The sequence below is a fragment of the Amblyomma americanum genome, chromosome 9 (assembly GCF_052857255.1).
Source record: "Amblyomma americanum isolate KBUSLIRL-KWMA chromosome 9, ASM5285725v1, whole genome shotgun sequence".
Lineage (NCBI taxonomy): Eukaryota > Metazoa > Arthropoda > Arachnida > Ixodida > Ixodidae > Amblyomma > Amblyomma americanum.
Window position 1 is genome coordinate 85482577 of NC_135505.1, and position 144179 is coordinate 85626755.

General features: G+C 45.8%; 5 protein-coding genes and 2 long non-coding RNA genes across 7 annotated transcripts; 2 read left to right on the top strand and 5 right to left on the bottom strand.

Moving 5' to 3' along the window:
* Positions 1-4378: 4378 nt before the first annotated feature.
* On the top strand, positions 4379-5646 carry LOC144103482 (uncharacterized). Its single transcript, XM_077636186.1, has one exon. The coding sequence runs from the start codon at positions 4402-4404 to the stop codon at positions 5644-5646; it is 1245 nt and encodes a 414-aa protein (XP_077492312.1). The 5' UTR covers positions 4379-4401.
* Positions 5647-21666: 16020 nt separating this feature from the next.
* Positions 21667-24563, bottom strand: LOC144104968 (uncharacterized). The gene is made up of 2 exons (XM_077638194.1): positions 24353-24563; positions 21667-22631 (listed from the first exon to the last, which is right to left on the bottom strand). Exons 1-2 carry the CDS (start codon positions 24437-24439, stop codon positions 22203-22205), a joined length of 516 nt encoding a protein of 171 aa, XP_077494320.1. The 5' UTR covers positions 24440-24563; the 3' UTR covers positions 21667-22202.
* On the bottom strand, positions 24513-33008 carry LOC144103483 (uncharacterized). The gene is made up of 4 exons (XM_077636187.1): positions 32729-33008; positions 29697-30010; positions 24581-25021; positions 24513-24527 (listed from the first exon to the last, which is right to left on the bottom strand). The coding sequence occupies exons 1-4, from the start codon at positions 33006-33008 to the stop codon at positions 24513-24515; spliced, it is 1050 nt and encodes a 349-aa protein (XP_077492313.1).
* A 2003-nt stretch (positions 33009-35011) lies between these two features.
* LOC144105636 (uncharacterized) lies at positions 35012-38581 on the bottom strand. Its single transcript, XR_013308841.1, has 3 exons — positions 38189-38581; positions 37273-37413; positions 35012-35134 (listed from the first exon to the last, which is right to left on the bottom strand). It is a non-coding gene; the product is annotated as an uncharacterized LOC144105636 (long non-coding RNA).
* Positions 38582-65961: 27380 nt separating this feature from the next.
* On the bottom strand, positions 65962-88215 carry LOC144103484 (uncharacterized). The gene is made up of 2 exons (XM_077636188.1): positions 87962-88215; positions 65962-66218 (listed from the first exon to the last, which is right to left on the bottom strand). The coding sequence occupies exons 1-2, from the start codon at positions 88158-88160 to the stop codon at positions 65962-65964; spliced, it is 456 nt and encodes a 151-aa protein (XP_077492314.1). The 5' UTR covers positions 88161-88215.
* A 23265-nt stretch (positions 88216-111480) lies between these two features.
* On the top strand, positions 111481-120733 carry LOC144105629 (uncharacterized). The gene is made up of 3 exons (XM_077638747.1): positions 111481-111753; positions 113971-114756; positions 119154-120733. The coding sequence occupies exons 1-3, from the start codon at positions 111714-111716 to the stop codon at positions 119672-119674; spliced, it is 1347 nt and encodes a 448-aa protein (XP_077494873.1). The 5' UTR covers positions 111481-111713; the 3' UTR covers positions 119675-120733.
* A 6648-nt stretch (positions 120734-127381) lies between these two features.
* On the bottom strand, positions 127382-142608 carry LOC144105395 (uncharacterized). Its single transcript, XR_013308783.1, has 6 exons — positions 142533-142608; positions 140132-140182; positions 137854-137941; positions 137479-137494; positions 132097-132129; positions 127382-127679 (listed from the first exon to the last, which is right to left on the bottom strand). It is a non-coding gene; the product is annotated as an uncharacterized LOC144105395 (long non-coding RNA).
* Positions 142609-144179: the final 1571 nt, after the last annotated feature.

Here is a 144179-nt window from a genome sequence, read left to right on the forward strand (position 1 = left end):
GGTTCGATCCCCAGCTACGCCGGATACCCACCGGGAATTAATTTTCCGGGCTTTCTCCTGGCTTGGTGCTCGGCTTCTTTAGGTTAAGCTGTTTGGCAAATCTGTCACCAACCCCACCTTCAGTACAGGAAACACCTTGTGTTATGGCGCTCTTTGTCCATAAATTCCCTTGAGCAATGTCACTATTGTCGTACATTACTGTTACATCCATATAGTAATAGGATATTGAATTTATTTTCGTGTTTTCATGCATGAAAATATCTACAGTGGCTATCACCAACAAAGAATTCAGATTTTTAAAATTCATTGAACTACAGGAGCTATTTAAATTCAGATATCAGCTCCATTTGAAAGAATATGTGTTGGGCCATTATGGATAGCCACTTTACTGACGCTGGGGAGGGCAGCACAGTGCTGTACGTGAGACCTTCAGCCTTACATGCCACTCATAAAAAATAGTAAAATCACTAATTTTCGCCCTTTAATCGACGGTTATATCAATCGTTGAGTATGTGGTGTAGTCGCGCTATGTTTAATTTTCAAACATCAAACATACGTCGCCCATTTCATTTGTGGGCACTGTAGTGATACCTTTTCATGCTGATGTCTTTAGATGAAAAATAAACCGATGTAGTGACCATTCCCTAGTGAAATTCAAAAATGACTGGCCCAGCAATTCTTCTGCAACTCATTTTAACTTTCACAGCCTCAGCAGCAAGCCCCAATTATAATATAAAAGTTGAAAAGGAACACAAAACTCCGTCTCAGACAAGCAGCCACACTCTTTCTTTCCCTGCAGCTCAGACTCTCATCAAGATAGGAAAACGCTAGAAAAAACGAAAAGGAAAAACACGCACTTAAAGGACATGCTCTGTTTTATCTCACCAATCCTCTCTAATAAGATGAGCCCCACGAAGATAACAGATTACAGAATTTTTTTTCATTTGCATACGAGTGCGGCACAAATATAATCGACTAGAACGCCGCCTTTCTGATCGACAGCAGGGACCATTCCCTTCTTCTAACTCTGGGTCCTCCGCGCCTCTTCAAAGCTTTCTCTACCTTATCGAAAAACACAACAGAAAATTTTCCCTTCTTACAACACACTTTCCTGCAGTATTTGGGACCTAACAACGGCAATTATTGTAGTAACAAGATTATCTGTAATGTTGAGAACTCTCCTGTTGTAACAAGAGAGCCAGTTCTGTTGCATGAACAGGCAAAATCTCAACACCACAGAAAAAGTTGTTGTAACTGCAGGACGACAAAAATTTCTGTTGTATTGTGGGACCGGCTCTGCCGTATTTTTCGACTGTGCTATAGGTGCTCCTCGCCCTCCGATTCTTTCACCGTCGGCGCTGCTCCTGCCAAGTTTTTGAAAAACCATGGCCGTTACACAGACTAGTGAGAAGACAAACCATTGAATCAGAAACTAAAACCAGACACACCACATTACACTAGTATATCCCTTGTTAAGCAGGAGCAATGCTTTAAGTGATACCAAACAGCACGTGAGGCATATAAAGAGCTCTTGGAAGTGCTTATACCTGATAGAAAACGGGCCACATTTGGAGAGAGGAACTGTAGGAGACGATGTGCAATCTTTCGAGTCCTGTTTGGTTTTTGTTATTTCAATATTCAGATGCCCTTCGTGAATGCTAGCATGAAACCCGCGCTTTGTTTTCTTTTACATCCATTCGGCGTTCTAAGATTATAACCACCAACTCGTCCGCTTCAATATTAATGATTTATATGTTTTTTAATGGACACCTTTCCACATGTTTCCCTTATGTTATGTCAGCAAATTGTTAACCTTTCATTTGTGCCTTCTTCCTTACAGATGGTGCCTGAAGTCAGCATCCCGTAGTGCTACAAGCGGCGTGCCATATTACATCAAAACAAATGAATTGAAGCATATTTAAACTTCTACACGAATACTTGCATGTCTCGGCGATACGATTCATGCAAAAGAATAAACAGTTAGTTATGGGTGAAAAATATTGTGCCATCCAATTGATTTTCCAGTTGCACCCACGCCTCTTGATGCCATAAAAAGCAATCGGTGTCTTCCTTGCTTTGCATACTGATTTACGTTCGAAAGATTTTGTTCCGCTCCATTAAAAAGTACACTCCTAATGCTCAGGCGTTGGGAGGGTGTAGAAAGGTATAGAATTGAGGCATATCAGCATTTATGGTTCCTTCATTGTACGTACGCATGTAAAAGAATAACGACATTATTTCAGGAAATGATGTATATAGTACGGCTAAACACAACTATGTTTCATAATTTACTAGTGTCTCAAGAGAATAAATTTGCTCACCAGCAGAAACGCATCCAGTAAATCGCGTCCCCTGGGCATCCTACATCTTTATTATCCGATATTTTTGACGTTAATTTCTTCAGTATGGTGGAAAATGCTCCTTTTTGAAGTGCGGTAAGTAAGCCTACTCGCGTAGAACAGGGAACTAAAATGAAAACTGCATACAATTGAATATCTCAATCACAGTAGTTTCGTTCGACACCACAGAGTGAATGAAGCTAAATCAGTCAGGCACACTCAGTGCAGTGCAGTGCTGTTGAGAAAAATTCAGCGCCATTGGGTGATGCCGATTTTCTTACGTAATGAAACTAGTAGAATTGCTAAATGAGGGACTTTATATTGCAAGTTTTTGCTACTTATGTTCGCCTATTAGTAAAAATCTGCACATCGCACAATGCTTAGCCATGACAGGATCCACGCACCTCTAACATTTTTATTGCGAAGCAATACTACTTTAGGTCGCACTTCAGCCCGTTCCGTGGCGAGGCGGTGGTAGGCACCATTGACCTTTAGCGTGACCTCGCTGCGTGACGTCACACCACGTGACCTAGAGTGACGTCACACCAGCTGTGTAAAAACGGGGCCCCATCTCACGCCGTCGCGAGGCGAGGCGGTAGCCACCAACGGCGGCCTAACTCCCGCTCCTCTCACCAGGGGCGCTACGGTCGGTGTGACGTCACACCAGCTGTGTAAAAACGACTTGAACTTCGGGAGAACAAACTCTGCTCAACTGCGCATGCGCGCCCGGAGCATAAGTGGAAAGGAGAACAGGTTTCTTTGCTCGGCGGTTATGACGTCAAACGTTATCTTTGTTTTTTTTTTCATAAATAAGTCTTGAAACCAGACGCCCGCTTGACCCAACCGATCTAAACATCCTAGAAGAGGCGATGATGGCGATGATCCAACCCACTGCCGGCCGGCTGCAGTAGCGTTTGTTCTATGCGTTTGTCTCCTGCCTCCGGGTCTCTGGTAAGTGGCGTGTTGCTGTTTGCTCTATGCGTGTCTGGTCTCGGGCGAGCGATGTGTTCCGTCCTACTGCGGCATGACCCTCAAAAGAGTGATATGCACCACCCTTCATTTGGCGTTTGCGTCTTCCGATGGCTGTTGCAACAAGGCTATTGCATTGTTTTCTACCTTTTTGCTGTACTAGGCGTACTAAGACAAGACATACGTTAGGATGGGCTAGAAAAAGAAATAATGCTGCCCTGCGCTCGCGTGCCCCCCCTTTTTTTTCTTGCGAAAAGTGCAAAGGAAACTCTATCGCTGTTATGAAAGGTGTGCTTGAGAGATAATATTTGATACCTGCTGGTACAGTTTCTTTGTTCATTTTGTGTTTCTTTATGTTGGACCCTTCTCCTTTCCAGGTGATATCTTGGACCGGTGGTGAGCACAAACTAAGATTTGAACAGCTTTTTTTGAGTGTAAGGTGGTGTGTTCTCTAGCGGTATGGCTTTAATCCAGATTTGGTGTGTGTTTGAGGTGCTTGTTTGTGATTACGCTTGTCTATGTTTAACATTGCATGTTCGACGCACATTTTAGTGCACGTCTCAGCTGCCCACACGTTGCTGTGGTACTGTACTGTCGTACGTAGTACGTACATGCATGGTGCTATGGTATGCAGTACATGTGTAAGGTCGGTGACGCCTTTCAGAGGGCCTGCACTGCCAGACTGCATTAACAACATCCTGTCATTAATGATGCACACTTTTAGTGACACGAGAGCAGTGACTGTGTGGTCCCTTTGCTTGTATTACAACCATTTCATGTGCGCCATAGCAGGCAAACATGCCTGTCTTGGCATCATTACCAGGATGCTTACATGAGGTCCATAAACGAAAAGCCGTTGCTTGAAACTTCTACTGACTACAGATCAGAAGTGAGGAAGAAGAAATGGATTGCTAACTTTATGTCATTAATGATTAATTTATGCCCTTGTTGTCCACAGTTCGTTACACAAGTCCTGTGCGTACATTTTATCCTAGCTGCATGGAACTTTGCATAAATAGCATGGAAGCATGCGAGCCGCCGCAGTGGCCGAGTCATTCTACTTCCGGCCACCGAGCGTGACGGACGCAGGATCATGAGCTCCCACGGAGCGGCGATAGCGGCCGTTGCCGGCCGCGGAAACAGGTTTGCCAGCGACGCTGATAAGGATTACGAGATCGTCCTGCCTACCCTGCCTACCGGACGTGTGGTTTTAAACACGGTTTTTCTGCACGGGGACTTGCGTGCGAGACCCTACAGGGTCGAAGACTTCAGGGACGCCCTCGCCAACGCTGGTGCGCTCCCCGACGTCGTGGCGTTGGGGGCGTACCAGATAAACCACGTGTGGGCGGTGACCTTCAGCACCGCTGACGCCGCAAAGAAACTGGCCGCCACGAAGGAGCTGGAAGTCAAGGGACGCCGCTGCATTGTTTTCGATCCAGAAGACCACCAGGTAAAGCTGCGTCTCCACTGGATGCTTCACGGTGTCGCCGACGAGGACATCCGTACGGCATTCGCGGCGTTCGGCAACGTGACCGAGGTCACCCGGGAGCGTTGGCACGTCGCCGGCATGAAGGAGAAGGGGTCCACCACGAGGACCGTGCTTCTGAAACTGAAGCCAGGTGTGAAGGTGGACGACCTGCCCCACCAGGTACGAGTCGCTGGCGAGTTGGCTCTCGTGGTGGTTCCCGGGCGGCCGATGCAGTGCCTTCGTTGCGGCGGCACGGGGCACGTTCGCCGCGATTGCAAGGTGCCCAGGTGTTCGAAATGCCGGCGCTATGGACACTCGGAGGCTGACTGCGTTCGTACCTACGCGTCGGCCACCGGGCATGTAGCAGCGAGCGTCTCCGCAGAACTGATGGACGTCGTCGAAGCAGAGGAGGCAGCGAGCGGTGCCGACGACACGGGCAAAGCGGAGGGGGTGGCGGTGCAGCCAGCTGTTGCGAGTAGCAACACCGACACGGCTGTGGCTCAGGAGAGCGGGTCGCCAGCTACTGACCCATCTTCGACGCCTGTAGAAACGCCCAAAGATGGAGCGAGCTCGTCCGTGCACGTGGAACGGAAGGCCGCCAGCGAGAGCCACGACGAAAAGGACGACTCCCTCATGAACGTCGGCGTGACTACACCTGCGAAGCGGCCACACGCCGAGACCAAGGCCGACGGGGAGAAGGCAGCGGAGCCCAGCGTCGGGGAACCGCCGGCAAAGACGCCCCAAGCACGACGGGCCGGTCTGAGACCGCGCCCAAAAGTTCCGGCTGAGAAGCGTGGCGGCGACAAGGCGCCTCCTGACCAGGAGCACGTGCTCACGCCGGATGACACCGGCGGCGACGGCATCGTCTAGCGACATGCTAGGCGCGGGAGGTAAGCACCGTGCTTTCGGTCTCTTCTTCCTAAGTTAAAATGGCTTCTGCAACTCCGTTTAAAGTCGCCACCCTAAACGTCAGAGGCCTGGCAGGTAAAAGAAAACAAAGCCAGCTGTACAGACTTATAACGGAGCAAGATATTGATATACTGGCAGTGCAGGAGACTAAAGTCGATGGTGAGGAAGAGACCGGGAGCATGGTGCGACGTTTCACGTCTAGGTATTTTGCCGTCGTTAGCCATGCTGTAGGCACATCGGCTGGCTGTATTCTTTTTGTTAAGTTGCCGGGAATAGATGTACACGGTCATCATTCGTGCTTGTCGGGTCGACACGTGTCCATCGATTTTTCGCTCAGTAACATAGACTGGCGCATTGTTTGCCTCTACGCTCCTAATGTGGTTAATGACCGAGCCGCGTTTTTTGAAAGCGTCGAAGAACGGCATCGCACTAACAGACAGCTGATTGTTATGGGCGATTACAACTGTGTCCTTAGTGCGCGCGACAAGACAAGCCTCCGAGGTTTCCGAGACAAAAGCACCGAAGTGTTGTTACGAATGATTGTGAACTGCAACCTCGAGGATGTAGCAGAGTGTCTTGAAGGAACGCGTGCTGTAAGGTACACACGATTCGAGGGCACAAGTCACGCACGGCTAGATCGCATTTATGCATCCGCGGAAACTGTACCTAAATGCAATAGTTATGTAGTTATGCCGGTATCATTTTCTGACCACTGTTTGGTTCAATGCTGCATAGGATTCATTAAGAAGGGGAATGGTTTTTCATGGGAAATGTGGAAGTTGAATGACAAGCTACTTCAGGACGAATTTTATAACCGAGCTGTAAGGGAAGAAGTAGCAAAAATAGAACCAAGTAGCAACATGAGGATATGGCAGCAGTGGGGGCTCACTAAGGAAACTTTAAAATTAAAAGCAATAGAAAGAGCCACTTGTATACGTCATCAAGCAAAACAACAGGAAATTGAGCTAAAGACACTGCTTCAGAAGATGTTAAAACAGGAATGCCGAGCGCCTGGTAAATGGATGGAGGACATCAGAAAAACCAAACAAAAGCTAGAGATAATCGAAGAAGAACGTTATCGGGGAGCGTTGGTGAGGGCAAGGGCAGAAAACATGGCTGCAGGGGAAGCGCCAACGAAACGAGCACTTGGTTTGGAAAAACCCGTGCCGAAAGGAATCACATTAACGAAATAGAATGGGGAGGTGTTTCAAAAACGTACATCGATCACATCAAAGGAGCCTTTTTCGAGCATTACCAGGCGCTCTTCGCATCGCACCCGGTAGATGTTATCACATTTAAGGAGGCGTTTCTAGCCGAGATGCCGCGTCTGGACGACGAAACTAAAGACAGATTAGAACAGCAGATAAATCAAGAGGAAGTCGAGCAAGCAATAGATAGTTTAAACCCAGGAAAGTCGCCTGGACCGGACTGGTTCAGCGCGGCATTCTACAAAGAATTTAAACATGTAATTTCCCCGGTCTTGAGGGTAATCTTTAACGAAGCCTTTAAAGTCAAAGCACTGCCTCCGTCCTATGGGTCGTCCCATACTGTGCTGATTCCCAAAACAGACGACACAGACAGATTACGACTGGTGACAGCATACCGACCGATAGCACTCACTAATGTTGAGTACAAAATTTTTATGAAGATTTTGGCGCGAAGGCTGCAGACCGTGATTCATCACTTAGTTGGTCCGCATCAGACCTGCGGGATTAAAGGGCGGTCTATTTTTACAAATATTCACGTTGCGCGCAGTGTCTTAGAAACCTGTGATGACACAAATGGTCAGGTGGCTATTCTTCAGATCGATTTAGAAAAGGCTTTTGACTGCGTTGCCCATGAACTTTTGTTTGCAGTATTAAGCCATGTTAACGTTGGTTCTGTTATTCGCGAGGGTGTGGCCCTGGCGTACCGGAACTGCACGACGAAATTGATCGTTAACAAGAGTCTGGGGGCCCCCATTAGCGTGCAGCGTTCGGTGCGCCAGGGCTGTCCCCTCAGCCCCCTTTTATTTTGTATTTATGTGGAGACCCTTTGTTTGAAGCTACTGAAAAACAGAAGTATTACCGGATTCAGTTTACAAGCAGCCGAAGTAAAGGTTCTGGCGTACGCTGATGACATTGCTGTGTTTGCCGTTGACGAGGGAGGCATAAGCGAGGCCGTTCAATGTGTACGAGATTTCAGCCAAGCTACTGGAAGCGGGGTTAACTGGTCGAAGTGCCTCGGACTTTGGCACGGAAGGTGGGCATCTACGCCGGAGCGGTTTGCCAGCGTGCCTTGGACGACGACGCCAGATAAATACTTGGGCGTTCCACTCGCTGCTTACCGTGACAGTGAACAGTATTGGACAGGACAGATTAAAGAGATACGGGAAAGAGCTGATAAGTGGAAAGGAACGACCTTGTCCATTTTCGCCAGAGCCACTGTTTGCAACTTGTTCTTTATCAGCAGGCTCTGGTACGTCATGCAGGTGTTGCACTGTTCACGGTTAAGTATTCAAAAGCTACACCGGATTTTCGCCATCTTTGTCTGGTCGTCTGAATGGGAGCGCTGCAGCCGCACCAACCTGTTCCGACGGGTTCAAGACGGCGGGCTGGGTCTGGGCCATTTGTTTTTGAGACAGCTGGTCAATCGTTTTTTGTTTCTTCGGGACACAAGAGACCCGTTTTTGCGTACCGTATGCCAAGTTAGGCTGCGGCATCTGCTTCCAGAATACATAGTCGGAACTGCTGACGTTTACAGTAGGGTCACCGGTTTTTACCGGGAAATCGTAGCCAGTGTAAGGTTTCTTTCCGCGCGGTTTTCAAATGACTTTCTGTCGAATGTGAAACGAAAGAAACTGTACCGTGCTTTGTGCGATGTAGTTTTCCCGGTGCCCTTGTACAGGGCCTTGTACAGTGGAGGCCAAGGCAAAGATGTTTTAAAGAGAGTTAAAAACATGCAGGTGCCATCAGGAACCAAAACCTTCTTTTTTAAGCTGCACACCGGAACCTTACCGTTTAAAAAATTTTTAGAGGGAAAGGAATTATTTTTACCCTGGGGTTCTCACTGTTTAATTTGCAGAAAGCCTGAAACAATAGACCATGTATTTTTACACTGTTGGGAAGGAGTTTATTTTTGGGATGTATTACAGCGAACCTTAAAGAAAGAATTTCCACTAGACCCGTATGGCATCCGTTACTTATGTGTTGAAAACGAGGATGGGGTGCCTTATGATTTAATAATGCTGACAGGCCTCCACTGTATATGGCGCTCGAGAATGGCAGGCTTTCACTGTGACAGAGACGCTAGACCTGCCCGAATCTACTTTCGAGAAAGTATGGACATGTTTCTGGCCATTCAGAAGGCCGCAGCGGAGCCTCCGGAGTGGCTCTCAAGACTAGAGCCACTCTGTACACTGCGTGAATTTTAAGTTGACGAAGCCAGACTCATGCTGGCTGACTTCGAGTCGGGTGTACATAGCGTTTGTCTTTTGTTGATTGTTTGTTATGTGCAATTTTCTGTGTCAAAGCCAGGCAATAAAGAAAAAAAAGCCGCAGTGGCCGAGTGGTTATGGCACTCAGCTGCTGGCCCAAAAGACGTGGGTTCGATCCCGGCCGCGCCGGTCGAGTTTCGATGAAGGCGAAATTCTAGAGGCTGATGTACTATGCTATGTCAGTGCACGTTGAAGAACGCCAGGTGGTCGAAATTTCCGGAGCCCTTCACTACCGCGTCCCTCATAGCCTGAGTTGCTTTTGGACGTTAAAAAAACCCTTAAACCCTAAATGCATGCGAGGCTGCCTACGTGCACCAGTTTTTTTTAGTGTGTGTAGCAGCGTAATCATGTGAAAAATGAGTATACATAGCCGGGCTCGCGTGTTGTTGCAGCTCTAGTGACGTGTAGCTGCACACTGTGCGAAAAAAAATTTTTACATGTCATGAGCAGAGTGAGGCTATTTTGAATCCTGTGGTCTTGCATGATCAAAGGGCAGGGACAGATGGACAAAGGACAGGAACAGATGTACAGCAACAAACTTTATGGTCAACTGATAACTGCATAGAGCAAAATACAAGATAGAAGAGCACTTATAGTCCATGCGTGCACAAACAGATTTTGAACTCGGTTCCCATTGACATGGCCTAAATGTCTTGGCAAGGTGTTCAGTGAACATCGAAATGTCTTCGTCGTTTGTACATTGCGTATTGGGTGAAACAGCTCAACTGGATCAAAGGTTGAAAGAAAAAGAAAACACACAAATGAGTTGTTTCACCCAATCGGTACACATACCAGCTCGCCCAAGTTTCCATCCTTGTACATTGTTCTTTTTGTCTTGGTGGAAGCTTTCGGACCACTGCTATCTGTATGAGTGGTTGTACTATCACGAGCAGAAGTTTACGGGATGTGAGTGTGCGGAAAAAAATTTCTTCTTGCTCAGTCACTCAAGCCATTTGCTTAAAATGCATGAAAATAGTTGGAGCCTACATGTTCCTTCCTCTTGTAACAATATAAGGCGACTGGGTAGCGAGGTGGAGCTACAATAAACGTTTTTCCAAGAAATCTCGTACCGTAAACTTTTGCTGCCGGTAGTACATCGTACCATTCTAACGCTGTTGCATAACTTTAAGTTGGAGAATTGGAAATGTTCAGGGGTGAAGTGCAGTCCCACCCTCACCAACAGTGGTGATCCACCACTTTGTTTTGTTCATGGTAATTTAAGAATGGCCTCAGTTTCTTAGTCTCCTGGTTGTTTGCTATGTTGTCTGTACCAACGGTTGCACCTTCCTTGGTCCCTGTTCCATCTCATTCTCACTGTTGTCCTGCCCATGCACACCATGCTTGTTTTCTTTTCACTTCAATTCACTTCCATTATACAGTTCCCTCAGTCTAGTCCTCGGGGACATCTTGCACCATCCTGGCACACAAACTTATCCAATTGAGCAATGAAAAATGTTGCATACCTCTGTCACACGGGCACTGCAAAGGCCTTAGAGAATCATATCCTTCCGTTCAAAGGTGCACAGTACACATTTAAGTGCCATAAGTGTTGCACCTTTGCCGCAGAGAGCCTTGGAGGCAAAGGTGGCCATCAGAGACATTTGAAGCCCAAAGGAGCGGCCTTCGAGAAGCTGCAATCATAACACCATCCATTGTAGAAGCAGCTAAAGGTACCTGAAACCATCATACTGATACATAAAAATGTCTCTCTGGATCTAGTTTTTTTGCTTGTCTTTAAACTGTGCTATAATCTCGTATGGAGCAGCAACACCAGCTACCCATTAATGGCCAGGGCAATAAAGACCTGCTATTGCTGACAAGCAAAGTTCTCAGTAATTCTTTCATGAATGGAGTATGCTTAAATAAGTTTGCAAGCTCAACAAATGAATAAATTACTCCACTTCAGTTTTGAAGCTCTCGCTTCTGCCCCTTCAAGCAATGCTAGGGGCTCTGAAGTCCGACTGTCCCATTATTGAGTTGCACGTGTAGCAGCATCGCTACTCCTTTCAGGTCTTCCTCCTTTGGAGAAACGATACTCCTTTGCTGAAAATGCCTTTGAGGACTGCCGTATAACAATGGTATTGGTAACTGCACATGAAGTCATAAATTTCACAAAGTAAACACAGTATAATTCTCCACACAAGATTCCTCGTGCAACAATTAAAAATGTTGATTCATTGGAAGCCTGGAAGTGTATATCAAGCTTACCATATGTTTGGCTGCTGTCCCTGTATGTGGCCACTTTCATTACCTCGAGATCCAGCACAAGTGCCTAGCAACTGTGGGGTGCATAACAAAGAAGCAGATCCCCATGCTTTTGTGGATGAAATGCATGGCAATGCACTCAGTTACAGCGTTATTCCAGAAGGATTGTATTTCATGGCCTGAATCAGCCGCAGACAAGGCCACCTTCAAAGAGCAGTCAACCCCGGATGAACTGTTCTGACACCTCCATTTCTCTTTACCACTGCAGTAATTATATGCTCCATGTGAGCCCATAGGCAAATGAGAATGTGCTTTATTGCTTCTGTTCAAAACAACAATTCTGCACTGCCATTCTAAATACCTGACGTTTAGATTACTGTGCTCTGTTCAGTAGTGTTAAATCAATTTACTAGATAATGAACATCTGACCTCTGCCATCAGCCGTAATGATGCTGATCCGACACTAATAGGTGGGTTTGCACTCCACTGTGGCAACAGCTCAAATCGAGCATAAAGCACAGCCATGTTGTCTTGATTAAGCAATGATGCATCTTTTAACAAGTAAGAGGTCACTTAAATCATGCAAGACTATTTCTGTAGCCAGTCTGTGCTTAATCATGGTATATCAATGATCTAATTCACACACCAAATTCTACACCCCTTCTATTTGATATGCCTACAGAATATCACGGTCTCTCGTCTTAGTCTCAGTCTCCTGGTGACAGTTTACCGTATTGTCTTTGCCATCTGGTGAACCTTCTCTGATTTCTGATCTAGCTTCTTTCTCTATACTTCGATTCGTGCACACCAAGCAGATCTTTGCTTACGCAGCCCAACACACAGCAGCGGAGTCAGAACTCTGCCTAATTTTCTAGGGCACTAGCTTTCTGTAGACTGACACTGAGTTCAGCACAGTACTGGGCCAGGCTGTAGCTGCCTTAGTAAAATGGTGTCTTCAAGCTGGAGGAAGGTTCAGAGCCAAGTAGGCATCCATCAATCCTACATTATGGCAACATGCACTGAAGAAGACTTCCAAGATGCTCTCTGTTTCACTTGATTAGGGCAGTAAGGGCAGCAGGCTCAAGTGAGTTTGCTGTGTTCAACATTGCTGTATGTGATTGTCACACTGTCAGCAACACAGCAGCATTGCAGGCAAACTGGCACCCTCATTGAACAAACACTGTGCTCAAACTCCAACAGTGCTCGTTGTGCCAACGCTTTGGGGATATGAACATTGACAGTGTAACCTTCTGCTATTTGATTAAACCATTGCACAGCTATACAGGACATCATTGTGGAGGTACTAGGAGTGTGGTGGTGGGGTAACGAGAGTAGTACTCCTGAGGTGCTGCGGGCTAGTCAGGAGAGATTTAGGGAGCGATGCTGCGCACATGATTGATAGCACCACCTGCAGTCATTACTGGAGAGCGTTAATGTGAGAAGTTGGGTTAGTTGGTACCTATTCATGGTTAACGAGCATAAAAAAAGATGAAGGCGGCAGATAAAAAGATGACACGACACAAGCACTCACTCGCAACTGAATGTTTATTCGGAAAAAGAAAACCGTTTTATATGCGCAAAGAAGGTGGAGATACAAAGAAAACGAACAAAAATTCAGTGAAGCCGCACCAGGAATCCTAATTACAAATGGTTTACCCATGCATTAACAAAAGATCCTAAAGCAAACAAAATACGCCAGGCAAAATCAAGTGTCATCAAGGAAAGCTATTTCATGGCTTGTTAGGGTGACTGAAGAGATGCTGATGCACATGTCAATTGATTTTGCGATGTAATTCGCTCCCTTAAAGGTGCACTTAAGAGGAATCTCAACTCGTCTTTTTTACGGTAGGAACTCGATCTACCGTTCCGAGCATTTTTAGAAACTTAGAATTATTCTCCTGTGCGGCCGATTTTCCTAATTTAAATCGGATTAAACGTCCCGGCTCCCACCTTTTTTTGAACTCAACGCTGAAGGCAGGAGAAGTCAACCAATGCATGTTGTGCCTTTCAGCCAGTCCCATGACAGCTTTGGTTTCACTTTTATTTTGTTTTTTGGGTTTCTGTGAATATAAAGTTTGAGTCGCAGACAACATAGTCGCAGATAGAGTCACTAAAAGTGACTCTAGCCGCAGACGAGGTCCACGGAGGAGGAGCAGAAGGAAATAACTTTATTTTCCAACAGAAATGGCATTCCCCACCTCCCTCGGTACTAGGCCGGGGAGGCAGGAGGCACCGCTTTACATGCTAGCCGGGAGGTCTTATATCTCGGCAGCCTCTTCAGCTGGTCGGATGAGGCGGAGCCGGAGCTCAGGGTCTGAACTACGCAGCAGGGTCTCCCAGAATTCTTTGGAATTGATATTCAGCGCCCTACCAGGAGAATTCAGGCATTCCCGGATTATATGGTCGAGGAACCTTCTCAACCTGCAGTATGTACACCCGTGTGATCTTACCTGCTGGAACATATGGTTCGCCAGGATCGGGTGTGGCTATGTGTATGTTTGGAGTCGTTTCCACGCCACTGCCTGCTTATTAAGACGGGTCTGGCGGGGGTACCAGCCTATGTTCCAATCTGTAATGTTAAGTAATTTCCCCATATTTTGCCAAGCTTTCACCACTCTGCCCGAGGGGGTCCTACTAGCCCCCGGTGGTATAAACTTCAAGCTAGTTCATGAGCCGCCTCATTGCCGGGGGCGGTGGCATGCACAGGTGTCCAGATCAACGTAATTTTCCTCGCACTTTGTCGCTGGTTTAGAATCTTTGCCGCCCCGGACGAGATTTTCATGCACGAAAATTTTGGATGGCAGTTCCACTGTCGCCTATGATGGAATTTCCTTCTGTGCCAACGCAGGTTAGCGCTACCACAACTTCCTCCACCACTGCAGCGGAGCACACCCTTAGGGAGGCAGCCGTAACGGCATTTCCGTGGCCATCTACTACCGCGGCTACCGCTCGTCCATCGGGGCCACTTGTGCGTCCACATACGCTACCTGCTCTGAGAGCATCTTACTATACCGGAGACCAGTGGTTTCCGCTCTTTTCTCCCTTCTGGTCTTACTATGCTCGGGTTGCATATTCTTAGGTAAAGGGGGGATGGTTAGCCACCTCCTGATTTTGCTCCTTAATTTCTGCCTTCGGTGTAGGGCCCCCTGTTTGGACTGATTCCTACTTTAGCCAGGATAGTCCTGCCCATTTTTGTGGCTATCTTATCAATCCGTGCTGCGCGCACCGCTTCCACCAGTTTCGCCCACGTGTTGTGCATCCAGAGCTATAGAAGTTGCTCCGTGGATGCACGTGCACATGGGCAGGCCCTGCGTGCTTGACGCATCTACGTATTAACCCATCAATTATCATCTTTTCCGCAGACTTGAAATCGAGATAAGACGTACAGTAGCTGACTCTGCTGAATATGAAAGCTTGTACCAGCTCATTAAATTCTTTTCTTTTAATTCCCGCCTTTTGCTCGTTCCTCTATGCGTTCCAACTGCCCGGGTAGCGCGCACACAACCGGGTTGCGTTAAAGAGTAGGGGGCAACACCGATCCCTGGGGGGTGCCCTTGTTGCCCAGCCCAATAGTGGAAGATTCAGTAGACTGGAATTTTACGCAGGCCATCTTACTGGAAAGGAAATTTCACACATAGTTGAAAGTTTTAGTGCCAACATTTAGATTACCGAGACGTTTGAGCACAGACTCGTGCCTTATGTTGTCAAAGGCTTTCATCAAGTCTAGCCCTGGGATCACCTTCGCATCCTTCGACCGCGAGTCGACGATGTCATGCTTAATTTGCAGCATGATTTTCTGCGTGCACAGATGAGGGCGGAACCCGATCATTATGTGCGGCAGGAGGTCTTGCTTTTCCAGGTATCCGATTAATCTCGTCTGGATGACTTGTTCTATTAGCTTTCCTACGCACGAGCTAAGTGATAAGAGCCTGAGATTCCCTAGCTGAGGAGGCTTGCCCAGCTTAGGTATTTAGATGACATTTGCCGATTTCCATTGCTGTGGCAGCTCGCCCTTTTCCCAGCATTCTTGCATGAATTCCATTAGGTAACCTATCGAGGTAACCTGTCGAGGTATCATCAGAGTATTTGTAATCCCATCGGGACCCAGGGCAAACTTTGTGCGGAGTCTAACTAATTACGCTCTAACTCCCGCTTCCGTGAAGGGGGCATCAAGCGCCTCATTGGGCGCATTATCATAGTCTGAAGGGGAGTTTGTTGGGTCTCACCCACATAGGGTTCTATTAGTTTCTGCATGAAATCGTCATCGCTGCCATCAAATGAGCGTTGAGCTTTGGAGAGTGTGACTTCCGATTGGGTTTTCGACTTTTCTGGGCCAAGCAAATGGCAGAGGATACCCCACGTTTTAGAGAGGGTCATCGCTCCCTCCATCTAGTCACATTTGCTGCCCCAATTTTGTTCACATAATTTAAGAGTAATCCTCAATTTCCTTATTGTGTCGCGCCAACCTTCTACGGAGGGTGCGGTTTCATTTCTACTGCTTGAGATGTGTTTCCATGCTTTGCTTAGCCTCCCACATATGCAGGAGGTGGCTTTCGGCAATCTCGGGGGCGTCCTCCCCTTCTAAGGTTTTGGTAGCTTCCATGACGCTCGATTTTATCTGTTTTCCCATTTCCCATCTCCAGATGTCGCAAAAGTGCTTCCCTTCCTGGTTGGATCTGATTGCTCTAAACTGGTCCCATTCGACGGCGGCCGGCGTGCATGCCCTGCATGTTTTAAGGCCTTCGTTGAGGATGGATACCAGTATGTAGTGGTCGCTCCCAAAATTTAACTACGAATTGTGCCATTTGAGGCCATGGACGCTTTTTCAGAGGGTGAGATCCGGGGACGCATCCACACTAACATTGTTGCCCACTCACGTGGGGCTCCAGGGGTCAGTGTGTAACGAAAACTTCTGGTCGCGCATGTTCTCTCATAATTTTCTACTTTTTGGGCACTGATTAGAGTACCCCCAGGCCTGATGATGCGCATTGAAATTCCCCACTACAACGAGTTGCCAGTTTTCGCTAGTTGCGAGAGCCTTGCTTAGCAGGGCTCTGATCCTCACCTTCTTTATTTAGGCGAGCTGTATATGTTCAATAGAACTCTGATTTACGTATCACTCCGCCGATGGCAGAGCGGCAAGCTGCCATGGGACAGGCTGAAAGGCCCTCCATGCTTTGGTTGACTCCTACCTTCAGCATCGAGTTAAAAAAAAAAGGCACGAGGCGGGACGTTTAATCTGATTTAAATTAGGGAAATCGGCTGCACAGGACAATAATTCGAAGTTTCTAAGAATGCTCGGAATGTGTGTAGATCGAGCGGTAAAAAGACGAGTTGTTTTCTTGATTCCTCTTCAGTGCCATGTTGTCTTCTCCGCTGTCGTAGTCTTATTTGCGCTGATTAACCATGGATTACTAAAGAGGCTGTGCTCCTATTCTGTTCACTCAAGACATTTAGCCTTTCATTCTTCATCACTGTGCTCATCAGACTTGTGTTTAATAGGGGATATGCATTTGTACTGGGAGCTGCCGCAGTGACTCATTGGTTATGGCGCTTGGCTGCTGACCTGAAAGACACGGGTTCGATCCTGGCTGTGGTGGTTAAATTTCAATGGCGGCGAAATTGTAGAGGCCCGTGTACTGTGCTATGTCAGTGCACTTTAAGGAACCCGTTAAAGAAACTTCTGGAGCCTTTCACAATGGCGTCCCTCATAGCATCAGTCACTTTGGGATGGATGCTAAACCCCCAGAAACCAGCATTTGTACTGGTGATCATTCAAAGTCTGCTCTCATTGAATGCAACATTGCAAGCCATACCACTGCTGTGTACCTCCCACAGACATGTTGACTGAGCTTTTCAAGCATTCTCTAGGTGATATGCTGTTTGTACTTCTAGCACTTGATTGTTCAGACTGCAGCCTCCTTTTGCTGCATGCACCTGCAACACCTTTGTGCGGAGAACATACAGGTATCACGTCCTCCTTTCTTCCCACTGTGTTTGACCTATTAGCAGGGTTGGTGGTGGTAGCTACTTTACTCCAAATTGGCTACTTTTTATGACCCTGTATGGCAATGAAAATTTCAGGCTGGCTCCCTGGCTACTTTGAACCTCATTTCGGCACATTTACTGGCCCCCCCTTTTTTTTAACCGTACACTCCTTGCCAGTGGGAATGGTGTGCATCAAGGCATCCCTACGCGTGTCTAGTGTAGCTCGGGATCCTACACGTGCCTGAAACGAGACTCCAAAGGAGGTTACATCTTCAGAGACAACATTTCACTACACCAAAGTGCCTTGAGAGAGTGCTGCTTCCAGTTCCTAAAGCAAATGGTGATAAAACTCGTACAGCAGCTTCCAAATGCCTCGTCTGCACCTCAGTGGCTGCTTGCCCTATATCCCGGTCACATAGAAAGCACGAAGAGCCATGAAGGCATACTGAAACTGCTTTTGCTTTTCTTGTGGGGGATCCTTCATCGGGCTGGAGTCGTAAATGAAGCAACTGTAAAGAATTAGCGTGCACTTGATCACATATTGTGTTTGAGTTTATGGCATGCAGTGGCATCGCACAGAGACGCTTGTGGCAAAAGCCCCTCTTCACACCTTGTGCAAGGCACACTGAAAATTTTGTTATATTTTCTAATGCTGATAGTGCATGCCCTTCTATATGAACTTGACAAAAATCAGACGTGCAACAAAAATGAAGCTGCACTCGCTAATAGATTCCATGAATCAAGTTCTGTCTACGGCTTCCACACGAAACAGCGTCACGCTTTAAGCGTGGCTATGTTTGGCCGCTTTTAGCTTCAGTTCTGGGTCCTTTTTTAATTGCACCCAGTGGCAACACTCCCCACCAGTTGTTCTGTCATGGATACCACACCTTGCTCTATGATGGATCAGAAAGCACAACCATTTGGCACCATGCAATCTTACTGAGCAGTAACTTCGGATCACCTGCTTGTTAACATCTCAAGACGCGACATGGTGAAAAACTGTCATTATTGCTTCTTCTCGATCTAGTTTTCCCTCAGACCTGTAGTTATCTCTTTGAAATTTCTTACTGCATAGCGTACTGTACCCTTGAGCTGTCCTTCTCAGTCTACCACTTCATCAGCATAGGGCTGCCATTCTCAAAATGAATGACAGAGTTGACTCTTGGTGTGAAATGCTCAAACTACTGCTCCAATCCACTTGTGTCAACCCTCGTAAGTCACAAGGATTGCTGTTTTTCTGCTGGTACTAAGGGCCGACTGTAAGCTGAGGCTCGCAGCTAATCTCGTGGCAGGCTTCCGAACTTCCTTTGAGCAGTGAACTTTGTTCTAACATCCTTGCTTGCTGCCCCTCGAACATTGTTGATCACCACCAGAATCGGTCTCTTCATTTCATACAGTCGTCGTGCTCGCATGTAATTGCATAGTGTAGAAGAAATAACCCTAGTCCCATTGCAGTCAGTTTACAGACTTTAATTTAATGCGTAATTTGCAATGTGCCTACATGATGAATGAGCACAACACACTTCTAAAGTAGCACATAAGTTGACATGGGAACAGTAAACATGGAATGAACTCTAACCACCAATATGCACAGAAAAACAGGGATCAAAGGAATGAAATGAAAGTTCGCACGGTCTATGTTTAGAGACACGGCACAAGGTGTAGCATCACCTTTCAGTGGACTCGTTCCATTTTGTGGCGCTGCACTGCTGGAGGTTTCACCCACTTTCTAAGCGAGTCCAATATTGCTGCTGGTGCTTGAGGTCTGATGTGGGGTGCAATATCTGGAGCGCTAGTAGTGTGGTATGGTGCCGTCTAACCCCACAGCCAAGCGCCTTCTAATTTGAACGGAGAGCGTGTCCTCTCCCGGCGCAGGTCAAAGGGCAAGCGTGCACTTTCCTGTCCCTCTAAAGAATGTTTTTCTGTTCCCTGCCAGTCATCTGGAGAGTCATCTTTCTCCGCACTTGCTCCCAACTCACGACATGTGAGTAGCGGGAAGCTGTTGTCTCTGAAGAGATTCTTGTCATCCTCAGTGGTCTGAAGCCACCGTGATGGCTAAGGCAGCAACTGCCAGTTCATCGAGCTTTGCACTGAAGCCGCCCACAGCGATCACATTCGACCGGTCATCGAAATGATCAGCCTGGATACTGGACTTTGACGATTACCGCCACGCATCCGGTCTCAACAGGGAAGACCAAGGTCGCAGGCGCAAACATTACTCTGCGTGATGGGCCGCCAAGCCAGATAGATGTTCAACATGTTCACTCTCCACTGAAGACGCGAAGAACTATCACCTTGTCAAGGGAAAGCTTGACTGACACTTCGTTGAAAGAATGAAGTTGACGAATCAGCATGCTTCAACTTGTGTGAACAGGAGCCCACAGAGACAGTCGACGAATACATCATTCTGCTCTACAACATGCCAGTCTGTTGCGATTATGGTGAACTGCGGGATCGATTAATCCTGGCCATTTCATTTTCGGTCTCTGTGACAAAAGACTTTTGGGAGCATTCCAGCTAGATACTGGCCTTACCCTCGTCAAAGCCCTCTTCAAGACTCGACAGAAGGACTAAGTGCATCATCAACAATAGTTGCTTCAAGTTGCGGGGCAGAGAGCCCATTCATCAAGACAGACGGCGCTGCTCTGGATGCTGTCACTCGCACAAAACACCAGAAACAGAAAAGTTGCACATGACCAGCCATCTTTGTGAAGACGAGCAGCTAATCTTGCAGCTACTGCGGGGGAACGCCTCATCCTTGGCCTTCATGTGTGGCTAAATTCGAGAAATGGTCAACGTGCAAGAATAAGAGACACTACGCTTGCATCTGCAGAAAGTTTGTCTAAGGACATCTCAGCACTTGAGTAAGAAACCTTGGTGCTCTCTTGGTGCACTCACTCGCATCTTGGTGCTCTCAATCAACTAGCCGCTGCTCGGAACATCGGGCTTGTGGAAGTTGGCATCAGCGGATTTCCATTGGTTGCGAAGGTCTACAAGGGGCTCAAGTGTCCATTCTGCCAAATTCCTCCTCCGGCATACCAAGAGCTGACCGCTTTTAGCATGCTGATAAGGCAGTTCTGTTTCACAAGACTTCTCTTTGGCACCACGTCAGCGCTAAAATACTTTCAAAATCTTGTCCGAAACTCTCAGCGGATTAATTGGAGTGGTCAGTCACAAGGATGATATTATAGTTTTCGGCCATGACCAAGATAAGCAGAACTGACATCTTGACGCGACGCTGAAGCATCTTGCTTCCTTGGGATTCACCCTGAACCACACAGTGTTTTCAACGTTAATGAGGTGACTTTCCTGGGATGCGTCATCTACCGCCAGTGCATCCATCCTCAACCTAGAAATGTTGCAAGCCGCTTTCTCCGCCAAAAGGCGTAGCTGGAGCCTACAGACTTTTGAAAATGGTGAATCATCTGGCAAGGTTTCTGCGATAATTTCTCGGAAAAAATAGCAGTGCTTCGAGATCTCAACAAGACATGAGAGTGGACCTGGGGAGCCTGCCAAGAAGTAGCGTTCATGAACGTTAAAGACCTCCTTTGTTCCGAGAAGTGCTTAGGCAGGTATCACCCAGACTACCCTACAACACTGTCAGCAGATGCACCAGCCCGTGGCTTGGGTTCAGTCCTGCAACAGAAATAGTAAAATGGATATGAGTACCCAGGTGCACATGCCTCGAGATCCCTAACAAAGCCACAAAACGCTCTATGCACAGGTCGAAAAGGAACCGCTGCCACTACCATTGGCAGCCGAACTGTTTGGAAGGATATATCTGTGGCTCCATGGCAGTATGTCGAACTGACCTTTGCTCGACCTTCTCGGAAAGGCCTCTTTGGATTTGCTGCACCATGAATTCATTGCTTCTGCATGCGTCTAATGTGCTTCACCTACACGATGCAGTGTATGCCAGGGAGAAGCCTTGGAACAACCGACCTTTTGTCCGGGGCGCCCATATCTAGTGACCTGGCAGCAGGAATGCTTACCTAGGACGAAGTCGGTGCCTACGTACAGGGAGCTGCCATCGGGCTTCAAAATTCTGCCTTCGATTTGATCAAGCATGTAATGAAGAAATTTTCCAGGGTCCTCTGTGGCTCTGTGTGCATGAATGGCCGGAAAAGCACAAAGTTCCTGCTCTTTTGTCATCATTCTGGAAGCACTGAGCAAGTCTGTACGAAAAGAACGGCTACCTGCTATTCAGAATGCACTTGAAAGGGGAAATTCTCGCTCGCCTTCATGAAGGGCACCAAAAAATCAGCACTGCAGGACCAGAGCTGGGCAGTTGCATGCTGGCTGGTATTATCCACTGAACTCCGTCGAGTCGCCTCTAAGTGTGAAATCTGTGCCAAAACACTGCACCAAAATGCTGAGCCGCTCCTGCCAACATCCGCTCCCAAGCTGGCTTGGAACATGGTGGGGATAGATCTCTTGCAACTTCGTGGCAAGCAGTACTTCACCTGTGTGTACTGCCACTCTCGGTACCGAAGATAGTGCTTTTAGTTTCCACAACAACAGATGTCCTAAACCACTTCAAGAGCTTTTCACTCATCATGGCATTCATGTGACTGGTTTTGGACAAAGGCCCTTAGTTTTTGCACTCACAGTGTGCAAAATTTGCAAAGAAATCTGGCTTTATCCACATCACAAGCAGCCCGTTACGTCCATAAGCCAATGGGGAAGCAGAGCAAGCAGTGGGAACAAAACACCTGCTGAAGAAGACTGAAGACCCTTATCTTGAGTTGTTGGCCTACAGAGAGACACTGGGACCGACAGTCAAAGAGAAACAGAGGCGAAATTTCAACCTTTGACACACTGCCAGAGAGCTCTGTAGCTTTGTACATCATTACGGGCGTGGCTTTGTGCAGTACGTGTGGTCGGGGCCTTTATGCGACACGCTGTTTGGTGCCATAAGTGTTTGTTCTATGTCTTCTTGTTCTGCTCGTGATGGCTTGGCCATTTTTGCTTGCCCACTTGCACGTTTGCGTTTCGTCGATATAAACCGTCGCTGTGGGTCAATTTTTTTGTTCGCTTGTATGCTTGACTGCGGCAGGTGCGCTGAGGCGATGTTCAGCTTCTCTGCAGTTTTCTCCAATAGTGGCTCAAGCCATGTGATGACTTCTTCATCTGGTTTCGTATCTTGCAGGTGTCCACGTATGGTGTCCAGCAGCTGCAGGCAGCGTGTTGGGCTCTTCATTGTAGCTTTCTCCTTCAGTGAGCCTAATGATGTTAGTGACGCCGTCAGGCTGTCCTCTGCTTTTTGGGCAGTTGGGTCCTGATAAGGTAAGGCAAAAAGATGACATTGCAATGTGATCATTGTGTCAACACAAGCTGGAGCATGGAAGATAGTTATAGGTACAGTAACAAATTTACTTTTCCCACACTGTTAAACACTTCTTTTCCTTATTGGCCGTTTTTAAGGTAGGTATGCCTTTAATGGTTGCTTCGATTGTCCTGTCTGCCAGGTGCTGTCCATGTGTCCATACTTTTTGTTGGTCTGGTAAAACTCGAGAACGAAGTGGCAGATGCCCCTTAAAGGAGGCTCCCCAGCCAATGGCATTGACCTATTTTCATGAAGCTGAGGTTAGTCCAATTCAGGCATGATTAATCCCCTTTTGTCTGTCACCTCGTCAGGTTAACAGCATCAGGGGATAATGGTTCGATGGTATTGGTTGCAGTGCCTCCTTTGAGGGCATTTGGCACTTTCATGAGTTGTATCACACTATAGTAAAACTGTAGCAGTTCACTCAAATTAGGTAACTCATATGGCCCCAAATATCCCACCAGCTGACCGACCAGTATCCTTGGAATGTCTGATCCCGCCTTTTGTCTGCTCAGTCTTTCTTGTCACTTGCCCCTTGGCATGGGCAATTTTGTCATCTGTAGTCCAGCATGTTGGGAAAGGTATGTAATGCATCTCACTGCTATTGCCGCCTGTCATGTGCCAGATAGTACATATACGGACTTCGTGCAATTCGCAGAATGCTCCTCGCAGCTAAACCAGAGAATTGTTTGAGCTCAAATTTTGCACAGAAATGGCATTTGGTCCGCACAATTGTTTTATGCCACACTTATTGGGGTACTCGCCTGAAGCAATATGAAGTCTGATATTTTCATTGCCTGTGGTGACAACGAAACGAAACTGTCTGCTCTGTCAGCAATTGCACCCGTGGCGCCATCTCGTTGGTTGGTCAGCCGTGAAGATTACGTGAAGGACGATGTCCTTTGCAGGAAGTTTGAAGACTCTTCAGCAACTGCTTTATCGATGACCACAAAAAACTTAGTTTGCCCAAAACTGCACTGAGCTCGAAGACTTTCACGGTACAGCATCCTCAGACCTCCCGTAAAACACTCCCCTGCCTCCTTTGCTGAATCTCCATGTCTGACAAAGGAAACGGTGCCACCGGCGCAGTCTGCAAAAATGGCCCGATTTGTTTCATCGTCGCCGCAGATGATGCGAATACCTGACGTTTTCTTATTGATTCAGCCAAGTACCCCAAAAAAATGCAGTATAAAACAATTCTGCCGACCAAATACCATTTCTGTGCAAAATTTGAACTCTAACAATTCACCAGTTTAGCTCTGAGGTGCATTTTGTGGCGCGCGTTTAATTGCGGAACACGTTGTAGAGCAAGAAAAGTTTGTTGCTACGGCAGAATATCATGTTTTTCGAACTGAAGAAAATATAACTGCTTTCCACTAGCATTTGTATTATGGTAATTATTTTCTTGTACACTTTGTCTTCTCTGAACATGGATTTGTCTCGTACCAACATGAAATTAGGCAACAACTTATCCTGGGCAGTCACTTCCTTTAGGGGCCAGCCTAAATGACAAACATTCATATTGCGTATGCTACAGCAACAACGTTGTTCATCTTACAAGGAATAAAGGTAGGCATGCATTCTGCATGTAGCATTACATTAGGGATGATTTTTTGGAAGGTTTGCCTTTCTTTTTGTCTACTGCAGAGTTTTTGTGCACTGTCTGGACATACCTCATTTGGCGATGGTGTGTTCCTGGCGCCGTCTTCTGCACCTCCTTTGAACACTGCGTGCATGTGTTTGCACAAATTTCTTCGCATCGTGTTGTCTGGGCAAGAGCACGTGACATTGTGTACACAGATGTGGCATGTCGGGCATGTGAATGCACACTGCTCATTGCAGGTGCCGCTGTGCAATGAAGTAACCACATAGCTGGTGGTTGGGGTGGCCTGTGACTGTACCAGCCACTGTTGGATGCCGGCACTTGCCACATGTGCTGAAGAGATTAATTGTTCAATTTTGTGCCGGTCTCTTGTTTCTTTTTGAAATTTGCCGTCCTTGTTGCGTACAAGCTTTATGAGACGGTCAAAAATTTTGTCCCGAGTCAACTTGATGAGTATGGAAACCAAATTATCGATCCCCCTATTCTGTTTCCCGTCGAGGTACACATATTTTAGGACTCTATGGAGTGCCTCATGCCTCATGTTCGTGTTGATCCCGGCCGCTTTCCGAAAGCATGAAGCCCAGACTTCTGGACGCTGTCCATAGTGCCTCTTGAAGTACTCTTTGAATCTTCCAAGGCCATTGTTCGTGTCTCCTTCTTCTTCACACCATGCCATGAAAGCATCCAGGAGAGTTCTGATTTCGTCCTCCGTTGCTGCTTGCATCACTGTCCGTAATGCCTGGAAAATGTGGGTGCAAGAGAAAGGAAAAGCAAAGTAATGACGTGCTTCATGTTTTTTTGCAAGGAGCAGCACAGAAGCTCCTGCTGCTTTGCATGTGTTTGACTAGAGTGGCAAGAGACTGCAGTGTAAGTTGCATTGGGTTTCTCACCTCATTAAAGGGCCCTTCAACATATATCAAGCATGCGAGTTTAATTGTTTGTACGCATTGTAAGGACACTATAATGCCTGAAGACCCAAGGAAATTGTGGAAGTCACAATGCAATAAAACCTCGTTGATGCATTCCCGGTCCATAAAATTTTCTGGTTTGTACGAAATGTCGAGTAGAGTTGCACTATATTTTCCTCGTTAATATGTTCCCGGATAACACAATTTCACGGCTACTAAATTTAAAATTTCGACAAATTATGGTTGTATAATATGCGTATTGAACAACTGCACATTTACAAACATACAAGTTGGCCGAATGTGAGGGCACACGACATCAGCTGCTGAAATGCAATGCCAGTCATCTGCCATAGTGGCTTCTCTACAGTGCACAAGTGTGAGAAGGTGAAGCATTGCCACTAACGCCAAAAATGAAAACTGCGCGCTAGCATTCGAGAGAGCACTTTTTGCAGGGATGTGACGTGTATAGGAGAAACGCCGAGGTTTCTTCACGGTGCATAAAGGTAAGGGGGCGAAGCATCTCTGAACTAAAGTGACATATGAGCGGGCCAGGTGCGGAGAATGCAGCTTAAAAAGCAGAAACCCTTCGAAAGTCAGCCACCATGATGGCTTCCCCGCAGTAATTAAGTGCAAAGGGGCAAAGCATCCGAAAATTACGAGGAAGAGATTTTGCTTACTTTCGTCATTGCCGTCGTCAGACTGTAACCGTTACGAAGTTCCTTCTACGCTTTAGACAGCGCAAATGCGGACTGAATTCTGCGAGCACTGGAGATGGTTCTGTTCAGATGTTGTGCACAAAATGTTAATCGATATTTTTAGGAAGTAGATTTATCAATGAATGTCTTTGTGCCTCATTCAACGGCTGCATTTCTCAAAATTAGGCAGTTTGGATCACACGTTTTCCTGTGCAACTTTTTAAGAAAATGTGTCAACGAAGTATTACCGTATTTAATGTTTTGATCTGTTCAAGAAAGTATTGTTTCTGACCAATGGTGTCAAATCATAGCGGCGACTTCTAGCAGGGTAAATGATGCAACAGCTAGATTGTGTGTTGCCTTTCTGATTGGTTAGGTATCCAGTGTGAACATAGTTCATCTTTATGCTGAGGAAGTCTATTCAAAATATGATATGTCTGAGTGCTTTAACGTTTTTGCAAAAGAAGCAGTAAAAGCCATTGGAAACTAATAAGAATAACTTTAGGGGCAACCGTTTTTGTTCCCCTTCAAACTATAGTGCAGGCAAGCAGTGCTTTTCAAATTGCCGATACCCAGAAGACAGCGAAATCAAAAATGGTCGGCACACCATGGCCAGAATTATGAAAAGAAAACCAGAACAGGCGATAGCTTGGGGGCACCAGTGGGAACTTTCCAATCCTATGAAAGCTAAATTGGATTAAAAGAAAACATGGGGAAGCACCCTTTGTTATCTTATTACCCCTGCCCTGTCTGCAAAATGTACCCTAAATGATGGCACGTTAAAATGCATGGCTGTGGGCTGTCCTGGCAAGGCAGCTCACTGACACTGACACATTTTCACTACATTGCCCATCTTGACTTGGGTTAGAAAACATCATCCTGTCATCACTACGTCTACTACGCTTGGATTGTGTTGGGATGCTGTCACGCTAACCCGTGACAGCCTTTCACAAGAGATCACAGCTGCACTGTGTGCAGGTGCAGTGGCAGCAGGTTTTTGCACACAGACAACATTCAATGTCGGCCGAGGTTTAATCTTAGTAAGAGTTCATTTTTGGGTGAAATGAAGTGAAGTGACACTTGGTGAGCTTAGCATGATAGCAGTGGACGTGAAAGGGTCTTTTTGGGACCCTCCTAGCACTAACAGCTCAGGCGCAGCTGCCTATCTGCTTTTGGCCAAGAGCTATACAAGCATGAAACGTGAAAACTTCACAGGCTATATGATTGAGCTTTTCCATCTTGTTGCGTTTAATCTGGCTTCTATGGAATATGTGATAAAGATATGTGTCCCAGGTGACAACTGGCTTTACTGATGAACATGCCTAGGGTGAGATTGCATCTTTTTGGTAGTTTTGTTCAGGTGTGATAAGATTGCACTTTGCACCTTCCACAGAAAGATTCTTTATACCCTGTTTGAAGGGGAGAAAGGTTAGAAAGGTATGAGTGTGCCATTCCTCTTCTCTGCCACAAGATTTGTTCCTGGAGTGGGCAAGCTTCACCGTGGCCTCTCAGCATGCAGAAGCCATGGCGATGTTGCACGCCAGGGGCAGAATTTTTTCTCTGGTCTTTTTTCCCTTTTCATGGCGTTCACTTTAAAAGTGAAAATGGTATTGACATCTTTCATGGAAGCGTGCCCTGGCATGTGGGTTGTTGCCGGTTCTGTGTTTGCTGTAACTGGGTTTTCCATTCGCCGATATATGCTCTGATATTTGGTGCCATGGTACTAACGTTCATTGTGATGGTCATGTCACCTTTGTTCGTACATTCACCCTTTCTTTTTCTCTCTCCCTTTTCACCATCCTCTTCTCTACTCTTCTCTTCTTTCACCCTCACCTGGAGTAGCATGCCACGACGACAACCAGGCAGACCTCTCCTGTTACATTGTAGTTCTCCTCCTCCTCTCCTCCTCCTTTGTTTGTACTAAGAGAAGTTTTCTACAAATGGACCCAATTGTACTGGCATTTCAGAATTCACAAGAGTAGGCAGATAGCCCAATACAGTCAAACCCTGATGTAATGAACATGGATATTACGCATTATTGGCTGTATCAAACTCTTCTGAAATATTTGGACAAACACATGTAATTCAAACTTTATACATTCACCGTATTTGGTCACAAAAACCGATATGTCGAACTGCCTAGATCCGAACTGCCCACTCAGATGGCAGATGGCAGTCTTTGCCTTATTGCACAAGTGACTGCTCGTGGTGCGGCAAGCATTTGTGCCATGGTTCGTGCCTTATCTCACGTTTGCTGACAGTGCCACTGAAGATGTAGTGGTGTGGACAACTGATAACCAGGCTGTCTGCGTGCGTTTATGCCTCTCGCACCTGTCGATGGTGCTCTTTGCAACCAGTGGCACGGTCGGTTGCAGCCTTCCAGTAGCCGTTCTATTCTCTCATCGACTGTCACGAAGATGGTGCAAATGGCAATAGCTTTCATTCTGGCAACTCGTTTTTCACGCAACACTGCCAGCCTAACTGCTGCTTCATTTGGTGCCATCGTGTGCTGGTAGTGCTGTGCAGGGAAGCAAACCTAATGACATGTGGTGCTCTGGTTTCTGCATGCTCCAAAGTCGCCACGAGTGGCTTTGAAACAACGCTGAAATATCTCGAAAAGGTCCCTCCCTGTTACCATCCTTTCACTGGCTAAATTGTGCTTCTCCTGCATGAGGATTTGATCACATTTTAAGTTACAATTTTTGTCTGCACTGAACTATATTGCGATGTTTTACCTCTTCATTGTAGTCAGGTTTGTCTGCATTCCTTGATGTGTAACGTAAGTTTCTGCATCTTGAAATTTACGTAATATTCGCTAGCTGGTGCATTATGCTGCACATTACAGAAACCTACTCAAGATTTTACATTGTGCTGTGGATACATTGCCTCATTGAACTGATATTGTTTACATCATGTGTTGTCTATGCGTCAACTGTAGTTTATTCACATCTGCATCCAATTTGTTTTGCTTGCTGCATTTCTTATTCAAGCTGCCCAACCACCAAGCCATGCCATATTGCTGGCCTTTTCTTTGCTGTTAGTACCTCTCCACTCTGCATTGTCTATAGTACTCCACCTTTGAACATTGCACTGCCTATGCACTACCCTGTTGCTTTTTTGTGCTGCCGTACTTTATCCACTCCCACTTTGCTCCATTATAATTGAAAACCCTCCATGGTGCTCCTCTATTTCTCCTCACCATCACTGCCTGGCACCACAGATAGTGCTCCTTCCTGCTGTTCAGCCTTGCAGCCACCACATTCCTCACCCTCTGCAGTGTGACACTGCAGTGCAATGCTTTGTACTTGCTGTAGGACCCCTAGGATTTATGACACGACTGATTGGTTACTTGACTTGGTGGGTCACTTCATATGACCAATGAATCACATAATAGCGAAGAAGCACTGCATTGTTTAGGCATGGCATGAAGAGTCAGGCTTCTCAAAAGTAAAGAAGATCAAATATGTTACCAGAACACACAATATGATTGCTGCCACGAATTCTGCAGCACTATGAGCTCTTCTAGTGGGCAGTTTGACTCCTGCTGTTCATGAATTTAATATTCCCTGACGGGCTACTACCATAACTTTACCTTACTCTTGCCTGTTTCAGTGTTTCCTTAGCCAGAACGCGTATCACTAGCTGCTGCCGATTTTTGTAATGCCATAGCTGGCTCATATGTCGCCTGCTGCAGGCTATTTCTCTAATCACAAGGTGCTCGTTTTGTATTTAAGTTGATGCTGTTGCGAAACGTTTGCATTTGACACTTGTGCTCCTTATTAGTCTGAGCTTGCAGATTTGTTAGTCATACCTTATAAGTGAACGCTTGCAGTTCACTTCCTTTGACGTGCTTTTTTATCGCCTCTCTCCAGTTTTTGTCAATGTGCCAGGCACATAGCAAGCGTAGCTCTGCGTCACCCATGACAGCTGTCCAGGCGTTGTAGAATGCAGGTGCATCGTCGCTCATGAATACACGAGCTTTTAATCCTCCAATCTTCTGCTTGATGGCGGCGAAGAAGGTCTTCATCGCCTTTTGGTCGATGCGGTTTGTAATGCAAAAAGCGACTGGGAATCCTGCCCCGAATTCGTCTACGCACAGCAGGGTGACCAGCTGGAAGTCATAGCCTGTGGAATAGAGTAGCAATGAAATACTGTAAAACGTTCATACGTTCCCAGTTCATACGATTTCCCGGTTGTTACGCTCGAAATCGCGAACACTGCCCATGTGAATTTTACCCATTCATTTTTTCCCTTTCACGATAAACAAATGCCATCGTCGGCCTGAAAGAATTGTCAATGTTCCTTCTACAGTGTTTTCCTGAGCTCTGCTTGAGGCATGTTTTCAATGAGTTTCGTTATATTAGTTACACTATTTTGTATTATTTGTTCTTGTTGTGGTTGGTATTCTTTCTTTTTGTCCCTGACTTCTGTATATTGCTATGTTTATAATCCCCCTACAGTAATGCCGCATCGGCAATGTGGGTATATGCATAAATAAATAAATAAATAAACATTAAAAATGGCCCCTTGGATCTTGCACTATATATTTTTCGGTTAATATGTTGCCGGAAAGCACAATTTTCTGGCTACTACATTTAAAAATTTCGACAAATTGTGGTCAAATGTGGTCAAAAGTGAAAGGAGGCGAAGTTTCTACGAACAACAGCGATGCACTTATATACGAATGGGCCGTGTCAGGGAAACGAAGCTTAAAATGCAGAAACACTGCTACAATCAGCTACCGCTGTGTCTTTCCCACAGTACTTGGGAGCAAAGGAGCGAAGAATCCGAAAATGGCAAGGAAGAGATTTTGGTTACTTTCGTCACTGCCATCGACGGACCAGATGTGTTACAAATTTCCTTCTGCCCTAAAGACAGTGCGAATGCCAACTGAATTCAGCGAGCACTGGGATAGGATCTGTTCAGCTCTTGTGCCAAGAAATACCCATCGACATTTTTAAAAAGTGAAATTGTCCAAAAATGTCTTCTTATCTCATTCAACAGTTAATAAAATCAGGCGGTTTGGATCATGGTTTCCTGGATAATAAGTATTTTCTTGCAATTAAAAAAAACTTATCAACGAGTTTTTACTGTACCTTTTCCTTTCAGAGCAGGGGTAACCATACCAGTGTCATTATTGTTTTGACGGTTTTTACAGAACATACATGCACTGTGCACCACCTGTAGGATCGTTGCAGAAGGCCATCTAGCAGTCGCATTCTAAATTGCGCTCAATCTAAATTACGCTCAAAAGACAATTGCCACTTTTCATTCATCACCAAGGATAGCTGCATTCACACAAGCACTTTCTATTGGTTTCCTGTTCCTAGTGATTTCTCCCACTGTGGTGTGCAGCAGAAAATCACGAAGGCAAATATTTAAGTTCACCTTAAGAGCATGATGCAATAACGTTAAAACGACCCCTACGGTCCCTTATGGTCCCATGGGGCACCTTGTTACCATAACACTGCTTTATTACAGATCATCCATATTGATTGTTTACTCTAATTAGTGACCCTAATTAAGTATTCGTGCACTGCAATCCACCTACTGTATGCCACCGTGGTGGCTCAGTGGGTAGGGCGCTCAGCTGCTGACTCGAAAGATGTGGGGGTCAAACCCGGCTGCGGCGGTTGAATTTTCATGGAGGCGAAATTCTAGAGGCTAGTGTGCTGTGCGATGTCAGTGCATGTTGAAGAACGCCAGGTGGTCGAAATTTCCGGAGCCCTTCACTGCGGCATCCCTCATAGCCTGAGTTGCTTTGGGACGTTAAACACAGTACGCCAAACCAAACCAGTTCGCCTACTGTTGTGAGATGCTCATAGAAGGCCTTCGTTTATCACCTGAACAAACTTTTCTAGAGGTAGTTTGCTCGGCTCCAGACCTCGAGGACAGCAGTTCGATCCACTTGACCATCTTATTTCTTTTCAGCCAAACTGCTTTTTTGCATCACTGCCCTCTTGACCAGTCAGGATTTTTCAGTCATTATGATGCCGAGTTTTCCACCGAACGGGAGCTTTAGCAGTATCGCGTTCATACATGTAAAAGACAGAAGTTGCAACGTTTCTCTCAGCACATTTTAATTTCCCACTGTCCTCAGCTCCAAAGCGTTGCTGTATCTCGTGGCATGTGCGAACTCAACTCCATTATATAGCTTCATTAATCTGGACCACCGATGACGGTTGTCTGCAGCTTTTGTCGAAAATGTGTGGGCCTGCAGGGCCAGTGATCCCAAGAATGGCTTTTCACAAAAACTTGATACAGTTAACATTTCGTAGGGGAGCCCTTTGCTTCAGCCACTGCTTGACAGTGCAAAAGCATGGAGTCCAGAAAATTGTGTGTGTGTAGACTGTTTCTGTACTCTGTCAGTGGCCGCTGTGTTTTTCAGAGGGCTCACCAACTCTTGCCGGAGAGGTTCAATTGGATGAGGTCGTGTGATTGCACAGCTACTCCACAAAGTCTGCCATTCTCTTGAACAAATTTTAACAAGAGAAGTGCTCAGGCGACTTGTCCTGCTGAAATACACATTTTCGGGCAAATTTCTTGTGTGGAAGCACAATGTTTTCATAAATTTACTTATAAAATTATTTCATCATTATACATTGAATTCACATACATATTGAATCCCATTGTTACAAAATGAACTCTGATTTGTTGGACAAAATCTTTTTGTATATTTTTCATTTCATTTTTTTCCCAGTTGTCCATTTTTCTGTATTTTTAATTTTTAAACAGTCTACAATATTATGCGCAGTCTTCTCTTTTTAGCCCATATTTCAACTGCATATGTAGACAGTGTCTTTTGCTCTGTACTCATACTTGCAAAGAATTTCTAGTGCTTACCTGTTGTCCCGTGTGTCCCGTCTATACAGACACGGTCCGTCCCAATGGTTCTCAGGAGCTGCTGCTGTGGTTCCGTTGTAAGTACCATCATAAAGTCTGGCGCGTTAAGGAGGTCACTTTCTTGCCTGTCCAAGGCATCGGGTAGGTCATCAACATTTTGATGTTTAAAAAAGATGACGGCATTGTCCTCTTCTTTTTTCATTTTGTCCACCCACATACAAACACTGGTGTAATCGTCCGCATGAAGGCGCTCGGGGTGGCCGATGTTGTTGTCCCTCATTATATTATATAAATCCTGCCTTGTTAACAGATGAATCCTGTTGAGCGATCCATCCATTTGGTCTCTCACACCATCGAGAACACGGTCCAGTGTGACTCCTTCTCTGAGTTTGGCTTGCAAGAATGAAGGAAATGATGACAATGTATTAAAAAAGTTAGGAGAACTGCTTCATTTAGCTATTTACTGAAATGTAATGAGACCAGAATTCTAACATGAGGGTCACCTTTGTGGCTGCAAAATGGGGGGGAAAAACATGCAATTGTAACGTGAGGGTTGAGTTAGTGCATAAAGGAAAAGAAAACAAACAGGAGCGCAATTTGAGGAATGACGCTGCGGTGTATGGAAACATAAGTTGAAGTTTCAGAATTACATTAACAAATGGCTTGCACGTGCCCTTTCTGTTTCAAGAGAGCTATGCCAAAGACTATCAGAGAAGGCTGATACGAAGAGACGTACAGAGTCCCAACACGCCATCACTGCATTGACCATGTACTCCAGATGCCTCATCGTAAACTGCTCCCGGTCTCGACCATGGCGAGTCATGCCTCTGGAACGGCTGTGGCTGTTCTCGGCAGCATTTCAAGGGACCAAGAAATGGTATATACTCAGGATAAAAGCGTACGACCGATCGGTATCCTAGCACTCATCAGAGGACCATAAAAATGATTAAGCTAGCTTCATTAACACCCAAGTTATCGGTGATTAATAATGATGCTCCTCCTTGCCCCCTCAACTCATGCATCAACAAAACAGGTCAGGAGTGCACCCCCTCGATGCCCCACATAGCTCTTCTCCACCGTTGCTGCAGGATAAAGAGATGTGCTGACAGTGTAGAGATTCTGAGCAGACTGATCTTGTTCTTCACAAAACAAATTAGGAGAAGAGAGGGGAAGCAGAGTGACTAGACTTTTTGATGGTTCCCACGCTGCGCAGGTGTGAGGCACGTCAAGTTGTCGACGAGCGGCGTGGATGTGCAAGGCATCTTGTGTGACTGACCTACAGAGGCACCAGTGCATCCCATTGCTTCCTCTCATATTTTTGACAGATACATGCGGTTCCTACTTTCTATAAATTGAATGCAGTTGGCCATTAAACGGATATAGTGAACTCCCCAGCGCCAAACTATGCCCGTTCGGATGGCAGGTAGCGGGTTTCGTCGCACTGCACAAGCGACTGGTGTTGATGCGGCAAGCGTTCGTGCCAAGGTTTGCACTTTTATCTCACACTCGCCTGCAACGGGGCGTGAGGTTGCAGTCCTGCAGTGAGCATGCGTTTACGCCTCTGGCATCCTCCGGTAGTGCCATCGAAGCAGCAGCGCACGTGTCTGTAAGCTTGCAGTAACAATCCTGCCCTTATGTCGCCTGTCGCAGAGGTGGTGAAAACAGCAAGAGCTTTTGTTCTGACGTACCGCTTTTCACGCAGCAGGGCTGTGATGCGGGGAAGCCATCATAGCCAGTGCTTAACCCTTCGTTTGCGGTGCTGTGCGAGAAAGCCAACCTAATTGGCGCGCGGTTTTTTGTCGTCTTTGAAAAAGCCAGGAGCACCTTTGTAACACCACCAGAACCAGAGAAAACGTCCCGCCGTTTCTCTAGTAAGGCTCGCCAAAATTGCTGGCCCTTCAATGACTAAACTGCACCACTGTTTTGCACGTTTCTGGCAAAATATTATATGATGAATTTCAGCTATAGTGAACTATTTTACAGTTCATTACTTGTTCGCTATAACGAGGTTTCACTGTATACCTTTACAGAGCTACAGGAAGTTGTATATTTTTGCCATTTGCGATTTCGCATTATACACACGAAAAGGGCCTTTCACTTGTAGACCTTTCTGATGCCCCGCCCCCCCCCCCCCCCCCTTTTTTTTTTCAGATTTGCGCTACCCCAGATGCCCAATGATAGCATTGTTCATCTTTGAAGAAAGAAGGATAATTATTCTCTTACCAGCAATTGCAGCTCTCTCCGTGTTGGACAGCAGTGAGTGGCACAAGCGGAAGTCATGGCCCCGATGCGTGCTTTGTAAGACAACTGTTATGCCTGTCTTCCCCTCTGTCACAGTCATTCCAGCAAAGCAGACTTTTCCACATTTTGCACTTCCTTGCGACTTCATCATTCGCTGTCCTGTGCCTAAGAAACATATGCAGAGTTAAACAGCTGCTTATACGTGTGTGCCACAGACAAGCCCACCTAAACAGGCAGCAAGGTATGTTGCTCGGCTAGTTCGTTTGGCTACAGTCATTCTAGAAAGAGCACACTGGCAGACGATGGACAGGACGAGGAAAAGGCACAACTGTGCTAAACTAACTGCTTCATTTCCAGATGCACTGACATACACCTTTGTACTTGGATAGAAAGTTGACAAACAAAAGAATGCAGAGGTCTGTGTGTGCGAGGTTATCCAAAGATTTAACAAGGCAAGAACAGCATGTGATGCCACACTTTTTAGTCCTTCACCACTAGATGCTTGTTTGCAAAAAAACAAGCCGTCCTGTCTATGGATGAGGCCTCCACCTGCCACGGTTGGCAGGTGACAAATTGGAGAGAAGTAATCCCTTGTCCTTTTCATGCGGTAGCACTATGTAGGTCACTAGCAAAAAAGCCATTGTGTTTGTTCTGAAGCCTGGTGGTGCCTTGGTGAATGAGAACTACCGGTTTCACGGCAGCTGCAGCCACGTGGAAAGGCTGAATCCGGGCACGCCAGCTGCAGCTAAGTGTAAAGGCAGAAAATGCATGGCGCCACCTGCCGCTTAAATTATCTAAAAAATTGTCAAGTGCTCCTGTGCTTCCTATGCGCAGTTCATTTAATGATCAAATTGGAACTAATTGTTTTTCTTTTCCTATCGTTGTCACCACTCACACAAGATGTTACATGCCCAGAAAATTACGCCTCCCCCCCCCCCAATTTGTCTGCCCTTGTCTTTTGTGTGCATGACAATAATGAAAGGGGGAAAAAAACGGCGGTGATGCACATTGTTATTGGGTTGCTCTGTGTTTGATAACCTTGCACATGCTTAAGTATGCCTTCTTTTGCTTGTTAGTTTTTTGTCACAGTATAAAAGGTGTGCATTGGTGCCTTTGAAATAGTAGTCCAACAGAGTTGTGCCTTTTCTTTGTCTTGTTCATTGTCTGCCAGTACCGCTCTATCTAGAACAACCGGGCAGTTATATTTTTTGCTAACAAATGGCTCTCATCCATTCATGCTAACTTGCTTTTGACAAAGTGGAGGCATAGTTTGTTGCCTAAAGGGAGTAAATTATTTCAAGCTCCTTGTGGGTAACATGAAAGGAAGGTCTGCTAATATCAGTTTGTCTTGGTGAATTTCTCTTGCTGGAAGAATGTGATCTTTAAAATTATAGCTTTATGTTATGGCGATATTGACTGCATTGCACAGAAGACTTGTGCGTTTTATGGCGATTCTAACTCGGGTAATGGTAATTCCAAGTTATGTACCTGTGAGAGCAGTGGTTCCTTACTAGCTATTTGTGCATGGTTTAAGTACTATCAGCTCATGCTTTTGGAACGTGGGAAATGTGTACTTAAATTCTGTTATATAACTATGTGGGAAAGCTGAGTGTAAAATTAAGCTTTCTAGATGCTTCATCTGAACTGTGTGTTGAATGACAGCTAAAACAATTCAAATTTTCTATTGCTGCAGCCATCACCAAAGCTCGCAGTAATGTTTCAGCTGGGGTGCAATTACTTATTAGTGTCCTTATGGCTGCAAAGGAAAGCCATACAGTTTTCTCAGAAGCTTCTTGGCTGGAAAAATTAGTTCGCATGTCTGGCTTGGTACCTTGATCACCATTGGTCCAGGGGAGTTGCTGTACCAGGATGGCTGGCAGATGGAAGTGCAAGGCCAAATTCATCAATTCCAAGTGTAAATGGCTTTCCTCGGTAGCTGTACACTGCACTCAGGTGGATGCGAATTGCAGTTTACTCATTTATTGAAATCTACTTTAGCTTGGGGTTTTTGACTTCGTTACACGAATACTATTCTGTCTTTTAAGTTGTTCATTATTTTGCCAATGACAAATTTTTTGTACCACCGTGAAGCTTCTGGGAAAGCTGTGTAGGTTTCCATTGCATAGCTGTGTGGCTTCGCTCAGGTCGATAATTGCACCGTAATTAAAATCTACTCCTCGTAGCGGGTTTTTCGTAAGTACTGGTTAATAATGCCCCAGACACTGCGGTTATAGTTAATTTTCTTTTGACGACAACAGTAGCTTTTTTGAACCGTAACAAAGTGACCTAGTGCTGTACATTACCTCTTGAAACAAAATGGCCAGAGCGATGGCATTGTAGGTAGGTCACTTTTTTCCCAGAGGGTTGACACACACTTGCACTTCTTTTGGATACGAAGCGGCTGCGGGTGTCACTTTCTAGTTTCTCCTCCCAGATGTTGAAGGCTAAATGGGGAAATACAAAACAAGTGGAAGCCATTGCTTTATTGCACATGGATATATAAAAATAGACTAAAAACTGAAAAAGTGAAATATTGTGGAACCTAATTATTGGGGGCCTTTTGCTATACCTGTGGCATTAGGAGTTTGAGCACCAGATATTTAGGTGCCCTTTTCTGAGAGGTATCACTGCATTGAATTCTGCACATGTAAATACTATGTAGATCAGTTTCTTCTGACATGTATTTTAGCTATTAGGTCCGTTCGATTCGCCTGCACTCCCTGAACTAGTTCTCTTCGTGCTGCACTTCGCCATTCGTTTCACGAGTGCAGCCTAGCGCCCTCTGCACGTCACCGTTCGTTTTAAGCAAGTGCAGACGTCATGCAGGTCTAGTTCAGCTAAACTCTGCACTTCCTCGGCTGGCAGTGCCGACTTCGTGCAGTAGTTCAGCTGCAGACAGCATCATGGCAGCAGACGGCGGCGGCATGTAGTACGCGATGGTGAATCGCGTTAACACGTTCATTATTCCTGTGACTGGTGAAGATGGCCAACCTGTTTGCGCAGAAAACGGGCACTCCTACTGTTCTTCAAAAAGTGCAAGACTATTTCGATGCACTTTTGCACACATGACACAGAAACATCAAAACGGTCTGCTAGAGAGTACATGTTGCATTGCATGCCCAAGTAACTCAGAACTTTGAGGCACATTTCCCTTGGGTTTATTTGCGGACGGCCTCCCATTGGGTGCGGGAAAAATGGCGATATTTTAAAGCTACCCACCACAGAATCAAACCTGCTCCGTGAAAGGCGCTTGAACTCGAATCCATAATATTTGCTGACAACGTCCTCGCAGTACCGCGGTACACGGTTCCTTTGTAGCCTCACTAACTTCGTTGCAATCATGAACAAGTCGTTGAATTCCTCTTTGTCGCTGTCGGAGTCCGCAAGGTCCATAGCTGCCTGCATAGCAATAGGCAGTAAGCCGCAGTTCATTTTTTCTCTTCCGCACAGTAAACACACACACGAAGCAGCGCGGCGACCGACGTCCAAAGAGCGCAGGAAGAGCAGAAGGCCTGCACGACATCTGCACTTTTACGTTCGTTTCCAATCGGCGCTAGTGTCGCGCTAGGTCTGCACTGCTGTACTGGCGCTGCATGAGCACGGCACTTTATCTGAACTGACGTGAACTGGTGCATGTCGTGCAGGCCGAATCTAACGGACCAATTATTTCAATGGCCAAAATGTGGATATGATGCCACATTTCAGATTTCACAATATTGAGGTTATGTCATACATGCAAGAACTGATACAGTGGAGACCACTTAAAACATGACCACTTATAGAGCAGTATTGGATATAATGCGGTTTTTGCCGGATGCCAGTCTGCCCCTCGTGGGGTTCAGTGTGCAACTGTACTATTTAAGTGAAATACTGGTTATAACGCGGTTTTGGAATCGACTTGGCGATCGTGCGGAACAGCAAGTGTGCTTCTCTGCGTACCACTGGGGCTTGTAAGGTGCGCTGCTGCTTACTCCCTAAAAGAAACACAACAACCAGTTACGCAGCAGTCGAAGTTTGATCCGGCGTGAATGCGAGTGCATGAATTTTTACCATGAACGCTGATGCTCTGCTGCTTAGGCTACAATTTTTTAATTTGCTTTCAAGGATTTTTTCAGTTCGGTGGAAAATGAGGTCATTCACAGTGCCGTGAGGAGGCAGCGACAGGCCAAAATTGTTCTTTTTCTTTTCCGGCTGCGCTGATAAGCCCATGCAGAATTCCACGGCAGCGCTCGCAGTAATCTCCACGATTGCACTGCGTGCGGTCTGCTGTAGCAATAAAGTTTCTAAATATTACCTAGAGGGAAAGCTGGCGCCACTGTCTATGTGAGTTTGCGAAGGAGCCACGAAAGAGCACTTCATCCGCTGTGGGAATGCCGGGAAGACAGCAAGGTGCACTCGGCTGGGCCCTAAAACATGACTACGACTGCAGGAATACAAACTTTCAGAAATTGTATGTTGCAAGGAAGCATTGTTTTGCAATCAGTATGTCCTGTAATAAAATATGCTTAGTGTACATTGCAAAAGCAAACGATAACCGAATTTGATCATGGCTAGAGAAGGCCGCCAAGTGTAGCTAACTGTGGAAAATAATTTTTGCGTTAAGAGACACACTTTTCACATCCAATATTCTTTCAAAAAAGTGTTAGCACTTAAAATACTGTGGTTTAGAAGCTTCTGTTTTCGCGTTATGAAATATATAAATGTTTCGTTGGTGTAGTCTGCTATTGCAGGACGTGCCTTATGTCCGTGCATACAATACTTGTTCGCTCCATGAGAAACTTGCCCGAGCCCCCGCTTTTCTATGAGAAACTAGTTTGCGCATACTACGTGCCGGCTCTCGGCATGTCCTGGCAGCGTGCTTACAGATTTTGCCAAGAAAAACATAAATAGGAAGCGAGACCTCTCCTACGACATGTAAGTTACGGCCGTGATCATGCTGACACGTGCAACATGCAGGTATTTGTGTGAAGTGATTCTTAAAGTGGAAGTCATTCCTGCATGCAATTTGCGGACATCGCCAGTCTTCGAAATGAACCAATTAAACGCAATCCTCGGTGAGTACGGTTATCATAAGTTGCGCTTGTCGAAGTGCTTAATTTTGTGCTTTTGAATTGCCTCCAAGACTCCTATGAGAAATGTGCACAGTGGTCACATAAGCGGACTGTTGCGTTATCGTTTCACACAGAAACAAATCTTGTCCCCTTCTCTCACATTTCAACACACAGGTAGCACAGGTTCCCGCTGAGCAAAACCCAGCATGCTGCACAAACGGCTCCCAGTGAGGGGGTGAACGGAATGTAGGCCTAGAAGGCACCACGCACTGTGCTCAGCTCCCTTCCAGTCAAGCGCCTTTCGATGCTTCGGATCTCAAGTGAACTGCATGCGTAGCTGCAGTGCACAACCACAAGGCTCACAAAACACCAGTGAAAATTACAGTAGTGAAAGCAAAACTGAACAACCAAAAAAATCCAATCCGTAGCAGTCAGCAAGCCACTAGATGTCAATCCATTTTGCTGTCTTCCCAGCATGCTTCGGGCGTCCATGGTGGATGAAGTGAAAAGCCGCCAGCTTTCCCTCTAGGGTACACTAAGGAACTCTATGACTGAAGCTAATCTAAGCGTCCAGTGGACTAAGTGGGTTGATTTTTGTTCAGTGATAAAGCGTTTTTGAATGGGAAACTACCAATGTGGCATTTGTCTTGACCTGAACAAAACGTTTTTGCTATAGTGCGGTAGGTACCGCTTATAATTATGTGTAGATTTTCGTGGCCCCAGGGACAAACCTCATTACTCTATAATAAATGCTTTGCAGTTTCAGTTCACTCCAACCTTTATAATAAATTTGTTGCCATTTCAGTTCACTCAAACCTTTTTACCAGCCAGCCTCAAAAGCTGCCAGAGCAGCAGTGGAGGAGCAGAACTTGAATTAGTTTTAATATGCCTCAAATGCCTTTACTGTTGTCTCATGTGATATCTCATAGCCATGATTCAGCTTTGAATCCAAACCGTATGAGTAAAATTAATATCCTGGCCTTAAGCCTGCTTCACATGCAAGTGAAAATGGCAGCGATTCCTGTTGCCGCGGCATAAAAACCTGTTTCAACCGGTCGCGGCGGCCGACCAGAGCGAAGGGGTTCCAACAAGATGGAAATTTTCATAGCGACAGCGCAATATCTCTGCCCTCTGACCAATGACTGCACGGTGGAAAAGCCAGATGACAAGAAGATGATTCGTGCGGGAAAGACAAATGTTAGTTTACTACACGTGCTTCCGACACGCACGTACAAACTAAAAAATGATTATTGGCATCAAATAAGATGTAGTTGATATTTAAAAAAACAAGTTTATTTCTTAACAAAATTTGAGCAATCCTGGAAAAATAATGCATGAACATTGTCCGTGTTGATGTTTGCAAACCACGGGAACCAACCGCGAGGTCGTATTTTTCGCCAGCAGCACCAAAACTTCCTATTTTCTTACGGACAGAATCCTCGGGCACTGCGTTTTATCCTTTGCGAATGTAAGCATGCTGCATATCATGCTGACGGGGCCTGTTGTCACCCCGCGTAATCTAAACAGACAAGCGAAATAGGCCTGCAGCACACACGGATTTGCTCTGGTCATCCTGTCGTGTGGAGGGCTTGCTAAAAATGCGCATGGCGCAAACATTCACAAACAGTGCAGGCCTTCCTCGTCCTTGATCGGCCGAAGTAGGGAAACAGTGGGCTACCGCAAATGTCTTATTTCGTCAATTTTAGTGTTAACTTCATTGGTCGATCAAAAAAGAGGCAGATAGTCAGTGGCATGCAATTTCAATTTTGCATCGTAGCTTCTTCGCCTTGCAGGCGTCGTCATGCTGAGTATGAAGATCACACAACGCATGCGAAGCCTGCAATGCTGAAATCAATACTTTCGAGAATATGGCTGGACTGTATGCGGCGGCAGTGGTGTGTACTTTGTGCCGCCGCCACATTCAGTCTGGTCGTTAGTTTTAGCATAGCGCCATCCGCATTCCGCTGTCGTGAACTGCTTCTGCAGTGAGCTATTTGCGCATCCACAGATAACCTTGAGGAGCGCACACCGGCCATTGAGCAGTGCAGTTGGGTCCCTGACTTCCCACAGAAGCAGATCGCGGAACCTGTCATGGTAAAACTGTCTAATAACATGATTCTTCTTTTTTACACATTGATTTCTTTTTCAAACATAGTTACTCAAAATGGCAAAAGATTCTGTGCACTGGCGTGACATTTTTCGGCATATATGAGTCGCACCGACGAAAAATAGTGACAAAAAATGTGACATACACTGAAAAATGCGTTACATATATCTTTTTCAAAAGGCACTTTTTGCTGCTCCAACAGCTCCTTTAAAGGAGCTTGGCTAGTCATATCACTGCATGCATATTATATGAAAGAAATTGTGCGGGTATTAAACGCACCAAGATGTATGTTGTAACTAGGGCTTGGAGATTTCGGTTGAAGCCCTAAAAAACAAAAAAAAAACAAAAAATAGAGATAAAGTACGCTGAATTCGTTTTCGGAAATTTGGTTTTAACCGAAAAAGGTCAGTATTCTTGGCATGCAAGGCATAGATGACTGACAGTTGAATGCGAGTTACACGCAGTCAAAGCTGAAATTGAATAAGCAGGAAGCTAAGGGCATGATGCGAGGATGATGTTGGATAAGGAGCGGTGTTATGCGATTTGAAGTATTGCTTCTCTAGCTTACACGCCTCGGACGACTGGGCGTTTGCGTTCAGTATGCAGGCTTTAGAGTTTGACTACTTTTCATGTCTTTCTGGTGCATCCTGTTGTAGCTCAGGGGCAAAACAAATATAATGTGATTAAGTTTTCTTATAATTATTACAGTTGTAATTATTGCAGTTATAATGGGCAATGCAGGCCTTAAAAAATTTCTTTCATGTATGGTATGATTCTTATTAAAATCAGTTTTTTATGTAGAGTCCAAATATGCAGTTAGTGTCAATAGCACAATCACAGTTTCAGTTATAAGCAGTTTTATGATTTTAATTTGGCTGTTCATTGCAGGCTATTAGCCAAAAAATTTGTTAAAAAGCTTGAAATATTTGCAGAATTGCTTTACCCAAGACACACTTGTGCGGCGATGCTGTTGTTAGACTTGCTTGCAGACTTGAAGGCAGAGACTGTATTTTTAAAATTACGAACGGAGATAAAGAGGCTTGAGCTTATTGAGTCGCATGAAATTAATATGTGGAAAAACACCTTTAGCTTTGGCTGTGCATGTGATGGCCTCTTGATAAGTGTCAAACAGAAGGGCGTAGAACGAGGCTTTGTACGGTAGCAAAATGGCGATCGGAGAGCAGGCCTGAAATTGTTATTACTTGAGGTGGAACATTAATTTTGAAGCTCGTGCTCAGTTTTTCAGCTTTGCTACTCTTTAAGTATTCATTTGTTTCATACTTTGGGATCATTTTGAGTGCGGATATTTTGCCAGGGTATAGCCTGAACTACATATAGTACGAGAAAAGTTTTTTAAAAATTAACTTTTTCGGGATTTTTTTGTGATCTCAACACCAGCATCCCCCCTCGGGACAAATCTTGACCAAGTGATTATGTGGCCAAGATTTGCTGCCGCCATCTCTTCAGAGGCTGCCGTTGTTCCCGAGAAAGGTCGGCCTCGCCATGATGGGGCAGTGCACCAAAGCTGAACACATTATGAGGTCAAGAAGTATTTTCGGGCTATTGTTGTCAGTGGAGGCAATGCAGTTTCAGTCAATACAACTAAATGTGTCTAAAGGTTCGCCATGAGTTAGCAATCTCATCGTGAAATTTCTACTGGAATTAATGTTAAGAAGCCATCAACTGCTCTTCTGAGCACGTTAGATGTCGCAATGTTTTTAAGGGGGGACCCTGGTCTTAAGACAATTTTTTTTTTATTTACTGGAAGATTTTGATGATAGTTGCACTGTTAATGTAGTTTTTTGTGCTGATTTTAAATGTGCATATAGATTTGCTATAAGTAATTTAGTTTTGAAGATATTGAGCACTTTATCTTCTTTGTTTGGAGGTGAGCTATCTGTAAAACTACAGGTGTTACAATAAAAATTGGCATATCAAATTATTCTAGGATACACCAGGATTGCAAAAATCAAGATTGAATCGTCTGGTCCCATTTTAACCAAAGTTAGTGCTTGTCAAAGTTTAGAGACCAGAAAGCCATCTGGACAGTCAAGAAAACATGTAATTTTTAAAAAGTTTTCTCATAAAGTACTACAAATTTATTTGTAATTTTGCACTCTGTATGAGTTTACGCCTTTGGTTTATAGCAATAGCATAAGTAGAACCAGAGATATCGCATCTCCAAACCTGCAACGTGGTAAAAAATAGTTTTGAGAAAACGAAGAAAAACGTTTTACAGATTATTTATTCACACAAAACTTTAAAAGGAGCTAGAAAATGCAATCAGTATGCCCCAGGAGCATAATCTGGGTGCATCGAGTCCCGGTGCTTTCGTTTCACACCCTTCTTCAACGCATCTGAACTTTCATGTTTATTGTCACATTTGAGACTTCGACGAACATCTTTCTCCATAGCCCTCTTGAGGCCTGTTCTTGGCATATTTGTTTTTAGCTCGCCTAGTATTGCGGCAGCTGCATTCTGGCTCCCTGTATTGAAGCGAAGCACCGCCTCAGCGACAGCTGCTTCGACGGCAAACAGTGAGGAACGACGCTCTTTTGGCACCAGATTCCACAGGACCGAATGAAAACTCTCATTGGAGTTCTGCGTTTTCCCGCGGAAACACCTTTTCAGCAGCTTTACTTCAGAGAGCCGCTCATAGACGGGCAGCAGTGCACGAGCGACATCCTGTGGCAAATTGTAGCTGCGCTTGGGTGCTCGATCTCCTTTTGCAAGGGCGGCATTGTGCCGCCACCATGAATCCCTGCCAGTTGGGCACAACGAGTGGTCAGAGTGATCATCTGTAGATGTCACATGGCGGTATGTGGCCATGACTGCCCTCTTCATGTTTATGTCGCCTTCATGCGACTTGAGAGCCCGGCCATGATATGTACTCAAGTTCGAATTCAGATCACCGGTTAGTCGGCCTTTACCTCCTAAGCTACGACCATCTTCGGTTTTATGCTTCTGAACGAGGTTGCGAAGAGCTGTTCCCATTCTTTTTTTACCATGGTTGGCGCAATCTTCTTTCTTGACTGGAATAAACCCATAAACTTGCGCCTGGTTTATGGCATCAAATGTGCGACTGTCCCCATCGCAGAGGACAGCCGTGTAGCGGAGGTTGTGGCGCTCAAGAGATCTCTGAAATAAAATGAGACCTGCCTCAACCTCCATTTGACCCGACTTACAGTCGGTGTTTTTCTGGCATCTGACCTGGTGCTTTTTCTTCCATTCTTCGTATTGCTCTGCATCAGGTTTCGGACCGAGTTCACAACATAAGCAAAAATTGCTTAGGACGACGTAGTCCAACACGTAGCCGGTGAAAAGCTCTACGACAGCTCCGACGCCTATATGCGACGAGTGGCCCCGCGTCATCCATGTCCCGTCGAAGCATACGGCAATATTATTTCGGTGGCTAAAGCACAAATCTTCATACAGCGTCACCACTTCACGCGCGCACTGCTTCATTGCGGTTTCTGCTGCTCGCATGGCAGCGGGCTGTAGGGTAGTTTTCAGGTGACACTGAAAAGTTTTTTTGTGCATTGCTCGCCCAGACAACCCCATGGCCGAAAATATGTCGTTCATGGCCGTTACCAGTTGAAAGCATTGCGCGGCCCGCGAGAATGTTTACCTCGAAGGGGCTGCAACGTTTCGCGCTGTCAACCCTCTGGGAGCTCCACACGGATGAAACTTCGCCACAGTTTTTGCACACCAATACCAGCTTCGTAGCAAGGCCATACTCCTGATCACCCCGCACGGCACGTTTTACATGCCACAAGACTCAGAAGCGCATTCAAAGCGGCGAGATCTAGTATGAGGTAATCGGCAGCTGACACAGGCGGCGCTTCCTCTGCACTGTTCCTGAAACACTCTAGCTTCCTTTTTGTTGCTGGCGTTGAGTCGATCTGTCGAAGCGCAGCGTTCTCGCGGGCACTCGCTCGTTGCAGTTCGCTGCTCGTCACGACCGTCGTGTCAATCCTCACGCGACCGTAGGCGCGCGGACCAACGCAGCCAGCGAGGCACAATTTTCCGGCGTTTCAGCGTCCACGCTCGATTGCTGGGCATCCACTACGTGTTGCAGTGGCGTCGATTCATTTTCAGGCGCCGTGGCGTCAATTCTTACGCGGCCGGAGTCGCGGCGAACAGACGCGCCGTCGACGTCGTCCAACGCAGTCGGCGCGGCGATGTTTTCCGGCGGCGCAGTATCTCCAGTCGATTGCCGAGCACCCACTAAGCCTTGCGACGGCGCCGGTTCATCTGCGCGTTTTTTGGCTTTCTTTCGCCTCCGCCCATAGCGGTTCACAGAACGGAATTTTGTCGGACCTCCAGGCACGGCGATGCGCGCGTCGGACAGGACTCTAACAAAATGGAGGCTTTGTTTGGGCGGCAATGGCCGCCCGTTGCGACGCAGCCAATCGTAATCCGCCATATCGGTCACGTGCCTGAACTGGCCAATAGCAATGCACACTGCGCGTTCTTTTTGTGATCGTTTTATCCACGAGCACAGGAGCCTCAGTGTTGCTGCTTGAAAGAAAAAAAAAAGCTCGAAGCGCGAACTTTCAAACGAGACCAAAATGGCGCCGGTGGCATGCGGCGACTCGCAAGCATTCGACGGAGCTGTGCTGACGTGTCTCGCATGGGCTCCCGCCTCGAAGCCACTTTTCGGCAGAAAGAGTGAGCCTTCGGGCTCGAATATTTTGGACGACATCCGGGCCATTGTCCAGTGCCTGCTGCAGCCGGATTTTGCCAATCTACGGACACCTAGGCATATTGCCGGCTGACTGCCGGCCTAGCCATCGAGCTCGACCTAGCTCGTCACCTCTCCGCCGGGAACTGAGCGCCCAGGGACCCGCACAGATGGAGTACGCCGTGGAAGGCGAGAAAATATCACCGTCGGAGCTCGAGGCCGGAAAATGGGAAACCATTCTTCGTTACCGCGACCGACAACGAGGCCTGAAGAATAAAGGGCCCGCATCAACCGACGACGAGCCTGCGCAGGGGCACGGCCAAGGCAAGTCTAATTCCAATTTTCCATCGCGAAAGAACGAGAAGAAGCTACTTGCACTCAGCAAGAAAGCCCTTCTCCCGCGCTTACCGACCGACGACTACAAAATCGTCTGCCGACCACAAGGTTGGAATCTGAGGGACTTTGCGCCCGGACTACTACTCTTCTGCGCCTGCGAGGTGGCCAGGCTGCCGTATGATACGGTGAAGAATGAAGACATTATCAGAGTCAATACGGCCAACAACACCTTTACGCTATGCACGCCCGATCGTCAACGGGCGACTGCATACGCCAATATTGAAAAACTGAACCTCCAAGATCAAACCTACAACGTAACGTCGTACGTGGCGGCGCCCGAAGACTCGGTAAAAGGGGTCATTTACAACGCCTACGCGGGAGACTCGCCCGAAGCGGTTCGCCAAGGCTTCGGAAACCGAAACGAAGGAATAGAAGTTGTGGATGCCCGAAGGATCGGGAAATCCAGAACAATACAAATCACCTTTTTTGGAAAGAAGCTACCCAGCCAAGTAATCTATCAGTGCGGCGTCTTTCGGGTCCACCCCTTCAGGGAGCAACATGAGGTATGCTACAACTGCAGGAGAGTAGGACACCGGGCCGATGTCTGCTACAAACCTACAACGAACCTTTGCCGCCGCTGCGGAGAAAATCACTCGCCTCCACCTGAGGGAGAACAGCCAACCTGCCAACCCGTATGCATCGTCTGCAACGGGGGCCACAACACAGGCAGCCGGAACTGCAAATTCCGGCTGATCAACAAGAACAAACAAGGAACGCCCCATGGCAACCAGACACCCAAGCAAGGGGACAACGACTCATCACTACACGGACACCAGTCTAGGCCCAGGAAGAAGGAACACGGTGCTTCCGGAAAAGGAGGAAGCCACAGCCGGAACAACTCCAGCTCCTTCCCGCCCCTGGGGAACCCTGCAGGGAACGACAAGAGAAGCTCAAGCCGCGGACGCAGCGATAGCCGCTCCAATAAAAAGGTGAGCTGGCCAGCAGAGGCCTCCCAATCTATTGACGCTCGAGAGAAGGAGTTTCAGATCCAACTACAATCCCGAGACAGAGAAATTGCCAGCCTTAAAAAAGAGTTGGCTGACATTAAACGCCTGTTACAAGCGCATCAGGTACAGAATGCCACTGCGGCTAGAATGCCACCCACCGCGTCCCAGGATTCGACCAATAATGCGATGGAAACAGACGCTATTTGGCACACTCCCTCCAACGCGTCCCAGTCTTCAGCCCATAACGCGACGGACACAGACGCCAGAATAGCAACTAAAAGACCGCATCCTACAAAAGAAGGCGAGGAATCCAAAAGAAAGGCCGAGGCTTCGGAAGCCGACACCCCGCAGCCGTCGAAAGCGCCTACCAAACTCAGGGCAGACATCAATACTCTGTCAGAGAGAACTAGCGCTATATCAACAGAACAAGCAACCTTCCAAGGCCTCGTTACTACCAAATTTGCAGAGATAGATATTCACTTTGCAACACTAGAGCGACAGGTATCCCAAATAGCCACCTGCATGCAGCAAATAATGGATAGGCTTACAACTATCGAGGCCCGCCTACCCCCCACCTTGGATCTGTCCACGACGCCACAACCATCTATAACCCAACATGGCACCACGCCAAAAATTTGAAATTTGGCAATGGAACTGCAGAGGCTTCCGCCGCAAGCGGGCCCACTTGCAGCTCCACATCCAACAAGCACCGTCTGTTCCAACCCCAGACGTGATTGCATTGCAAGAAGCTAGCGGCAGGGCTACACTGCCAGGCTATAAAGCATATCTGCCACCTCATTATGATACTAGTAACGCAGCCGGCTCCTTCACAGCCACTCTGGTGCATAGAAATATCACCGCAATTCAACATTTTATAAATGATTCGGAAGAAGATTACACCCTACTTGAAATAGTACCAAGGCAAAAAGGAGGCTCAAATCTCTTCATCCTTAATGTATACAACCCTCCCAGAAACAAAGGCAATGCACTCCCACACTTGTTGATAAACACAGTAAAGCTGGCTGCTAGGGCTCAACTATTAATTGTGGGAGACTTCAACGCTCAACACCCAGCATGGGGATATACCAAAGCAACTCCGAAAGGGAACCTGCTCTGGCAAATCATACAGTCACTAGGGCTCACAACGCTAAACAACCCGAGCGACCACACACGCATGGGTAACAGTGTATGTGTAGACACATCTCCAGACTTATCCCTCTCTAAAAACGTCAAGGACGCAAAGTGGGTCAACACCGGGCAAAACCTTGGTAGTGATCACTTCATCCTTAGCATCACCTTCCCCACGACAAAACTTAAAAACAAAGCAAAAGAAATACGAACCACGGATTGGGACAAGTTCAGGCAACTTCGCGACAAAACAGCTCCAAAGGAGATCTCTAACCTTAGCGACTGGGTTATCTCCCTGAATGAGGATGTCAGCTCCACTAGCGTTGTGGTGCCAGTTGAGAAGGAGGAGCAGATTGCAGACTCAAAACTGTTACACCTGTGGCAGGCACAAAAAGGCCTCCAAAAACGCTGGAAGCAGCAAAAACACAACAAGCGACTACGCAAAAAGATCGCTGAAATCGAGAGGCGAATCGAGGAACATACACTTACTCTCCAAACACAACAATGGAACCAAATATGTGAAAGCGTCAATGGGCAGCTCGGAAATAAGAAGACATGGCATCTTCTAAGACACCTGCTCGATCCAGAACAAACACGTCCCGTGCAACAAAGTCAACTGTACAGACTCATACATAAATATGAGGGTACAACTGAAGACCTAATCAAAGAGCTAGCAGAACGTTATCTAAACACGGATGATAGTACCACACAACCAGACTACCGGGGGACTCCTAATCCAAATTTAGACGCAGACATCACAGACGCAGAGGTCTGGTACGCAATTGGAAAACTGCGGACAACATCTGCGGCAGGACCAGACAAAGTAACAAATAAGACTCTCAGGAACTTAGACGCAACGTCGATCGCGGCGGTTACAGACCTTATGAACAAATACTGGCATGCAGGCAACATACCACCAGAGTGGAAACACGCGAAAATCACTTTTATTCCTAAAGGGGGTAAGAAACTCAGCACTGAGAATCTACGCCCAATTTCATTAACATCATGCCTAGGCAAACTCATGGAGCATGTCATCCTCAATAGGCTCCAAAACTATGCGGATGACATGAACCTCCTACCTGAAACAATGTTAGGATTCAGGGCCCAACTATCTACCCAGGACATTCTCTTGCAGCTTAACAAGGACATAATTGAAGCTGACGAGGGAACAGGAACGAAAGCAATATTGGGTTTAGACCTTGTTAAAGCTTTCGACAACGTCACCCACAACGCCATCTTGACAAACTTGTCAGAAATCAACCCCGGAGAAAGGACGTACAACTACATCCGATCCTTCCTCACTAACAGAACAGCAGTGATAACGGTCGGAACAATAGAGTCTGCCCCAATCAAACTAGGAAGTAAAGGAACGCCACAGGGCTCCGTCCTGTCCCCTTTCCTTTTTAACCTCTCCCTCATCAAAATTCCCCCCAAACTGGCACAAATACCAGACCTACATCACACGTTCTATGCAGATGACATCACACTTTGGGTAACCAAAGGATGCGAAGGCTACATAGAAGACACACTCCAAGCAGCAGTGGACATCATCGAGGCATGCGCATGGGATTCCGGCCTCACTTGTTCTGAGCAAAAATCTGAACTCTTCGTGATCCGTCGTAAACAAAGAGGTAGGCGTAACACGACATCCCCCCCGCAAATAAACGTCTATGTTAATGGACGATCTGTCAAGGAGGTACAGACCATGAGAATACTGGGGTTGTATTTACAAACAAATGGAAAAAATACTGACACACTCACTAAGCTAAAACGCACGGTAGAAGCGACGGCGCGATTACTCCGCCGCATAGCTAACCGCAGACAAGGGGTGAGGGAAAGAGATTTATGCCGCCTAGTGCAGGCCTTTGCGCTGAGCAGGATACTCTATGCCACCCCTTATCTGAAATTTTCGAAAGCAGAAAAGGACAAATTGGATAGCATGATACGGCAGGCCTATAAGGCTGCGTTAGGACTCCCACTAAATGCCTCAACCGAAAGGCTTATGAGGTTAGGAATACATAACACCTACAATGAACTGAAAGAAGCCCATTTAATGGCTCAAACAGCGCGATTAGCCAATTCCAGAACTGGCAGGAGTATTCTTACCAGGCTCGGAATTAACTTTCAACCTACGAATAACGATGCTAAAGTAGACTTACCCCGCGCCTATAGGACGGCCCTACTAATCAAACCACTCCCCAAAAACATGCACCCCTTACACCATGAGGGTAGAAGACAAGCACGAGCCAAAGCCTTACATAAGAAATACAGACAGTGCGCTGCAACACTTTATGTAGATGCGGCAGAATACAAAAATACCAATGCCTTTGCAGTTGTGGTTGTGAACGAGAATGGTGACCACATCGTCTCGGCGACAATCAAAACGAAATCCTCTGAAACGGCAGAAGAGGCGGCTATAGCCCTCGCCCTAGCACATACTCAAGGGAGCATCATCCTCAGCGATTCCAAAATGGGTATCAATAATTTCGCTAAAGGGCGAATTACAAACACCTCCCTTAGAATCCTTAACGCAACCAAATTCTCACCAAATTATTCCGAATTGATATGGGTGCCAGCCCATTCGGGGAATCCGGGGAACGAGGCAGCCCACAATAAAGCCCGAGGTTTCGTCGACCGGGCAGTGGATGAGTCTGGCTCCCTGAATTTCACGAAGGACTCAATGATCACATACCATGATCTCACCAATCATTTTAAACTAGAGAGGAGAATTTTCCCCCCTCCAGACAAAAGACTTACTAAAGAACAAGAGGTTACGTGGCGTCGTCTACAGACGAGATCGATACGCACCCCATCACTCCTCGCGCACATTTATCCAGATCTTTACAACCCAAACTGCAAACACTGTGGCCAACGTGCTACCTACGATCACATCCTGTGGGACTGCAAAATAGAGCCACCTCCGGGTGATCTAGTTACAGCTCCTTCTCTCGAGCGGTGGGAGACCGTGCTGGCTAGCTCTGACCCCAGAACGCAAGTTTTGGCGGTGGAGTGGGCTGACAAAGTCGTCGAGGGCTATGTACTCTCGACCACTTAACGCGACCTCTTGCCAAGCTCTTCCCGGCGAATAAAATGTTTTACAATCAATGGCATGCGGCGTTCCCGAGCTGCGAGCAGTAGAAATCGGGCATGATTTGTCCTCAATTTAAAGGGCCGCGATCGCGGTTTCGGTTCTTTCGGCTCATCTAGCGTCGGAAATACTGATTATTTTTGCATAAATATTTGTAAATAGGTGTGCGGAAATGTGCCAGGATCCCGAAAATGGAGACTTTGAAAATTCGCTTTTTGGGCCGATTTTCGATCGCTAAGACCCGGGTCCCCCCCTTAAACAGTAAGTGGACACTGAAAACAAATTTAAGTTGACCTGCATCAATAAGACTGTCACTTTGTAATGACAAAGGAAAGCATTAACTGAAAACACAGCTTTTATAAGCTGGAAAAAGTTTTAAGAAAATTGAAATACACATATCGACAGCAAGATGGCGCATGTTGAAATCGGACATGAGGATTGCCTGGACTGTTCTGTACGACGCATCGTTAGTAGCAGCAAAGTTGTTTTTGAAATTGTGAATGATCACATGGTAACAATTTTTTAAATATGTGCAAAATATTATATGTAATTGTTAAAAACATGTAATTTCTCTGCCTAATATTTCTATATAAAATGCACATTGATTTTGTGTCGCATTTATGTGCTCTGTATTCATCTAAGTAGCACATGATTTCTAACTACAGTGTGTGGTATGCAGACGCCAAATTTTGTTTCCTTCTCTTAAAATGTGTTATGCACATATGTATGATTGCCTGGGATGCACCTGCAGCCACAAAATATTTCACCATTGAATTCTTTCGTGGTGTTCAAGAGCAACAAAGGCAATGAATGAACTAGCAACAGTTATATTGCACTTTTGTTATGCCTCACGTGGCCTATACCGATCTCTGATGTCACAGCTTTTTTAGGTCGTTGGAAATGAAACAGAACGAGAGATGAGCTTCATTTATACAGTCAAACCTGCATATATCAAACTGTCAGAAAAATTGCCCTCAAGTTCGATATAACGTGTAATTCGATATGACAGTAGCAATAAATTTAACCACACAAGGACTCGTTTAGATGAAATAAATGTATTCCTATGATATCAACTTAGTGTGCTCAAGTGAAATAGCCATGAATTTTTTTGTTCCGTTGTCTTTATTTCCTCGGAGAGAACTCATTTTTCAAAGCCGCCGCGGTGGCTCAGTGGTTATGGCGCTCGGCTGCTGACCTCTAAGACGCGGGTTCGATCTCGGCTGCAGCGGTAGAATTTCGACGAAGGCGAAATTTTAGAGGCCCGTGTACTGTGTGATGTCGGTGCGCGTTCAAGAACCGCAGGTGGTCGAAATATCCGGAGCCCTGCACTACGGCGTCCCTCATAGCCTGAGTCACTTTGGGACATTGAACCCCTATAAACCAAACTGTCATTTTGCAGTGTTATCGATGGACTACGAACAGCTCAGATTGCAGACTTATCAACGTGCAATCGCGAAATGCTTGAAGCACATTGAAGCACATGGGCACAAGTTCTCTCAAGCCCTCGTCATAATTCGCATTAGTGGTGTCTGGTTATCCATAACTTTGGCAAGATGTCTTCGTCAGCAAGTTTCGGTTATACATGCAGGTTACCGCAACCAAAAGTGCATTCTGCAAGCATTGCACACTTGCTTTTTCTGTCGGGTCTCTTCTCCGCTTTAGCTCAAGTGTCAGCCTTGTTCTTTTAAGTGGTGCTCAGCATGCTTTTCAGAATGTTGTATGCTGTGGGGACATTGCATTACTTCTCACCTTACTCAACTTTTTATGATTTCCGGTTTCATGAAAAAGGGGAGGTTCTGCCCTTTCGCGACTTCCATCGTGCTGACATTGTCGTAATGCAATGTTTAATGACACGTTAGTAACTTGAAAAAATGGCTGTTAAAACGAGCTGCGTTGCGAATATTCACGATGTGTTCCGGAAGACCATTCCAGAGAATGATAGCCTCCGGCAGGGCAATTAAATAAATGCAATCGCTCTACCAGAAATGCGTTGGAGGCTTAGAGGGTTGTTTGGACGACGTGAGGTGCAGTTTGGTTGTACAAGAGGCAGCGTTGAAGTGTAGGCACTGTAGATTATTCTATAAAGTAGGCAGATTACGGCGATTGATCTCCGTGATTGCAATGTAGAGAGAGCGATCGATGATTTGATGTTTGTTATGCTCGAGTGACAGTTGTAGTTTCTGGAAATGAAACATACAGCACGATTCTGAACCGATTGAAGAAAATTAAGTAAGCCTGATAAGGTGTGACCAGATGGGAGATGCGTATTTGAGTTGTGGACGAACAAATGTTTGGTAGGCGAACTCACGGGTAGTAGCAGGAGTTCCATGAGGATTACGTTCTAGATACCGTAATGAGCGTGATGCTTTAGCTGTTACTTTCTCTACGTGTGTGGACCAACAGAGGTTACTCGAGAAATGCAGTCATCTGCGAACAAGTGAATAGGGGAATTAATATTGGATGGCAGGTCATTTATGTAAATGAGGAAGAGCAATAAGCCCAGGATGCTACCTTGAGGTACGCGAGAGAGGATGTCGCTAAATGAAGATTTGTGACCGTTAACAACTGTAAACTGCTTTCGAGATGACAAGAAATTTCTTATCCATGAGGTCGTTAATGAGTCTAGGCTACGGCAGGTGGTTTTAGCTATTAAACATGAATGAGCGACGCAGTCAAATGCTTTGGAGAAGTCTAAGAATGCGCAGTCTGTTTGAAAGTTCTCGTCCATATTATGTAGCAGTTCATTAGTAAATCCCAATAGTTGAGTCTCACTTGAGAAGCCTTTCTTGAACCCCATGCTGGTTAGTAAAAAACCTACTATCGGGATGCTGCCGAATGCCTGATACGATGATGTGTTCGAGGGTCTTGCATGGGACAGATGTCAGTGATATGGGGCGTTAATTTCATTTCATTTCATTTCATTTCATTTATTGATCCCTTAAAGGCCCGAAGGCATTACATAAGGGGGGGCATATTGGTTTCCAACGGCGATGATGGGAACATGCATAACAATAAGAAGAACAAACATACAAACAAACATAAAAGAGGTTGTAGTCATATCAGGGTTTTCCAGCAAGTGATACATCATTTAACAAAGATATGTCAAGCAATACTCGCTACAAAAGAGCGCAGAAGTGATCAAGATTTATGTGAGGTGAATTTTTATTTTCTCGCGGAATGTTTTGTGATCAGTGCATGCAGCGATGTCGTTAGGCAGTGAATTCCATAGTGCTATTGCGTTGGGGAAAAATGAGTTGTTGTAAGCTGACGTGTGGCCACTGATGCGTGCTATCGGGTTACCGTGACTAAGCCGGGAGGACGTTCGTAGTGGGGCGGTTAATAGAGCGTGCCGTGATCTTGTGTTATGATAAAATGTATGAAGTAAGCATAGGCGGGAAACGACGCGGCGTGATTCCAGTGTTGAGAGACGGAGGGACTGCTTGAGGGCGGTGACACTGGCTTCTCTTGAGTAACATGAAGTGATGAACCGAGCTGCACGATTTTCAATTGATTCCAATTCGATGGTGAGATACGATTGCCATGGGTGCCAGATGGATGATGCATACTCTAATTTTGGCCGCACAAATGTTTCATACGCGAGTTGTTTTATGTTAGGGGATGCAGATTTCAGATTCCTTCTCAGGTAGCCAAGTGTGCGTGAAGTGTCGGAGCAAATGGTTCTAATGTGGGTGACCCAAGAAAGTGTTGATGTGAGATGTACACCTAGATATTTGTAAGATTTTGCAACGGTTATAGGGACTGATGAAATGCTGTAAGTGTGATTCGTCAAGGTGTGTTTGTGAGTGAAGGACAACGATTTGCACTTAGTAAGATTTAAAGGCATCTGCCACTTTTCACACCATGATGCAATAACGTCAAGGTCCAGTTGCAAAGTGAGGTTATCGGTTGGGTTACTTATTGCATTATAGATGACACAATCGTCCGCAAAGAGTCGCAATTTGCATTGAATATTAGAGGGCAGGTCGTTGATGTATATTAAGAAGAGTAATGGTGATAACCCGGCCCCTTGAGGGACACCAGATGTTACATCTGTTAAGGGTGACTGGATGTTATTGGCGGATGTGAACTGCGAGCGTCCTTTTAGAAAATGTTCGAGCCAGCATATCAGATTAGCAGGAATTCCCAGGAACGAAAGTTTCGCAAGCAGATGGTTGTGAGGTACGCGATCAAATGCCTTCGAGAAGTCTAAGAAGATTGCATCTATTTGGAGGTTATCGTCTATGGCCTTAAGGATGTCTTGGGTGAACTCTGCCAGCTGGGTTTCGCATGAAAATGATTTCCTGAAGCCATGTTGATGAGGATAAAAGAAATTTATTGAATCAAGGTGAGACATTAAGCTTGATGATATAATGTGCTCTAGAAGTTTAGAAGATATGCTAGTAAGGGATATTGGACGATAGTTAGCTGGGCATGCGCGATCACCTGTTTTGAAAATGGGAACAATTTGGGCTATCTTCCAATCGTCAGGAATGTTTCCGGTGTCTAAAGATTGGGTAAATATTAGGTGTAGTATCTGGCTTGATAATGATAGAGTGTTTTTAAGTAGTTTACTGTTTATTTGGTCACATCCTGCAGATGATGACAGCTTGAGTGAACTTATTAATTTGGAGATTCCTTCGGGGCTAATTTGAATTTCCGGCATTTCTTTTTGACTATTGGTTTGCAAAACGTTGGGTGTAGAATTGCTGACAGGCGAAAACACAGATGAGAAGTAGTCATTTAAAAGTTTTGCGCATTGATTAGTATCAGCTGGTTCGCCATCAGGTCCTACAAGATCGAACCGATTAGATTTATGTTTAGGGGAGAGGATACGCCAGAATTTGGTGGGATTTGTTTTGAGAATGGATAGCAAGTCAACAGAGAAAAATTTATCTTTCGCAGCACTCAATTCATTTAAATATTTACTCGCGCAGGCGTGGTATCTTTCCCATGCTTCTTGTTTTTGGCTTAGTTTAGCGGAACGATAAAGCCGTTTTTTTCTACTAAGAAGGTGCTTCAAGTTTTTGTTAAACCAAATATTGTTGAAATCCGATTTGACGACAATGGTTGGGATGTACTTATTTTTTAGTCGCAACATTGTTGACTTGTAACTTTCCCAGTTTTCGTGAACTGTGTTGGTTAGATAAGAACCTAGGAAGTCGGTGAAAAAGAATGAAAGTTCCTTATTTATGGAATCGAAATTACCTCGCTTATAGTCAGTGATTAATTTTTTCGTAGGTGATCGCCTGTTGGAATGTAATGACGTGCAAATGTGCAGAAACATGTGATCGCTGAGGCCCGGAAGCAGAGTTACACTGTGAATGTTGTCTGGGCAAGATGTCAGTAACAGGTCAAGAGTGTGAGTACCTCTTGTGGGGTGTGTGATGGTTTGATGCAGGTTGAAGTCAAGTGTTAAGTCAAGAAATTGTTTCGATTGTTTGGAAGGTGAATGACTAGATACAGAGAGGGAAGCCCAGTTTATATGTGGATAGTTAAAATCACCGAACAGAAAGATGTTCGAATTCAAATATGTGTTTTTAATCGTCGTTAATGCGTCATGAAGGGAGTCACAGAAGGATGAATCGCTGTCTGGTGGCCTGTAGCAAATGCCCAATATTTCTTTCAATCCGAAGTTGTGCACGCATACCCAGGTTAGTTCTAGTTTGGTGTCGTGACAGATGAGTGATGATGATAGGGTGTTTCGGATGGCGATAAGCACTCCTCCGCCCCTCCGTCCGCGCCGATCACGACGATAAAGAACGTAGTTCCCGTTTGAAGGGAGGATTTCAGTATCTTTCACGCCTTCGTGTAGCCACGTTTCTGTTAGTAGGACAATGTCAGCACCAGTGTCGTCGATAAGGCTGTGCAGTTTATCTCGCTTTGGTAAAATGCTCCGTATGTTAGTGAGGACGATATTGAGATGCTTGGAACGTGAAGGGTGGGGGCGATTTGGTGGCGTAGCATGTTTTGCGGGGTGTCAATCGGTGCTTTGTGATGGTTTGTAGGAGAGGTGCTCGGATTGAGCACGACCAGCTGGCTGTTTTGCAGACTCAATAACGCTATCAGACACAGGGTCGTACACATAGCATTTATGCCCTACATGAAGCTTGTCAACGTTAAGCTTGAATGCGCATTTTTTAGGCCGAATAAACTGTATCAATTTAGAGCGAGCGAGACGTGTGGCAAAAGCAAAATCTTCTCTGATGGCGTAACTTGTATCTTTCAGTTTGGGACCGCAGGCTAGGATGGTGTCTTTGGTTTTAAAGTGTGCTAATTTAACAATGATAGGACGTTTTTTTTCAGCATTAAATTTACCTAAACGGTGGGCACGCTCGATGCTGGTGGGGTCTATCTCGATGTCAAGTTCATTCGAACAGAATGACAAGACTTGTGTTTCAGATTCTGCCCAGGATTCATTTTCAGTGTCTTCAAGGCCTAGGAAGAGCAAATTGTTTCGTCGCATTCGATTACTGGTATCAATACTTGCGGCCTTTAAGACTGCTATTTCATGTTTAAGTTCGCCTGTTTCGTTCAGGTTGGTGTGTATGCTCAGGTTCTGTTGGGATGTTTCCAGCGCAAGCACGCGGTTTGTTAGTGAGGATATTAACTTTTCATGGGTTATTTGGGTAGTACGTAGCTGTTTCAGCTCAGTACTGAAGGCTGCGTGTTGTTCCTCAAGGCGCTGCAGAGCGTCCAGGATAGCTTTATCATCCTTCTTGGGAGGGCCTGGGTTAAGTTCCACATCACCTGACAGCAAGAGCAATAATCGCGACAACATTCCAAGCGCCAGCATATCACAACTAAGACGCATAACACCACGCCAGTCGACAAAATTGGGGCACGACACCGCGACAAGGCAGCGGTTGCTACTTCGGTATTCTTTACAAGGTAAGTAACCAACCTGGAACAGGAGGATGGCCGTAAACATGGTGCAGCGAACGGTGTCGGGCCCCAAGTGGCTGGCGCAGCCACTTTGCTTAAGTAGTGCCCGATCCGGTCTTGTGACTGGTGACGTTGGCGATGCGGTACGTTGCCAGGCGAAGTGCTGTATTCGGGCTGGATTTGAGTTCGCGGCGACTGGAGGGGGTTCTAGCCAAGGCGGGTTCCACTTTTTAGCTCCACTCAGGGTGAAGGCGGTAGTTGAAGGCTGGTAATCCGAGGATGGGCACGCACTGGAAGGCAGCCAGCACGTCAGCATCTGGAACAGGAGGATGGCCGTAAACATGGTGCAGCGAACGGTGTCGGGCCCCAAGTGGCTGGCGCAGCCACTTTGCTTAAGTAGTGCCCGATCCGGTCTTGTGACTGGTGACGTTGGCGATGCGGTACGTTGCCAGGCGAAGTGCTGTATTCGGGCTGGATTTGAGTTCGCGGCGACTGGAGGGGGTTCTAGCCAAGGCGGGTTCCACTTTTTAGCTCCACTCAGGGTGAAGGCGGTAGTTGAAGGCTGGTAATCCGAGGATGGGCACGCACTGGAAGGCAGCCAGCACGTCAGCATCTGGAACAGGAGGATGGCCGTAAACATGGTGCAGCGAACGGTGTCGGGCCCCAAGTGGCTGGCGCAGCCACTTTGCTTAAGTAGTGCCCGATCCGGTCTTGTGACTGGTGACGTTGGCGATGCGGTACGTTGCCAGGCGAAGTGCTGTATTCGGGCTGGATTTGAGTTCGCGGCGACTGGAGGGGGTTCTAGCCAAGGCGGGTTCCACTTTTTAGCTCCACTCAGGGTGAAGGCGGTAGTTGAAGGCTGGTAATCCGAGGATGGGCACGCACTGGAAGGCAGCCAGCACGTCAGCATCTGGAACAGGAGGATGGCCGTAAACATGGTGCAGCGAACGGTGTCGGGCCCCCATTGCCTGCATTTTTGTCACCTGATTTGAAGATGTGGATAATTTTGCCAATTTTCCAGTCCTTTGGAATTTCTTCAGATGACAGTTACTGACGAAAGATATGGAACAGAATAGTGCTTGAATGTATGGCAGTGTTTTATAGAAATTTCGTATTAATATTATCTACACCAGTGGAAATTTATATCTTGAGACTGTAATTAATGCTGCAATACCGGTGGCACTTATTTCTGTGGGGCTCATGTTTTGGTAATCTATATCTGCTAATGGTGGAATACTGGAATGGTCTTCCCACGTGAATACTGAAGTAAAATAATTATTAAATATAAGCGGGCATTCACCTTGATTATTTGAAACACCAATGCCATTCAACAAGGAAATCGGAGCAGGAGTGTCAGTGGGCGCTATGGTTTTCCAAAATTGTTTGGAGTTGTGCATCATAAGCGATTGAAGGTCGTGGGAGTAATAGTTAAACTTCGTTTTACGAATGGCACTGGAGTACTCTTTATCGGCAGCTTTGTGTTTTTGCCATGATGCTGGTGTGCCAATGCGTTTGGCAGTTTTGAAAACTCGTTTTTTCTTGTTTTTTAATGCTTGCAACATCCGGTTAAACCATGGTTTAGACGCATTCATGCGAAAGTAGCGTAATGGTATATGGGACTGTACTAATTCCAGTAAGCGATGTTTAAACAGAAGCCTGTTGTCACTGACAGAACGGTGAATGAATGTCAGTAGGTATGTATCAAAAAAACTTTGCAAGCCAAGATTAATTGCATTGTAGGCGGCACGGTTGTAATCGAAAATACGTTTGTGTGCAGGCTCGACTACACGAGGACATGGAAACCGTGAAAGTAAGCAGCGCATGATCACCAAATCCTTCAGAACAGCAAATAGCGCTAATCCTGTCCAGAACTGACGCGAAGATGAAGTCGAGCGTGTTGTCTCCTCGGGTAGGCTGATCAACTAGTTGTGCCAACCAGAAAGCAAGGGGTTATTCAAGAAAATTAGTGCCGTCGTGTGTTCGAGAGCTTAGGCTAGGCCAGTCAATTTCGGTCCAAACACATATTCAGGTTGGCAGGGTACGCACCCGCCACCTACATCATAAAAAATCCGCGCTATCATTGAACTGCATGCACTACTACTGCCAATAGCACCCGCAGGTCCATTCAGGAAAGCTAACCTCTGGAGGTGAGCGAAAGCCAGCCTCTTGGGTCGACTGGAGTTGTCCGATTGAGCAGACAAGGGAAGTGAAAGAGGGTCTCGTTATGACGTACATGACTGAAGCCAACAGTCACTATGCTGCTTGTGCTCCTTGGTTGCGGTGATTGTTGGCTTCCATCACAGAGTTGTGAAAGTTCAATAGGACCTGCGGGGAAGCTAACCCGTGTTTAGGGAAGGCCAGTTTCTTGAGTCATCTGGCGTTGCCCGATGTTCAACGTATCGATGTGACGGCTAATTTCTGTACGATATAGCCTTACATTTTCCTACACATTCACATTGTAGATTTACAGTGCTTAAAAATTATTCGGTATAAAAAATAAGTTGATGCAACTAAGTTCAATGTAATGGAGTTTCAACTGTTAAGTTTAGTTTTCGCTGGCGAATTCCATTTGTGAACGATGTAAATTACATATTATGCACCACTAAAAAGAATAAAAGAAAGCAAAATTTGTTGCTTATACTCCTTTAAAATTACCTAAAAAAAAGCATTTTTTTCCAAGCAAGGAAAGAGCAACAAACAGCAAACTCAGGGCAGTAAATGTGTGCAGTTGATTCTGTGGAAAAATAAACATTCTTACCTGGCATTGACAGGAAGCGAAGCTCCTCGTATGTTGGACGGAAATCGTGACCGCTGATGTGGTGTGACTGCAGTGCGTTCAACGTGAAGAAGCTCTCTTTCCACAGGTCACACACATGTTTTGGCTGCCTAGAATTAGCGGTGACCTCCTTGTGGACGTTCAAGAGATGCCGCTTCAAGTTCCATTTGTTCGCGCACTGCATACCGCAGCGCGGACACGACAATTTCGAAGGACCCTCCATCGTTTTTCGCAAGCGGCGAGCGCGCGCGCGCGATAGCAGGAGCACGCTTCTCAGCGTGCCTACTGCTTCCGATGCGTGGGCACTACGCTTGCTAAAAATCTTTTGATCTCTGTCAGAGAATATGACCCACTAGGTAGGGCCAAAACACGCTGACTGGTGGTGACAGTCCTTTGAGGGTGCGATTACCACAGCGGAGCAGCTAGCGCGCGAACCACAACTCGACAAGCTGAAATGTGCGCGCGCATTTTGGCGCGCTTTAATTTCACGAAGGCGGGAGCCGGCAGGTGCCATTCCGGCGCCCCAATCAAGAGCAGCACAGAATTAATACCACGGATAAATTTAGAGACCATGGAGAAGAAAATCTTTTCATATGTGGCAAAATTCTGAGTGAGGCTTGCACTTAGATTTTTACACATTTTTCTCTCATAAGTCTGCATGGGCAACCCTTATATTTCGTGGGCCCTGAGAAGAAATTGGAGTTGGCCTGTATCACAGAGGTACCACTTTGGTGTAAACACATCTTTTATTGGGCAGAAAAGAGCGAACACTAAAATGTCAGTTGCAGTGAGGCGCACGGCGCATCAGCACGAATCTGTGACAAACATGCATGAAGGTTACGCGTCTCAATATCGCATAAGTTTTGCAACACTCAGGGCGCCTGTATCATGCCAAGAAGGCGAAACGAAACCTAAAATGTTCTCAAACGAAACGGAACCTTGGCGGCGCCACAGGCGGCCGCTTCAGTTTCCGCCCTTCGGTTCAAGTGGTTTCGGATTTCGCCCGGCGCAGGTTGCAGCAGCAGAGACGAAGAGAGCCACGTACTACCCTCGTAAGTGCATCTTGTATGGAGTTGATGGCTCGGCACGCACCTGCGAAGGGTCTGTTCCTTTTAATCTTCATCCTGCACTTCAGCACTGCGCACTACTTCCATGCCACTTAGAGCCACGGTGTGCGGACGTACTGCGTTGTTGGTACCGACCAAGATGGAGGTTGCTGCAGGGAAAACTTCGAAACAATTGACGTAGCGAGTTGTGCGAACAGCTGTGCCGATTCACAGCGGGGCAGTGGTGCCAAGGTGGTGTATCAATGCCGCAGCTAAACAGCAGTGAAGCAGTTTTTTTTAGTACTGACCCGCTTGGAAGACGAAGGGTATCGCCGTGTACCGAGGTGCTCTCTCCATTTATGCCCTGAAGACTATGTGTGTAATACATCCCGAGTACGTCGTTTGTAATTCCTTGGAAGCTGGACAGGCTTCCCGGCAGCAAGAATTTACACTATCAGCGGGTAATGACTGAAAACTATGCTAATCTGACTACTCGTGGGGAAGCATCAAGGCAGTAAATGCGTACGATGACTTGCCACAGCTGCTGATAAAAGACAGCACCTGTAACTGTAACTGTAATTGCAGCTAGGTATTAAGCGCTTTTTTTTACGCCTTGCGATCACGCGTCAGGTACAGCGGCCAAAAATACTCGTGGCTAGCATATAGCCCACGGGCCTCGGCGTTAGCGAACTACTCTCGGCGTGGTCTCTTGGATCGGTAAAGTATCTGAACGCTGGGATGCATATCGAGGGCTTCAAGCACATTCTGAGTGTTGACGGGAGCTCCTCTTTCTGCAAACTCGTCGGCCCTCGAAACGTATTGGTACCCCGAGCCGCCGCAGTGGCTGAGCGGTTATGACGCTCAGCTGCTGGCCCGTGACACGCGGGTTCGATGCCGGCCGCGGCAGTCGAATTTCGATGGAGGCGAAATTCTAGAGGCTCGTGTGCTGTGCGATGTCAGTGCACGTTAAAGAACCCCAGGTGGTCGAAATTTCCGGAGCCCTTCACTACGGTGTCTCTCGTAGCCTGAGTCGCTTTGGCATGTTAAACCCCCATAGACCACAACCAGCTAACTTAGCCAAGGAATCAAAATGTTAGCGCAGCTGTTCTTGGTAATTTCTTTTCGATTAGTGTGGTACCCTATCAATACAGGCCAAGTTCACTTTGTCCTTGCTGTCTCTTGAAGGGGAGTAACAAATTTTTTATTTGGCTGGCAGGTCTTTTTTTTGTGCACTTCAATGTTTCACTTGTATTCCCTTCATGCAGGTTTCCGTAGCGCTGTTGGTCACACCACTGCCATCAACAGCACTGTAGGAAGCCCATGCCGATTTTTGAGCGCTGCACTTCATAGCACAGGAAGTATGCGATATAAAGGGATCAGTTTTATCGATGCGAGAGTGCTCACAATCTCCAATATAGCAGACAAATCTTATGTACCTGTTATGTTACCCGTGACCTGGCCTGCATCATTTGAAACTTAGGTCACGGTCAAGGAATGCTGTGCAGAGCTTATGATGTTCTAAGCTTCATTGGGACACATGCCTGCTGGTCATCTAGGTAACAAACAGTTCTTATAATAAATGCAATGTATGTGGAATGCTCTCAGCACCTCGAAAATGGGCTTATAAATTGTAACTTTGTCAACAATGCGACATCGAAAATGTGTTGACAACAGCAATAGAGAAGTTCGCACTTGATGTTAATATGTTGGCATTAGAATGATTGTACAAACAAAAATCCAGCGTCTGATGTATGTCCAGCAGAGCATGGAACAGAAAAGAGATGCCATACTTACGGTCTCAAGCGGGATTCGAACCTGCGGGGGCACACAGTTTTGCTTGCTGCTGCTTTAGAGAGCTTGGCCATTGCCTCAGCCTTTCTCCCTGCACGTTAAACTGCAAGCTTCTAACACTTTGCTTTGGATATCAACTTTCATCCTTGTGCGATAGTTTGAACTTGGACTGGCATGTGCAAGTGGCTGCATGCTCTCATGTTTGAATGCGTGGCTTGTAGGAAGCCTAAGCTTGATCCAACTTCACATGTCATTTCAGCACATTGCAAAACATCTCAAATCTAAAAGCAATGGAAAAAATACAAGCAGCCTTCCTTCCTGCGTGTTTGCCTGCCAGCCTCTCGCACTGTGGGGCTATTTTGGTGACCAAAACTGGTGCGCACGTGCTCGTTTGCATGACCGCACAAAGACTGCAAAGAGCCAGCGTGCTCAAAATTGGAGCCCACCGGCCAACACATTCCTTTTCACATTAATCGTCTGCGAATTTTAAAATTTCTACAAGTTATGCAGAAGGCAAATATAGCATTTCAGTTTAAAGAACGCATTAGTGAACATGGTTTAATGCTTGCTGCCGAGAAGACAAGAGCAGCAATACAGCGCTTGTTATCGAGCGCTGTTGAAAATGACGAAAATTGTATGCTATCACTGCTTCTGCCAGTATAGTTCTCTGGGTTTTGTATGAATATTGGTTCAGGATTCCGTAAAAGTATTCTTCTTTCAGCCCTTACGAGTTGTCATTGATGACAGAACATATTTTTGAGGTTGGGGGCAACGAGCATAATTACTAGTGGACATGCTTAGCGATTCCACTTCTCGCAGGTTCTCAAAACTGGGTGTAGAATCTGAATTTTCCCTGCTGAAGTAGCTTGCACTGTTATTTTGGAACTTTTGATGCGCAGTTCAAAGCAGAGGCATGTTTGAGGCCTTGCACAGTCTCGATAGAACAGCTTTTAGGGCTCTTTCCAGACTCTTGTTTCCGAACATGCACTGAAAGTAGTACAGCAGCGAGTCCAACATTACCTTACAAGTCATCAGAAGTACCTGAAATGTAGAGCTGTAGAAAATACGCATGGAAGTTAAGCTTTGAGAAACCTGCTCACAACTGTTCAGGCAGTCCATCGTTGTGGGCATCAGCATTTTCTGCTGTGTACAAATGAAAAGGAATTCTAGCATATGAATGTTTTATTTTCTGATCATTTTCCAAAATGGAACTTGTTTGGCTGTGTAAATAGTTGGCATCTTTGAGCAAAGGCTTGACCATGGCACCAATCCACCAAGAAGAGCTGGTTTGGGTCCTTGCAGGCATGTCGTACAAGCCCTGGCATCCCAGTTGAGGTCTCCGCACACCTGTTCCTGGAAATTAAGAGTTGGAAACATTTCCATGCAATTTAATATTTTCAATCTGTCCATCAGATTTCATTTGAAGTCCCCATAACGCAAATTGTCACACAGCCTGAAAAATATGTACACAATTCATTCAGTACTTCAGCAAGATGGAGTGACAGTGCCAAGAGGAAGTAAGAAATAGGTCGCCTCAAATTTTTTTTTCCTTTTGAATGGCACTTCTTTGTAACCTACCTGCCGCAGTAGCTCTGTGGTTATGGCACTAGGGTACTGATCCTGAAGACCTGCGCTCAATCCCAGCCGCAGCGGCCATGTTTTGATGGAGACAAAACTGTAAAGGTGACCGTGCTGTGCGATGTCTGTTAAACCGCCCCAGATAGTCAAAACTGAATCTGGAGCCCGCCACTATGTGTACCCACAACCTATGTGGCACGTTGGGGGACGTTCGCCCCCACGATTTGTTCTTGCATGTCGAACTAGAATTATCGACATGCAGTAAAGAATGGCTTTTAGAAACTACTTTTCTGCCAGTTTTTGCATACACTTGTTTGCAGTGTTTCTTGCAATGAAAACTACCGGGGAGCGTGCATGCTTTCTGCTTATGCTGACTATTGTCCAACTGGAACGGAATTTAATGGCAACAAAGTTGGGTTTAGAAGAACTTGTATAAAGTGAATAAGGGTTCATTTTGAACGGTTTTGAAGTGAATGTATTAGATTAATAGGAGTGGGAACTAAACTGAGTGCAGAGATCAGCAAATATGTGCTGCAACCGTCTTGGCTGGTGCATAAGATTGTTGGTGGAGGCATTGTAGCTGATTTAGAGCTACATTTCCAGTATGTGTATTATTGGATTCCCAGCTGGACTACAGTGTCAAGTTTCAGCCCAACTGTTCGCTTCATCCCTCGCCAGTTTCTGCACCTTGATGGAGACACTACATGAGTCATGAGAGTTAACAAGCCGACAGCGGTGATGACTGAGTTGGAGATACTTCTGTTTGCCACTTGGTAGTACAAAGTTTCTGTTCTGCTGAGAGAGATTTTGTACGCCTTAAAAATACCCAAAATACCCGAGGTACTTAAATACGACGGCCCATTTTCAGAAATCGTTAATACTCTGCAAAGAACGGTATGCGACCCTTGACCGGTGAATATAAATACATAGTTGAGGGTTAACTCTCCGCTGTCAGTCCGGAGAAAAAAAAAAGGGGGGGGGGGTCACGCCACAAAGTGACTACACTCGCGGACAGCTTTTTGGGGCTATGCTGCGGAAGCTACGGACGCACACCGCTAGCTTAAACTATCTACCTCGTGAGAGCGTGATAAGAGCGGGGTAGCCTCATGGCTTCCACTGCATGGCCACAAAAAACTGCCCGCGAGTACTTTCAGGACTTTCAGTCGATTACAGAAACGAGCAGCGAACTCCTGAATTCCATAATGCGCCACAGCGAAAGCTTCAGCGAGAGCAGTGCAGGTGGCGACACCGTGCAATCCGAAGTTCAATGCTTTTTTTTATTTAAGCACTATTACCTCATAATACTAAAGTTTCGTGCAGGTAATTAAAATAACCCATTTTTAAATACGCAGTTATATTTGCAGCAAAAATTTTGCAGTGGTGGCACTACATACTCGTTTCCGCTTCGCTAGGCTTCGTCTTTTTTTTTCCTCCATGGCTGCTGTCATGCGTAGTCAAGTGGATTTGTTCAATTATTGTGCTTTGTGTGCTCCGCTGCGCCTGTAGTATGGTTTTTCGGTTTTTACTGCCGTTACCGGACAATAAAATGACTGCGCTGGAGTGGACGTCACTGCAGCGCCTTCAAACCTTGACGCAAAATGCTTTTCCGGTAAGTAGAGGCAACTGTGCCTAAAAAAATGGAATAGGTTGTTCGTTAACCCTGATGTCTTAATTTATAACATTCAGTGCGGCCTACCTAACATGAGTGTATGGCGTAGGAGCGTGTTTTCGTCATCAAAACGCTCTATGAAATGAAAACCATGAATGAAAAATGCTTAGTCGAGCGAAGCCATGTCGGGCTATTTTGCAGAGGCTGCAGCAGCAGGATGATCAGATGGCACTTGGGTTTGTTGAGACATCTCCGGGACACGGAGCAAACACCAACCTGACTAAGGATGGAATACTGCAAGAGAATAATGGGCAGCAGAAGGGGAGTGGAATTTGGGCATATTAATGAAAGTATGAACTGCTAAAGGGTCAAACCGGAATGCAAAGTACATTTATGGTTAAAAGTAAAGGTGAGCAGACACCTTGGCTTTTCATACCTGTGAACAGCAGCAAATGCCAAAAACAAAGCTATACAAGAGTTACATTGTTGGGCAAGTCTGTCAATCCTTCTCAACCTTCTAAATTGTGTCAATCCTAAACTGTGCACATGAAAGGAAGAGAAGGGTATACAACTGCAGACTAAGAATCTGTGCTTGTGTACCCATGTCATCCCTTTTTCAATGTGTATAGTACCCTCTCTTGGTAGTAATGTATAACAAGCAATAATAATTAGCTAGACAATTGTGCTAGAGGACATGAATGCGTGCATGGAAGGCATGGGTACATTTTCAACAATGGTTATATATAACAGTTCCAAGAGCTCGCAACTTGGGAGGTAAGAAATGTGTACTTAATAGATTATGCACTAATGTCGCATTGGATGCTCAATATGCTAGGGGTGATGAATGCATATGAATGTGGCTCCAAAAGTGTAGGTAGTGATCACAAACATATCAAGTTTTAGAAGAGAAACCAATGTAGGGACAAGGCAAGATGAACAACTAGATAGTATATTGTTACGACGAAGTGGGAGCCGACTGCGGGCGATTTGGCGAGCGTCTGCAGCTTGAACATTGGCGTCACAGGCGTAGACGGTGATGAGACGGTCAGCGGATGGGACAAGTGTGTCCAAAGGCAGGACGGCGCGACTCCCATATAACAGATAGAACAGAGAGTAAGCAGTTGTGTCATGCCGCGAGGTGGTGTAAGCGAACGTGCCATAGGGCAAGGCGAGGTCCCAGTATTTGTGGTCGGGGGAGACGTACATAGACATGTCTGTTAATGTCCAGTTCAAACGCTCTGGTAGCCCATTCGTCCGCGGGTGGTATGCTGTGGCAATCATATGCTTGGTTGAACATGAGCGCTCGATTGTCGTCAACAACTCGAGACATGAAATAGCGTCCGCGGTCGGTGAGTAATTAGCGAGGATCATCATGTTGCAGAATAAGATTGTGCAAGTGGAAGTCAGCGACATCGGTCGCGCAGCTTGCAGGCAATGCACGGGTGACAGCGTACCGAGCGGCATAGTCGGTGGCTACTGCGACCCACCTATTTCCAGATTATAGGGTCGGGAATGGTTCAAGGAGGTCGAGCCCTACACGGTGGAACGGCTCCACGGGTACGTCTATAGGGCGCAGAAGACCAGGAGGTGGTGAGGTAACGCTGGACTGTACGATATAAGCAAGGCCAAAAGAAGCGGCGCCGTATCCGATCATAGGTTCTTGCCACACCAAGGTGTCCAGCTGCAGGCAGGTCATGGAGTCCTGTGATTATAGATGAGCGCAGCTGCTGGGGAATGACTAGAAGGCGGGACGGCCCGTCAGGACGGAAGTTGCAGCGATAGAGGATGCCATTTTTGGTAGCGAAGAGCTGCAGGGAGCGCTTCGAGCTTCCAGAGCTGAGGCCCACGATGATGGTTTGCAAATATGGGTCTTTGCGCTGCTCCTCGGCGATGTGTAGATCAGGATGCCAAAGAGGGAAGCGATATCGTCAGTATCGCAGGGTACCGAGACAGACAATCAGCGTCTTGATGAACACGTCCAGACTTGTACTTAACAATGTACGAATACTCCTGAAGGCGGAGCGCCCAGCGGCCAAGACACCCAAAAGGGTCTTTTAGCGAGGACAGCCAGCAAAGGGCATTGGTCCGGGAAGAGCACGGTGGTTTGGCGATCAGGTCACCGACATCACGTATGAAGTTGCTCCTCGTACGCCTGCATTCTCTTCATGTAGACCACCCACCGATATTGTTCACGTCATGCGCCTCAAGCCCTACCACGTCGCTTCTCGATCACCGGCCCGGCGCCGAGACTGCGCTCGTGCCGCCGGGAGTCATGTTACGATGAAGTGGCAGTGGAAGACGAAGTGGCCTCTCGCGTGCAAGGACAAACGAACAAGAGGAGGTTAATGTGGCTCTTTGTTCGTGTTGGTGCTCCCGGCTAGAAATTCTTCATTTTAACCCTTAACTGTTGCAAAGAAATGCAAATAGCATTTCCCCGTAACAATATTTTACTTGGGTAAGCAATTGAAAATAGCAAAAAAAAAACTCGGGCAGTAATTTCTGAGCATACTATAAAGGAATGGATTCACACAAATTTAACAAAACTATTAGAGCTAGAGTGTGCTAAAGGGAAAAGACTACGCAAACACAACAGCTATTGGGATTTGGGATGGGAAGGTTAAGAAGCCGTAGAAAAACATCAGGAAGCCTCCAGGGAACACAGATATTCCAAGCAAGTGGGGAACCAGAAGCTGAAGTAGACACAAAATTAGCTGCAGTAAAACAGAGTTGAGCTAATTGGCACACAGTGATAAAAAAAAGCAGCCCTGCAACAGAGGACAAGGGATGGGGTAACTTCATGAACTGTAGAAGGTGTCGAAGGAAGACATCCTTTTTGGTTGATGAGAAAATTAAAAGAAAAGGGTTCAAATGGTTGCAAATGCACAGGTATCGTACAGGATGACCCACTAGCTGTATGTACAACCTTCTGAGAACATCAGGCAAAAGTGTTTTACGCAAGAAATGGTGATCGTCCATCAGTCCCAGAGCCAGTTCTTCTGAGAACATGGAACATCAGGCGAAAGTGTTTTACGCAATAAATGGTGATCATCTATCAGTCCCAGAGCCAGTTAAGTGAGATACATTAGGAATTTTCCTCTGTTAAAGCATCTGGACTCCATGAGTGATAAGCCTAGTGTAGAGGACAGGTTTATATCTGGCTCACGGTATTTGGCTAGAAAGAAATAAGGCAACGCAAGATGTAGGAATGATGATGACAGAAAAAATTAAACAACAAAGAAATGTTGCATACACTTCGTCTGAGGAGGATAGACACGTCGGGCAGAAAGCGGGTTAGTAGTAGCAAGCTGACAGGACCTGATGGCATTCTAATGAGGTTAGCAAAGTCATTGGCCCAAAATCGCAGACATTGGAAGGTAGTGAGCAAAATTGAGGTAGTGAGCGCAACTACCGTCCTATAACAGTGAGATCAGTGCTTAACGGGACAGTGATGCAGTTTATCGAGAGACTGCAGGCATTGGTGGAGTATGAAGGTGTGCTAGGGGAGCTTCGAATTGGGTCGTAGAAGCAAGGGAGGCTAGAGGAGAATTGCTTCTCACTGACAGATGTAGTAAAATAGCAGAAAAGGAACTCAAGTGCCTATGGCTAGCATTTCTGGATATCTGGAAACCCATGACAGTGTAATTTTGGATGATCTGCGGGACATACTAGGCACATTAGATGTGGCATATAGAGTAACTAATCTTTTTAAAGAATAACTATAATTCAAACAACAAAGTACTCGTAACATGGGAAGAAAATGTATCGGAGCCTATAGAAATGCAACGGGGCTTAGGCAAGGGTGTCCTCTGTCAACTTCATTGTTCATGTTGTACCTACAAATAGAGACCAAACTGGGAAAGGGGGGGGGGGGGGGGACTGGGACTAGACTTGGCTTCAGCCTTTCTTTTCGGGCAAGGGGAATGGACTGAACATTCATTACCAGGACTGATATTGAAGATTTGCAGAAGCTGATAGACATCTGAGGTACAAAGCGAAATAGATTAGGTCTCGAGCTCAGTAACAAAAAAATCGGCAGTGAGCATAGGATACAGGATGTCATGCTAGAGGTAGGTACAAGTATGTTTGGGTGTGGATTAATAATGGTGCTGAGTATCTAAAGCAGCACAAAACTATGTAATGATTAAAGGTAGTAAGAATGCAACTGTCATGAAAAATAGGGCACTGTGGAACGGTAATATGGTGATGGTTCCTAGTCTGACTTTCAGCAATGGGGTTAATGAGAACAGAAAACTGGGCAAGTTGGAATGGATTCGTTTTTAAGCAGCGCGAAACACGAGAGAAACGCAAAGAAGCTTGAGGGCCGGGATGACCAAGGGACGAATAGATGCACAGTGTCACATAAAAAACCGCTCGTCGATTGCGATACCGGAGCGGTTTGTTTATTCTGTCCCGCTCTCCTGCGGCAAGACGTACATCGACAATCAGTAAAAGGGGCAGTTTCGTCGAACCTTGCTGTGCACTGTCAGAAATGTAAACATTGTTTCCCCCATTGGACAGGACAAATATATTGTTTAGCCACCCAGATCGGACCTGCAGAGAGTTGGTTGAGGGGTTTCTGCTAAGGCAGGAGTCGGAAACGTGTCACTTCGCCTTCTATAAATCTCGTGAAAAAAGAGATTCACGCTCTTGGGAATGTGTGGCAACAGGTTGATAGCAGGTACATGTGTTAAGATTGCTGGTTGGCTTTGATAAAATGAGGCGATTAAACTCTCGCTGAATGCATGTACGGTTTTACGACTATCGCGATTTTATGATTTCGGTTTTTGTGTTTTTTCAGTTGTTTTTTGATGCCTATAAAACTAACCCTTCTTGAAATAAAAATTAAGTTGTTAGCGCCCGTGTCGTCTTGTGTTTCTTCCACTATGTCCTGTGTTTCGCACCGCTTAAAGATGAAGGCAATGCGGTCCGGTCCATGAGATCGAGGTTCAAGCAAGCTTACATAATGGGGCAGGTAGGCTTGATTCGGGAGCGCATGGAAGGACATCGAATCAGGGGGTACAAGGTGAAATGACATCGAAGGCAGGGAAGCTAGCGGCAAGGTAGAATTTGGGGAGCAATTGAAAAATGTAAAAGCATTGGGCGAGGAAAGCTGCTTGCTTAAATATACAGTTACTATGCATGTATAGTTAATTTAATTGTCCATGATGAATACTGACTGAAAAATGGAAAAGGCGGCATAAAAAAATTGTCAAAAAATATTTGGGCAGCAGATGGTGGGGCAAGCCAGGAAATATCGGTTAAGAAAAAGGTTCAAGAAACAGACAGGGGTCTGTGGAAAATGGTTGCAGATGAAATCCAAGCACGAATTGGGCAAATAAAATATGCACGATAAATCTAGTGGAAGTTGTTTGTTGTTCAAGGCCAGGACGGGAGTTTTACCGACTAGGACATATAGAGTCAGGTACCACGAGATGACACGTTATGCGGTGCGAGTAGAGAGGAGAAGGAAATGGCAGAACACTCGATACTTCGTGTAAAGGGCTTCGTCCTGCAGCTCAAAGTAAAGGGGCTGATTTATTCAAACGATTGGGATTGAAGGGTAGGGGAAGAAAAACTTCAAAGTAGTGAAAAAAGAACCTGGCGGAGGTGGCGTGATCAATAAAATGAAGGAAAGAGTGAAATTTCATTTCACCTCTGAAGGAGCTCATGGAAAGGCTCGCACTAAAGACAAAGAGGAATGTTCCCCATCTACAGTTTAAGTACAACACACAGGGTCTGCCCTGAAAGAAAGGAGACAAGTCGTGACATTGCGCACATGTGCACTTGATTAGGAAACCCCTGTTTCGGGGAAAGGTGAGGGAACTTTAAGGTTCACAACGTGACGAGCTCAGCTGGCTTCGAACATGTGAAGCAAGTGGACGTGCTGAAAAGTATACCCGAGTTTAGTCGCTGCATTAAACAATGGAGCGAAAGTTGGAACAGCGCCACGTGGTGAAATTCTGTGTTAAAATGAGGAATTCCTCTACTGGAGTGTTCGAGACGATGAAGACAGCATATGACAATGATGCAATGTATAGGCTGTGAGTCTTCAATTGGCACAAAGCCTTTACAGACTGCTGAGAAGACAACCATGATGATCAACTGTATGGGTGCCCATCAACGATGGTTACGGACGCTAAAGTTAGCTGTGAGCAAGCTTTAGCGAACACTGGTCACTGTTTACGTGTCTGTATGGTTGAAGAAGAGCTAGAGAAGTTGCTACTGAACAATGCAAACTTGCAAGGTGTGCGCAAAAATCTTGCCGCAGATTTTTGACCCAGTGCAAATGGGGACCAGAATGACTTTCTGTCAAATTGTTGCAACAAGTCAACAGTGACTGAAACAGTCAAATGCAAGCTATTACTTGAGATCCCAACCAAAACACAGAACTCGTGACCGCTGTGTGTTCTGTGAACTCGCTCAGAATGGCGCACCAGGATGTCGAATCGAAAATGGAATACATGCTGATCATGCTCCATGATTGCAAGGGAATTGTCCATAAAGAAACTGTTTCCTCCTGGATGATGGTAAAATCAATCTATGTCACAGTCCTCCAGAGAATGAGACAATGGGCCCTGTGCTTGCGTTGAGAGATCGCAACATCATGGGTTATTCGCCCCGACAACACTCCGTTGCACATGTCACTCGCTGTCAGAGTTGTTAACTGGGCAAAGCATAATCACGCTTCCCCAGCCACCATACAGCTGCAATATCTCCCTGCAACTTCCTGTTTCCGGGGGTGAAATGCGCTTTGAAAAACGACGATACGACACCGCGGAAGAGATCCGAAGGGAAGAAACAAAGGTGCTCAACAAGATTCCACAAAAGGACCTCCAAGACACTTATACCCCTGTCACACGGACGCTGTAAAGGTACTTTTAACTAATGTTCCATTACACTCCCAAAGGAGCACTACTTCAAGGGAGTTCGTCTGTGCTACACGGTCGCGGAATGAGCTTCGGAAGAAGTGTTCAGCGCCCTCATCGGTGAAAAGCTTTATTAAAATTGCAAACCTCGGTGCACATGAAAATACAACAGTGTCACATTTTTTCTTAGTAAACTATTTTTATATCCATATTATGCTGAAGCAACATAATTTTAACTGTCCGTCACTACTCGCTACAAACAACAAACATGGCCGACATTGCGGCGTAGTTACAGTGGCGCTCGTATATTCGGAACGAGAGCATAGCGTGGTGAGACCGCCGCAAAACAAATGATCTTATATTTTATAACATGACTAATCTTACGAAGTGAATTTATGAACGTTTCTTTTCTCAATTTATTTTTTCTGCTAACTCGCTAGGGAGACAGAGTACTCCCTTGAAGCCTCAAAGGACGAACTCGAGCTGCCTTGTTTCGAAGCTCCTTTGAGCTAGGTGCCCTTAGGCGCGTCCGTGTGGCAGCGCGCTTTCGCCCTTGAAGTAATGGAGCATTAGTTCAAAGTACCTTTACAGTGTCCGTGTGACAGGGGTATTAGAAACCTTCAGAAACTTATTGGGCTTGCTGTGTTGGTACAGAAGGTTATTTTGAAAGATTTCATCAAATAAAATGGGACAGACCCTGTACATTATAGGTCGCAGCTACGTGGCGTAAGCTGCCGCCAGATTTACTTGTTTTAGTTACATCCATCCATCCATCCATCCATCCATCCATCCATCCATCCATCCATCCATCCATCCATCCATCCATCCATCCATCCATCCATCTATCCATCCATCCATCCATCCATCCATCCATCCATCCATCCATCCATCCATCCATCCACCCACCCACCCACCCACCCACCCACCCACCCACCCACCCACCCATCCATCCATCCATCCATCCATCCATCCATCCATCCATCCATCCATCCATCCATCCATCCATCCATCCATCCATCCATCCATCCATCCATCCATCCATCCACCCATCCATCCATCCATCCATCCATCCATCCATCCATCCATCCAAAAAAACAATAACTACATTTTAGAATTAAAATAATTAAAATAAAATAAAGAACCGTGTCCGCATCTGTAAAGTGATATTCAAAGAGGACCGCAGGCAGATGAAGGCACTCATTAACGCTATTGCCTCATACCCTTGAGGCAGAGAGCTAAGTGACCCTAGAAAATTTGACTTCGCTTCGCAAGCGTTCCCTCATAACCACCATTGCTTAAAATCGGTAAATGAAAAACTTAAAAAAGTATAAAAAATACGCAAAGACTGTTTCCTTTATGGTGCTTTCTTTATCTGCTGACCGCCAGAAACATTGGCCCGGTATATTCATGTAACGCCCACAAGGGAGAATAAAATGGAAGTGCTGTGGTCAGAAGGGTAACGAAAAGCACCTTAGTCATCTCCGATTTGCTGATAAAAATAAGTGACAGCGAAATAGCTAGGAGAGTTATATTTGGCAGGCACTCTAAGGTCATGAATAGCATTTTACCAAAATCCGCAAGAAGAAAGTACATAATGCTGATAGTATCTTGCCAGTATTCATCTTGGAGCCTAACAAAGTGGCTTGAAATTAAATTGTGGGCACTGCACTGGGATGTGTGGCGCTGTAAGACTAGGAGGCAGGAAAGCTTTGGTTTTATTCATAGAAGTTTACCATCCCAAAGCGACTCAGGCTATAAGGGACGCCATCGTGAAGGGCTCTGGAAATTTCGACTATCTGGAGTTCTTTAATGTGCACTGACATCGCACAATACACGGGCCACTGGAATTCTGCCTCCATCGAAATGCGACCACTGTAGCCGGGATCGAACTAGTCCTTTGGGTAAGGAGCTGAGCGCCATAACCACTGAGAAGACAGGAAAGTAACACTAGGAAACGGGAGAGCACAGTGGGTTAGAGAAGATACTGTAGTTAATAGCTGAAATGCCACAGCCATAACTGAAATCAAGGAGGAAACGGATACAGACACGACATGTAGTGCAGAGAGCAAATAGCTGATACTCTTAAGGATATAGGGTTAGGAAGTCTGCAAGTATACTAATTGGAGGTTAATGGGAGGGGCCCTTGTAATACACAGACACAGTTTGGCTGATGATTATGCCTTTGCATATGTGTGTAAATGCGAAAGTGGTAAACGCCCCAGTAAACAATGCCGACAGCCAAAAATCATGAGCATGGCTCTGGCAGCTGGTCCCCAGGGAGCAACCTAGGAGGCAGGTGGTCCACCTAGGTCACTCGATCTTGCAGCATCATCAGAAACAGCTCACCGGACATGGATTATATGGGGACTAAAGAAAAGAAACAAGAAAAATGTATATCATCACAACCTTCCCACCGGACAGTGAGCAAACTGCGCACTGTAGCAGGAAGCAGTTAAATGAATGATTGGTCGCTCGGGAAGTGCAACCTGGGCTGGACAAGGCCCGCTGCTGAAAGCACCTACCATGGCAGGGCAGTGGGGCATTACTTAGCCGCTGCACCACTGCGTTGGGAGAGAAATGAGGTTTATGGTTCATGTGGGTCAAACGTCCCAAAGTGACTCGGGCTATGAGGAACGCTACAGTGAAGGAGGGCTTCGGAAATTCAGACCACCTGGGGTCCTTTAACTTGAACTGACATCACACAGTACATGGGCCTCGAGCATTTCATCTCCATTGAAATGAGCCTGCAGCGGCCAGCATCGAACTCGCTCCTTTAAAGTCAGCAACCGACCGTCATAACCACTGAGCAACCGCGGCGGCCACGGAGGGGTATGAGGACTTGCACAGATGTATGAATGTAAAGTAGATAATGACTTTCTGCATATATGGGAATTCACCTATTATACCTTATCACGTCACACCCTTATGGAGGAGATTAAATGCGCCCTGCAATTTTTTTTGCAGATGTGTATTTCTTGCAATTTCTTAGTCTCTCAGCAAGTCTTAACCATCAAAGGGAGCAGAGTTGGCAGCTTGTACTGAAACTTCCATTGGGAACAAGTTGGGTTAGGTCACTTTAGCAACCCTTAACAATGCATTGCTCAAGTTTCCACCACTTTGAGGTTATAGAGGAAGCTGCCCCCAGGCTCCAAGTACATAATTACCAAATTTGAAATTTGAGTAAATGCAGCTGATAAAGTTCTTGTAATAGCTGGGCTGTTGTACAGCTGATAAAGTTTGCAATTGGCACCAATTAGGAGTGATTTCCAAGTGCACCCATATGAGAGCACCTCTAATCAGGCCACATGCAAGTCGATCCAACAGGAGCTGTCAATTGTTTGATGTAGAGCATTAGAGTTTGGAAAAAATGTTGGAACAGAAACTGTTTCCAGATATACCGAAGAAATAATGAAATCGGTCTCTGTCGTGCACTGGACTCCACTTCGTAGATGGGGATAGCATCTCAAGATCGACATTTCAAGTATGCATTGCAAGTCATTGGTTTTATTTAATATATTGCCACTTCAAGTTCCATTTGGAGCATTTATTAGTTCCAGAATTCACAGTTAAGAATTTGCCATTTCAAAAGCGGTATATTTTTTTCTGTTAGTGCGTAGTTACGTAAATTGCAATGTTTTATGCGCACAAATACCATCACACAAATGACAAAAGGCTGTCCTCTGTACATGCCCTTGAGGTGCTGTAGATGTGGACACGACTTCCACCTTTGACTTCCAGGCTCTTACCATTCTGACCCTCCCTGTCAAGCTTGTCAGCTGCCATAAGCTTGCCATCTCCCACTATAAAACTGCTGACCTATTTAACACTCGTTCGTCCCAAGCTGGAATAAACATGCACAGTTTGGGACCTTCGCCAGTCAAATCTTTCTCTCACCATTGAATCTGTTCAAAATCGTGTGGCAAGATTCATCACTCAGATTATTCTTTTTATTCAAGCATCACCGAACTGAAATCAGAACATAATGTTCAATTCCTTCTTCCACGCTGTGAAATTGCCAGACTGTCTCTCACAAATGTTATCACTTGCCACTTGGAAGTTCAGTTATCAGTCCAGCTCACGGCATTTCTGACCGCATTAATCACGACAAAGCAGTTTACCCACCATCCACACATACTACTGTGTATTTTTAATGTTTCTTTCCCCAGACACTCAAGTCCGGACTTGCCTTCCTGCTGATTACTTTACCACACTAATACAGTCAAATTCAAGGCGTTCATTGAAAAAAAATCAACATGCTGTAACGACCCACCCCTCATGTAATACCCCAAGAGCGGCATTTGAGGTATCAATAAATTAAAAAATAAATGCTCTTGCAGCTACAGTAAAATGTGTGTAAAAAATAAGAACAGATGGGCATCACGAGTTTTTGGGCGGTATGAGTGAAAATATTTTATTTTTGCATGCTTGCTATCTTTTCAAATGCTCGGGAATGACGCAATTTACCGTCCACAATGTGTCAATAGGTTAATGTAGAAATGGCCCACCAATTTCATTGTCATAGATGAAGAAAAGCAGTCTGCTACATACATCTGCTTCGCTCGTTTATTGGAGACACACTGAGGATACATGGATATGTTTACCGGAGAGGGGACCGTGCTGTCGGCGCATGCGCGGCTGCTCGGACCCCCGGCGGTGGGTCTTGCATTGCCGAAACCGAAACTCGCGCACACCACACCGGAAACCGAAACTCGCGAACACCACACATCCCCCCCCCCCCCCCCCTCAGAGTGAGTTACCACGAATCTTCGTAACGGTCCGGGGGGACGGCGGCGTCTCGGCGGCCTCTGTGGTGGCCCTTGTTGTGCATCATCGGATGGGAGTGGCTCGGGTATTCCGCAGCCCGCTGAAGCACTTTTAGTGAGCGCCTCTTGATGATCGCCAGTCTGGCTGTCTGGGAGGAACAGCGGAAGGAGCGACGACTGGAGGCGATTGCTCGGTGACTCTGCTGCGGAGGTGTTGTCGTCAGTTGCTTGCTGCCTTGCTGCTGGTTTTTGTGTCGCCGCACGACGCCTCTGTCCGTGCTGACCAACCAAGACCGGCGACCGACCTGTTTGATGACGCTGCCTTTCATCCACGCTGGGTCGCCTGCGAAGTTCTTTACGTAAATGATCTGGTCTTTACGAATGCGTCGTCCATCATCCTTTTCCTCCTCTGTTAGCTGGGAGTCTGAAGACTTCAGGTGCGTCAATGCTGTTACAAGTTCGCAACCAAACATCATCATGGCAGGTGTTTTCTTTGTGCTGGTATGCATTGTTGTGTGCTGCTTTAGCAGAAATCGTGACAGTCTGCAGGCGACAGGGCTGTCTTTCTCTTTTATAAGCGCTTGCTTCAGTTCGAAGACCATACGCTCCACTTGACCGTTCGTGGCAGGATTATACGGAGCGCTCGTGACATGTTAAACTCCATTTCTTTTAAAGAAGTCTTCTGTTTCCGTTGAGATGAAAGACGGTCCATTGTCGGTTACTATTTTTCTTGGTACGCCAAAGGTTCTAAAAAGGGTTCTGCATTCCCTAATTAGGTGCTTCGACTGTATGCTCGCCATTTGTCGTACTTCAAGCCATTTGCTGAATGAGTCGACGGCAAGCAAGAACATGCAGCCCTCGATGGGACCTGCGAAGTCCATGTGAATTGTCTCCTATGGCTGCGTTGTTCTTGGCCATTCTGGAAGCGGTGCTTTCGCCGGTGCCCTGCGGTTTTCCTGACACGGTCTGCATTCCTGAACGACCTTTTCTATGTCTTTGCTGAGATTAGGCCACCAAAGATAAGCTCTTGCATAGGCCTTCATCGCGATGATGCCTCTGTGTCCTGAGTGAATGATCTTTAGAGCCTCGGGGCGTGCTGCGAACGGAATTATCACTCGGGATCCCCTGAGCAAGCACCCTTGGAGCGTTGACAGCTCAGGCGCTAGCTTAACATAAGCCCGGAAGTCATCGCCTTTCAGTGCTTGCAAATTTTCCTGCTGGGTTGCTTGAAAAAGTGCTGACAGAATATTGTCTTCGCATGTTAGCTCTGCGATGCGTTGGGACGAGAATTGGGGATCAATCGCACATTCTAGCATCAGCAAGTCACCAGGAGGGGATGGCTCGTTGTCATCTCCTTGTAGCGGAAGTCTACTTAACGCATCAGCGTTCTTGTTGCGACTGCCTTGTCTGTAAACAAGGTCGTAGTCGTAAGCGGACAGCTTAAGGCACCATCTCGTCATGCGAGGTGATACAGCAAATATTACTGCAAGTCCTTCTCGATCCAGTTGTGAATAAATCCGTTCAGCTTTGCCTAGCGTTCGTGACGCAAAGGCAATGGGCGCTTCTCTTCCGTGCTCGTCAATCTGTGACAACACAGCGCCAACGCCATATGGCGAAGCGTCGCATGATAGGAGAAGAGGCTTGCGTTCGTCGTAGTGAGCAAGCACTGCGCAGTCTCGAATTAGCTTTATTAGCTCTTCGAATGCCATTTGGTGCTCATTTCTCCATATCCATTGCGTCTCCTTGTGCAAAAGCGTGTACAGTGGCGAGGCCACTGTCGCTCTGTCCTTAAGGAAGCGGTCATAGAAAGCAAGTAACCGCAGGAATGCTTGGAGCTCCACTTTGGTTTTCGGCGCTGGTGCGTCCATGATGGCCTTAACCTTTGCTTCAGTTGTATGCACTCCTTTTTCATCAATCCGGTGTCCTAGGAACTCCACACTGCTGACCCCAAACCGACACTTGTCTTTCTGAAGGCGAAGACCCATATTATCCAACCTTGACAGCACTTGGTCTAACCGTTCATCGTGTTGCTGTGGCGTTTCTCCGCAGACAATTATGTCGTCCAGGTACACGCTGGTGCCAGAAATTCCGGCGAGCGTTGTCTCCATGATCCGCTGGAATATCGCCGGTGCTGCAGATATTCCGAATGGAAGTCTTTTGACTGCGTACAGTCCATTCATGGTGTTCACGGTTAACACCCTTGCTGTGGCTTCAGTGACCGGAAGTTGCTGATAAGCTTGAAAGAAGTCAAGCGTTGAGAACAGTGTTCCACCTCTGAGAGTAGATAGTTCCTCCTCAGTGGTTGGAAGCGGGTAGGGTGCTTTCACGGATGCGGCATTTACCGTGCTTCTGTAGTCTCCACACAGCCTCAACAACACTGACTTTTTCCGAACCAACACCAAGGGTGTCGCCCAATCAGCATGTTGAACTGGCTGTAAAATGCCTTGCTGCTCCAACCGATCCAACTCTTCCTTAACAGCTGGTCTGAGTGCAACGGGAACCGGTCGAGCCTTGCAAAAGCGTGGTGGGACGTTTGGGTCTAGCTCAATGTGAACTGGTGGTCCCGCGTAGCTTAAGACGTCTTCGTCAAAAACACGTGCGTGTTTTTCTAGAAGGCAGTGCAGCACAGTGTTCTGGGTGTGCGTTGCGTCTTGCGTTTGATTTACGCCTAGCAGACAGATGTTCAGTGCACTGAACCAGTTACGGCCCATAAGGTTGCACCCATTGCCTTCCATGACATGCAGTGGAAGAACGTAATCTTTTGTCTTGTGGCGAACTTGTACTTCCGTAGTGCCAACGAGGCTCAAGTGCTCTCCTGACCACGTATGAAGGTTCAAGTCGGATTTAGCTAACGGTGGAGGTTTTGTAGGCCATGTCCGCTCGTAGGTCTCCCTACTGATTAGAGAATATGATGCACCAGAGTTAACCTCGAAGTCCAGCACCTTGCCGTTGACGCGAAGTGGTACCATGAACTTTGGGCACACCTGAAGGCTTTTTCTGTGTTCAGGTCCCGTGCTGACCTCTGTAGCGGCTGTTGCATGCTTGTAATTTGGCTTGCAGGCTTAGGCTCGATTTGATGCGTAGCAGTTCTGCGTTGCTTTTTCTTCGTGAGGCAAGCTCTTTCGATATGCCCAATCTTTTTGCAAAAGTTGCATGCAGAATTCCGGAACTTGCACTCACTGGGATCGTGCGAGCCGTCGCATCTGTAGCATCGCGCCTTGCGCGGAGTGTGCTGTTCTCCCTTTGCGCCTTCTTTCCTCTGGCTTGTCTTGTGCACCTCTACATTTTCTGTTTTCATTTTTATGCTCTGCTGCTGCAGGGCAGCGCTTTCCGCCATGTCGGCGAGGTCGAAGGCCTCTTGGAATGCCAGCTCTCTTACGGCGAACAGACGCTGTTGAATGAGCTCGTTGCGGATGCCGCAGACGAAACGGTCGCGTAACATGATATCCAGGGGGAGCGCGGTGCTCACGGCGGCCGTCGTCGCCTCCTCCGCCGCCTCCGCGACGGACGATGCCCCGACGCCCAAGTTACAATCCGCGGCGAGTTTTCGTAGAGCAGCTACGTAGGAAGCAATGGACTCGCCTGGTTGCTGGTCCCGTCTCTGGAATTTGCAGCGACAGTAGAGCTCTGATGGGCGTGGGTCATAATGCGTAGCCAGGGTTTGGACGATCTCGTCGTATGGAACTTCTCCTGGGCTCTTTGGTGCGACCAGTGCGCGGACGGTTTCGAATGTCTCCGGCCCGCACAGAGTCAGGAGTAAGGCTCGCTTCTTCTCTTCTGCTGTTATGGAGTTTGAGATGAAGTAAAACCCGAGGCGTTGCATCCATGATGTCCAGGACTTCCCCGAGAAAGGCTCGATGGAGGCTTGGAAAGACGCCATGGCAAGTTGACCAGACCCGTGTCTTCACTGGGTCTTTGTTTCCCTCGTCGCCAGTGCTACATACGTCTGCTTCGCTCGTTTATTGGAGACACACTGAGGATACATGGATATGTTTACCGGAGAGGGGACCGTGCTCTCGGCGCATGCGCGGCTGCTCGGATCTCCGGCGGTGGGTCTTGCATTGCCGAAACCGAAACTCGCGCACACCACACCGGAAACCGAAACTCGCGAACACCACACAGTCCAGTGGATGTTCAGAGTGACACGTCCACAAACGTGGACAAGGTGCCCTAATGCTGAAAGTATCGGTCGCGTTTTCTGCCCACCATGCAGATTTTCTTTCGCAAGGGGGGGGGGAGGGGGGGGGGGGGGGGCTAGCGCGGTACGAAATGAGGTTTATTGCTTGCAGGTGTTGAGAACATTGGACAACAAGCATAAAAATAGTCGATGGAGAAGCATCTCCAAAGAAGTGCGGCTGACCAAGCAATGAGGACTGCAGATGGTCTCAAAAAACCGCCACTACACTGGGCAGCTGCCGATAAACACAGTGCGCTATGATAAGTGCTTAAAGCCACGGGGTGTCTTGGAGGGTCTTGGCCCCCTACCAACATTGAAAAATTCTGAAGCGTCCATGTTAGAATGTAGACTGCATGAATCTGGAGCAAGAAACCATTTTTTATGTTTCTTTTCGGTGGGGGTCTGAACATTTCGTCGCTATCATTTTCAAAATTTCGTTGTCCGTTTTAGAAAGAATTATTAACATTTTTTATAGAACCAGAAACAGCAAACATACAAAGTGGCAGCACTACACAAGGGGGGAGGAAAAAGGAAAACCCTGAACCCTCACGCTACGTGTCTGTCCAGAGTTGGCCGCTCAACTCCAGGCTTCAAAACAACCACCAAAACCCTGGCGGAGGATGGGGATTGTTTGTTTAGGCACTATGTTCACATATGTGGATGCGAATAAAATATGCTCAAATCGCAATATTTTTGCATAATTTTTTGCGCATAACTTCTGTTTGTTCTAGTGATCGTGATTTATGCACATAAAAGAAAAGATTGTTCCTTCAGCAGATTTATTTGGTACCTGAAGGGGATACTGTATTGCAAATCAAGATTCAGAATCATCATCATCAGCAGCAACAGCCTGACTAAGTCCACTGCAGGCGAAAGGTCTTTCCAAAATCTCTCCAATTAACCCTGCCCTTTTCAGCTGCAAACTTCTTAATCTTATCCGCCTACCCAAATTTCTGCCGCCCTCTGCTATGTTTACCTTCTCTTAGAATCCATTCCGTTATCCTTAAGGACCAGCGGTTATCTTGCCTTCTCACTGCATGCCCTGTTCAAGCCCATTTCCTCCTCTCGATTTCGCCGAGGATGTCATAAACCCGCGTTTTTCCCTCACCCATTCTGGCTGCTTCCGGTCTCTTAACGTTACACCTTTCATTTTTCTTGCCATGGTTTGCTGCGTTTTCCGCAATTTAAGCTGAACCCTTTTCGTTGGCCTCCACGTTTCTGCCCCATAGGTGATTGCCAGTAAGATCTACGATTTGAGGGATATTTTTAAATTATAAGCCAGTTTTACATCAATATTCTTTTCTGCTATGTAGAACTGTGGCATGTGCTGTTAGAAAGCAAAGACTGTATTAAGAAATATAGGTTTATCGCTACATCGAGTGATAGATGTTGTGCATGAGCGATGGTTTTGCCTACAAAGTGTGTCCTTCTGAAGCTAAATGAATCAGTTGGTAGTCAGCACCTGTCTTGTAATTTCTCCTCCTCCACGCCATGTTTGCGCCATTTCTAACAGGTCAAGGATAAAGCAGTTTTTTTATTACAACAAATTCGCTGCACGACGTATTGCAAGAAGCACCCATAGATGGTGCCAGCTACACCAGGAGCAAATACTGAAAGCACAAAACATCAGGCAGCCATGCGCACCTCGATTGGCGGCCGAACTATTTGATGCAACCACATCGTCACGGATGTTTCACCCCGGTAGCCTTTTTTTGCTAAGTAACTGATTACTACCAGTAATCGATTACACAAGAACAGTTACTGAATTACCCAAAACATTACCGTTTGAAAAATGTATTCAGTTGATTACAGAACTGCGCAAAATCTAATTAATTACAAGTAATCAATTACAAACAACTCCGGCCGATTCCACAGCACATAGGAGTTTTCCAGTTTCGCCTCCACTGAAATTGGCCACTGCAGCAGAGATCAAACCCGCAACCTTGCGATCAGCAGCTGAACGCCAATGCCAGTGTGCCATCACAGCAGACCCAAAGGAACAGCTGTCAACCAAGAATGTACACTGCCCGCAAGTCACAACAATGGCACCAGCCATTGCTGCTGTCGCATTAAAACATGACCATACATTTTTTTTTGTTTCCGGTCGCTTGCATTGCTGTGCCATTGCTCAGGGCTGATTTAAGCGCCCAGCTCAGTTTTCAGTGCAGAAGAAAGCTAGGGAAGGCTTAAATCTGCACAATACACAATGAGTGTACTGGTGCTGTTCATATCTTAGAGCTCCATTTATGTTGATATTTTTGTAATATTTTATGATTTCCAAATTAACAAAATGGTTCATTATGAAAAATATGCACAATAGCCAACCAGGTGTTTCAGTTAGGCCCACCGGCAATTTTAAAAGACAGGCACTATCACGTAAGATACCTTTTGTGGCATAGTAATACCAGTGTTGGCAGAGATCAGAAAACAGGCTAATGAATTCAACTTGTAAGCTGGTTACTTAATTTCTGATAGATAACTTTGTAGCTAGCAATGCTAGGCACATGGTTGTAAGTAAAAATTAGTAGTTGGCTGTTTGAAACAAAAATTTGTAGTTCGCTGTTAGTAATAGCCATACATTTAGAGGCAAGCATTCCTGCGAAATGCCAGGGGGCTTATGCACTGTGCAATGTCAGAGCACGTTTATGAACCCCAGGTGGTTACAATTAACCTGAGCCCTCCACTGCGGCGTCACTGATAGCCTGAGCCGCTTTGGGATGTTACACACCATAAAACCATATGAGTTAGCAGAATATTAAGAGCAATTACTTTTGGCGGCGTGGTGCAAATGTTCTCACCATTTATTTATGTATTTTGGGACCACAAAAAACACCAGGAAAAGCCATTAGGGGTGGTTTGTACAGAAATTAATTTTAAACAAAAAAGACCACATTCTGCACGATGCCAACATCAAGATAATAAATACAAATTGAACATGGGCAAACTGCTTGCAAGATCGAAATGCAAAGCACTGAAATGCTGCCATGGTTAAAAAAGAAAGAATCAACAAAAGATAAAGGTGCAGATAAGACCTGAATAAAAATTTACTAAATAATAAAAACTCCATACTAAAACAAAGCACAATAGATGAAGGTTGGAGCAGAAACATATACAGAAGCTTAGGTAAGTCGGAAGATTTCAGCATCTTTGTACTTAAACAAATCTTCTACTTTATTTTATTTCGATTAGATTAGTTAAAGAAATAAACAAAAATCTTCTACGATTACACCTGCACTGGGAAGGCCGTTCCAATCTTTTGCTGTTCACATGAAGGAAAACTGCACAAATGCTTGTTTTTGGGTATTTTTGACTGTTTTTGTGACGAGTTGAAAACTGCGAGTGTTTGGGATGGTGCTCATCACGAGTGAATAGTAGAATTGATTAAACACAGCTGAAATGGCTAATTTTCACAGTGCTTTAATAAGGGTAAGCTGGATCGGTTCAGTTCGGTTACACGAGTGTAGGATGAACAACTGGAACAGACAAATCTAGTGGCACAATTTTGGATGGTTTCCATACTCTCAAAAAGGTACTCTTGATTTGGGTTTTGTGGCGGCATATTCTAATTTAGAGTGCATTGATGTGGTGCAGGATAGTAATTTTACATGTGCTGGGGCAAATTTCATTCACTGAGCATTGAAGGTAGCCCAAGATTGGCTTGATGCTGAAGCGTGGTTAATTTGTGTTGGCCATGTAAGATCGTTAGAAAGCATAATGCAAGATATTTGTATGTTTCAGTAGCCCGAAAACGTGAGGCATAGAGAAAGTACCTATGTATGATTCAAATGCATCAGCTTAGACTTAGTGATGTTTAAAGACCATTTTTTAGACCAATTTCCTGCTGCTAATAAATCACATTGTATACTAAAGCTGTCCTCATAATTGCTTATTTCAGCATTAACTACGCAGTTTGCAAACAGGCAAATGTTATTGTTTATTGTTATTGTTTAGGAAGATTGTTAATGAAGATAAGAAAGAAGGGGGGGAATCAGAAGACATTTAAATACACTGGCGGAACAAAGCAACAAGGCACTGCGGGCTCAGCAGCTATACTAGAAAACGATCGCCAGTCTTCTTAGTAAAACTGATTCACAAATACACACCTGTATGACAAAGGCGAACAGTGTCAAACTGTGTGGCATGGCTGCACAGCTGCCGAGCCCACATGGCGGTGCCCGATGAGAATGGCCTTTTGTACCCAGCAGCAATGCTCATGTCGTTGACCATGGGGCTTGCTTGTTGCTGGTGAATGAGGCAGCAGTGATGCTGTATCCGTTGGCTTTCCTTGAAGACGACGGGCATACACCCAGCTCAAACTAGACAATATGACCACCGCAGGCAATCCCGGCCCTTATGGGGACTGTAGTACAACGGCAGCAACGATGACCTGTGCAATAAAGGCGAATGGTGTCAGACTGCGCGGCATGGCTGTACAGCTGTCGAGCACACAGGGCAGTGCCTGATCATCACCGGGCGGTATGCGGTGCATCGTTAAAAAATTGCACAGCTATGGACTGCACACAAAAATACAACAGCAGTAGTGTGAGAACAGTACTTTTTCAAAACTGAATCGAATGCTGCGTCTGTGTTCTTTCTTTCTGTAGTCTCGTGTTCTAACGCTGTTTCATTCCAGCATCATGAACCAACTTTGTCTCTTTTGCAACAAATTTAAAACTTTGCAGAATTTTGCAAATAATCACACAAGAATAACAGTGTGAAACAGTGATATGCTAGCACCAGCGTTACAACATGAAACCATACCTAATGTAAGTAATGGCTACAGTGCCAAAAGCCAACATCGGTCTCCACTAGGGGGTATGAAACACGTAATATTAACTGAATGACAACTGTGCTATACTTCTGGAATTATTGTACATTTTGGCACTGGTGACGACACTGAAAAAACTAGTGCCTCAGTATATGAGAAAGGCATGAGCTATGAACGAGGCACGGCCTCTGGAACCAGAGTTTCAAAACAAAGTTTGCTAACCTGCCTACACCTTGCCGTATCACCCAATGCTAAATGCAGTGAATGAGCATTATGAATACTGCCACAGAACTGGACCCCTTCTAGGTGCTGAAACGCCAACCTGCACAGAGCACTCGCAGCAGCATGCTGTGTGGTGTTAGGAGTGCAACCCGTCTTTGAAAGAGTCGTTGAAGAAGCCTTGCTCATAATAATTATAGGAAAACTATGCATAATCTTTAGAACATATTCGATTCACTGCTAAAATAATATGTGCATTTGCACCACTCCTGTCTAGAAGCTGATATAACTATTACCTACAGCCAGCTTCAAATTTCCAATTTCAACCACGTATCTAAGGTGTAACAGCTGGAAACGAAACTATCAGGAAAGCAGGTTTTATGATATCAGATGCCAGTGGTGTTAATATGACAAAGATGATGTCCTTCAACCTAAAAAAGCCTGTTCTTGAAAATTACTGCCGGCCTTTAGACGTATTATGCCTTACAATTATAAGCTACTGAGAGTAAAGCAAGAATATTTGTACAAGAATTGACAATGATTGTCTATATAAGCAAAAATCTTTGCTATATCAGTGGCTTTACTATATCAGTTGTTGGAGATGTACTTGGCTTCAAGACGTTATTTGGTAATTAACTGCCTACTTATTAACCACACTCTGTATGTTTATAAAATAAGGACTCGGAAATATCTTCAACGTTACTCTCATGGTCCCTTTATGTCGTAATTATTTTCAGTTTTGCATTTCATGTTATCAAGTTTTCGATTTCATTTTCGTCTTGTAGAAGTGCAGCATTTGTACAATTGCAACATAGCTACGAATATAACGAAAGTTTGATTCCATTTGAAAAGAAAAGCTTTGCGTGAACACGCACCCTAAGTGTCATTTAAAGGGGCTCTGAAACATCTTTCGAGGAGAGCTTATCAACTCGCTCAATTACTGAATTGGGTCGTCATGAATACCTAAGCCAGATAATACACTTCTACATGCAGCTGAGAAGCCACAATCACACACGGAAGTTGGCGAGCCATTTACGGCGATTTTTCCACGCTCACACCCTCCTCCTCACATGCACCTGTATATAAATGCTGAGAGATGGCTCTTGATTAGGTTCTTTCAGGTGTCAGGCAGCTACCATGGCCACAGCAAATAAGCCGCATAGCTCTGGCGAGTCAGCAAGCTCCGCCCCAAGCGGTAGGGCCAGCGGAGGAACACAGACCTTCCAGCGTGCAAAAAATGACGAGAGGAGAGGGAAAGGAGCAAATACGCTGAAATTAAGATTTCGACTACAGATAATAATGTTTCTACAAAGCGCATTAAAAATATTCTTGCTGGACGATATTCGTGAAGCGGCGTCGTTTAACATCCCAGGCATACCGCAACCTTATTACAGCCCCTTTCAGAGCCCCTTTAAGAGAACAGTTAGGAAGCGTGTGCGACACAGTAAGGCGCAGAAAAACTGTCCGCACAGTGTCGCCGCACCTCTGCTTCTTGGAGCCGCTGTCTCGTGCTTCGCGCTGCCCTAGTAACCATTGCCCTTTTCTTCCCGTCACTAATTCTCACTGCACGCTTATTCTGTTTCCTTCCTGAGCGAGCCGCGACATGTTCTATGTTCATAGTCAGCTTTACTTTTTAGTGCGAAAGCACTACTTTACAAGGTCAAACCCAACCGAGAATCTTGTGGCATCCAACCTTGAGGCCGCAGAAATAAAATAAATATTGCCGCGACCGGGTTTCGAATTTGTGATGGCGTGAACAGATCGCCATTGCCGGCCACTGCACGACAACACTATGCTATTCCCTCAGCTGATCACACCTCGTATTAAACTACAAGACACTGTCGGGCTGTGCAATGCACATCGTTGTCTTCATCAACCTCATTCTGTGGCGCGAACAGATCAGATAACCTGGACCAGAGCTTAACCTGAGTCTAATATCGTCGCCAAACGTACCGACGACCCAGCAAAGCAAAACCATGAACCAATCGGGCTAAATGCATGGTTTTGCACGTCTTCTTGGTTTGACTATGTTGAAAGCCAGAACTTTTTTTGTTTTGCAGTGTGCACCGCACTTCGCCTCGCGATCCCAAGGCCTTGAAAAAGTGGCAGTCTCGTAGCTCTTGAGCTTGGTGGTGAAAGCCATCTGGTTGTTCAGGGTTTGCACATCATTTGGGCAGAATTTGATACTGCCTGTGTTGTGAAAGGTTCACCCGACTGTTTCTCTCAGTACCCTTTCCCTCTATAGGGTCGTAAGCGATTGTTTTCTACATGGGGACTGCACAAGCCAGAATTTTTTGGACATATTTGCTATTGGATACACACTTTGCATATTCTAAAGTTTCTTTAAAATTGTTTCTTCTTTAATGCATGTGTTTCTTTGCAAGTTTTGTTCAACTGTTACATAATGCCTGGGTTTGGCAGTAGGATCTATTTAAACATTTTAACAAAAGTTCAAAATGTTAAAAAATGGGCAGGCTTCTTTGTAAGTATTGTATGAAATTTTACAACTCTGTTCTTGGACTAAAAAATTTATAGTGAAAACCAAGAAAAACTGGAGCGACGCCTAAGCTTCGTCTTTAAGTGTAGAACGCGAGAGTGTTACAAATGTGCTACGTCAGAGATTCATAGATTGCAGGGAGGCCTCATACCAGTCATGGTGCAGTCGTGCAGTAGTCAGGCAATGCACCACTGCCCCGGAAGGTGGCAGTATCTGCCAATGGGATCTGTGCGACCCAGGTTGCTCTGCCTAGCCTGCCGTGAGGCTTCCTTACAGGTAAATTATAAGTGGTGGCAACCTGCCGCGGCCGCCAAATTGCTGTGATAGCGCGTGCAGTGACCACTTATTTGCTGCAATGCGCGAACTGGGAACACAAGATACTGTATGGATATTTATTTAACATTTTTTTTACCGTGGTAGAAACGCCATATTTTAACATGATAGCGTTAAGGGTCCCATGTTGGAAAAAAGCCTGCATTTTCGTTGGCCACGAGCGAAAAATCCGCGAAAAAACCCATGTCAGATAGAGATATGGGAACTGAAATCCTGTGCCCTTGCTATGCACCACACAGGGCAGGGTAAAGATTGCATAGCAACCTTTACCCTGCCTACCTTGGCAGGTGGCATTGGATTGCCACACTGTCTGGAAAGACTAGGGCGTCTCCTATCAACTCACATTAGCTGACATAAAAACTGGCTTCTGGTGTATACATGAATGGTTTAATACCCACTAAGCGTTACTTCCTCTCCAGAACATTGCCAGCCATGTTAAAAAATCATTACCGTCATCAGCTTTACTATGCCCACTCCACGACAAAGGCCTCTCCCATACCTGTCCATTTAACCCTGTCGAGCCAGGTGCAGCCACCCAATCTCTGCAAACTTCTTAATGTCATCCATTACTTCCATTATTCTCGTCTAATAATCTCATCCATCATTCATTATTTCATCACGTTCTCCCAAATTTTCCACGGCTCCTCAGGCTGGCGTGATAGAATGTGATGTCAGTGATCACTTTCTGGTACTGCTTTATGCAATATCATCTAGTTTCACTAACTACAGGTCAACAAAGAAATCAATTTTTGATAGTGAAAAATACATTCAAACCACGTATAACACAGATCTTTCGTACATCTTTGGTCTCTCTAATGATGTGGAAAGTAATGCTATCAGCAATTAACAAAGGCTCATCGCTTTGATCATATTCAAAAATGCCCCCCCCCCCCCCCCCCTCCCCATTCTTAGAAACCACTCCCCATCACACAACGGCTATACTTCAATTCCACTGCCATCTCATCGCAAGCCAGAGTTTCATTTTTTTTATTGACCCTTATTTAAAATTGCTCTATCATGTTGCAGAAACTCGCAATAAAATTTTTCATGGATTACTCGCACTAATCAAGGCCCGAAGATAATTCTTCCCTATCCATCCCTATCCATCCCTAAAGAGCGACAATCGTTTTCTTATTGTGGTGTTGTGCCCCAGTGAGTGGTCTGTTGCTTTCATGAACTGTGACAAGTTTGTAAAAGACCTGCTGTGTAGAATCCTTTTTATTCTGTCAGGAGATGTTGAATCGAATCCTGGCCCGGGAGCGGATGAAGTTCTAGCAACTGTCTTGCAAACTGTGCAAAGAATTGAATTAGGCCAGGATGATATCCGCAACGACCTTCGCGCTTTAAAGAATTGGCAGGCGTCCGTTGATGTCGAGTTAAGACAGCTGTCAGCTCAAATTCGGGTGCTAGAGGTGGACACTGCTGCTCTAAAAAACAGTAGTGCTTCACCAGTTCAGGCGCCCGAGGTTGCTCTCGAGATCTCGGACAAGTTAAAGTCTATCGAATCGCGCTGCGAAGACGCCGAAAACCGTCTACGCCGTTCCAATCTCCTTTTCTTCGGCCTACCTGACACCTCTGACGAAACCTGGTCATCCGCTGAGACAAAGGTAATAAACTTATGCTCGGAAACCCTCGGTGTAACAGTCGAGCCGTCTCAAATAGAGAGCGCACATCGCCTCGGGAAGTACCAGGAAGGCAAATGCAGACCTGTCATTGTTAAATTTGCACTTTTCAAAGACAAACAGCTCGTTCTGGAAAAGGGGCCCAAATTCAAGAACACAAATTATGCTGTTCGAGAAGATTTTTCGTTAAAAACACGAATATCAAGGAAACACCTACTTGATTTTGCGAAGTCACAAAACGCCACGTATAAACTTAGCGTAGACAGACTGCACATCGGTGACGTCACCTTCGTATTTGATGTTGCATCTGGGAGCGTCATTCGATCTACAAGATAGCTCACAAGGGAAAAGATAGCTGGTACAATCGATCATTCAAACTCTACTTGTCGTAATCACACGCCATCACGATTACACTTATCATGCACTAATATGCGTAGTTTGCTACCCAAACGTGTTGAACTATGTTCATACCTGGATAACAGTGAGTGTGACATTTTAGCATTAACTGAAACGTGGCTTAATCCTGATATTTCTGACACTGAGGTACTGCCCGATACCAACGAGTACATAATCTTCCGCAAAGATAGAGAAAACAAAAGAGGAGGAGGTGTCCTAATAGCCGTCAAGAAGCGTATAGCATCTCATCTTGTTAATTTACCCAGTCCCCTTGAGATTATATGGATCTGCATTACGTCATCGTTCGTTAATTCAATAATAGGTGCATGTTACAGACCACCAGATAGCTCCGCTGCTTTCATATCTCACTTGCGCGATAACCTCAGTGCCATAAGGACCAAGTTTCCTAAAGCTAATATATTTCTGATGGGGGACTTCAATTTCCCGGACATTGACTGGTCTAACCTCACCTCTGACTCTCGCTGTTCTAAAGACTTCATCGACTTAACTTTAGATTTTTCTTTAACTCAGTTAGTAAACCAACCTACACGCGGAACGAATATTCTTGACCTTGTTTTGACTTCATGCCCCGACAATTCAAGCATCGTCTCTACTAGTGAGGGATTCAGTGACCATCTGATTCTTAATTTTGCAGTTAGCATTCCATCACATACGCGGCATCTAACGTCTAAGCTCATCTTCAACTATAAAAAAGCTGATTGCAAAGCTCTTAACGTTGGTCTGCAAGAATTTTGCTCCTCGTACCTTTCCACTTTCTCTTCCCGTACCGTCAATGAAAACTGGACCTTATTTAAAGAAAAGTTGCTGTCATTATTGGTTGCTCACGTACCACAAACTTCATTTCGGGTCAACATTTCTAAGCCATGGTATCATAGGTCACTTCGCACAATTAAGAATAAAAAGAAGCGCTTATTTAAAGCAATGAAAAAATCTGGATCTCCCTCTCTGAAACTGCAACAGAAAGACTGCGAAAAACAATACTGCCGTGCCGTTCGTAAAGCGAGACATAAATTTTATTCTCATGATCTTCAATCCCTTATGCGCAACAACCCTAAAAAATTCTGGCGTACAATATCCCCAACTAACACTCATACCCAAATCGCTCTACAGGACAATACCGGAAATTTCATTACTGACGAAGAAAGTGCGACTATCTTTAACAATTATTTTACTTCAGTGTTCACCCATGAAGATCTTTCTAACATTCCTGCCACCGCCGAAGTCGACTACAGATATATGACCCCCATCGAATTAACTGTTGAAGGCATCGCGTCACTTATTAAAAACCTCAAAATGTCCACTAGCTCTGGTGTTGACGGAATCAACACCAAAATTCTTAAACTCACTATAAACTCGAGCAGCTTAATCTTGTATCACATTTTTCAGCAGTCTTTATCTACAGGTGAACTTCCGTTTGATTGGAAAATAGGCAAAGTCATCCCCGTGTTCAAATCCGGAGACAGAAGTAACATCAGTAACTACCGACCTATATCTTTAACCAGTATTGCATGTAAGCTCCTAGAACATATCATTGCTTCAAATGTTGCGCAGCACCTTGAACAAAACCGCTTTTTTTACCCTCATCAGCACGGTTTTAGAAAAGGACTGTCATGCGATACTCAACTCATGGAATTTACGCACGAAGTTCTGACTAACATGAATGATAACCAACAGACTGATTGCATTTTCATCGACTTTTCTAAGGCTTTTGATCGGGTAGCACATTGTCGTTTAATTGCCAAATTCTCTGCTTTAAATATCGACTCATTAACGCTATCATGGATTAGGAATTTCCTCTCATTTCGCAAACAATTTACCAGTATAAATAATTGTTCATCCTCTCTCTCTGAAGTATCGTCCGGTGTTCCCCAGGGCAGTGTCCTGGGCCCGTTACTATTTTTAATATATATTAACGATCTGCCAACCGACATTACCTCTAACATCCGTTTGTTTGCTGACGACTGTATTATTTACCGCAGAATTTCTAATCAAACCGATCATATCGCTTTACAGAAAGATCTAGACCATATAACAAACTGGTGTTCCATGTGGCTAATGCCGGTCAACACTGATAAGTGTAAATTAATGACTTTCAGCCGTAAACTTTCAAACTCTTCTTTCACCTACTCGCTCAACAGTAATCATGTGACAACAGCGTCCTCATATAAATATCTCGGCATTCACCTAAATCGAAACCTTTCCTGGTCGACACACATTAATAAAATTACAGCTAAGGCTTCACGAACCCTTGGATACTTAAAGCGTAATCTTCATGGTGCACCATCTGACACTCGAAAACTAGCCTACCAGACGTTTGTCCGCCCACAACTAGAATTTGCATCACCCATCTGGTCACCTCACCAAGCGTATCTAACACGTAATCTCGAATCTATACAGAACCGTGCTGCACGCTTCATCGCTCGTGATTATAACCGGCATTCCAGCGTCACTAAGATCAAGTTATCGCTATCACTTGAGTCTTTAGAATCACGTCGTACCGTAGCCCTTCTTTGCTTATTTCATAAAATGATTTTCAGTCTTCACAGTCACACATTACCTTTGTCACGGCCATGTCGCACATCTCATCGCCTCCATAATCATAGCAGCTTTACGCGTATTTTTGGTCATACAAAAGCATTCAACATGTCTGCTCTCCCACGTGCCATAAACTATTGGAACAGCCTTCCTGACGATGCTACTAATACCAGAAATCCTGCTACATTTCGTGATAAAATAACCGCAATCTTCGCCTAGTTGTCTCAGTTCTGTGTATTCTTGCGAAAAATGTTTTATTGCTGCTTAGAGTGAACTAACTTGTGCACTTTTTAGCCTCTCTGTCAAATCGTGTTCCATTTCCATGTTGCCACATTTTGAAACACGTAATTATTGTGTGTTGTATTACTTTATTTGTATTCTTCTGAGTGCCTCTTGCTAACTATTGTATAAAGTTTTTCTTCTGTCCTTATTTTCTGTCCTTATTTTGTGTTTTTTTTTTTGCGCTGTTCTCTAACTTCTATGTACTGCCCCACTCACACAATGCTCCAATGTAAAGGAGCCTGTGAGTAACTTGAATAAACAAATAAATAAATAAATAAATTATTATCCCTTTAGTAAGCATTCGTCCATAGGCAGTTTAATTATGGCATCTCATCCTGAGGTAACGCTTATCATATTAATCTTTTGCTGTTAATAAAACTCCAAAATCAATACGGATCATAACCTCTTCTCCTCGAATTACACCCTCCAGCATTTTGTTCATGGATTTAAAGGTTCTGCCCCTCTCCGCCCTTTATTCTCATAATATCGGCATTCTATTTCTAAGATCCTTCGTCAAATGCCGGAGCCTCGGATGCCAACCTAATTTTAGCAGAGCCGATCAAGTCGGAAACATGCACAATAAAGCACTTTCGCATCACTCACCACAGTACGCTAGGCATCTTTCCTCCTGACATCATCATAAACAACTGCACAACACAGTTCGCACTGCGTAATAACTGTCTACTACCTAAGGTCAGAACTAACTACGGGAAACAATACCTTACCCGCCACGGTGGCTCAGTGGCTAAAATGCTTGGCTACTGATCCGGAGGACCCGGGTTCGAACCTAACCGCGGCGGCCGCGTTTCGATGGAGGCGAAACACAAAGGCGCCCGTGTGCTACGAGATGTCAAAAGATCCTCAGGTGGTCGAGATTATTCCAGAGCCCTACACTACCGCATCTCCTTCACACCTTATTCTTTAACTCCCTTCTTTATCCCTTCCCTCAGGGTGTCCACCAAGATATGCCAGACAATTACTGCACCATTTCCATTCCTCAAAAAAAAATTTTTTTGAAATGTTCAATAAACTAGCCGCAAATTTTGAACATTTAGAAATAGCAAAAAATGTATGCTTGGCAGTACCAGTGACAACTTTCTATAATTAATAAGGCGAAGACAGAGTCTGCATGATGGAGGAGACCTGCACATCCACCCAAAGTGCCGTCCGTGCCCATGCAAATAAGCAAGGTAAGTAAGGAAGATGTGAATTAGAGAAATGCTACAATTCCACCTAGTTTTTACTGACAATTTTGACAACTCCAGTTCTAGAAAGGATAAATAAAGTGTGCAACGATTCCTGTTGCAAACACAAAACCAGGAGCTAATGACACTGAAACCTAGAGGCTGACACAGACATTTAGCACACGCAAATGATGTTTGTGCCAAATAAAAATGTAGTAAGAATTGTATTTAGTGGTTGCACGAAACTGCACTGGAAACCACTCATGGCAGCAGCTGCACTGTTCCTTTACTACCACAGGCTGTTTTGCACAACACGCTGGTGCATATTTATGGTTTATAGGGTTAAACGTCCCAAAGCGACTCGGGCTATGAGGGATGTCATAGTGAAAGGCTGCAGAAATTTAAAACACCTGAGGTTCTTCAACATGCACATCGCACAGTAAAAGGGCCTCTCGAATTTCGCCTCTATCAAAATGCGACCGCCGAAGCAGCAGTATCGAAACCGCGTTTTTTTAGTCAGCAGCCGAGTGCCATAATTTATGAGCCACCACGGCGGCCGCTGGTGCATATCTGTCCTAGTTCTCTGTCTCTGTATCTTCTAGCTACTGTTGGCAGCTGCTTGAAGGCATACGCCATTTCATATACGTGTGCACCAATGGTTTCTCACAATCTTTCCCACTGCTTCATCATATGCAAATGAAGACTGTTAGAGCAGTGCGCCAAGCTATGCTATCTTTAAAAAAAAAAGCTAAATCCAGCAATAACATATATTATGCATTCCAAAACACACGCATAAGGAGCTCTACTAATACCATTCAGCTTTAACATGATAAATATTGTCGCAAAAATCTATGCTTGCCAGAAAGCTGTTGAGATGCGGCGTGCGAAGAGGCCTGAGCAAATAAGCACAAAAAGATGCATGTGCGCTCTGCGCCCACAATATAGAGCCATTTCATGCTGTACAAGAGCCATGACACACCTAGGTAAGGAATATTTCTTTCACACTAGGCCAACAACCAATTAGACTGCACCAGTACTGCAGGATGCCGACCATTTCCTCCACTACAACACTGCAGTGACTGAATTCCTCTAGCTAATGGTGGACACCTAAACCGCACAGTGGACTACGGAATGAAGAGCATAGAAAAAGAAATCGGCGCAGAAGTGGCGGGCTCCGGATTAATTTCGACCACCTGGGGTTTTTTCACGAGCGCTGAAATCGCTCAGTACTGGGGCGCCTTTCACGTTGCGTCCTAGGCAGGCGGGGGCGAGTGTTGCAATACTATGCAGAATAAAATAAAGAATACCAGATGACCGCAATGGTGAGGCACAATATGCTAAAAAGTCATGATACCAGTCGCAATGCAGTGTTCGTACTGCCACAGAAACAAAACGCGTATAAATAAAACTCCTGCTGCAGGAGAAAAAAAAAACTATTGGCGAAGAGAGACTTGCCAAATAAGGTTCCACGAGTGAGCCAACCGGCATTCAAGTAGCGAACAAAATGCCAGATTACTTTCAAGCACAGAAAGATCAAGGTAATCGACGGCTATCGACGGTCTCCCCACGCATGCCGGAACCTCGGATGCCAACCTAACTTTAGCAGAGCCGAATGCTAGTTGATTGGAAAGTCGGAAACGTGCACAATAAAGCAGTTTCGCAACACTCACCGCAGTACGGAGGCTACAGGCAAGATGGCGCTGGACGACCGGTCGATGTAGAGTCACTGGCATAGGTCGATGCAGGAGACAAAGCAACTGGGTTTGAGATTTATTTCTTGAAAAAAAAAAACTAACAACCTTTGACGTCATAGCCGCTGAGGAAAAAAACTTGTCCTCCTTTCCACCTCTGCTCCAGGCGCATGTGCAGTTGAGCAGAGTTTGTTCTCCCAAAGTTCAGGTTTAAAAACGGGGCCCCATCTCACACCGTCGCGAGGCGAGGCGGTAGCCACCAACGGCGGCCTAACTCCCGCTCCTCTCACCAGGGGCGCTACGGTCAGAGTGACGTCACACCAGCTGTATAAAACAGCTCCGCTCCTCTCGCCAAGGCAGTCATACAGCCAGATGTTACGATGGTGCCTACGAACAAGGCAGCTCGGCAGAATTTAAAGAGCAAGCATCAGCGAGCTACGGAGACGGAAGAAGAACGTCAAGAACGACTTTCTAAGCGGCGTGCTTCGCAATCACCAGGCTTAACCAAGCTAAGCCACGGCCGTTTTTTTTTTCAGTGACACGTTACGATCCGTCTGCTGCGCACGAGTTAGGCGCTGCCAGATTGTTCGCACATACTCGCTGTAACGACAGAGCGATTCTGCACGCTTTCTCCAATTTTACAAAGAAATCCACCCGCATAGCCCACAGTGATATAAGGCATGCTTCAAGTGTGGAGGACGTCTCGACTTCTTTAATAACTATGTGTGTAGATGTGGTAGGAACAGTCAGATGCTCGCAGAAGAAGGCACGTAAACAGGTATTTGTGGCGGAGGCTGTTTTCAGAGTTTTCTGGGGAACATGAGATGTGTACGTCGACTCAGTGCGCATTTCAAAGCCTAAATCACGCATTCTGCCTCACTAGAGACTCTCCTGTAGTGGCGGCAGTCAAGAAACAGCGATGAAGCCGCGTGCCGGGAGCTCCGAAAAAAAAACTTTAGAAAGCTTTCCATCAACACCTAAGACGTGCGAAGATCTACCTTGACACCGGCCGATGTCAGAAGCGCTGGACTTAGAGAAGATCCAGATGTTACCTAGTCGTAGTCAGTAGCGGAGAAAGTGCAGCGAAAAATAGCTCTTAATTCTTGCAACGTGAAAATTTTTAACAAATGTGATCACTCGACTAAACAGAGGTATGTATTTTTCGCAATGTTAAATTACGATGGGCATCGATTGAGAGCGATAATAGAGATATGTAGCCACTCATTACTCTAAGAGCAAGATCCTCATGTGTTCACGAGAGGCTTCCGGAAATTAAGCGCAGAGGGCGATTTAAGCTATCTCTTTGATCATAAAATCTTCAGTCTTTGGCTGGTATGGTAGGCTACTAAATGAAAGTGGATGTATTGCCAACATTTTTCTATCCATCCAGTGAAAAACACATAGCATGATGACATCACATAAATTGTGCGCTCAGAATTGTGCGCCCAGAATTGTGAGCACGTTAATGGCTTGCCACGGTTTCTGAAATGTCCTTCAAGCTGGTAAACACGCAGATGCGGCTGTGCTATTTTTACAGGGGATATAGTATAAGACTGGAAGGAAAAATTAACGACAAACTTAGCGAAATTGCGCAGTGGTTTGTACACAATCGGCTCACACTTAACACTGAGCAACAAAATATACCTTTTTTCACTCAAGGGAAAATAATATTAGCAGTGATAATTCAATTCTAACCTTAAATGGTAAACATTTGGTTAATACATCACACACCAAGCGATTGGGTGTCGTCCTGAAATGGAATATGCGCTGGAAGCAACAAATTAAAAATTTTTGGTCTAAAGTCGCTCATGGCTCTCATATTTTATTAAGGGAAGGCAATGTTTTCGTGCAGCGATTTTACCTGTATTGTAATTGGCGTTTGTCCATAGTAACTTCTATTACCGTCTAGAGAAATGAAGCGGTACCTATAAAACGTTTGTAGAACCAATTATGCATTACCAAAAACGTGCCGCTCGTCCCATTACCTTGTCCAAGGCAACCGACCCTAGCCGACCACTCTTATAACAATTGCGAATATTACCAGTATCAGTTGCATACAAACTAAACTTAGCTCAAGTAATAAACATAGTAATTGGAACGAATGATCCCTCTGCTCTTTCACTGTTTAGATCATCGCTGAGAGAAACAGGTGGCGCCATTAACAACAGACCTAACCTACCAGCATGCCATACACCTTATGCTCAAAGGCTAATTGAATAAAATGGTGCACAGATAGGGAATGAAGTTGCTGGTGATATCAAACTCAAACATAATTTTGCAGCGTTATTGAAAAACATTTTTCTTGTCTGTCCAGACTGTGAGACTAAATATATTTGTGTTTGGTTTTTGCACTTTCAACTTATTTTTCGTCTTGCCTCTTGCGCTCACCACTTTTCCAGAATATTTTGCGCTTTACATATTTGCTATGCCGAGGCAGCAGTATTTAATGTGTTTTTGCACTTGCTGTTTGAATGTCGGCGATTTCTTTTGTGAATATTGTGGGTGTTCACCTTTTAGTAGATTTCAATGGGTTGAATCAAGTTTGGATTTATTGATTTCACACAATAAAAAGTAAGATAGAGAATTTCATGCAAAACCACAGAAGCCCACTAATCTTATCGAATAATAAATTCAATGTCTCCTCTTTTTGGTAACACATTTTAGGCGCAACGTCATCAACAGCAACGAAAGTTATGTCAAACATGTACCGAATATTGAGCGTTTTTATCTCCGATTATTGTAGTTTTTGCTATTGCTGTCCTAGTGCCATGCTGTCAATGCTTGTAGTTTAGTTTTTGCACTGAGTTGAAGTACAAATTGTTTAAAAATTGGAAAAGTTGCAGAAAAATACATTTCCTAATGCTCATTCGTGCAGTAAATGCCCCAATGATCTATTCAAGTTCAAAAAACTCGAAATAAGTGTTGAATTTGCTGCAGAGGAATGGTTTCTGAATGCGAAATTTGTGGTTTGAAAAATCTCGCAATGTTATGTCTCGAATTCACAATTCTCTAGTGCACCTGGAGCATTCTTTTGAGCGTTGTTTCACTGCACAGTGTCCTGAGTTCATTTGTGCTATTTTCTTTAATCTTTATTTTTTGCTTATTTCATCACAGTACTGCAAGTCCATCTGCTATCAAGGGGTCGCACTTACGATCCAGCGGCACATTGAAAATGCATCTTGTTTGACACACTTGTCTCTTTGAACCTTTCATTCTTTCGAGCATTTGCACAAAACGAAGACATTGCTGTATCTGTAATGTAATGCTAAAGTAGAAAACACTTAGCAGACATCGTAGACTCGAAATACTTAGTGACAAAAGCAGAACCATTGAAGGCCGTCCAACATAAAAATATCGCTGGCGAGCCTTAAAATGAGCAACTTGAAAGTAACACTTGTGTAGTATCGTCATTACAGTTTGTGAAGGAAGACGCAATTAGCTTCTATAGTTTTCCTTTCAATCGAAAACAGCGTTTACGCAATAAAAATCTGCATTAAAAACCCACTTATTTCCGGCATTTAACCTACCATCCCCCTTGAATCAGAAGGTGGTTTGAAGGGTCAAAATATGGTTTTACTGTTTTGAACAGCCCGCGTAAATATGTATAACTTTAAGCGTAAGCATATAGAAATTCAGAGCATAATGTTAGAACCAGGGGTTTATTGAGACCACGACAGGCGACTCAAATCAGCTGGGTCCGCTTGCCGAGCACAAGATGAAACCAACAACCTCGTTCTCCTCCTCTTCTGCGTACTCAGCGATGCCGACCAAGATGCCAGTCAAATAGATTAAGCATCGCCTCTTCATGGGCGTCACTTTTCCCCCTACGCAGCCGAAGCCCGCAGGGCGAGTCAAAAAGCACCGCACGAATTGTAGGGCTTCGGCCGGGCAACATCAGTTACCTCAGTTCGTGCAGAACGAATGCCGCTTGCCGTGACACGCGCTATTCGGTAGTTGAGCTCACAAATTTTTTCAATAATAACATAGGGTCTATCGTAGCGGCACAGCAGCTTCTAGGACAGTCCCCGCTTTCGCACAGGTCACCACAACAAGACAAAATCACCAGGGCTGTAAGTGACTTGACGGCGGTGGGCATCGTACGCGCTTTGGACCGATCTTGGGACGTGAGGATACGAAGGCGGGCAAGGCGGGGCCTCTTCGGCGAGAGAAAGTGTCTCGGCGTGGGGGAAGTGTGACGCCCATGAAGAGGCGATGCTTAGTCTATTTGGTCGGCATCTTGGCCGAAATCACCGAGTACGCAGAAGAGGAAAACGAGGTGGTTGGTTGCGTCTCGTGCTCGGCAAGCGGACCCAGCTGGTTTGCGTCGTGGTCTGAATAAATCCGTAGTCGTAACATCTTGGTGGAAGCTGCCAGGTATAAAGGTTCCCCGAAGACGGATCTCCAGCTTCACCTGCACCGGAGTCGTCGCATTGTTGGTCTGCCGCCTTCTATTCCCATGATGTTACTGTACGGCGACGCTCCGAGGTCTGTGCCCAGCAGTTCTTGGCAGCATTACTGGGAGCCACGGTCGTTCGCGGGTTCACCCAGCGAAGACGTCGATGAATGGCTCACCCACTACCAACGAATGATTCGCTACAGTAAGTGGAACCCCTCCGCCCGACATGCGAACATCGTCTTTTCCCTAACCGACACGGTCCTAACGTGGTACGGCAACCACGAAGATTCATTCACGACATGGAACCGCTTTGTAGAGGAGCTCAAGAAGTGTTTCGGTGACTCAGTCACGAAAAAGAAGTGGTCTGAACAAGCGCCTGCGAAAAGAGCTCAGCTTCCTGGTGGGATATGTACGAAGTAAACTGAAGAAATCTTCAAGTTACGCAAGGTCGTCTCTCCTCTCATGTAGGATGAGGACAAAGTTGGCCACTAACTGAAAGAATTCGCCGAAGACATTTACAATTTTGTTATCAGAAAAGGAAGTCTGGAGTTCGTGTCTGACGTCATTAAGCACTGTCGGACGTTTGAGACATCAAAAATGCGTCGCATCACGCCGTAATTTGGACGTTTGTCCGGGGTGACGGCGGTGGCAGCTGTAGACACAGTATCATCATGTGATATGGCCTCCACGATCAGCCAGATCGTTCGCGAAGAGTTGACCAGGTTGCTGGAACTCACTCGGAATTCCTCAGCACTCCCTCCTGTGTATGCCACGCGCGCTCTCCTCCGTGAGCCGCCGTTAATGTGGCGGACGTTGAGGAACACCGCGTACGCCGAGGGCTGCGGCCCAGCAACGTACAGCGATCACCCCGGACCACCGGTCCCGCTTTTACCAGCCCACGCCGCCTACATACGACGAGCACTTCCTCCCGAAAGCTTCGTATGATGACTACTTGCTGACGCAGCCTGCTCCTTGTTCCTCTCTTGTGTGCTACCACTGCGGTCAGCCCTGCTAGTTCTACCGATTTTGTCCCCACCGACAACCATCCCGTTACGGCTGCTCTACCTATCCTCCGCGGCCTGATTGCCACCCTGTTCCTTCTCGGTACCAGTCCTGCCCGTCTGATTCCGACAACCCATGGTTTGCACAAATGCGGAATCGTTCGCCGACATCGGATAGAAGTGTGACACCGCCTCCAGCTGTCCGCACTCGTAGCTCTCCATCACCACGATGCCGCTCCTCCTCGCCTCCGCCGGAAAACTAGTCGGCGAGAGCGATGGGGGTGAGGTCGCTGAAAGCCTACCGCCGGAAGAGATACCCCTGTCTGTTGTTATGTTACGGAACAAAGTGAATGTGCTAGTAGATGGTGTACCTGTATTGGGTTTAGTGGATACAGTTGCTACTGTTTCAGTTTTGAGGGCTGCGTTCAAGTGTCGCCTCGGAGGTATAGTTTTGTTTCGATGGGACGAAAATGTCCAGTTTTGTGGTGTGATTGGCGAATCGTTGCCGGCAGTTGGAGTGTGCAGTGTTAAGGTTTCCTTGAGTGGTGAAGTGTTCAGCATGAAAATGGAGGTGCTCGCTCGATCGACGCACGGTGTTATTCTTGGCTTCGCCTTTTGGCAGATGTGTGGCGCTAACGTCGACTGTCCCACCGGTGAGCTCAACGTCGGCAAATGTTCCACCTCTGGCCTTGTGAAAGGCTTGTGCAGTGAAGAAAGTGTGTTTTGTGTTACTCTAGTTACTGTCATGCCTCCTCCATCCGCTGTATGCGTACCGGTTTCCTGCCCCAATACCCCTCTCGACCTGTTTGATGAGACTGTGGAGCCGAACCACTTGAACTGCATGAAGAACAACATCTTGGTTCCTCATGCCATGTTTTCTGTCACCAACGGAAGCACTGAACTCTGGACAGTGAATTGTTCTACAGAATCTGTAGTTCTGCCTGAAGGCCTCAAGCTTGCGTCATGCAGCCACGACACGCCGGTATCCGTTGCCTTGGTTACCACCGCCTTGGACGCAGCTGCGCCAGAGCTTTACGACGAGTCGCAGTGATTTGCATGATCGACAACTCGCTTTCCCCGCATGAGCGCCGTGCTCTGTTGGCCATCCTCCGGCGACACTCCACTGTATTTTGCTTCTCACAGCATGGTGGCCTATCTTCCATCCGCTCGTCTCGAACACTGAACAGGGTTGACACTGGCGCCTTACATCGATGTGACAAAAGTCCCTACCGAGTGCCACCGTCTGAACACAAGGTGATCAATGAACAAGTGAAGGAGATATTAACTAAATGTGCCATCCAGAGTCGCCGAGTCCCTGGGCTGCTTCTGTAATTCTTTTTCGGAAGAAGGGTGAATCATGGCGTTTCTGCGTAGATTACCGTCGTCCGAAATGACGTCACAAGAAAAGACGTATACCCGCTTCCTCGAATCGACGATGCCATCGACTGCCTCTCTTTCAGCCTCCTACTTCTCTTCTATTTACCTACGGTCGGCGTATTCCTATCGCAATGCATCCCGCGGTTCAAGAGAAAACAGCGTTTATTACGCCTTACGATCTTTATGAGTTTAATGTAATGCCAGTCGGCCTTTGTGATGCGCCTGCCACCTTCGAGAGATTTACGGACACTATACTTCGTGGTTTGAAGTGGGAAATATGCATGTGCTACCTAGACCATGCTATTTTCAGAAAGACGTTCAGCAAGCTCAACACCCGTTTAGCTCTCGTCCTGGACTGTATAGCGCAAAGCTGGCCTTGTGCTTAAATGTAAAAAGTGCCACTTTGGTGCACGTGAAGCATTAGTGCTTGGACACCTTGTAGACAAGGACGGTGTCGGACCTGATCCAGCCAAGACTGCAGCTGTCGAGTCTGTCAAAGAGTTGAGAACTTTCTTGGACTTATGCTCATACTTTCGCCGCTTTATTCATCGCTTTGCGGGCATCGCATACCCCCTGACAGGCCAGCTTCAGAAAGATGTGGCTTTCGAGTGGACCCCTGAGTGCGACTCCGCTTTGCGCCACCTAGAATTCCTTCTTACGTTCTGCCCTGTACTTCGCCACTTCGATCCCTCCGCCCACACAGAGATTCATACCGACGCCAGCGGTGTTGACCTCGGCGCTGTGATTGTCCAGCGCTGCGACAACAAAGGGCACGTTGTTGCGTATGCGAGTGGCTCGCTCAGTAAGCCGGAGCGCAATTATACGCTCGCCCAGCAGGAATGCCTCGCCGTCGTGTTCGCCGCGCAGCGTTTCTGTTCCTATCTCTATGGACGCCCGTTCACCATCGTCACCGACCATCATGCCCTCTGCTGGATCGTTAAACTTCGTGACCCGTGTGGGCGGCTTGCACGGTGGGCTCTTCGGCTACAAGAGCTGGACTACACAGTCTCCTACAAGAGCGGTCGCCGGCACGCTGACGCGGACTGTCTTTCGCGGTTGCCCCTTTCTGAGACGGAGTCTAACATCCATGATTTAGACCACTGCGTCGCGTCAGTATCCCCGTGTTTTCCTGACTTCACCACATTCAAAGCGGAACAGCAGAGAGATTCAACCCTGTGGTCTCTTCTTGCGGAGGCTGAAGACACCTCCGGTACTAACCACTTCTGCTTGCGAGATGGTCTGCTATGGAAGAAAAGTTGTTCTTCTACGGGCAGCGCTTTTTCTCATAGTTTCGAACAGCTTGTACCCCTCTGTCTTGCAGGCCTTGCACAACGACCCCACATCTGGATATCTTGGGTCGGCACGAACGCTCCACCGTTCCCAGGCCCGCTTCTATTGGCCGAAAATGCGGGCCACGACTGACCGGTACGTCACCAGCTGCACTCAGTGTCAACAATACAAGCGCCCCACTAGCGTTGTATTTGGTCACCTTCACCCTGTGACACCACCTGCCGCACCGTTCGAGCAAGTGGGCATAGACGACCTTGACCCATTTCTCAAATCCTATCATGGGAACCGCTGGATAGTAGTTTGTGTTGATTACCTTACTCGGTATCATGAATCGGCCGCCATATTCTACTGCAATGGGTGTATGGAAAATAATGATGATGACTGGCTTTCTATACCCTAGTTGGTTATTCATTTTTTTGTTTTAATTGCGTGAATTCAAAACGCCGTCTCTTTGCAAAAAAGGAGAATTATGTGAAGTGGACGTCTACAAGAAGGGACGCACACAGAAAAGCCGCTCATAGATGACTATAAATGCAGAAAGCAGTGGAAAAATTGTGCTTACGAATTTGCGGATAACATTTAGAATCACATCATTGATAAAGAAAAAAAAAATAGAAAAATGATTATTCCAACTGTTTAAGCAGGGTTATTCTAAATGCGTCTAGCAATTTATAGAAAACCGGGCATACTGACATGTGAACTACAGCGTTCGTTCTTTGAAAACTGATGAGTAACGTATGATAGCGATGCGGTCGGAAAGGTAATTCCTGTCGCTGATGGGTCATGCAAGAGTTGGCAGATTGAAAACCCTGGTTTCTCTGAAAAAACGCCTGAAGCTGACATGATTATAGAGGTGACTTTAAATATGGTTCCGCAAGGAGTAAGGTAAGTGGCCACTGACCTTAGATTATTTTGTGAAACAGACAAAGCGGAGCGACCTGCTTACGTGATCCTTGCGTCGCATCTGACAGCGACGACTTCAGTCTATTGACGTTATATTATCGATCATATTTTCATGTTATAAAACGTGATGTGCTGTTCGGAATGCTGTCTAGTGATTGGGTATAAAAGGCTTGGTGTTGTCGCCAGATGGGTCACGCAAATTTAACCTGTGGGCAAACAAATGTTTCCCGTGGAAGCTTTTCGTAGGTAAAGAGAGCGTCTCGAAGTGTGCGTTTTAGACAGCCGAGTGTGCACGATGCGTTGGCGTTGATGGTTACGTTTATCGACATTAAGCATCATTTGCACGGCGTGCACCGCTTAGTGATCTGATATAAGTCATTGTGAAGTTAAAGATGCTCGTAGGGCGATCGAGAGTACCCGTATAATATGCAGTCATCCGTGAAAACTCGAATAGCTGCATTAAAGATCCATCGCAGATCATTCATGAAGATTAGGAAGCAAGGCACACAAGAACAGAGCTGATAATTTGTCAATAGCAATGAAGGAGTATGTCGACAGCCGCAAACAGTTTTTGAAATAAACAAAATTGTGGGCTGATGGGATTGCAAAAGAATATTAAAGTAGCGATGAGTATATAACCACTTAGCGGGAATATGAAACCTGATCGAATGCTCTAGGGTAGTTTAGAAACAGGCAGTGTGTCCGAAAACTGTCGTGAGTTGAGCACAAATCAGCTCGTTAGTAAGCGGTAGAAACTTGGTACCACAGGAAAACCCATTCCAAAGGCCGTGTGTCTAAAAGTGACGACGACGTAGAAAAATAAAGACGGAAAGATATTTGCTGTCATGTCCAGTTTCTTTTTCTTCGTTCTCCACGTTTCTTTCGCACGGCTTCAAGTTATAAAAAAAATTTGGAGGACACTTAAGCTTTGTGTTTAAGAGTGAGACGCGACAGCAGCTTTGGGCGTTCCACACGCATACCGCGTCAAACGTTACTGAAACATTTGTTTTTTTTTAGTTTGCAGACCACATTATGTGCTTACCGACGTAGAATATTTTTTTTTGTTTGCTAACATCCCAAACACTCATCCCCGAAAAACTATTTTTTTGCCTAGTGTTGAATCTGAAGCGAATCTAACTCATTCACTGCAAGGCGTCACTATATAAAAAAAGACATTCACGCTTTAAGAGCTTTTTCAGATTTCTTAACGTGTTTCTTTCTTCGTCTTTGGAACGATTCTGTTTTATTCAGGAATGACTTTTTTGTGTTGCCAATTCGCAAAAGGACAATATTTTGCGGATATTATATCAAGCATTCATAAGCAGTCGTTTCAATGCGAAAGCATCACTTTGCGAGGCCGAATCGGATCACCGGTTTGTATGTAGCTTGACCTTAAGAGTGGCCTTGGAGAAAGGATAGATGAATGAATAAATAAACAATATAAATATTACCTCGACTGGGATACAAACCTGCGCCGGGGAGAACTGATAAGCTTCGCTGACCACTGCGCGAGGGGACTATAGGCAGTCGCAGCAGCCTGTCACGCCTTGTGTTAAACTGCAATACACTCTCGCGTTGTGCACTGCACATCGTCTTCTTTAGTAACTAATACAACTATAAATCTAATATCCGAGTTTTGTAGCGGTAGTCACAGAGAAGTTCGCTGCATGCGTTGGTGTGGACAACGTTGTGGCAGAAACACGGCACTAGAGCAATACGCGTTGGCATTGACAGCACTGCTGCAGAAATGCGGCTTATGAGCTTAGGCCGCCGGAGTATAATATGTAAATTTGCATTGATTAAAAAAAATTGAAGACGCACATAACTGGCTTCCTGGAGCTATCCGAACCTTAGTGGCGCTTTAAGTTACGTGGTGGTGATGTCTACCTGCTAAAAACCGTACTTGCGCCCCGTAATTTCTGCTTAGCGATGCTAAACCACCGGCCAATTTTTTCATTCTGTGTCAATTTGTGGGGACGGACTTTTCTTGCGTGTCTTGGCCCATTAACACTTTTTCAAAGGCGAGCGGTAAGAATAACAGTTTCCTGAATGTATAATGAATCGACTGAGCTTTGGTTTACAAGGCCAAACCGTGAACTTTCGATGACTAGCGTTACTATAAGGTGCGAGTTTCTTCCTTAGCAAATTTACAAAACTACCAACCATTTTTCTTTATGCTACACTCGAAAACTCACGTAGGAATTTCAGTCGGTTGCAAAAACAATATCGCCTAAATTTAGCGCGTATACAATATGTTGGCAAAGCAGTTTGGGAGAAAAAATTCAGTTGGTTTATGGTCCACTGGAGATTTCAGCGTAATTATGAAACTTATCTTGTTTAATGCCTAACTTACCCTACACACTATCATATGCATTTTGAATGTTTAATTCAAGAAACAGAGTCTTACGCTACCACTTTAGCGAAAGCCTATATGGCGTTTCCGCTTTGTGAGGCTTTTAAGAACGTTTTTCTTAATTCATTTCATTAACGTTCTTTTATTTGAATCGCAAAAAAAGTTTTTTTTTGGCAACAGCCAGGCCCGTATTTGTGTCATTCTAGAAGATTTCCTCTTCTACATATTCATGTTTTGACCATCATCTAGCCGCCTGCTGCTGTTCTAAGGACTGTTTCAATTTTTTAGCATTTTTATTTTAGTGAGGCAAATAACGCACATTCCTTTCGGTAAAAAATGTTACAGCACATTTCACAATATTTTAGACAACCAGGACAAAATTATGGCGAAATTTTATTTCACATAACGCGTTATAAAGCCCGTAAAAAATCTGCATAAGGGAAAAGTAGAAAGAAAAATAGGCGGATATTTTGCTTCTGCGCCTATAGTATGCAGATTTATTGACACCGAACCAAACGAATTCTATTGTACATTTGTGCTAGCAACATCTATCGCGGTTCAAGACGAACAAACGACCAGTTTTCCCGGAAAGCCTGCAAATGTAAAATGAATCCCGTCTGTGCCGCGTTCCGAGAGGCCCACTGTTTTGCTGGGTCGCCTTTGTACTGCTTATCAGCCGTCGCTATCTCGGACAAGCAGCTTTGCTACGAGTCTATCACTGCTTCCCCGAAGTGTTTGTGGGCCGCTATAGCTCGCCTCTTGGTCATAGTGGGGTGCAGCACACGAACACATGAGATTGCTGCGAGCGGGCCTCCTCCGTAAACCGCGTTAGGAAATAGCAAGCTGGACAACTGCAAACGTTCGAGTCTACATTCACCAGAAAAGAAAAGAAAGAAACGCCCACCAATGGTTTTTGTAGTGGTAGCCTCTGTACCACGATAGGAAAATCCTTGTTACCGAACGCACAGCAGTCATCTATCAGCAGCTATGAAGCGAGTCCGGCCGGCTAAGCCCAAGCGACAACCAGGTAAGCTGGGAACCGCACTCCACTCTTCCTTTCTCAGAAATGAAAGGTCGGTAAGCCTGGCCGTGTGCTTGAAACCTAATTAAGCAACATCTGTGCCCAGCATAACAAAATATGTTTAGGGAATTCAAAAGTGTGTACACACTTTATTGCTTTGCAATGAGATTCGTCGGGCGGCGTTATCGCTGATAGCCGCGCTCTATTCTTGTGTTTCATGAAAATTTTTCCGAAAAAAAAATATTGCAGAATTCTTCCAAGAATATGTGTTTTGTTAAAAACTGTTACTCTATCAGGTAGAGAGTGCCGGCTATACTGCAGTCTCTCTAGTTGCTGTTCGCGCCTCCTTGACTGCCCAAGTAGTGCAACGCTGCCTTCATCAACAAGTGTAGCCTAACTGCCAGTTCACTCTCAATATGCCATGCGGATCAGGAGGATGTTTATGTTCTTTCTTTGTGTAACGCGGCGGATCTATGTGATAACATGTGACCCGCACTGCGCCGTTCCTAATCAGAGTGAACGTAAATAATTTAGAAATGCATGCCCTTCGGCGCATAACTATCAGAAAAGATTGTCTTTTAACTGCCGAAATTTCTGCCAAACAATTACATCTAAATCACGGAGTCAAACTATTTTATGCGCTCCAGAACAAACATGCAATTTTTCGTGCATGTGTTTCAAAACAGCGACTTTGAGAGAAAAAACGATTCGCAGAAACGAGCCACGCTTCGGTTCATGCAAATCATTTGCGTAATATTGCCTTAAACCTTCGTGATTCGCGGCGAAATGTCATTTTAAACACTCCATATTGCAGTGCTACTAGTTTGCAAGCGCTCAACGTGAGCGCAAACGAAGCTACACACGGTTTTAATGCGAAGAGGCGCTGCGTAGAACCCCAGTTATCTCGGTCACGAAGGGCTCGCCTTCAACTTACGGTCCATCGTGAAACTGCTTCCAAGCGGAGATTTTCTGCGGTATGCAGCTGTTGTCTTGACTATTTCATCGTTTACTGAGTAGTGGGAACTACATGGCAGCGATCAGTGAAGCTGGGCAACATAACGTCGCAAAATATACACTGGCAGCTTTATGAGCGTTCTAAAGCACTGGCGCTTTATTTACAGCGATAGCCAAGAGGTAGGGATCCCGGCTCACGACGGCGCGTTGACAAGTTCGATTCTCCGCTCGGTTGCAGCTTTTTTTTTTGCGGAATTTCGCAATAGGAGCGGTATATCGACTCCTGCAGAGGGCGTGCTCTTCAATCGAGCAAGAAGTAGTGCGGCGATTCTGGAATAAGGAGACGAATGTTGAAGAAGAGTATACTCTTCCCGAAGGCGTTCCAAGCACTCCTTCAGTTCTAGAAGTGTACGCCGACTATGAGCGTTACGAAGGCCAAAGCCTGGTAGCTACGAATTAATGTGACTGCCCTTGGGAACATCTAGGCTAAATGCAGAACCAATAAAAATACATTAATTTTAAATATTGTATTAGCAAAACATCCCCTTAGGTATGCAGCTTCAAAAAAAAGAAACGAATGGTCATAAAATTTTTTTACGACAGTAGTCTGGATGCCTGGTGCTAGATCTTTAGGCATGTGACTCGTTGTATCTGATTTGCCTGTTTTCAGTGCTGGGCTCTTACTTGTTCTGTAATCTCTTTTCAAGGGCTTATTGCTAAGCTGTTCACGCGCGTTGAACACTCCGTTCGACCAAGATTACGTTCTTGATGATTAATGTTTACCTTCAATCTAGAGGTGTCGTCTTTGCCAGGGCGTATATACACGTTCAGTGTGCTTGACAAGACACCTAATTTCCTAAATGAGGCCGAACTTGTCTATATTACACTGAGGCGACGTCAGGACCGTTTCCCAGTGGCTCAAAAATTATATTTATTGTATTGCTATGCGTCTTTTGGGCATAAACGCCTCCTTGCTTTGTATATAAAAACAGTGCGTCGACAGCGCATCTCTGTCTTTAGCATTTATTAGCCTTATGTTTGTGCTTTACTGTGAGTTTTCATTGCATGTGGACCACGTAGTCCGAAAACAAAAATTATGCTAAGTTTACATACTTGAGGCAGCTTTCAATCACGGCGATTTCTTCACTACTATTCGTATTCCATAAACAATGACGGTAGATGTGCATAACGGCTCTTGCATGAGAGCACACCTTCTTTTCCCTCTCCCTTGAAACCTTTGTCTCCTTTCTCTTTCTTTCTCCCACGCAGTGCTTCAAGAAGCAGATGGCTCCTCTCTTCCCTTCATATCGCACACATTAACTCCTCTGCTCCTTATCATATTGGTTCCCAATTTCGTGGTGTCTGCCATATCCTTCGTCGTCGCCCATGATTCGTCCTCGGCGAAAGCTCTGCAACGGGGGGTGATGGCGTTCTGGTACGACTCGTGGACTTGTCAAGGCGACACGTGGCTTAACACCTCTATCCTTCTTGCGGCGTACGCCGCCTATAGCGGTCTGTCACTTCTGGTGCTGCCCGGGAGAACTTTCTACGGTCCACCGACATCCACAGGTCACAGGCCCATGTACCGCATGACAGGATTCACATATTACCTGATCACTGTGGCAATAGCCGCCTTTGCACTTGTGGTCCTAGACACTCCATGTGAGCCGCTGTACAGGAATCTTCCAGGGGCAGCGGTTTCCCTCACTGTGATGGCCTACGCAGTTCCACTGCTCCTGTACATCAAAGGCAGAGTGAAGCCTTCTCCAGGGGAATTCGGTACCTCCGGAAACATTATCTTTGATTTCTACTGGGGCCTAGAGCTCTACCCGCGGATCGGACAGCGACTCGACATTAAGCAATGGACAAACTGTCGCTTCGGAATGATGTTATGGCAGCTGATGGTGCTGGTAAGCTGGAAAGCCCAAGTAGAGGTTAGTGGTTGGAACTGGTCTGTGGCAGTGACGGCTATTCTGCAGACTGTGTATATTGCGAAGTTCTTTTGGTGGGAAGATGGTTACATGCAAACTATTGACATCAGAGACGACCGAGCAGGTAAGCATGCCTTTTTCTTGGGACTGGTATATAACACCTGAAAAGAGGATGCGTAATGACGAGCGGTTTTCGATTCATGGACGAACCTCCTTGCCAATGATTTCAAAAAACGGCACAGATACGTGCTACTCGTGTGCTCTCAAGGCCAATGCATGGCTTTCGAACTTGTAGACCCAAGTGTCTTCAAGATTTTAAAAGCGTCAGCTCTTACTACTTATGCTTGGCAAGGACGCGTCTGCCTGCAGTGAAGGTCAAATTGACGAAATCAGTTTCCGAGTGACCACAATATACGACTTAGGAACAGTAGGCGCGTAGCGCCTCAAATGATACCTATACTTTTGATCCGTTATTTATGTGCCAATATAGCGGCAACCAAAGTGGGACCCCCCCTGCCCCCCCCCCCCTCTGGGGCCACCCTTTGCATAAATGATGGGGGCCGCTGTTTGACGCAGAATGTTCGAAGTGGTGCCAAATGACTTGGCGTATTCCTGAGGATAAAATTACTACTTGAGATAAAGCCCAGAATATGTGCGGGATTCACACCGATGACCTTTCTTCCCCGCAACCGTGAATTTCGGGGGCCTTCAGTCGGCCATTACGGCCGAACCATTTGTCGTATAAAATGCCGCACGGTGTCAAACGATTCGGCCTGTTGTGATACACATGTTTATATAATTTATTAACTGACAAAACGAGGAAATGTACCGAATATAGCGAAGGTGACTGTAAATCGCAATAGTAGTGCAAAATTCATGAGGTAGATGGCGCTGCTTGTGCCTTAGGCAAGCGGAGGCATAGGCAAGTATGTCCTCTGTCTCCTTTGTTCTTCATGTCGTACCTTCAAGTGTTTGAGACCAAGCTAGAGAGGAGCGGACTAGGCTTCAACCTTTCTTTTTTCAAGCAAGGGAAATGAAGTAAGCAGTCGTTACTTGGACTAATATACGCGGATGATAGAGTGCTAATTGCTGACAACAAGGAAGATTTGCAGACGTTGATAGACATATGTGGTACAGAGGGAGATAGATTAGGTTTCAAGTTTAGTGAGGGAAAATCTGCAGTCATGATATTTAATGATGAGGGCGGCGAGCATAGACTACGGAAGTTCACGCTAAAAGTAGTGGATGAGTACAAGTATCTTGGGGTATGGATAAGTAACGGCGCTGAGTATCTGACAGAGCATGAAAAATATGTAATTAATAAAGCTAGTAGGAATGAAGCTGCCATGGAAAATAGGGCAATGTGGAATTACAATAGGTATGAAGTGGTAAGAGGGATCTGGAAAGGGGTGACGGTTTCTAGCCTGACATTTCGGTAATGCGGTCCTGTGCATGAGACGAGATGTTCAAGGAAGGTTAGAAATCAAACAACGCGGCGTAGGGAGGCTAGCTTTGGGAGCACACGGCAATACACCAAATCAGGGGGTACAGGGTGATATGGGATGGGCGTCTTTCGAGAGCAGAGAGGCTAGCAGTAAGATAGCATTTGAGGAGCGATTGAGAAAAATGTGGGAAAAGCAGTGGGCTAGGAAAGTTTTCAGATACCTGTACATAAGAAATATTGACAAGAAATGGAGAAAGCGAACTAGAAAATAGACAAGCAAATATATGGACAGCAGTAGGGGGACAAATCAGCAATTATCGGTTAAGAAAACGGTTAAAGAAGCAAAGAGAGCTCTGTGGAAAACAGGGATGCTGACGAATTCAGCACTGGGAACATACATAATATTTAAGCAGGAAGTTGCGAAAGAAAATATCTATGATAATTGTAGGGGAAGCTCTTTGTTGTTTGAGGCCAGGACGGGAGTTTTGCGGATTAAGACATATAGAGTCAGGTACCACTAGATAGACACATTGTGCGTTGCGTCGGAGAGGAGGAGGAAACGGCTGAACACTTGATACTTTTCTGTAAAGGGCTTCACCTCACAGTGGAAGGCAGCGGGGCTGATTTATCCAAGGCATTGGGGTTTAAGGACAGTGAAGAGAAAGTAGATTTTAAGCGGATAGAAGTAACCAAGCGAAGGTTATCTGAATGGTGGCTAAAATCAAGACAAGAGTAAAATATCATAAGTCTTGGCTAGGTGGCTTGAGCCACCGCCCGATTTAAAAGGTTTAGCCTTATCCATCCATGCAGGGATGTTTCTGGAAAGTAAACATCCACGGATGCTTGGATTTAGTCTTCTCCACGCTAGCAGAGCGCACTTATGTAAACACTTGAAGCCCTCGTAGCTAACGCTCTCAAGTCGAACACTGAAGCAATGATGGCGGAAATTTTGCTTTTTAATTTCTTAGACGTGAATTCTTTTAATTTCAAACTTTTTATTCGAGTGTCAATTTTTCTGAATAAACATAATTCCATTTAGACTTAGTTTTTGTTCATGTGTGCACAATATCTATTTATTTACTTATTCGGGGCCCAATTACTTCAGACATATGAATGGTATTGTACATCGCAATAAGGGAATCCAAAAAATCGTAAATCAACGGTCACCAAAAAGCACAAACTTGGTTACTCTTCTATTGGTCACTGTAGAATTCCGTCTTTGATTGAACACACCCCTCATTATGGTCGTCGTCAAGACTGTGGTAAAAGACTGAAGCTAATCATGCGCTTCTGTGGGCGAATCAAATTTTACAGCACCAGGAGAAGAGATTCCAGGACGGCGGAATGTCAAGATTGCCATTTGATTTTACTTTACCAGGCTGCAAATGAGGCATTGGGGTTGCATCGCGGGACATCTTCGGATTATTATCGAGCACTGGGACATCACTGCAGTGCTTTACATTTCACACTTAAATTGGGAGATTGCTGTGAGCTAGGTAGCGGAAAATTATACGTGCAAGTTAAACAGAGAAGAGACTTGGTCAGGGTGTGCATGTAATGAGTAGGCAAGGCAACCGATGTTCTCAAAGTGGACCCTCAGATGCCATTTACTGAGGTTAGGAGCAATGCATGAATAATTGGTATGGCATCACTTGAGATCGCACTGCAAAAAATGTTTAGGCTAGCCTAATTAACACAGAAGGTATCGGTGTCTAAAGATGGCGCTCCTCCTATGCGCTTTCAATTATTTCACGCTGACGCGCCAGAAAACAACAACAACAAGATATTTCTAGACTGCACTTAACCGCCCCCCATCTGGCGCATTCACTTCAGGACGTCCAATGAGAAGGCGCGCACAGATTGTCAACTTGATGTCGTGAGGGTCAGTGTGGCAATGAACACGCGCTGGAGATGTCGAAATAATTGGTTGCGAGCCCGAAATTTAATAAACTGTTTGTCACTTGCACAATCTACGCAGAGGTCCTCAAAAAGTCTCAAATAGAGGTAATATTTTAATGCAAGTTTTGACTGATAAGTACGTTAAAATATAACCATCAAAGTCATTTCAGGGCCCCTTTAAGGCGACTGTGTGATTGCTACAGAAGCCAGCACAACGGTGGCCATCAGCGGCTCGGGAGGGCGGATGAGGTTACAACGTTAGCGGAGGTCAGGTGGCTGCAGCTGAGAAAAGATCTTTATATTGAGTGGTATGGGAGTTTTCTCTGTCCTGCTAAGCTGATGTTAAGTTAAGCTGATGATGACGATGAGCATTGCACGGCAAACGCGGTGCTCCGCAATTCATTGGCGTCAATGCGCGCCGACCACGGTTAGTGTTTCATACCAAGACCTCGAGCTCTGTATGACACCGGATTTACGCCTGCGCCACCAGACTGAAAAGAGAAGCTGATGAACTTTTCCGGGCGAAGGTATAGACAGCTGGCGCATCAGCGGATTATTTTAATGCTATCTGGACTCTAGAAGATTACGGTGAGGGGCTAGTTTGTACGACATTATGAAAACAATGAATAGCTGCGCAAAAAAGGACCGACCAAGAGCTGCGCTTTTCCCGTGTTTTTCTTCTCTACTGCGCCTGTCCCGTGTGGTTCTTCACTCTTGTCACTTCCTTTTTGCGCAGTTATTCATTGTTTTCATAATATATGGGCTGACCTTGCAGTGAACTCGAGTGAGCTGTTGTTGATAATGCTGTAATCACGCAGCGGGCGTGTAAAATTAGTGGCGTGATGGTGAGCCAGCTACCTGTTAGAATGTGCGAATATGGAATGCAGTAAAATTCACGTCAAATGATTGTCAGGACAGTCTGGCAAATTGCATTCGCAAGAATACCAAATGGGAATCGCAGGTCGGTACTTGTCCTCAGTGCCATATTTAAGCGGCACATCTCTTAGAAATGGGCGCAGATACAGCGCATGATAACCTAAGGTATAAAATTATGCATGATAGAAAGCAGTGCGTGGAGCAGTTTAAGAAACGCCTCGTTTCTGCCGGAATCTGGGCACCTACGTGTAAAAGAATAAGGAGGATCGATCAAAGCTTTTTTTCTTTTCTCTTTTTTCTAGGTTTCTACCTCTGCTGGGGATGCGTGTGTTTTCTGAGCCTTTTCTTCCCGCTGACAAGCTTGTACATGGTCAAGAACAGCCCAGAAGACGATGGAATAAGAGCGACTGCCATCCTTGTCTTGGGTGTTTTGATGATCGGCCTGGAGTACTGGACAGATTACCAAAAACAGGTGGTGAGGGCTACGCAGGGCAAATGCAAAATTTGGGGATCACCACCGAAGCTGATTCGTGCTACGTACCACGATGCCACTGGAAATCCGAAAATTAACCTGCTCTTGGTGTCAGGGTTCTGGTCCCTGAGCCGTCACGCCAACTACATGTTCGAAATCATTGCGGGTCTTTGCTGGGCGCTGCCCTGCGGTGCCTCGAGTGTTTTGCCGTACCTGTACGTCCTCTTCCTAGCCGTTCTAATACTGCACAGAAGTTACAGAGACGAGAAAAAGTGCTCGAAGAAGTACGGGCGATATTGGGAACAGTACTGCGAACAGGTCAGGTATCGCATTGTTCCTGGCATATTCTAGTCTTAGCAGTCAAATGATGCAACATGTACCGTTGAGTGTGCTGCACACTTCTTGGCAACTTTGTAGTAATCCGCATTTATTGAACTACATACCATTTTGTTTTCTTTTGAAGAAGTCCTGAAAAATAATTAAAGCTTCCAGCTTGTAACTCCATGCTTATCACAATATATAAAGTGCACACGCTAACGATGTCCAAAGTATTTTCTTATTATCTTCATTTCAATATATAATTAGGCGCTTTGGGACGTTAAACGCCTATAAACCAAACCAAACCAGATCACAAAAATACCGTCCTAGCTATTGCGTTCAAGGCGAAAATCCTCGTGTCATATTGTAGAATTGCCTAAAGACGTCTAAGTAATCAGCTTTTGCTTTTATCTGTGCTATAGATGAGTGTCTTTCATGTTGGAAAGAACATGAAATAAAAACAGTGTCTTTCATGTTGGAAAGAACATGAAATAAAAACATGTGACGGCGACCTTGCGGTCTTTGACAACAGCGCTCTCAAACGCGGAATTCTCGAACACAGCCACGTTTAATAAGCCGTGAATAGGACGGGGCGAAAAATGTGCGGTTACGGCAAAATAAAAAAGTAACCTCTCACCGGGCCACGGTCAGTGAAGGAAACTGTGTTTACACAAGTTCCCGGTAGCTATACAGGTGCCGAAATAAACACCGTTCCTAGCCACCGGTGCGGTGTTTCATCAAACCACATTACTATCACTAACTAACCAAAGACGCACTGGAGGGCCAGATAGCAGTCATCTATCTATCAAGCTCGTACGGCAGCCGTAGCTACTGGAGTTCTGTTACAAGGACAAGCAAATCTTAAATATGATGACATAACGTTTTTCTCCTCCTCCCTCTCAATTTTGGACAGGAGATACCCGTTACTTTTCATTCCACCCCTCGCGCGCACTTCATTGTTTACGCGCCGTCAGATCTGGCGACACTCTCGCAGAGCCTGCCTTCCACGTTCAGAGTTTTAGTGCGCTCCCTCCGCAGCCCAAAAACGAACTCTCACATGATATTTTTTATACTTTGCGAGCTTTATTTTAACCGGGAAAAATGTCATGTATAGAAGACATCAAAATAAAGTCGTGAATGAATTTTTTCAGGGACGCTTTACAAATCCGCGCAAGAATATGCGCCGGAAATGCAAAAGCTCAACAGTTAATTTTCCCAGAGAGCGTAATCATCCAGTTGAACCAAATACAAAAATACTCTTGGTAACTACATAAAACGGTGAACGGCATGGTTCAAGGTGCCTCCACCTATATTACCTTCATATATTTATAATTTCCGACTAACAATAGCTGCTACTCCTAGTCCGAAGTCAGTGGTGATAAATATTAATATAACGTGGCACTGGCAGTATATTGCCTAAAAGCGGTCATGAATACGAGCAGAACGAAAAAGTGGTCGGCGAAATCGGGAAGCAATTGTAGGGGATGCAGCGGCCCCGACTATGTATTTGGAAAGCACAAGAACAGCCGCTAGCTATTCAGTCAATTTCTTTTGTCGCGTGGTGGAGAGAAGAGATTTTCGACCTTACTACAAACTGCTTTTCGAAAATGATCCTCACATTTGCGAGTGGGCTATTGGTACTGGTGTCTTGTGAAACCCGAGTGGTATCCCATGAGTGCGTATCCCGTGCAACCAAACAGTTGAGGTAGAATATATCGAGATATATGCAGTGTTGTAAGCGTTATCAAAAAAAGTAACTAAATACGTTATTCGTTACTCTAAAAAAACAACGCGTTGCTTACCTACGTTGCCTACAAAAAAATGTGACGCGTCATCGCTACCGTTACCGAAAAAGTGCCGCACGCTATACTGTTGCTCCATGGCCATAAATTTTACTCAGTGCGTCTTCGCTGTGTAAGAACTGACGATAACAATTTTATAGAGCTTATATTTGACATAAAAATTCTAGCCCCCCAAAAATGGTTTTAGCCGGAATCTTGATTTAATGAGAATACTTTTTCACAAATGTGCAGGAGCTTAGAAAAGTTATGGTGGCCTAAAGGAGTTGGATACAAGTTGGGAGAAGAGGAAGATGAAGACGTTGTTCGATCTACTGTCGCCTGAGCTCTGTTTGTTTACCTAATTTTGTCTACATTACTTAGTTCTATTTGAATATTTGAGGACGGCAGCATCTTCAAGGCGGTACTGTCCGTATAGGACGAGTACGGCTGCTCCGGCGCCGGCAAGCCTAAAGGGACCACGCCAATCTAAGGAGGCTGGCTCGGAAGAGGCGGCCATGGCTTCCCAGGCTGTGGAGCGACCAGAACATGGAGACGACCACCCGTCCAGCGAGACTTCACCGTTCAGTGGGGATGAGTCAACGATTGTGAACGGTGACGAGTCAGTGGCCGATATGGCTGACGTGGACAACGAGGGCTTCAAGTTGGTGAGTCATCGCAAGCAACGAACGGTCGGGATTCGTAGCTCTGATTCGTAGTCGGCTCACCATAAACGGGGCTCCTCAGCTGGATGTCTCGACGGAAGAGCAAGTGGACAAGCTCCTGCAGAGCTCTCAGATTTTTGAAATCAAACTTAACGTGCGGTTGCCCTATTCCTGCATGAAGAACACCTGTGTTATTAAGGGTGCACCAAAGTGGTATTCAGAACGTGACCTACTTGATTATCTGAAACCACAAGGTGTTCTGCACGTGAAACGACTTTTGCGTCGTGTGGAGTCTCCAGGAAAAGAATGGGCTGCGAAACCTACCAACTCTATCGTGTTGACATTCGCGCCCAACTCAGAGCGCCCCGGAAAAAATTGGTCTGGGATTCACAAAACACGAAGTTGCCGACTTCACTGAAGCTCCTCCACGGTGTTTTAGATGCCAACGGTTTGGGCACGTGGCCAAAGTTTGCACAAAGAATCGACGCTGTAAGCGGTGCGGAGGCGACCGCGACTTTAAAACCTGCAAGGGCGATTCTGCTTGCGCCAATTGCGGTGGTGATCATCCAGCGAGTTTCGGAGGCTGCCCCTTCCGTGTGAGCGCACTGCACCGTTGAATATCCTTTATTGCTGGTCCCAAAACCCAACCGACTGAGACGCCGGTCCCAGGATTAGACGAGCTCCCAGTGTTGGAGTCTGATGTTGTTGCGTTACCCAACAATGTCCCTAAGAGACCTGAGTCCAGCAAGACGCCAAGGTCCATTGCGTGCGAATCGGTTGTTCGACCTCGAGCAAAAAGTGTCCATGTTCCTGAGCGGCCGGATCACAGCCAGACTCCACGGCAAGGGGGACCCTCATATGCACAAGTGACAAAAAAACCAGCTACTACGGCCAAGAGTGTGTCCCCGTCGGCATCTTTTGCCGATGTTGTAAGTTAGTGCGTTGCGCAAAATAAGGAGCTTAAAAATCAAGGTATGTCTGACCTTCTTCATGCTTTGTTTGGGGCCCTGCGTTCACATGTTCCAGCGATGGCGCCTGGTAACCTGAAGAACTTCCTACAGCTGGTGCTTTCTTTTGAGTCCCTAATTACCACCTTTGGAGCGAACTTCCTTCCGATCTAATATAGATGGGGTTAAACCTCGTGGATCTCATATGCACCGAAAAGTGCCGTTTATATTGCAGTGGAACTGCGCTGGGATTTTAAGTCGGTTAGCTGAACTAAAACTACTCTTGAAAGAGACTTGTGTTCCAATATTGGCTCAATCAGAAGCTGGCCTGCCAAGCCGGAGATGTTTGACTGGATATGTCGCCCATAAAAACTGCAGCATAAAGTCATTTCCTGCAGGAAGTGCTGCGCTTTACATAAGAAGGAAAATTCCACATGTTTCTCTAAGCTTTGCCGATCTTTGCACGGATGACATTGAGGTAGAGGCTTTGAGAATACAGCTCAGCTCTCGAACCCTTTCTATTTCATCCGTGCTCGCGTCCCCGCGGAAGAAGGTAGCATTGGATTTGTTTCTACAGCAGCTCTCCGACCGCTGCCCAGCTCCTAGAATCATCTGCGGTGATTTCAACGTCCATCATGCTGTCTGGGGTGACAGGAACACGGATTCCCGTGAACGCAAACTCGTAGACGTTATTGACAGTTTGGGCCTGTGTGTTGCCAATGACGGAAGCCCCACTTTCTTCCGGCCTCCAGCTTCAGCGACAGCTATAGACCTGACACTGCATTCAACTGACGTCCGCGTGAGGTGGTCAACAGCGCCTGACCGCATGGGAAGTGATCAATATGCGATTTTTGTGTTTGCTGCCGACTTTCGTATGCATGGTCCTAAAATTCGCAATGTGGTCAACTGGGACAAGTACAGAGAGCACCTAGAAAGTGTTTCTGGTGACGTTGTTGACAAAATGATTTCTAGTAAACTAGCAGCAACTACGGCGGTCAAGTTACCTGATCATTTTCCGGCCCCGGAATTAAAACTCAGGAAACTTTGCGCAGCGAGAAGGGCGGAGCACCAACTCGTGCGGAAGAAGGTCGACAGGGAACTGAAGACGACCTTCAGTAGGCTGAATTCTGCTATTAGACGGCACACGAACAAGCTGTACAGGTCGCAATGGGCCTCATTCTGCGCTAGTTTGACTGTGTTCTCACCGATGACGAGAATATGACAAGTTATTGGCAGCCTTGATGGAGAATCTTGCCCTTCGAAGCCTTTTGAAGCTCTTGCAATACGGAAGAAAAAACCTATTGCGTGCTTGGCAGAGGAATTTGCAGGCGCACTCGTACGTGCTGATTCTGGAATATATATATATATATATATATATATATATATATATATATATATATATATATATATATATATATATATATATATATATATATATATACCACCTGCTTCCTCCAGGTCTATCATGGACGTCCCGTTCACGCTTCGTGAGCTCCAGACTGCGCTCAGTGGCCTGCGGCACCGGTGTTCACCAGGTCCCGACGGCATCACCAATCAAATGCTAAATAATGTGCCCTTGCAACTCAGGAAGGATCTCCTCAACTTCATCAATCGAGTTTGGTAGACTGGCGATGTTCCTCCGTCATGGAAGGTGGCACATGTAGTTCCTGTACTGAGGCCTGGCAAAGACATGACATACCTTGCCTCGTATCGCCCTGTGTCATTGACATCCTGTGTAGCTAAGTTGGTGGAGAAGTGCCCAAGATAGCGTCTTAGAATTGATGAGTCATACTGAATACCAGAGAGCTTTCGGCCTTTCCACCTTAGCCATGTTTCTTGACGTTGCGAAAGCTTACAACATGCTTCAGAGCTCAATTCTATACAGTTTGCAAGGCATGGGCATACAGGGCCATATGTTAAGATTCATTTACAAGTTTATAAGTGATCGCGCGGTTCGTGTACGGTTAGGGAGTACGTTAAGCACCGAAAGGGTTCTATCACGAGGCGTGCCGCAAGGAAGTGTTCCCCCCCCCCCCCCCCGCTCTTTAACGTCGTAATGGGTGGCCTTCCCCATTCGTTAAAAAAAAGTTGCAGGCAAATGCGTATGTCAATATATGCTGACGACATCTGTATTTGGATTACTGGCTACCAACACAAGCGGTTAGCTCTGATAGCTCAACAGGCTCTACCTTCGGCACAAGCTTACTTTGAAGGTGTGGGATTGTCGCTGTCAGTAGAAAAATCCGGCTTTGTTCCGTTTCCAGGTGTAGGAAGACGTCAAGCGCGGTTGAAGATAGACCTCGGTCACTCTTGCATCCGTCAATTCAATCACACGTGTTTCCTGGGCGTCATTATTGACTCCCGTCTACAGGGGCGAAAAGCTGTAGACGTGATTGTTTCATCTATATCTTTGCATCTCAATGTGATCCGTAGAATTGCACGTGAGAAATGGGGAAACCATCCTACTTAAATGGTCAAACTTCATGAAGCGCTGGTGGTCAGTCGCATAATGTATCAATTACCTTTAATTTCCCCCTCGGCATCACAACTTGAACGTCTCGAAATTTTCCACAGAAAGGGCCTAAGAAGAGCCATTGGAGTTCCCCACGCGGCTGCGAATGAGGCAGCCTTCTTTTAACATTTCTGCAGGACACGGATCTTGTTTCTAAATGGTGACAGCAGGAACAGACTGTGGCCTACTGTGATTGAATGTGTGCGTAGATGGTGTCTTCCGGAGTGGACTACGTTATACTGTGAGTGAATGTGTGTATGGATTGTGGCACTGCAATGGCCTATGTTCTACTGTGACTGAATATGTGCATAGATGGTGACTTCTGGAGTGGACTGTGATGTGGACTGTGTGGATTGATTTTGTGCATAGACGGTGACTGTGGGAGAGAATGTGTGCTATTACAAGAGGCTGTGCGCATAGCGGGGTAGATGTGACAGGCTTTAGGCCATTGTTAATATAGAAGGGACGCTACGGTGGAGCAATTGCCGGCAGATAAAGCAAGGCTAACCCCACCTGTAGCATTCAACACCTCAACTCAACTCCCGCCCCCCAATCGATCTATGAATGCAGTGCAGAGAAGGATCAATTCTGCACTAATAGGCATTAAGCCATTGAAGCTATCGCGTCATATTCTTAAAGCGGTGCTGAACTGTTTCCTCCAGTTTCTTTTTTTCGTATAGAGATAATTTTTTTAATGTCAAAATCAGCACAGCGGTTTCAAAAGTACAGCAGCCACTTTTGCGCTTTTATTATACAGGGTCTTTCACCTAAACGTTTTCGCATTATTTAAAAATCGGCTTTTTAAGTTAGCGCTTTTTCTCGGCTTAGTATTTTCAGCGCTGTAGTACATCAGAATACAGCTTATAGGCGCCAACTAGCGGCTGGTTAGCTCATTAAATAATTAAAGTTTCAACTTTTACTGTTAATCTCCTTAGTTATTGAGAAATGTGTAGCGCAGCACAACTAAAGTCCTTGTCATATTTTAAACTTCCAAAAATGCCCTTACCCTCGACACTGGCGCATGAAATTTTTCCTATTTGGACGAGATGCGTGGACTGGAGATGTTGCTTTCCCTGCAAGCTTCTCGAAACCGCATGCGTTTTTGTGCGATGTAGAGAAAAATTGTTGGTCTACAGTGCCCAGGGTATCCGCGTTTGCGAAATTATAAAAACTAATATTGGTATTAGTTACGAGGGCCTACAGCCTTATCAATGGGGGATTAACGTCCCAATGCGGCTCAGGCTATGAGAGACGCCGTAGTGAAGGACTCAGGAAATTTCGACCACCTGGGGTTCTTTAACGTGCACAGACATCGCACAGTACATGGGCCTCTAGAATATCGCCTCCATCGAAATTCGACCGCCGCGGCCGGGATCGAACCCGCGTCTTTCGGGCCAGCAGCCGAGCGCCGTAACCACTCAACCACCGCGGCGGCTTCTTCTCAATAAATAAGAAGCATAATTATAGTGGTTAGAAAGCTAACTATTCAATATTTGCTAACAAGCCTTCTAGGTAGCACGTCCAAGCTGTATTCTGATGCACTATACCTCTGACCTCCGAGCATTTCCACCCCATGCGTACAAACAGAGCAGCATTGCTCCCTTGCCACAGAAATCATTCTTTAAACGAGCGCAGGATGGTGGGATTCCCCGCAGTAACTTTTCAGTCAAAGAACGCCCACGTGGCCCACAGCCCGCAAGCGGACATCACATACTTACGCGCCATCTCTCATGGTTGCCTCGATGAATGGGCTGCCGTCTCAGCGAGCAGTCTCGACTTTGGCTTCCTGTCGCGTGTGCTTCCTTTCACTGCGCACTATTTCCCAATTCATGACGACATTGGACCGCGAAGTCCTGCTGTTCTTTTTTTTTTTTTCTCGGTTTATTAGGGCACTGTTCCTATACGCGGCGCTTTTCGTGGTTTATTTTTGACCTCTGGCTTTCGCTGGTACAAGAAGAGCTTCGTTCCCCTTTCTACTGTCTCTCCCAAGCGAGTCATTTTTCGAAGGCGATGAAGCTGCAGTTCCTCGTCTTCATCGTCTTCGGAGAGCTGCCTTTCACGGATCCGGTCGCCGCTTTCTGCGCCAATGCGGATTTAGTGCCTGCTGATCCCATCATGCGCTGATGCATCTGTTCGCTGGAGTTGAAACAGTGTACATGCGTTAGTAAAAGCCACACTGCAAACAAAAACAGTTTCCGCACTAAACTTTTTTCTTCCCATACAATATTTTCTGTGCACTAGCCAACGTCACCCAAGCTCCGTGCTGAATCGCGTATATAATACTAAAAATAGTGCGTCATTAAACTTTTTATTGCAACTACAACCTAACCTGCCTCTTAGGAAAGGTGAAATAGATGCCACTTTACTTGTTGAAATCTTTCTAGAACGCAATTACAAGTTAGTATGAAAATATATTCTGTCCCTCCGCGTTATTATATCGCAACAGAAGCGCTACAGCATTCAACACGCAGAAGGCGCCACTGCGGGTGGGCCTCTTGTGCGCGCACAGCTACAAGCATTCTGATTGGTCTGTGCCTCTTGACTCTATGGATGCCTACTAAGCGACATAAATCAAGTGGCCCCCCTTCGCATAGAGTACGGCCAATTAGCCAGAATGTAGGTGAAAACATGCCAGGCAGTAGCCATGACGCAGCGCGACACCCCACGGTCTTTTCAGCTAGCTAGTCCTGCAAACCAATAACGTTTTAATTCGAATAAGAGCAGTCGTGTGCAGATTTTTTAACGCGAAATTTGTAACGTGTTGTGTTCCTCAAGACACTTTAGTTCATTACTCAGATACTACACCACAGCAAAGTGAACTGCTCAAGACACCAAAACCGCAGTATTAAATTAACCCACTCCTTAGCAGAAGTCAAATGCTCGAAGCTGAACTGCTACTGGTTTATCTGCGGGCGCCATTTTTCTTTTCTTTTTTTCTTTGTGGTAATTATATCACTAGTATGCTTGGTAAACGTGTGGTAAGAAGGCTCGCTGCAATTTTTTCCCTGTATGATCTGGGAGAGAGGTTTCGTGCCTTTCGCTTTCAACTTATGCCATGCTAATCGAATACCATCCCGTGCCGTGTTTATAGCCAGATTGTCGTACTGTCTACACATTTCGGATCTGTTGGATGCAGGCTGTCGGCGCCCGAGAAAGAGTGCCCCCATGCGGCCGTCCATGGTGGCGGGAACATCTTCGGTCAGTGTCTGTTCCTCAGGAGCCGCCGAGATTTTTTCCGCGCTATGGTATCGAGCTAGGGCTAAAAAAAGGGAGTGGGCGGGAGCGCCTATTGGCAATGTTTCCACAGTTGTGACGCAGCTTCCATTCATTCACCCGCTCGCAACCAGTTGTTGCGATTCAGGTAGCGTTAACGGGCCGGAGAAGGGACGATGAAGATTATAGACGGGGTTACGAGATCGACACTGAAAAACGTTACACGACTCTTTACATAATGTACAAGTAAGATCAACTGAGAATGGCTCTCAGGTATATGGAGCTCTCAGCGGACGGGAGTCTCTCGGTAACAAATCAGCAGCCCGTTAAATACCCTTCGTATTCCCCTGATCTCTGAATGGAGAATAAAGTTCGGAGAACGATGACCAGTACACACTGGTGGTACCGCCCACGCCACGGGGCGGTGCTTTTACTCTCTCACGGCCCGGTCAGTGGAAAAGGGAATTCTCGAACACTGTAGTGCCGACGTCATCACTGCGGTCCGGTCGTGGCCTCCGCGGAAAAAGAATGGCACGCCGATTCCCAGCAGGGGAATGAACGTACTGGTACTTAACCCACCGCCTGTTGTCCGAAACACGGGACCTCTATCGAGGTCGATTAACATCTTCAGCGTTACCTACCAACAGCATCCTCCGATCGGCGACCCGAAGGCAGCCTCGGCTACTTGGTGCCGCCGCTGTCGGCGCTAGTGTGAGTCACCGCCGCCGCCGTGGTCGTTCCGGTCGGGGGAATCCGCGCCTCAATCCACTTAGGGCCGTTGTACGATCGTTTCGGAGCGGCTTCCTCCAGGTCCGCTTCGCGAGCGGTCCGCCAGTTTTCGGCCGCCAGGCGGACGTGAGGCGGAATGTTGTTGTTGTACGATCACTTTGGCGCTTGCGAGCGAGGCGGATGGTACCAGCATTCCGTATGGTGCGCCCGGCAGTGCCTCTCGTCTAATCGCGTGCGGCGGTACAGGCATGCATGCTTGTAGAAAAAACACGCAGATAGATATCCTGCAGTAGGAATAGCCCGTATTAATTGCGGCGTACTCGAAACATCCGTTCCGTCAACGCTTTTTTTTTGCCGCAGGATTTTCGTCGAAGGTACAATCGTGGCCGGCTTTGATATGTGTGGGAAACGACATGTGGTCCATTTAAATCCAAGAGACTGAAAAACGCGTCACATCGCGGTCGCGAACTCCTTCTCGTTCGATCGCGATGTTTTCACAACGGTCGACGATTTGCCAAAATAACAGAAGGCTGCCCCCTCTAAATGTTAGGCTATCCTCAGGATTTCAAAACAACGACGCGATTCTTATTGCGAATTCTCGATGGGGTCAGGCCACAGTACAGGCTGCTATCAACCGACCGTAATTATAACCGGGATAATCCAATTTTCAAACAGTTAAGATTACATACTTAATATTTTTAGCCAGTTATTCAAAATTGCACACTGCAGTGTTTTTGCACTGCTGACAGAGAAAAAAATAATGGCACTTGCAGCCTAATCCTAAGGGGCCTGTCACACTAGCCCGACACGACGCCGATGCAGACACAACGACACCGATGATCGGCCGACCGGGTCGGTAGACCGTGTCTGTGGCAGACCAAGCTCCACAAGCAGCACAAATAGCGCCGCCACTGAAAGTATCAAAATAGTGGCAGCGGTGCTGAGAAACTGCTGGTTTTTCATTCCAAAACACCGCCAGGCGAGCTCTCACTTCAGTCTGCTACGCATTTTCTTTTATAATAGAGTAGCGTTGTATGTGTTCCGCAGCCTAAAAATATCTACAAGCGGAGAAAAATAACGTCTGCGAGAAGATCGTATATCGGTAAACGATCTCGATAAACTCTCATGCTCACACTTGCAAGCCATCAGGGGAAACTACCTTGAGAGATTTCTTATTGGGAGGCCTTGTTGGCGGATTTTATCCGTCGCTTTCAACATCCAGGGTACGCTCTAAGAAGGATGTTATACGCTGTTCCTAAGTAAGGATGCTGTTACCGGAATCGAGTGTGCGTTTTCCGTAATGTCTTCTGTATGCATCGTCAAATAAATACTGCCCATGATTGTTCTCTTGGAAACTCCTGCAGGCAGTTAATTTGACTTGTCGAATATTCACGCACGAGAAGAATAAGCTGCATTCCGACCTGACGTCGCTAATATTTATGTATAAAAGCAGATGTGCAAGTCGAACAAAATTCTTGTAAGGTTTTGATTAAGAGCAAAAATCGCCGAAATTTTGCGCACGCAAAAGTATAACACCTCCGATCTTACTTCCTAATTCTTAGCCCATTTTGATAAATATTTAATCAAGTAATGACTATATGAGTGCCAGTTGTTATCTTCCAGAAAGAATGGTGGTGGTTTTTTACTCTCTCCCCTAAGCGCCGAAATGCTGTGTAATCCTTTGCAGTTGGACTGAATTTTCTTAGCGAACTCATCATTCCTGCCGACAAATGCCTCAAGTACCGAGTTGAGCAACACAGCGCACTTGATGCTGGGGACAGATCTTCAGTGCTACTGAAACGAAATATGTCCTCAGGAATCTAACTATGAACAGCATGCGGACTAGCCGTAGGCGCGATGACTCCAAGGTAGTTGTCCGTGGGGTCTGAAAATCCTTGAAAGCCAAATGTTGGAACCCCTTTTTCGAAGGCACTTTGCCACCGCGTTCTCGACTGCAATTCTCATTTCGGCTTCATCGTTTGGAAAGGTCTTATAATGTAGAAATATTTTGCGTTCAACTTTCAAGTGTTATTAACAAAGAAATAAAATCAATAAAATACAGGCAACATGAAAGTTCATGCGAAGTACTTTAAATAAAATTTTATACGCAATTAGAAAAGAGCCATCTTGTTTCCACGGAACACGCCTTTTTATTATTTAGAAGAAATGGCCAGATTTCATTATAAACATCTGGAATATATATTGAAGCTGGCTTCGCAGGACTAATTGCTGAAGAACAATGTGCTACCAAAGTAGAAATCGTTGATAACAGTTAAAGGCGTCGTGTGTGTCCTTGAATTTTGGACAACGACAAAGTAGGTACTCTTTGCATTAATAGTCGTGAGGACGAAGTTTTCAGTTAAATGGAAATATAAAGGTATCATTAGAACCAAAAATCTAAATCAAAGCTACTCAGGAGGACCAATATAATGACTGGGTACTTGAAAGCTACCGGATCAGTACGAGCTGTCGGGCTAATTAGTGCTGCGTCTTTTTTGTGCCCTGTCCTTGTGCTGCTACGCGCTGCTGAAAACGGCCATTGGTGCATCTGGCACCAATCGCAGCGATCATAAACATTTCAGCATAGTGAAAATGGATTTTAAATCCTCACCACGTGTAGCCGCAGCCTTCAGTTTCAGGAATTCTGAAAAGAAGAGAGAAATAACCATTATTTTCAGTACAACATCGATTTTTGGTCTAAACTAGGACTGTTTTTGAAGCCACAAGCCAGTTTGTAGTAGCAGCGAAGGCAAAAAAGTGCATCTTAATTGCAGAGTGGACTCTCTCGCTAACTAGGCCACTCCAGCTGATGATGTTAGAAGAAACAAATGCAGAGAACGCTCACGCATACGCACGTAAAAGCTTCATAACTTTACCTAGCAATTCTAGACAAAAGCATTTTTGAGCAGAAAACAGTTAATGAGCGCAGTATTTTATATAATGGAAGATTTCACTATAACAATTGCTATGTCCTCATCACCCGACGGCAGTGTTGTATATTTTTCTATTAACGTTTCTGCTATCGTCAAATGCGTTCCCTAATGATTTTGCAGCGATAGCTACATTACGGAAGCATTTAGAGCCTTCAACGTGGCAGCGCCGCTACCCTGTGGCTGCGCCGCCACGCTGTCACGTGGCTGGTCACATGGTGCGGAGCAGCTCGCGGTAGCGCGGCGCCCTGGCTGATCACGTGGTTCGTCACGTGGTTGGTCACGTGACCAGCCACGTGTGCGTAACAGCTGCGGCTGCCGGCGGCGCGGCGCGCCGGCGAAACCTAGCTGCAACAGCAGTGCGCATGCGCCGTGTCAATTGGGACGAAGATAAAGGAACGCCAAGCGAAACGGGGCGGCGAAAGACTGATGACTTTTCAATTCAGCTGAGCAAGTTCCACCCGGCCAGCTGTATATATTGCGTCACTCCAGGTTTAACCAGAGCTAACCACCACTTGTTTTACAGAGGTACACTTTCACACATCATGCACACTGACCAACACCAAGAATATCAGCTGAGATTATTGTACCAGGCCGCCCAGCATAAGAACAAATTATGGCTCTCAAACTACGATATACCAGATAACAGTTCTTCTAAATTCTAACATATAAAAGATCTCATCCGTTAATACAGAAATGAGCGCTTATTTAGGAAAAAATTAACAGAAATGCTTTTAGTAGAACCGTCATAAACTTACACTCGTGAAAATGTTCCTAATAAATGATGTAAATGACTACTTATTTTGTTTCATTTTTTTCTGACGTGTCTGTATTAATCTTGCCATTGTAATTCGTTTCTGTTAAATTATAGGTTAGATGTTACGCGTATATGTTACATGTTGCGCTGTGTTGCTGTGCCGGGTGCACCACGGGGGACGGGCCTCGGCAGGCTTAATATGCCTTTTGCCCTCCCCCTCAACTATGTACACGTGCTTGAAATAAAGAACTTACTTATTTAAACCACCGCCAATTTTTTTTGTGCAGTCTTTAGTGTTCGATGGGATCTATGGAAACACTTTAAAAGAAAGATTTTCCTGCATATGAAAAGAATTTATCATCACCTTCAATATTTCCATAACATTATCTTAAAATTTTTCAATTTTCAGGACTTTTGTAGGAGAATCTGGGCATGGCTTTCACAGAAAGCAGTCAAGTAAAAGGGGAGAGTAAAAAGGGCTCGGGAAGAGTAAAAAGTACCTTCGACATTTCCTCAGGGCCGAACAAGGTTACAGATTCCGATGTGCTCGAAAATCAAAAGCTAGAAAAAGCGACAAGAAAACAGGTCTAAAATCACAGGCCTCTTCAAACATCACTCTCTCTTTGCGACCCGCAACACTGCGTCACTGCCGTACTGCCAGGACAGTTCTGTTAAGGAAACTTTTCGTATTAGGGAATTAGATATAAAAGGATAAAAGCGTAAAGGAGCAATTGTGCTTTCGCCCAGAATGCTCGGTTTCTTCAACCTAAGCAGTGTTAAAACCAACTGCAATCTGAAATTGAACCTTGGCACTTATTGCTTCTCGGCGTGGATCAGTAACCAACTCTACGCGGAGGCTTCTAGAGCGTGACAGCTGGCTTCAAAGTGGTCTGTGAGTGTTGCCTGAAGAGGCCATTTCACGGTTCCTCATGGATGCGCTCTCACAGAAAGATTCGAACGCTGGCGTGCGCCTTCATGATAGTCGCAATGCAATGCGGCTCCAATATCCGCTACCCTTATAGCCATTAAATAGCAGCTTTTGTTTATTCTTCACGCAGAGCGAATGAAACAAGTTTAGTATCAATGAGAAGGAAAGAGAACGCGAAGTGATTTGGGATGTTGCAAAACGAGTAGTGAGGGAAGTGAGTAAGTGAGGTGAGTAAAATGAGTAAAGTGGATTAAGTTATCTCGTCCCTTGGATTGTTAAGTTTTATGATTCCATTTGTCACAAGCTTAATTGAGTCACATGAAGCAGAGATACTCACCTCGAGCAATGTAGAACATAATGGTTAAAAAGAACATAACGACAACTACGCTCATGATTCCTAATACGGTCCACCCTTGCCGCCTATCGTCGACATTATTGAAAAACAAGTCAAGATGTAAAGCATTAACCAGGTTTAACAGCATGTTTATCGCAGTGAATATGAAACTCGTTTAAAAAAGTTACGCGCACTTTTCAAGCAACAACTATAAATGAATCTTTGTTTCAATCGAAAGGATGCAGGTCTGCACCGTAACAGCTCCTCGGCTGGATCAAACTTCGTCTTTGCGGACAAAACTGTTAGACTAGACTTCCCAGAGCTGCCTACTAATGTTCGTTCCGAGTTATTCTGACGGCGTCACTTAGGATAGCCTTGCGCTCATTGGTGTCGAAATGGTTCAAGGAGCAAGAAATGACCTAAAATGGCACCAGAGGTTATCAACTAGAATCCGGGCGGCGTTAGCTGAACAGCAGGCACGAAGAACAGTTTCGGACAGAAATTTTCCTATTGTCCTAAAATATTTATTTCCCAAACCCAACTAGCCTGTGATCAATCTCACCATACCGTTGCTGAAACCTGCTTAAAGACTTCATTTGAGGCCGTCATCGGCAGCGCAGGCCTTCTGAGAATGGTCAGCGAATGAGCAAATGCAAATGGTCATGGAAACCAAGAAACCACAGAGGAATGTGTTTTTTGTGTTGTTAGTCGAAAGATAATTATGAGCGTAATTGTTTTTTACCTTAAAGATAACTGATTAGAAAGTAGAAGAAAATAAACATCAGGACTTCTGCTCGCTTTATGGGGTAGGAATGCGATTGCATTCGAAACTGCTGATGCGTTTTCCACGAGTAACTAAAAGGCCTATGAGACCCAAGTCACTCTTTCTGTGCTCTTATCGTACACCACCCGCCCCGGTTGGCGTTCAGGGAAACACACGTGGTCTTGTGACGTCATTTCTCATGTGATGACGTGACCACATTGCAATTATTGGTATTTACCCACTCTGGACACGTCACTGATCAAATCACTGCGCGCCAGCCGATCAGTGTCTTTCGGACAACGCCAGAATGAGCCCGGTTTTTGCTCCAGTGAGAGTTCAATGCAACTGCATGATAATTACATGCCACCAATGAGATTCAAACCCCCGAGTTCCGTATGCCGCATAAGGGGCTCTACCTACTGAGCCATGGCGGCGCGTGTCCACCTTTCTATACTGGGTGGCACTGAACAAAACTCTCAAGATCAGGTTACATGCAACACGAATACCCTCGAAAAACAGAAGCCTCGGCAACCACCGCCATAGCTCAGTTGGCAGAGCAATGTCCGCGACATATGAATTCCGTGGCTTCATACCCAACTGTAGGCTTGTATTTGTTTTTTTTTGTCTCTTCTCTAGTAAATTATCTTCGAGGTAAAGTTTCTGCCCCGAGGATTAATCAGCGCCAAAAAATCTCGTGAGGTGCGTGCAAAGTTTCGATACGATTCCTCATTCGTCGGCTTAAAAACCAGTTCGGCAACGAGATAAGGGCGCCGGATGTGGTATTGCAAACGGTTGGCACCATAGACGTCTCCCTCCCACGACCAGCGTAAGGTCTTCATGCACGCGTTGCCTCACTGCGAGCAGCGGCGAAAGGCAGACAACCAAATTATTGGCAGAATTGAACGGATCGTTACAAAATAGGGCCCAGATTTCAGATAGAATGCTTATCGCACATGCGTTGCATGAATGCTAGGCGCACATGCGTTGCAAATCTTTAGAATTAGCTTTCATAAAACCGTACTAGGCAATGTTTCCGCCAACAACTTCTGCATGCAGATTGCACTTCATGAGCCGGAACGTCGAGAAGTCTGAGCGTTCACACTGAATACTGGGAATGTTTGAAAATTGAATGCGCAACATTACAGGATGTGCATTTCGCTAATATACGGCTGTAGACCTGAAATGTTTCTTAAACAGTACGGCTTCAATTTCCAGATCGAACACCATAGCACTGTTGTAAGCTATCAATTTTTAGCAACTGTTCGACAGTTTCAAGTTGTAATGTATCGGAATGCGCTCATGTCTACTAAAAACACACCAATTATGCAAAATATTCTTCTGAGAGATAAAGAATGCGGACAGTAACCAGAACCGTCCGCCAGCTGAATGAATTAATGAAGAGGGTGATGTCATTGTTTTAGCTCATTTCATTCGGAATCGCTTATAGAGCTTGACACTGCAAATCACACTTGGACATGGTCGCTTCAAGTTGCTTCCGAAATGTCAATAAAAAGTTCAACATTTTCGGCTGAAACAGTAAAAAAAAAATTCAAGTTCTTCGCTTGAATAGAAGCGAAAAATGTTTTTCCTTTCAATTGTTTCCAGATTTGATTTCAACAAATAACCGAATTTTTGCTTTTTCACACGGACGCTTTCAGCTATACTCCACAATGTGGTTTGCTCTGTGAATTCCCACTTCATGTATTTTCTCAGAAGTCAGTTCAGGTGCTGCAAGTGTGCAAGTTTTTCACTGCTTTTATGATTCAATATAGTTAGCAAGAGTTTTGAAGCGCTCGAATTTCTTAGTGCTATTTTCTAACATGAAATATTCGGCGCCAACTTTCGTGCCTGTTGACCCCGATTGTGCAACATTCGGCAGTGCGCCCAGTCTCAGGCCACGTTATTCACAATGCACTGGGGCACCCAATGTAAAGGTTTACTGCCCGAAACCTACCCGCTAAAGATTTTGGCTTTGACACGCGTCGACAATGGCACATTTAAACCATGTGAGCTTCTTTGCAGACTTCACAGTAACATTTGTACTCGACTGCTCTCCGGCAACTATGAAGCGGTTCTGTGCTGTCGTCTCGCCACTGCTAGCCCTGCCAGAAAAATTCAGCTGAAAAAATGCTTGCGTGTTAAAGTAAAAATATTCCGTGACATTTCTCAGCCAAAGCCAAAGGCCGCCAAGTCATGCGGGTGTTTTGGTCTATGACTGCTGCGGGAAGAGAAGTACAAGAAAAAAGTTATCTTGAGGGTCAATAGAAAAGGTAGTACTTACTGGCGTACTTCCGCGTCTGAGAAAAAAAATGGTATTGTAAGAAAGTTTTTGTTTATGCTGTCCGCTTACTTAGAAAAATTCCCGCTTTCCAGGATAAGACCATGAAAAAATGCGCACGTATGCTCTTCTATCAAATATTTCATATTGGTTAGTCTTAGCATAAGCCTGTAGGGCTAAAAAAAAAAACACAGCTAAATATATCTTAGATCAGTCCGATACGCCAGGCTAATTAGGAGAACTTCAGTGTTAATTAATAAAATAGCGAGAAAAGGGCACAGCAGTGCTCAGTATTTTCGCGCCTAATAGCAGTTCAATCAAATGGACGGGTCGTAGCCCACAGGTCACTTCATGGCATGCCACTATACAGCCACTTACCAACCGGTCAATGACGGCGATTCCTCGAAATGCCAGACGTGTCGGCTGCCTCTTGCTCGCATCCGGTTCCTAATGAAGATTGTGGTTCCTAATGAAGATTGTTATTACCTTCTATTAGGAACCTGCGGTTTATTCTGTACCGTTTCGTGTTATTATTTATGATGTTCTCGTTTTAGATGGACCGTCATCACTCCACCCTATCATTAATCTATTTCCTGTAGAGCCCCACCCTTAGATCGCCTTGACACCATTTCCTGGATTTTCCATTGAGCATCTTCTCAAAACATTTATTTTTCACCTTCTCTTCATTGTATTGATCATCTCTCTTCATCACTTTACACTACCAATGCAGCCTCTCCATTTGAATATTTCGTTCCGTATCTCTAACTTTCACAGCCTCGCAGGTATCATTCTGGACATTGTCTTTCCATATCGTTATACAAATCCAGCTTGCTTGTAATATTCATCGAATGAGTATGTCACGAAGCAAAACCATAAACCCAAAAACACTTCACGAGCGCAAAGAATACCTTTGAGCATTTTTGGGGCCATAGTCCAAGCTCCCAGCTTTATTAATTTAATAAGCGTACCCCGGGCGAAGGCCTACGGCCAAGAAGCTACAAGTATCTTGAGTGAAGATACTCGTGCATTGATGCGACTCTAGCTCAGTGTGTTCTAGTAAGCACCACATAATCAACAAGACACGCCGATGTCATGAAGAAATCATACTTAAAGGCTAAAGCCTTCACATTTGAATGTTTCCCCTTTGGCAGAGCAAGTCTCCAAAAAAAATAACGAATGAGCCATTTTCATAATCATTCAGCAAGCGCGAATGACATCCCCCAGTGCACATGGAAACGAGTATACTGTTGCTCCAACGTCTTAAGGAATAAGGGTTTCGTGGCGAAATACAGTCTTTTTCCTGCACCCAACTTCCTCCATATATAATTATCAACAAATCCAGATAGGCCCAGGTGAACGTCGGTACCCATTACCTACTGTCTGTCCTTGGTGTAGCGGGATGACACAGGAAATTTTTGGTTTAAGCTTATGCGCCCAAACACGCGAGCCGGTAAAGCAAAAAACTTTTCTGAGGCACACAAAGGGAGGTGGTAGTTGAACGCCTCAAATGAAGCACTAAAGAGTTTTGCAGGGTAACGCACAGACAAACGTTACACGTTTCAGTTATAAGCAAGGTATTTTGACTGTGCCTACACAATTCAGTTCTTGTGCTCTATTCCACTGCCGTTCGTTAAAACATGACAAGATGGGAAAGACGTTCACTTTTCTTTTTCCTCGCATATCGTATTCGTGAAGAGGGATATGGTCTAGGTTGAAATTGGTGGCGAGGAAATTCTCAGCGCTTATAGTGGTCCCTTCTCAGCTCTCGAAACCACACAAGTGGGATCAGGGTGAAAAATCAAGAACCTCTTGGGTGTGCTTGCCTTCATAAGTTAGCGTTGCGGGAATCACATCGGTTAGCGCAGAGCGTCTCCTCGAGATAGAAATTTATGCTGATGTAGAAAAAAAGTTGTGCACAAAAATAGGAAGGCGCGAGGCATAACTGCATCCGGACGACCAGGAAAATTTTTCAGCATAAATTTCCTCATAACTGAACTCCCCATTACATCTTCGATTTAAAAGCAGCATGCCGACGTAGACACCGCGTTTCTCAATTAAATATGAAAGCATAAATTTTGATGAATGTGTGACGACCAGTGACAAATCTGTTGACGATAATCAGGTTATGTTTCATTCTTTCTAGCGAGATGCCTGAAACATGCCTGCTAAGCACGAACAGCTCAAACATGCCTGGAAAGCCTGCAAACAAATTTACGGACAAATACATTAGCGGGTAATGCGAAATTTGAGCGTAGTTCTTCACACGCCACTTGCCACCACTGACAGGTGGCGCGTCGCTCCGCAAGCCGCCCTCCAGGAGCTTCCTGTGGTAGCCACCTTCCAATTGTCCATTCCTTCACTCTCGCCGTGGCACGTGACGTCTCGCTCTGCTACTACCTGTTTCCTCTCGCCTGCCACCTGGCAGCCACCTTATAGGCGGTGTTTCGCTTCGCTACATGGACAGCTGGTCACGTAGACAAGGCTTAAAGAGTGCCGACTACGACGGGGAACGCAGGAACGGGCACCGAAGAGCTCTGCTCTAAAACACCTGCGTAGGAGCACAGCGCCCGGCCGCCTAACAGAGTGCCAATGAATGGCAAGGTTCGCACCAAAACAAAGCCTTCAAGGAGAGTCACGAACGCATGCACAAGCTTACTTCTCGTCTCGCTTTCAGGGCGGGAATCGGCGGGAGAGTGGAGCTGTTGCTCTGGAAGAGAGTGAGAGAGCGTTCATTCATACATGTTCACTGCCGCAAAAGAATTCTCTTTGAAATATTTTGCAGTGAAAGTGTGAAGCGAAACATCTCGGGTTTGAACAAAAGGCTTGTGGAGATGCCAGAACAAAGCATAAACATGAGCTGCATTAGTATTCACAAAGCTCGCTTCCATCACTGTTCACTATTACAGAAGTAGTCAAAAATAACCAGAGCCCATGCACAATGTTTTAGGCGAAAACTGTTTCGGAGCCTCTTACTCAACATGGACTTCAACTGTAACGTTTAACGGAGCTCCGAAAACGAAAGCAATGGCAGCAAGTAACCGCTAGGACAAAATTTAGCGGGGTACATGAACCGTGAAGATTACAGCGCTAACATCTCCTAATTTGTTATATATTTGTGCCTCTTGTAACTAATCGAATTCTATGTTTTCGTCTTGCGAAAATAGGTCGATATTGCGGCGCTGGGACTGTTTGTAATTTTCTGGCATCTCAAAGTTGTAAAGTGCAATAACTGACGCCCAGACTGCCAGCATATGAAGAAATGTCATAATAGAAATTGTATAGTATATACGTAGTTGCGCTGATTGCATTAAAAAAATTAATCAACTTCGTACTGGCAATGCTAGAAAAAGAGTGGATGAGTAATTAGAAATACGCTTCAGTCGCTGCTGGCTAAGAAAATGATCTGCTGCTTCGTACGTTTGATGATTTTTTTCGGAAACCTCAAATGGACGAACAGGAATTTTGTCAGCGAGGAAGTTAAATTCGATTTCTGTCCAATGCACTCACTGTGGGTGGAAAATTTAGTGCGCAGGAGAAAAAGAGCATAAACGATTTAATCAGTTTGCTAATTATGGTTCAAAGGCGCGCGAGTGTTCTCCTACTGGCGACGTTTATCCACGAGTTAATGTTACGACGTCACACAACAAATATCTCGCCTTTGCTTACATACCGCGGATGGGAGGTTTTATCCAGAAATAAGAAAAATTAACTTGTGCAGTAACTCATGTCAAGCAGAACAACCGTTACAGATAATATTTGCGTGCTCTAAACTAAAAGAAAGGACGGCGTCCTCTTTCATTGTACAGCAGAGTCACCGTTCGACTTTCTGTGGCGTTATGTAACCGTTACGGTTTCGCCTATCTAACATTCTCATTGCACGCGGCACCAACGGCAAGCAAAGTCAATCGAATGCTTTTAAACAGTCGCGTTACTCTTCGTTTCTACACTGTAAATGTGTTTCTGTAACTGAGGGCGAGAAAGCAAAGAAAGCAAGAATCAAGTTTTATCTCTAAAAAGTGGACGCAGAGAGATACAAAACACTGAATATACCTAGACCTCTTTACTCTCCGATACATGCTTTGCCGCAGTCTTGCGAAGCTGCATTGCCTTCAAGGTCAATTCACGGGACGGTCTCTTCAACGACAGGTCAGCGTATTCCGGCTGATTAGGCAACTAGTGAAGGGGTCGCGTTTGCACACCCCTATATCTACCGTAGCGTAAAACATGGCACCTAAAATACGATAAGGTATCGCTGTGGTTGGCGTGAACCCCCCCCCCCCCCCCCCCCCCCCCCACACACACACACACACAACCAAGAGGTAGGCATTTCAGCCCTGCAGTCACAGAAAGAAACTTAATTTGCAGGAATGGGTAGTGGATCAAAGTTTTGATTTGTGCAACCAACGATAGACGGAGTACAAGATTTGTTTAAGGTCGATTCCGGAGCGGAAGCCTCTGTTCTTCCTCCAAGTGTCCCTGGAATACCTTCGCGCTCACAGCCGTCAGGAGCAGTATTAACGGGGGCAGGATATCAACGCCTCCGCTTGAAGAGGACTTTTGAGCCGGATGTGATCAGGAACCAGCAAGCCACACGAAAGGCGCTGTATGTTGTGGATTCTGCGGTTACTCTTCTCATGGGTCTACCAGCCATTGAGGCCCTTGGTGGGGCCATTGAGGTCACCGCTACCTGGAGTTTAGCTACCCTGTTATATGCATGACTTGAAGTGCTACATTCTAAGTAATTTCTCAACCATCCTGTGTGCACGGATTCCAATTTTTACGTGGGGCTCCCTACTGCGATGTTTGGATCCCTTATTTTAAATGCATAAATGGGTGGTACTTTCGTTGGGCACCAAAATGGCCGGATTATTCAGCTGGTGCATATTGCGACTCCGGCGCCATGTCATCTCATACAGTTATAAGCCCGCGAATGGATCGCATCCACCGAACGGCGCACCAGGCGGTCGTTCCAGCCGGTATTTGGCCCCGTGGACCACCTTGCGCCGTCACTGCTCCTCGAAAACGCTTGTCGTGGAGTAATGACATTTCCAACTCACCCATAGAATGAGGACAGGGCTTGTGAAAGGCAGGCCGAAGAGCCAAGCACAGTCTGCCACGGCTTCTTGGTACTTCTTCTGTCCAAGCAAGGCGAATCCGCGTGCACCTGTATTAACACGCGGCTGCTTGTGACTTCACTAGTGCGAAAGTGGGTATCAAAAATACAAGCGCGATTTTCAAAATACGCGGAAATTTCTTACTGGCACTGACAAACATTTCGCGGAAAACTGGATTTTCCACTCTTCGTGCAGTTCCCAGCGGAAAAACTGTAAACTTGTCATCATTATTTCTCACCATTTGCACTGTGCCTGCGACGTTCGCTGCAGGATAGTTTTAATGCCCCAAAAGAACACATCTGTGGGGTAAAATAAATTGACTTCCGGCAACAATTTTGCGAGCAACCACTAATTTTTTGCTTTCCTTACTTTCGCCCTTTATCACAGCCACCGGACGCCTGTGACACGATGGCCGATGAAAACAATGCCTCTCTCTGTGTACCTTAACGAAGCAAAACCTTTACCAATGGCAGTAATAATAATAATGATATTAATTGGTATTGGAGGAAAGGAAATGGCGCAGCATCTGTCCCATATATCGTTGGACACCTGCACCGCGCCGCAAGGGAAAGGAAAAAGGAGGGAATGAAAGAAGAGAGGAAGAAAGAGGTGCTGTAGTGGTGGGCTCCGGAATAATTTCGACCACCTGGAGATATTTAACGTGCCCTGACATTGCACAGCACACGGGCGCATTAGCGTTTTGCATCCATAAAAACACAGCCGCCGCGGTCGGGTTCGAACCCGGGAACTCCGGATCAGTAGCCTAACACTCTAACCACTGAGCCATCGTGGCGGGTCTTACCAAGGGCAAAAAGAAGCAAAAGAAAGGAAAGGAAAAAGGAAATTCACAAATGAACGCCTCTCGTCTTTTGTGCAGTCGCTACTGGAGGCCAGGCTTTTCGGCTGCCTCGCTTACGGCGTAGGTTCGTCCGGTTATCACTTTAGTCATTTAAAGCAAGTCTTACAGAGGAAATCTTTACTTCGTCAACATTAGCGATGCCCATATCTAACGAGTTCTTTGCGGGATCTTTATTTTCTGACATCCTTGCAACATGTGTGAATGAAATCCCATATAAGCCTGGTATTTTGTTCACTCGCTATTACCGCTGTTTCTTCACTATTGCGGTCTATTGCTTGCACCGATGGAGCCAGCTCTTCGTGACAACACGCCTCACCGGAAATGCTAAATAAACGCAGTATTTTTATTTATTGACGATTAGCGCGGCGTTTTCTCGCGATCTCAGTCGACTGCATTCTTTAAGATTAATATTTGGCCCTCCGAAATATACCAGAATTTAAAGTATTCTAACCCGAGCTTCGGCCGCTCTAGCGGTGAAGTTTTCGACGTGGTAGCGTTACGGCTCCCGTTGTGCAGAAAACCCGGCGCTGGTGCCGGCGTTGAGCGAAACATTTCTGGAGAAACAATCACGTTGGTCAGCCTAGGTCATGTGACTTTGTCGCGTCATCACAACCTGCTCACCAGATTCTGAGCGCATTGACCACCGTGACAGGCGGCAGTTCAATTAGTGATTGGTCGCGAGATGTTGCTCGGCAGGAGCAACCGAGGCCGCACAGGCGACGGCGATGGCG

Coding starts and splice junctions, on each gene's coding strand:
- LOC144103482 (XM_077636186.1), top strand. CDS start 4,402: ATGAGCTCCCACGGAGCGGCGATAGCGGCCGTTGCCGGCCGCGGAAAC.
- LOC144104968 (XM_077638194.1), bottom strand. CDS start 24,439: ATGCGAAGAAATTTGTGCAAACACATGCACGCAGTGTTCAAAGGAGGT. Junction 22,632..24,352: donor ACACACCATCGCCAAATGAG/GTATGTCCAGAC, acceptor TTACCTTATCAG/GACCCAACTGCCCAAAAAGC.
- LOC144103483 (XM_077636187.1), bottom strand. CDS start 33,008: ATGAGGGACAACAACATCGGCCACCCCGAGCGCCTTCATGCGGACGAT. Junction 30,011..32,728: donor CGGGACACACGGGACAACAG/GTAAGCACTAGA, acceptor TCTATTCCACAG/GCTATGACTTCCAGCTGGTC. Junction 25,022..29,696: donor TGCAAGCGTTCACTTATAAG/GTATGACTAACA, acceptor CACATTTTCCAG/GCATTACGGACAGTGATGCA.
- LOC144103484 (XM_077636188.1), bottom strand. CDS start 88,160: ATGCCCGTCGTCTTCAAGGAAAGCCAACGGATACAGCATCACTGCTGC. Junction 66,219..87,961: donor TGTTCGCCTTTGTCATACAG/GTGTGTATTTGT, acceptor CTTAATTTCCAG/GAACAGGTGTGCGGAGACCT.
- LOC144105629 (XM_077638747.1), top strand. CDS start 111,714: ATGAAGCGAGTCCGGCCGGCTAAGCCCAAGCGACAACCAG. Junction 111,754..113,970: donor TAAGCCCAAGCGACAACCAG/GTAAGCTGGGAA, acceptor TCTCCCACGCAG/TGCTTCAAGAAGCAGATGGC. Junction 114,757..119,153: donor CATCAGAGACGACCGAGCAG/GTAAGCATGCCT, acceptor TCTTTTTTCTAG/GTTTCTACCTCTGCTGGGGA.